Consider the following 144,179-nt stretch of genomic DNA (forward strand, 5'->3'; position numbering starts at 1 on the left):
CCTGGGTAGCCCAAAAAGGGCTAGGACTAGTAATTATCCATTCACAGAAAGCTTCCTTCTTTGACAAGAGATGTGTTTGCTTGATCTCGACAGCTAGGGAGAGCGGCACCCTCAGCATTTTCTACTCCACTTACTCCACGTGTTTCTGTTAAAAACAGCGCTTATCTCCTTGTAATATCCTCAGAACCAATTCAAAGTGATTCATCTGCAGGATTTGACTTTTGTTTGTCCATGCACCTTTAATCAGCCTCAGGCTTTTATGGTCTGATGGGCCTTCAATAACCACAAAGCTAGAAGTTATAGACTTAAACAAGTTGGCTTTTAATCACTAAGATCAGAGCTAACATCTCAACACGCCGACTGGTTCACAGGAATGAGTCATACAGATCCTGGGATCTTTATGTAAGAGAAGTCAGGGGTGGAGCCAAGAGCCAAGACCTGGAACCTCCCAGGTTAGTCGGGAAAGAGGAAGTGAAACTATACACAGTGGGGGAAGGTAATATACATGAGTGCAAAACGAATACAGGATCAAGACAAACAGATTTCATTACATTCACCCCTTCTATAGATTTAGTCCATCGGGGTGATGTCTCTTAAAAGTTGGTATAAGTGAGTCTGTCAGGAGGTTTTGCAGTTCTCAGTGATCGGCGCTAAGCCGGTTGGGGTGCCTCTAGGGGAGTGGATTCTGGTTCCTCCGCTGTCCGGGCCTCCGCAGTGTCTTCCAGGTTATCTGCAGTGTCCTCCAGGTTAAAGTTGGGTATTGATACCTCTGGGCGTCCTGTCTCTTTGTAGTGTAGGTCTTCATCGGGTAGTCTCCCATCGTTCTCTCCGCTCCCCGAGGGAGCGAGGTCTTTTATGGAAACAGTGTCCTCTCGCCCGTCAGAGTATTCGATATAGGCGTACTGAGGGTTTGCATGGAGGAGCTGTACCTTTTCCACAATGGGGTCCGTTTTATGGCCTCTCACGTGCTTCCGTAATAGTACTGTCCCCGGAGACATCAGCCACGCGGGTAGAGATATGCCCGAGGTGGATTTCCGGGGGAAAACGAACATCTTTTCGTGAGGGGTAGCGTTAGTGGCAGTACATAACAGAGACCATATGGAGTGGAGCACATCTGGGAGGACTTCCTGCCAGCGGGAGGTCGGAAGGCCTTTTGACTTTAAGGCTAACGTGACAGCCTTCCAAACAGTAGCGTTCTCCCTTTCCACTTGCCCATTACCCCGGGGGTTGTAGCTAGTGGTTCTGCTAGTGGCTATCCCCTTCGAGAGCAAGAACTGGCGCAGCTCGTCACTCGTGAATGACGTCCCCCTATCGCTGCGTATGTAGTTCGGCATGCCAAACATGCAGAATAGATTACAGAGACACTTGATGACCGTGGCACTGGTCATGTCTGGGCAGGGAATGGCGAAGGGGAAGCGGGAATATTCATCAATGATATTGAGGAAGTATACGTTACGGTCAGCAGAGGGAAGGGGTCCCTTGAAGTCCAGACTTAGGCGCTCGAATGGCCGTGTGGCTTTGATAAGGTGTGCACGGTCAGGCCTGTAGAAACGAGGCTTGCATTCCGCACAGATGCGGCAGGCTCTGGTCATTGCCCTGACCTCCTCGATGGAGTGGGGCAGATTGCGGGACTTTATAAAATGGTATAGTCGGGTGACCCCTGGGTGACAGAGGTCGTTATGGAGACCCTGTAATTTGTCCGTATGAATGCTGGCCCACATTCCCCGCGATAGGGTGTCTGGGGGTTCATTAAGGGCTCCCGGCCTGTACATAATATCATAGTCAAACGTGGATAGTTCGATCCTCCACCTGAGTATTTTGTCATTCTTGATTTTCCCCCTTTGTTTGTTATTAAACATGAAAGCCACCGACCGCTGGTCGGTGAGCAGGGTGAAACGTTTGCCGGCTAGGTAGTGTCTCCAGTGCCGCACTGCCTCCACTATAGCCTATGCCTCCTTCTCGACAGAAGAGTGTCTGATTTCAGGTCCCTGAAGGGTTTGGGAGAAGAATGCCACAGGTCTCCCAGCCTGATTGAGGGTCGCAGCTAAGGCAAAGTCTGATGCATCGCTTTCAACTTGAAAGGGAATGCATTCGTCCACTGCACACACTGCAGCCTTTTCAATGTCCTGTTTAATACTGGTGAAAGCCTCCCGAGCTTCAGCTGATAGTGGGAAGGATGTCGATTTAATGAGGGGTCGGGCCTTATCAGAGTAATTGGGCACCCATTGGGCATAATACGAAAAAAATCCCAGGCACCTTTTTAAAGCTTTGGGATTGTGTGGCAGGGGCAGTTCCTTTAGGGGGCGTAATCGGTCAGGGTCCGGTCCAATTACCCCATCTTCCACCACACAGCCGAGGATACAGAGATGGGTTGTGTTGAAGGCACATTTGTCTTCGTTGTAGGTTAGATTCAGCTTTAGGGCAGTTTTTAAAAATCTCGCAAGATTTAGATCGTGGTCTTGCTGGTTGTGCCCGCAGATAGTGACATTGTCCAGATAGGGGTAGGTAGCTTGTAGTTTATTCTCGTCAACCATGCGGTCCATCTCACGTTGGAAGACCGAGACCCCATTTGTTACTCCGAAGGGCACTCTGAGAAAATGGTAGAGGCACCCGTTCACCTCGAAGGCGGTGTATGGGCGGTCCTCCGTTCTAATGGGGAGCTGGTGACACACGGATTTGAGGTCGATAGTCGAGAAGACTCGGTATTGCGCAATCTGGTTGACCATTTCTGATATGCGGGGTAAAGGGTAGGCGTCCAGCTGGGTATAAATATTAACAGTCTGGCTGTAGTCAATTACCATCCGTTTCTTTTCGCTATTTTTAACTATGACTACTTGGGCACGCCACGAGCTGGTACTGCATTCAATAATGCCTTCCCGCAGGAGTCTGTCCACTTCTGCCTTGATAAAGTGTCTGTCTTCCAGACTGTACCGTCTACTTTTCACAGAAATCACAGAAACCCCACAGTGCAGATAGAGGCCATTTCGGCCCATCGAGCCTGCACCGACACATATCCCACCCGATCCCCGTAACCCCTACACCAACACATATCCCACCCTATCCCTGTAACCCCACGTATTTAATCCCCCTAACACTAAGGGGCAATTTATCATAGCCAATCAACCTAACCCGCACATCTTTGGACTGTGGGAGGAAACCGGAGCACCCGGAGAAAACCCACGCAAACACGGGGAGAATGTGCAAACTCCACACAGACAGTCGCCCGAGGCCGGATTCGAACCCGGGTTTCTGGCGCTGTGAGGCAACAGTGCTAACCACTATGCCACCATGCTGCCACCGTACTTTTGGTCGCTATGGGCCTACAGTTCGGAGCGAGATTAGCGAATAAATAGGGCGGGCTGATTTTTAAGGTTGATAGGCCACAGACTGTGAGTGGCGGCTGGGACCCGCCATATGCTAGCGTGACACTTTCGTGGTGGCACTGGAAGTCCAGGCCAAAGATTACATTAACACAGAGTTCTGGCATCATGAGGAGTTTAAAATCCTTGTAGTCCGTGCCTTTTACAGTCAGTGTTACCACACAGTAGCCCAAAATGTCCGAAGTGTGGGGCTTAGCAGCCATAGCAATTCTGCTCCATGTAGGGGTTACCGTTAATGAGTGCCGCCATACCAGGCTAGGGTGGATAAAACTCTCGGTACTCCCACAGTCAATTAAACATTTTGTTAAATTCCCGTTTACCTGTATGTCCATCATGGATTTTGTCAACGGGTGTGGCCTGGATTGATCCACCGTGATCGAAGCCACTGTTGGGCCCTGGGCGGCCATTGAGTCGGGAAAAGATGGCGGATCCCAAGATGGCGGCCCGCACGGCACGCACGAGGCGGTGACGGAGTTGGAAATCAGGTTCCCCCTGCAGACTTTGCTAAAATGCCCCTTTTTCTTACATTTGAAGCATGTAGTGTCCTTCGCTGGGCATCGTTGTCTGGGGTGCTTGGCCTGGCCGCAGAAGTAGCATTTCGGGCCTCGAGACATTGCCGCTGTAGTAGGACTCCTGGGTGAACTTCTGTGTGGGGACTCCGGCGGCGTAGAGCTGGTCTGAGACCTGGATGGGGAAGATGGCTGATTCCAAGGCGCGCACGAGGCGGTGAGGGCCGCATGGCCGGAAGAATAAGAGTCAGAGTTTTTCTGGGCCACGTCCAGCGATCGCGCAGTGGCCACTGCCTTTTTCAAGTCCAGGACCTCCTTCTCCAGCAGTCTCTGCCGGATATAATTCGATTTGAGGCCCGTGATGAAGGAATCGCGGACCAATTCGTCAGCGTACGCGTTGGCCGTCACGACTTTGCAGTTACAGTCCCGGACCAGGTCCTTTAGGCCCTGTAAGAAATCGTTCATTGATTCCTCTGGTCGCTGCCTGCGTGTAGCCAGCAGATGTCTGGCGTACACTTCGTTTACCGGCCTCTGGTATTGGGCCTTCAGGATAGTGATGGCCTCCGTGTAAGAGGTGGCGTCCCGGATGAACGAATAAATCCGATGACTTACGCGAGTAGTCAGTAGACTCAGTTTATCTACCTCGCTAGCGGATGAGGCCCCCGCGAAGAGTTCGAAGCATTTGAGCCAGTGTCCAAATTGATTTGATGCTTCAGCAGAATGTGGATCCAAGTCCAGATGCTCTGGTTTTAGGAGTCGATCCATCCTAGTATTCTTTAGTGATTAAAATTGATGGGCCTTCAATAACCACAAAACTAGAAGTTATAGACTTAAACAAGTTGGCTTTTAATCACTAAGATCAGAGCTAACATCTCAACACGCCGACTGGTTCACAGGAATGAGTCATACAGATCCTGGGATCTTTATGTAAGAGAAGTCAGGGGCGGAGCCAAGAGCCAAGACCTGGAACCTCCCAGGTTAGTCGGGAAAGAGGAAGTGAAACTATACTCAGTGGGGGAGGGTAATATACATGAGTGCAAAACGAATACAGGATCAAGACAAACAGATTTCATTACATGGTCCAAAATGCGCCTAAACTGCCTGCCACCTGAATGGTTTGCTTCAACTGTTTGCCTCCTCAAGCACATGAAGTCTGGCCTCTCTATGTACATGAGGGCCACCATGAAATCCGGATATTCCAGTGCTCCCTGCAATGCAGTGCAATTCTGGCACATGGTCCTCATGGTGCCCACGAACAGCTTCTACCCATGAAAATCAGACTAATACAATTCAGATTACCCACCCATTACCTTGTCCACCCATTCATTGGTCTGCCCATTATCTGGTCCACCAATTACGTGGTCCAGTCTGCCCATTACCAGGTTTGCCCATTACCAGGTTTGCCCATTACCTGGTCCAGTCTGCCCATTACTTGATCCACCCATTAACTGGACCACCCAATATCTGGTCTGCCCATTACCTGGTCCATCCATTACCTGGTCCACCCATTATCTAGCCCAGCCCGCACATTGCCTGGTCTGTCCATTACCTGGTCCACCCATTACCTGGTCCAGTCCGCCCATTACCTGGTCCACCCAATACCTGGTCCACCCAATACCTGGTCCAGTCCACCCAATACCTGGTCCACCCAATACCTGGTCCAGTCCACCCATTACCTGGTCCACCCATTACCTGGTCCACCCATTACCTGGTCTAGGCCGCCCATTACCTGGTCCGCCCATTACCTTGTCCGCCCATTATCTAGTCCAGCCCGCCCATTGCCTGGTCTGTCCATTACCTGGTCCACCCATTACCTGGTCCAGTCCGCCCATTACCTGGTCCACCCAATACCTGGTCCACCCAATACCTGGTCCAGTCCACCCATTACCTGGTCCACCCATTACCTGGTCCACCCATTACCTGGTCTAGGCTGCCCAGTACCTGGTCCGCCCATTATCTGGTCCGCCCATTACCTGGTCTGCCCATTACCTGGTCCATCCATTACTTTGTTTTTAAAAATTAATTCATGGGATGTGGGCGTCGCTCGCAAGGCCAGCATTTATTACCCATTCCTTACAAAACTGACTCCTGAGACAGTTCTGGTGACAGTTCCCACCAAAGTTGCGGCTGCTGGCAGAAAAAACATTAGCCACAATTTTAAAGTGGTCGGGGGGGTGTGGGTATAATGTGCACTAGTCCTGAAACAAGTGGCAAATCCGGAGAGTCCAGGAACGTGGAGGCTCGACCTATATTCACGACCAGAGCTTATTACTGTAACCTTACTCACTGACCTGTCCAGATACACTACCTGGCGGGCGGGCACAGGAATTCAGTGGCAGGAGGCCACAGCCTGGCACCCAGGAAAGTGGTGAAGAGGGGGGAGGCACTGTATGCAATCGGGAGGAAGGAGGAGCCCGGAGCAAAGGAGGCGCAAGGCTTTCTTGTAAGGCTCGGATGTGCAGTCCTGCTCATCCTGGCCCACAATGAAACCTAAAATTGTGACAAATGGATTTCAATATAGGCAAGTGGGAGGTCATCCACTTTGGACCTAAAAAGGATAGATCAGAATACTTTCTAAATGTTGGAAAGCTAGAAGCAGTGGAGGTCCAAGGAGACTTAGGGGTCCCTGTACATAGATCATTAAAATGTCATGGACAGGTACAAAAAATAAACAAAAAGGCTAATGGAATGCTGGCCTTTATATCTAGAGGACTAGAATTCAAGGGATTAGATGTAATGCTGCAGCTATACAAAGCCCTGGTTAGACAACACCTGGAGTACTGTGAACAGTTCTGGGCACCACACCTTAGGAATGATATATTGGCCTTGGAGTGAGTGCAACGTGGGTTTACCAGAATGATACCTGGACTCCAAGGGTTAAATTACGAGGAGAGATTTAGAATATTAAGGGATGATTTAATCGAAGTTTTCAAGGTATTAAGGGGACTGATAGGGTAGATAGAAATAAACTATTTCCGCTAGTGGGGGAATCTAGGACTAGGGGACAAGTCTCAAAATTAGAGCCAGATCTTTCAGGAGTGAAATTAGGAAACACTTCTACACACAAAGGGTGGTAGAAGTTTGGAACTCTCTTCCGCAAATGGCAGTTGATGCTAGGTCAATTGTTAATTTTTTAATCTGAGATTGATAGATTTCTGTTAACCAAAGGTATTAAGGGATGTGGGGCAAGGCCGTGTATATGGAGTTAGCTCACAGCTCAGCCATGACCTCATTCAATGGCAAAACAGGCTGGAGGGGCGAAATGGCCTACTCCTGTTCCTATGTTCCTAAAATTCAATTAAATTAAATTACTTATCTGCCTGGGCCTCTTCTGGCCCACGATCCACCTCCCAGCAGATCAGGCTTAACAAGGGAGCCATCACTGCTCCCAACCGCTCAGACCTCCAACTAAAATCATCGGGACCTGCTCTTCATATTTAGAGGACCCGTCTGTCTTCCTGCGGGTAATAAGAACATAAGAACATAAGAAATAGGAGCAGGAGTAGGCCATACGGCCCCTCGGGCCTGCTCCGCCATTCAATAGGATCATGGCTGATCTGAATCTAGGCACACGTCCACTTCCCTGCCCTCTCCCCGTAACCCCTAATTCCCTTATCTGCTAGGAAAATGTCTATCTCCATTTTTAATTTATTTAATGTTGCAGCTTCCACAGCTCTCTGGGGTAGCAAATTCCATAGATTTACTACCCTCTGAGTGAAGAAGTTTCTCCTCATCTCAGTTTTGAAAGGGCAGCCCCTTATTCTAAGATTATGGACCCTAGTTCTAATCTCACCCATCAGTGGAAACATCCTCACTGCATCCACCCGATCAAGCCCCCTCACAATCTTATATGTTTCATGATGTGGAGATGCCGGAGTTGGACTGGGGTAGACAAATGTAAGAAATCACACAACACCAGGTTATAGTCCAACAGCTTTATTTGAAATCACAAGCTTTCGGAGCGCTGCTCCTTCTTCAGGTGAAGTGGAGAAATGCATAAAGACACAGCTTATATAGTCAGAGAATCATGTCAGATGTTTACAGGTAACCTTTCCAACTGCCATTTATCACACCTCGGCAGAGAGATAATCACAGCAGTCAAAGGTGTGAATGGTGTCCAAACAGGTCAGTCAGGGAAACATTACAACAAAGAACAATGAGGTGGGGTCACAAGGGGTCAAATATTGCAGATGCTGGGGTCTGTATGAAAAACAAAAAAACAGACAAAAAACATTTTTTTTGGCTGGAAATCACAGCAGGTCCAGCCGCATCTGTGTAGAGAGAACAAGCCAATGTCGACTCGAGTCTGGATGACCCTGCATCAGGTGGGGTTACATGTAGCGTGACATGAACCCAAGATCTCGGTTAAGGCCGTCCTCATGGGTGCGGAACTTGGCTATCAGTTTCTGCTCGACGATTTTGCGTTGTCGTGTGTCTCGAAGGCCACCTTGGAGAATGCTTACCCGAAGATCGGAGGCTGAATGTCCTTGACTGCTGAAGTGTTCCCCGACTGGGAGGGAACACTCCTGCCTGGTGATTGTTGCCTGGTGATTTTCATACAGACCCCAGCATCTGCAATATTTGACCCCTTGTGACCCCACCTCATTGTTCTTTGTTGTAATGTTTCCCTGACTGACCTGTTTGGACACCATTCACACCTTTGACTGCTGTGATTATCTCTCTGCCGAGGTGCGATAAATGGCAGTTGGAAAGGTTACCTGTAAACATCTGACATGATTCTCTGACTATATAAGCTGTGTCTTTATGCATTTCTCCACTTCACCTGAAGAAGGAGCAGCGCTCCGAAAGCTTGTGATTTCAAATAAAGCTGTTGGACTATAACCTGGTGTTGTGTGCTTTCTTACATTTATATGTTTCAAGAAGATCGCCTCTCATTCTTCTGAACTCCAATGAGTAGAGTCCCAACCTACTCAACCTTTCCTCATACGTCAACCCCCTCATCTCCGGAATCAACCGAGTGAACCTTCTCTGAACCGCCTCGAGAGCAAGTATATCTTTTCTTAAACATGGAAACCAAAACTGCATGCAGTATTCCAGGTGTGGCCTCACCAATACCCTGTATAACTGCAGCAAGACTTCCCTGTTTTTATACTCCATCCCCCTTGCAATAAAAGCCAAGATTCCATTGGCCTTCCTGATCACCTGCTGCACCTGCATACTAACTTTTTGTGTTTCATGCACCAGGACCCCCAGATCCCTTTGTACTGTAGCACTTTGCAGTTTCTCTCCATTTAGATAATAACTTGCTCTTTGATTTTTTCTGCCAAAGTGCATAACCTCACACTTTCCAACATTATATTGCATCTGCCAAATCTCTGCCCACTCACTTAGCCTGTCTATGTCCTTTTGCAGGTTTTTTATGTCCTCCTCACTCACTGCTTTCCCTCCTATCTTTGTATCGTCGGCAAACTTGGATATGTTGCAATCGGTCCCTTCCTCCAAATCGTTAATATAGATTGTAAAGAGTTGGGGTCCCAGCACTGACCCCTGCAGAACACTACTAGTTACTGATTGCCAGCCAGAGAACGAACCATTTATCCCAACTCTTTGTTTTCTGTTAGATAGCCAATCTTCCACCCATGCCAGTATATTACCCCCAATCCCGTGATTTTTTATCTTGATCAGTAATCTTTTGTGTGGAACCTTGTCAAATGCCTTTTGGAAGTCCAAATACACTACATCCACTGGTTCCACTTTATCCACCCTGTATGTTACATCCTCAAAGAATTCGAGCAAATTTGTCAAACATGACTTCCCCTTTGTAAAACCATGCTGACTCTGTCCTATTAAATTATGTTTATCCAAATGCTCTGTTACTGTATTTTTCTGCCCTTGCAGCGCGTTCCTATGCAGAGCTAGACAGGTAGCTAACAACTTGATATCTTCCCATAAAAATCACAAGGCTTGACTTTTCTTGTAAACTTTACTGAAAGATTCTTATTGTGAAACTGAAATACAATACAGAAATGGAAGCACACATTAGTATACAAGCACATAACTGATATGCATACACAAATTTAGGTACGCCTGAGCAACACAATACATTTGGCATGTAACTTACCAAACACATGGAAACACAGCTTACTGTGAATATACATTTAGCAAACTGGAAGGCATTCTCTTTAAATTAGCCCTGTATATAGTGCATCAAAATACAGCTACAAGTTAACCAGCTAGACAGAGAGCAAGCACTTCACGGCTAGCTGTGTAAGTTTGCTTACAAAGAAAATTTACAAACTAAACATTTTCTGCAAAATATAGTGTACACTAATCATCTATAACATTCTCAAGTACTTACAGACAAATAGTGTCCAAGGCTGAAGCGTGACAACAATATAATTTCCCAGACCATGTGTGGCTGCAGATCTGTGATATACAGTAGTTTACTTTACTGCACTTTACTGTGCTTTACTGCACTTTACTGCGCTTTGCTGCAGTTGCTAGGTACCAAATATCCACTAGGTGGCGGCACACAATGGGAATCGACCCAAATTACTCAAACCCCTGAATTAACTGGAAAACTAACATAAATTCCTAAAGAAAGACAGCACACTCCCCACTTGGTACAATTCCATTGTACCACTACAGATACAAAATAAACCTAAAGAAAACGTCCTTTGGCTGCAAACATACTCAGAATCCTTTCTCTAGGTTTCTTCAGAAAGGAGGACTATGATCTCTGAGACTGGCCTCAGAAACACTTTGACAGTACCCTCCTTGGCAATCTTCACCTCCACCTTGCGGACCCTCTTGTCCCTGCTCAGCAGAGTTTTGACAACCAGTCCCACTGGCCATTCATTTCTGTGTGCTTGGCTGTCTTTCAGCAAGACAACATCTCCCACTTTGACATTTGGCTTCTCTTCTGTCCATTTCCTACGGCTCTGTAGGGTGGACAAATACTCTCCTCTCCATCTCTTCCAAAAAGTGTCTGCAAGACGCTGGACTTGCTTCCACTGCTTCCTGTGCAGCTCAGCCATGTCGAAGTTTCCAGAGGGGGCTGAAATGGCACTCATCTTTTGAGTCAGGAGCATCGCTGGGGTGAGGACTGCAGGCATGTCTGGGTCGGTGGACACCGGCACCAGGGGTCTTGCATTCATGATCGCCATGACTTCAGCCATGAGAGTGCTCAAGACGTCGTGTGTGAGACGAGTGGGTCCCGTCCGAAGCAGCATAGCATCCAGAATACGCCTGGCAACACCGATGAGCCTCTCCCATGAACCACCCATGTGGGATGAATGCGGGGGGTTAAACACCCTTGTGCATCCTTTCTTTTGGAGGTAGCTTCTTACTGCTGCATTGTCCATGTGGATGTCCAACTCCTTACAGGCACCCACGAAGTTAGTCGCTCTGTCGGAGCGGTGAAGTTTGGCTAGACCACGGATTGAGAAAATCCTCCTCAGGGCACTGATGGTTAGGAAAGCTTTGTTGTCCATGGATAGTGCTGGCTTGTCATCATCCTTGGACCTTTCAAACACTGAGCATCCTAGGCTGTCTGTGCCTGCCTCTTCCTCACAGGCAGAGGAGGTTGACCTATGATGCTGCGTTATGCCATCATAGTCTTCCTTTACCTGGATCCTGTTTGGGCATGGGCTGAGACAGGATGTGCGACCATTGTGCAACACGTTTGCTTTATAGATGCTGACATCCGCTGGTTTGTGGGATGTTCCCAGGCAAACTCCACCCACGAGGACCCATCCCAGGTCAAGCCACTGTGCATAAGGAGCATTGTGGGGCCCGTTGATTTGCTCACGCACCTTGTGCACCCTTAAGATGTCTCTTCCCAAGAGCAGGAGGATTGGAGCGTCCGGGTCCACAGCTGGAATCTTGTTGGCAACTGGCTGTAGGTGGGGCTGATGGCGTGCGACCTCTGGGGAGGGAATTTCCGTCCTATCATCTGGCATCATGTCACACTCAATTAAGGTGGGGAGGGGAAGCTGTAGTTTCCCATCCATGGACTCGATCATGAAGTTGCCGACTCTCCTACCCATAGTTTCTGTTGTCCCTGAACAGGTTTTTAGCGTGTACGGAGCTGCGCTGGCCTTGACTTCAAAGAGATTGAAGAATTCTGTCTTCGCTAGAGACTTGTTACTTTGCTCATCAAGCACTGCGTACATCTTGATTGCCTTCTCCTTTCTCCCTGCAGGATATGCTTTAACCAAGCAGATTTTGGAGCATGAGCGTGGGCTGCTTGCATTTCCACAAACCTCTGTACACTTGGAGGTGACTGAAGAAGATGCGCTTTCGCTTTGCTCCCCGCTATCCTCTTTGTCAACTGCAGCACTCTCGGTGGTCGAAGGAAGAGGACCTGGATGCAGGGCTGCGATGTGTTTTTCACTGTTGCACTCGAAGCACTTGATTGTCGCCTTGCAGTCTTTTGCCATGTGCATAGTCGACCCACAACACCTGAAGCAGATGCGATTCTCTTTCTGGTATGATTTGCGCTCATCAATAGGCTTGCCTCTAAAGCTTCGATACTTTTTGAGTGGGTGGGGCTTCTTGTGTATTGGACACTGATGATCTGGGTCATCCACTTTATTCCCAGCAGAACTGGATTGGTTGACTGAGGGTTCGGCTGGAACATCTGTTTTGTGCACGCTCACAGAGGCTTTGTTGCTGTACTGTGTGGGTTTCTCTGTTCTCGAAGGAGCGTAACTGCTGGAGGTGGAGAAAGTGAAACTTGGATCATTCCTCACCTTTGCCTGTTGTTGGACGAACCTGGAGAAGAGAGAGAAGGGAGGAAATGCTACTCCGTTGTCCTCCTTGTACTTGGATCCCTTATCTATCCATTTCTCTTGAAGGTTGTAGGGGAGCTTTTCCACTATTGGGTTTACCCCACGAGCTGTATCCAAATACGAGAGGCCTGTCAGGCAACCTTCTCCCTTAGCACACTCCAGTTCGAGGAGAATGTCACCCAGTTCTCGAAGCTCGACATTATCTTTGTTGGTTAGCTTCGGAAAGTCCTCAATCTTCTTAAGCAGTGCATGTTCAATGACTTCTGGTGTCCCATAACAGTCTTCGAGACGTCGCCAAACCAGGTTGAGGCCTGCTGTGGGATTGCGGATGTGCGCTGAGCGAATTCTCCTCGCCTGTTCTGACGACTCAGCTCCGAGCCACTTTGTCATCAAATCTAGTTCTTCTCTGTCTGACAGATTCAAGTCCTTGGTGGTACTCAGGAAGGACGCTTTCCATGACCAATAATTTTCAGGATGGTCATCAAATTCTAGAAGACCTGAACTTAACAATTCTCGGCGGATGAGGTACCTAGCGAGGCCTTGTGCACCTTGTGGCTCGGGTGAGGACTGCTTGGCTGGATTGGCCGAGTGTTGTGGAGGTCTCTGCAGGTAAGTCTTACTTGTTTATTCTCTTTTAAGCTCAGTGTCTCCGAAAACAGGCTGTTTGTTACTGTGGTGAGTAGCTGGTTCTGCGTCGAGATACCTGGATGTTTCCTTGAAGAACAATTTGGAGTGTTGTTGGAAATACTCACTTGTACATTGCACTGGACTGAGGGGCTGTTCTAGAACATATGCTTCATGGCTGTGCTCCCTGCCTTCGTTCTCCTCACCTTCTTCATAAGCTGCAGCTTCAGCTTCAGCGGCAGCGGCAGCTCTCTGGCTTTGGAGAATGTGGAGACTGGCGCCGAGGTCAGCTCTCTGCTTCGTAAGGTCAGCTCTCTGCTACATCACACTAGCTTCTTTTTCAGCGAAGGACAATTGAGCCTGGGCAGCTTTTGCCTTGGCATCAGCTTTTGCCTTGGCATGTGCTTTGGCGGCTGCAGAAGCTGTCGATGACGACGGTCTGCTGGACCGCCGAGATGATCTAGAGGATGCTTTAGAGGACTGTGACTTGGCATCATTTGCTCGAAGAGGCTCGTGCTTCTCGATTGGCTGGTCGATGTCCTCTATGGTATATTGTCTTCCTGAGTGTAGACTCATGGTAGCTGAGTGGTATCTTCTTGTGCTTGAGCCCGCTGTGCTGTTGTCTTTTCACTTTTCTGCCCTTGCAGCGCGTTCCTTTGCAGAGCTAGACAGGTAGCTAACAACTTGATATCTTCCCATAAAAATCACAAGGCTTGACTTTTCTTGTAAACTTTACTGAAAGATTCTTATTGTGAAACTGAAATACAATACAGAAATGGAAGCACACATTAGTATACAAGCACATAACTGATATGCATAAACAAATTTAGGTACGCTGGAGCAACACAGTACATTTGGCATGTAACTTACCAAACACGTGGAAACACAGCTTACTGTGAATATACATTTAGCAAACTGGAAGGCATTCTCTTTAAATTAGCCCTGTACATAGTGCATCAAAATACAGCTACAAGTTAACCAGCTAGACAGAGAGCGAGCACTTCACGGCTAGCTGTGTAAGTTTGCTTACAAAGAAAAGTTACAAACTAAACATTTTCTGCAAAATATAGTGTACACTAATCATCTATAATATTCTCAAGTACTTACAGACAAATAGTGTCCAAGGCTGAAGCGTGACAACAATATAACTTCCCAGACCATGTGTGGCTGCAGATCTGTGATATACAGTAGTTTACTTTACTGCACTTTACTGTGCTTTACTGCACTTTACTGTGCTTTGCTGCAGTTGCTAGGTACCAAATATCCACTAGGTGGCGGCACACAATGGGAATCGACCCAAATTACTCAAACCCCTGAATTAACTGGAAAACTAACATAAATTCCTAAAGAAAGACAGCACATATATCCTTAATAATGGACTCCAACATTTTGCCAACCACAGATGTTAGGCTAACTGGTCTATAGTTTCCAGCTTTTTGTCTACTTCCCTTCTTAAATAAGGGTGTTACATTAGCAGTTTTCCAATCTGCCGGGACCTTTCCTGAGTCCAGGGATTTCTGGAAAATGATCACCAATGCATCCACAATCCCTACCGCCACTTCTCTCAAGACCCTAGGATGTAGGTCATCAGGTCCGGGGGATTTATCCGCCTTAAGTCCCATTATTTTACTGAGTACCATCTCCTTAGTGATTTTAATTGTGTTTAGCTCCTCCCCCCCCCATTGCCCCCTGTTTGTCCAGTGTTCGGATATTTTTAGTGTCCTCTACTGTAAAGACTGATACAAAATATTTGTTCAGCGTCTTTGCCATCTCCATGTTCCCCACCACTAGTTTCCCGGTCCCATCCTCTAAGGGACCAACGTTCACTTTAGCCACCCTTTTTCTTTTTATATAGCTGTAGAAACTCTTGCTATCTGTTTTTATATTTTTTGCTAGTTTACTTTCATAATCTATCTTCCCTTTCTTAATTAATCTTTTAGTTATTGTTTGCTGGCTTTTAAATGCTTCCCAATCTTCTATCCTCCCACGAGATTTGGCTAATTTATATGCCCTTGTTTTCAGTCGAATACTATCCTTTATTACTTTACTAAGCCATGGATGGCTGTCTTTTCTTTTACTCCCCTTTTTCCTCAGTGGAATATATTTATCTTGAAAGATGTGAAATATCTCCTTGAATGTAGACCACTGCTCTTGTACCATCTTACACTTTAATCTGTTTTCCCAGTCCACTTTAGTCAATTCTACTCTCATACCTTCATAGTCTCCTTTATTTAAGCTCAGTACGCTGGTTTGAGATCCAACTCTCTCACCCTCAAACTGAATTTGGAATTCAACCATATTATGGTCACTCATTCGAAGGGGATCCTTTACTAGGACATTTTTTATTAATCCTGTCTCATTACACAGGACCAGATCTAAGATTGCCTGCCCCCTGGTTGGTTCAGTTACATATTGCTCAAGGAACCCATCCCTAATACACTCTATGAACTCTTCCTCAATGCTGCCATGCCCAATTTGATTAGTCCAGTCAATATGAAAGTTAAAATTCCCCATGATTATAGCTGTTCCCTTATTAGAAGCCCCAACTATTTCCTGATTTATACTCCGACCAACAGAGTTGCAACTGTTAGGAGGCCTATAGACTATGCCCACTGGTGACTTTTTCCCCTTATTATTCCTTATCTCCACCCAAACTGTTTCACTATCCTGATCCTTTGACCCAATATCATTTCTGACTCTTGCAGTGATTCCATCCTTGATTAACATAGCAACCCCACCTCCCTTTCCTTCCTGTCTGTCCTTACTAATTGTCAAATACCCTTGTATGTTTAGTTCCCATTCATGATTATCTTGCAGCCATGTTTCCGTAATGGCCACCAGATCATACCCATGTGTAGTTATTTGCACCGTCAACTCGTCAATTTTGTTACGAATGCTGCGTGCATTCAGATAAAGAACTTTCAAATATGTTTTCTGACAATTTATTCCTGCTTTTACCCCTTTTACTACTTTACCTTTATCATTATACATTCTGTCCCTTCCTGACATGCTCTGGTTTTTAATTCCCCCACTGCTACCTTGCTCTATTGCCTTCTCCGCTGTCATTTTTATTTTTAGCTCTCTTAAAACCTCCCCCCCACTAATTAGTTTAAAGCCCTCTCTACAGCCCTAGTTATTCGATTCGCCAGGATTCTAGTCCCAGCACTGGCCAAGTGAAGTCCGTCCCACCGGAACAGCTCTCGCCTGTCCCAGTACTGATGCCAGTGTCCCAGGAAGCAAAACCCATTTCTCCCACACCAGTCTTTGAGCCACGCATTTAACTCTCTAATTTTATTCACCCTAGCCAAATTTGCACGTGGCTCAGGTAGTAATCCAGAGATTATTACCCTTGTGGTTCTGCTTTTTAATTTGGCCCCTAGCTGCTCAAACTCCCTCAGCAGAACCTCCTTCCTTGTCCTATCTATGTCGTTGGTACCAACATGGACCACGACAACTGGATCCTCCCCCTCCAAGTTTCTCTCCAGCCCAGAGGAGATGTCCTTAACCCTGGCACTGGGCAGGCAACACAGCCTTTGGGACTCTCGCTCTCAGCTGCAAAGAACTCTATCTATCCCCCTAACGATACTATCCCCTACCACTACAACATTTCTTTTAACTTCCCCCACTTGAATGGCCCCCTGCTCCACGGTGCTGTGGCCAGGTTGCTCATCCTCCCCGCAGTCCCCGTTCCCATCCTCACAGGGAGTAAGAGCCTCGAACCTGTTGGACAAGAGCGAGGGCTGCGGCTGCTCCAACACTACCTCCTGGATCCCCGTACCTGCCTCACTTCTAGTCACACCATCCTGACCCTGGCCACGGACTACATCTGAATTAATTAATCTAATTGGTGTGATTACCTCCTGATACACAGAGTCCAGGTAACTCTCCCCCTCCTTGATGTGCCTCAGTGTTTGAAGCTCGGACTCCAGCTCTTCAACACGGAGCTGGAATTCCTCGAGCAGCCAACACTTACTGCAAATGTGATCACCGTGAGCATCAATGGTGTCCACCAGCTCCCACATATTGCAGCAGCAACACATCGCCTGATCTCCCATTCTATGTAATTAATTAAATTTATTAATATTATTTTTAAATACCCTCTGCCCCGATTCTAGATGATGAATATTGCACCTTAGAAACTATAAACCACAGAGTTTAAGCTTAAAAAGAGAGAAATACTTACCAACCAATCACTTACCCACTTTCTGATGACGTCACACTTGGATTACTTTTTACCTCTCTCCTTCCCTCTGACTTCGGAGACTGGAGATTGGTACGCCTTAACTGGGTCTCTGAAGCCTTTTTAAGCTTCCCGCTCGCGCCTCCCGCCGACACTCGCGGTGTGAGGCCTTACCTGGGTCTCTGAAGCCTTTTTAAGCTTCCCGCTCGCGCCTCCCGCCGACACCCGCAGTCTGAGGCCTTACGTGGGTCTCTGAAGCCTTTTTAAGCTTCCCGCTCCACAGAGCAGAATAACATCGGGGCACGGCGGGATCAGAGAGAGTAAATAACAACCCTCAATTTTATCTGCTGCCACTGCACCGCCACCTCCCGCCCACCCAGCCCGTCTCGTCCGATTATCACCAGCCAGGAGGGAGTTAAAAGCAGGGCCAACATAATATAAAGGAGGCATCAGATAATAGATGTGAACTACCTTATGTGTAGCCTGCAGGAGTTTTCTGGAGACGCTCCATGGCATCAGTTTACCACTTGACAATAAGGCACATTCCATTCCATAGCCAGTGAAATGTGAGATAAACTCCACACTGCTGTACATGAGGCCAAAAGTTTGAAGTCTACTGATTAGAAACAGGATCCACACAGATAAAATCAGCTCATCAGGGATTTTAGAAATGATTTTTTTATCGGCCTGAGTTATTAAATCAACAGTAAGCTAGCTATCATTCTTCCTATTTAATTTCCTGCAGCCAGTTGAGTTATGTGTATGTTTCTTTGGTGCTTTCTCTCATACCTGGTGTCAGAATTGAAATTGGTCTTAAGAATGAGAGTTTGGTGGTTGCGCAAGAATGTACAGGAAATTAATTTTTCGAGCACTTAACTTTTGGAATTAACTAACTTGAGTTAAGCCTGATTCTAAGTGTTGCGAAATTAGTCACACTACGAAGCCTTTGAACATTAAATTGTGCTTTATAAAAATTTTAAGCTGATCATTAAGCCTCATGTACAGCAGTGTGGCGTCTGCCTCACATTTCACTGGCTATGGAATGGAATGTGCCTCATTGTCAAGTGGTAAGCTGATGCCATGGAGTGTCTCCGGAACAGGAAAATAACATTTGGATTAACAATCCTGTCCCTTTTTGTTAGATCAATGCTACCTACCCTCCTTCAATCTGTTTTCTCACAATCTGATTGCCTTATGAACCCAGTTTTCCTGCCTACTTCAATAGCTTGGCTAATAACGTGTCACACAAGTTTAATAATCCTTTACCCTTTCGTATATAAAAATTCCGACCTTGATTATAACTCAGTTAAAATCAGGGGCAGTTAAGAAGCAGCGGGGGACTTACCCATTACTTTCCCAACCCGATCTGGCCAACTGTAATTTAAAATTGCAGGCAGCACAGCCACAGGCCCCAAGTTGATGAGGTCCTCTATAAATATGCTAATTACGACATCAGAGCCCGATCTGCCATTTTAACCTGAGGCCTGAGCAGGGGCTTCATGCTTCGAACTCACCCATTCCCTCCTCCCCCTTGACGGGGATTCCCCTCTCGCAGCCCTCCGATGGACCTACCTTGTGCCGGGGACCATTCCGCAGCTCCCCGGCAGCGATCTCATGCCGCTCAAATTCCCCCTCCCGCCCGTCGGCCAGGCAGTGATTCCTGCTGAGTTTGGGTGGGTGTCCAATCTCGCATATGTAAATGAGGCCCAGGAGCTAAAATCTCTCCGGGCCTCGGCATGCGAGCTTGTAGCTCACCCTATTTCCCCTACCCCACACCCCCCACACAATGTCCCAATCCCAATCCCACTGCAAGGTAAATTCAAGGCCTCTGATTTACTTTACCTCTTATTCCGAGCTTCCTAATTTTTAACTTGTGCATTTGAATCATTCACCACAGTGAACAATTTACCTGAATCAACTTTGTCAAAACATTTCACAACCTTGACCATAAATTGATGAATTCTTCTTCTTATTAGCCACATCACTAACTTTGAGCAGATTGTTGGTTCTTAAGGCAGTTAGTGTGAAAGAGCTGGGTGCTCTGCAATGAATAACTCACATCCTGGTCCCTCAAAGCCTCTCCATTATCTATAGGGCTCAGGTCATGAGTGTGATGGAATACTCACCATGCGCCTTGACGGGGGCAACTGCAACAACACTCAAGAACCTTGACACCATCCAGAACAGAGCAGTACTATGTATTATCTATGGGTGCACCACAGTTACTTTGACAGCACTTCCCAGCCCTGCAATTTCTGCCACTGTGGACAAGAGCAGGAATGTCATGGGAACACCATCACCTCCAATTTCCCTTCAAATCAACACCATCCTGACTTTGGACATATGTTACGCTTCCTTCGTCATCATTGGGTCAGAATCTTGGAATTAGCGTTCCTACGATAGTGTTAGAAAGGTATCAGCACAAAGAAAGCAGCAGTTATAGGAAAAGGCCCACCACTATCTCAGGGAAACTAGGAATGTATATTAAATGTAGCCTTGCCAGTGTCAACTACATCCCAAGAACACTTTTTTTCAAAAAATACCCTCCTGCGAGCAATAGCAGTAAATGTGAAGCTGCTCCAGGTTCTCAGGTCAAAGACCAACCATAGACTGAAAAGTGAACAGAAGCATCAACGATCGGCTACTTTCTTTGTACATGTAGATTGTGGATGGCCCTTTACCATTGGATTACAAAAGATGGTATTGTGGCGGAGCCACTGAATGACTCTGGGCAACTGTACATAATTCCCTTTAACGATGTTCTAACACCAGCCTAAGCCTGTGCCATTGTGTTAGACATTACTTTGTTTTGTATATAGTGTTTGTATGCACGGGGCGTGGCCCCTTTAAGAGCATGGGAAAACGCGGGCAAACGCGATGACGTCACGTCGCAAACCACGTGACTGCCCAGGCAGTCCTCGTGGAATCTCCATCTTGTTAAGACCTGTTTTCGTGGTTCTCCTGTATCGATCTCATCAAACTGTTTGAACTCGTTTAGTCTTACATTAAAGACCTGTTTGATTGATCTCCTGAGTCGACCTCAGTTATTAGTTAGGAATTCGTCAATTCCTACATTGGCGACCCCATTTTTTGTGAACGTTTTTCACAATAAGGACACAGCATGGGGGCCAATGCCATTTCGCTGAAGCTACCGCAGTTCTGGGAGCAGCAAGCGACCTCGTGGTTCATTCAGGTCGAGGCCCAATTCGTCCTGAGGGACATCGCTGCGGATCAGACCAAATATCTCTATGTGGTCTCCGCACTCGACAGCTCTACCGCCTCGTGGATCGTCAGCCTCCTCGAGAACCCTCCAAGGGAGCGCAAGTATGAAACCCTCAAGGCGCGATTGCTGCAAGTTTTCGGGCTCACTAAAGCGGAACGTGCCCGTTGATTGCTTGCTATGCCCGGGCTCGGGGACTCCAAGCCTTCGGAGTTAATGAGACAAATGCTCACACTCCTTGGCTCCGAACCGGAATGCTTCCTATTCCGTGAAATATTCCTCAGCCAGCTACCGGAACAGGTGCAAGCCGCCCTGGCCAGATCCAAAGTTGAGGACTGCACAGCACTCGCGGCAGAGGTGGACAAAATTTTCACGGTTACTCAGCAGTACTGCGCCGCCACGAGGTGCCCATCCCCCACAGATGCCGCCCCAGCTCGTCAGCCTGCTGGGCTGTGTTTCTACCACGCGCAGTTCAGCGCGAAAGTGAGACGTTGCCACCCTCCCTGCAGCTTCTCCCAAAAAAAACAACTACGACCACCGAGGAACGGGTCTAACGGGCGCCCCGCGGCCGCGATGGCGATCGGCAATGCAGGCAAGTTGCTGTTTATCACCGATACTCTCTCCGGTCGTCGTTTTCTGTGCGACACCGGGGCGCAGTGCAGCATATTACCCGCATCCGCCCTCGATGTGCAGACCGGAATTAACGGCCTCGCCCTTGAAGCGGCCAATGGCGGAGCAATTCGGACCTTCGGCAGACGGCGGGTGCAGTTGTGTTTCGGGGGCCAACGTTTTTACTGGGAGTTTGTGACAGCCAAGGTTTCGCAACCCACTCTCGGCGCGGATTTCTTGTGCGCCAACAGCCTTCTGGTTGACGTGAGGAACCGACGGTTGATCAACGCGGCAACTTTTCATTCTATCCCTTGTTACCGCAGTAACACTGCATCGCGCACCATCGCCTGTGCTTTTCCGCCTCCGGAGGAGTTCGCTCGCCTGCTCGGCGAATTCCCTGACCTGACAAGACCCACGTTCTCCTCCACAGCCACGAAACATGGTGTGGAACACCACATCACCACGAACGACCCCTCCGGTCTACGTGCGGGCCCGGCGCCTGGAACCCGGCAAGCTGGCGGTCGCAAAAGCGGAGTGCGCGACCATGGAATGGTTAGGGATTATTTGCCAGTCGAATAGTCCCTGGTCTTCACCCCTCCACATCGTCCCGAAGCCTGGCGGCAGTTGGCGGCCATGCGGCGACTATCGACGCCTAAACGATGCCACCACTCCTGATCGGTACCCAATCCCCCACATCCAGGATTTCTCCACCCATTTGGCAGCGAACACAGTCTTCTCAAAAGTCGACCTCGTCCGGGGCTACCACCAGGTCCCCGTTCATCCCCAAGACGTCCAGAAGACTGCAGTCATCACCCCATTCGGCCTTTTCGAGTTTTTAAGAATGCCGTTTGGGTTAAAGAACGCCGCCCAGGCTTTCCAACGCCTGATGGACTCCATGCTGCGGGACCTCAAGTTCCTCTTCGTCTACCTGGACGATATTCTCATTGCCATTCCCACTAAAGAAGAACACATCTGTCACCTTCGCACCCTTTTTCAACGTCTCAGCCAACATGGCCTGATTATCAATCCGGCCAAGTGTCAGTTTGGCCAGCAACAAATTGATTTCCTGGGGCATCGCATCACTTCAGAGGGAGCGGTTCCTTTACAAGCGAAGGTAGAGGCGGTGACGTCCTTTCCACGCCCGCAAACCATTAAGGCCCTGCAGGAATTCCTAGGCATGGTAAACTTTTACCACCGTTTCGTGCCTAAGGCAGCACTACTCATGCAGCCCCTGTACGAGGCCCTCAAGGGCAAGACTGGCAAAGATACGGTAGACTGAACGGTTGACATGGCCCGGGCGTTCGCCGACACCAAAAGCGCCTTAGCCAATGCGACTATGCTGGCGCACCCGCTGCCAGGAGCCACCATCGCCCTCACCACCGACGCGTCAGACTACGCAATCGGCGCCGTGCAAGAGCAGTGGGTGAACAGGATGTGGCAGCTGTTGGCATTCTTCAGCCGTCAACTACGGTGGAACGAGAGAGCGTATAGCACGTTCGACCGGGAGTTGCTCGCTCTTTTTCTGGCCATCCGCCATTTTCGCTTCCCCCTGGAAGGACGTCCCTTCACCGCCTTCGTGGACCATAAGCCGCTCACCTTCACCATGGCCAAGACCGCCGAACCGTGGTCATCCCGACAGCAACGTCAACTGACCTACATATCCGAGTTCACCACAGATATACAGCACGTGGCCGGTAAGGACAACCTGGTGGCCGACTGCCTCTCCCGCGCGACTGTCAATACGGTTCATTTAGGCATCGATTACGCCCTCATGGCAGCGGATCAAGCCTCAGACCCAGAAGTCCAGGCCTACAGAACCACCGTCACTGGCCTCCAGTTGGCCGACGTCAAGTTCCATGCGGCAGGTAACACGCTCTTGTGTGACATCTCCGTACGGAACCCTCGCCCTGTCGTACCGGCCGTCTGGCGCCGCAAAGTGTTCGACGCCATACATGGGTTGTCACACCCAGGAATGAAGGCCTCTCAGAAGCTGATGTCAGCGAAATTCGTATGGCACGGCATGCACAAAGATGTCCGCGACTGGACCAACACCTGCGTGGTCTGCCAAAAAGCCAAAGTACAGCGTCACATCAAAGCTACATTGGCCACCTTCACAGTGCCACAGCGACGGTTTGACCATGTCAATGTGGACCTGGTGGGTCCACTCCCACCCTCCCATGGTTTTTCACACATCCTGACCATGGTTGACCGCACCACCAGATGGCCAGAGGCGGTTCCCCTATCATCCACTACTTTGGCAGACGTGGCCAGGGCGTTCATTTCCACCTGGGTCGCCCGTTTCGGAGTGCCCGCTGATATTTCTTCAGACAGGGGACCACAGTTTTCCTCTGAACTCTGGAATGCAGTGGCCCAAGGACTCGGTGTCAAATTACACCGCACCACAGCCTACCACCCACAGGTGAATGGTCTCTGTGAACGTTTCCACCGGTCACTGAAAGCCTCCCTGAGGGCCAGCCTCCAGGACGCTGGATGGGCAGATAAGCTACCGTGGGTCCTGTTGGGCCTTCGCACGGCCCCCAAAGAAGACCTTCACTCTTCATCCGCGGAGCTGGTGTACGGTCAACCGCTGTGAGTCCCAGGGGATTTCCTACCAGAATCGGCGAAGCCTTGGTCCGCGTCTGACCAGCTTACTAGTCACCAAGAGGCGGCCAGATGTTTCGCGCCAGTGCCCACTTCGCACCACGGGCTGCAGAGTTTGCACTTTCCAACGGAGCTTCACAAGGCAGAATACGTCTTTATTCGCCACGATGCTCATAGGGATCCACTCAAGGCCCCATATACTGGTCCCTTCCGTGTGTTGGAGGCAGGGGACAAAACCTTCAAGGTAGATGTCGGTGGTAAACCGGACCACATTTCAGTCGATCGATTAAAGCCGGCACATCTGGACCTCGACCACCCCGTCGAGACAGCACAACCGCCGAGACAAGTTCAGCCGCCCATCGCCGTTACGGCAGACCAAGCGCAACTGCCCGCCAGACCGCCAGCCGCCCAGCAGCCTCCACCTCAGGAGTACAGGAGTCATTCCGACAGGCTCATCAGACCCTCTCGCCGTTTGACTTTGTCCGTTAAAGTGAATTCTGGGGGGGCGCATGTGGCAGAGCCACTGAATGACTCTGGGCAACTGTATATAATTCCCTTTAACGATGTTCTAACACCAGTGTGTTAGACATTACTTTGTTTTGTACATAGTGTTTGTATGCACGGGGCGTGGCCCCTTTAAGAGCGCGGGAAAACGCGGGCAAACGCGATGACGTCACGTCGCAAACCACGTGACTGCCCAGGCAGTCCTCATGGAATCTCCATCTTGTTAAGACTTGTTTTCGTGGTTCTCCTATATTGATCTCATCAAACTGTTTGAACTCGTTTAGTCTTACATTAAAGACCTGTTTGATTGATCTCCTGAGTCGACCTCAGTTATTAGTTAGGAATTCGTCAATTCCTACAGTATCACAGATGGGAGTGAGCAATAACAATGATAGTTAATTGTTACTATGGTTTTATTCGACACCACATCCTGTTTTAGACTCTGAGGCCCAGCTGTGAGTTCAATGTTTGTAACCCATTTTACAGGAACCGTTTTCACTGAATGCAAAAGGATCCACACTTAGGTGTTTACAACTTCATTTGAAAAGCCTTAATTGAGGTCACCTCAGGTCTGCATTCTCAGCCATTCATCCCTAATATCACTGTACTAAAATCCAGCAGCTGTAAAAAAAAGTCAATGCTCAGTATTGTAGATAAATAAAAGAAAAAAATAACTTGCATTTCTATAGCACCTTTCAGGACTTCAGGACATCCCAAAGCGCTTTACAGCCAATAAAGTACTTTTGAAGTGTAGTCACTGTTGTAATGTAGGAAACGCAACAGCCAATTTGTGCACAGCAAGGTACCACAAACAGCAATGTGATAATGATCAGATAATCTTTTTAGTGATACAATAGTAAAATACTGTGGATGTTGGAAATCTGAAATAATAACAGAAAGTGCTGGAAACACTCAGCAGGTCCGGCAGCATCAAGGAGAGAGAAACAGAGTCAACGTTTCAGGTTGAATCCTTCGTCAGAACTGGAAAAGGTTAGGGAAGAGAGATTTTTAAGCAGGGGCAGGGAGGAGGGGAGGAAAGAACAAAGGGAAGGTCTGTGATGGGATAGCAGGCAGGAGAGATTGACTGACAAAAGGGATGATGGTGTAAGGCAAAAGGAGAGGTAATGGGACAAGTTAAGAAACAAAAGATGGCTCTAGATGAGGTGTGAATGATGATGGCAGCAACATTAACAACTACCATGTGAGGAAACAAGAGAGAAAAAAAGAAATACAGGGGCCAATTTATAGTCTGAAATTTTTGAATTCGATGTTGAGTCCAGAAGGCTGTAAAGTGCCTAATAGAAAGATGAGGTGCTGTTCCTCGAGCTTACGTTGAGCTTCGTTGGAAAAATGTAAGAGGTCGAGGATGGAGAGATCAGAGTGGGAGTCGGGGGGAGAATTAAATGACAGGCGGGGTCACGCTTGCAGACTGAACGGAGGTGTTCCACAAAGCAGTCACCCAATCTGCGTTTGGTCTCCCCAATGTAGAAGAGACCGCATTGTGATGTTGGTTTGATGGATAAACATTGGCCAGGATACCGGGGAGAACGCCCCTGCTCATCTTCGAAATAGTGCCATGGCATCTTTTACCTCCACCTGAGAGGGTAGGCGAGGCCTCGGTTTAACATCTCATCCGAAAGGCGGCACCTCCGACCATGCAGCACTTCCTCAGCACTGCCCTGGAGTGTCAGATTTTGTGCTCAAGTCTTCTCTTATCGGGACCAGCACTTAATATAAGAGCGAAGGAGTAAGGAAAAGTAATTGGCAGCAGAAGGTTAGGAACAAACGCCTTACACATACAGCAAACCTAAATGGAATTCAGCCCGCTTAGTTTGTACACTTGCAGCTTTCACAAAGATAAGTGTAGATGCAGGAGGCTGTTTTGCCCACCCAGCCTAGCCATCCATAGAGACTCAGTTTCCTGCACTTTGGTTTCATTCACTTTCTTTTTCCTTTTCACATTGTGCTCCCAGTTTAGCTTAGTTTCTACTTTCAGTTTCAGTTCAGATCCAGCTTTATTTTATGCTTTTTCTTTTGTGTTTAGGGGGCTTGGCAATCAAATCCGATAATTCAGCTATTTATTCTTACTCGCATGAATCCATCTCCTTTCCTTCCTCCTTGTTTTTCTGTGTATAGTTGTTCAGCTCACTCAAATACAAAGCTGTTGAATAGTCACCTTAAAAAAGGAATTCTCTGAACCAGAGCAGCGCATATTCAGAGACTGTGTGTATATATTGCGAGAAAGAAAGACGGCGCCTGTGTAACACCATTTTTATTTTCATGAATGAGTTAGTAATTGGTCTCAAGAGTGGATAAAACTAACGGGGGAGAAACTGGGCCATGTCGCGCCCGATTCCAGGGGGTGAAATGAGTGTAACAGGGATAGATTTCGGGTGGCGGTATCCCGCGCCCAATCTTCCCCAGAAGTTCAACAGTCACAATAACTGAATTATTATTATTATTATTATTATTATTATTGCTCTGAGTGCTGGGGCAATTAGAATATGTAAATAATAATGGTGCTTTACCTGGTGAAAGGCCCTCTTCCCAAATCAGATTGTGGGAACGCCGGATTCGCTGGCTCCTAGGCTCACACAGTGATTTTGGCGCCAACATTCGGCAGACTGCAGCAGCTTGGCGTCGGCCAGAGCAGCCTGGTCCAGGTGGCTGTTTGGCACTAACTCAAGCACTGTTTCAGAGGCTGGCAGGAGAGCAGGAAAGCAGTCATCCTAACAGAGAACAGCATCTGCCTCTCCCATGCAGCCAATGCCAGTATTTGGGGCTGTGCTTCAGCACCCGCACTGCTCTGCGCAAGAACAGGAATGAGATAATGCTTTGGAAGATCTTTATCCCAACCTCTTCCAATTGGGGGAGGATGTAGATGAATGATCTCCCTCCTCCTATTCGCTTCTGCTCCCTTGTTGTCTGCCAACTTGTCTTGCCAGAAGAAAGGGAGTGTGTTAGTGTGTGGGCTGGTGAAAGTTGGTAAAAAGGCTGCTGTCAGGGTAGAGTAGTGTTGCTAGTGCATGGAAGATGGCACAGGGGCAAGGATGTGAGCGGCAAGGGGAGCAATTAAGAGGACAACAGACAAGAGGTGCAGAGTGTGCCAGTAGCAGCAGAGGTGGGTTAAGAGGAGTGTGCACCTGTGATTGGAGGAGAGTGATGAGAAGTGGAGTAGGGAAGGCTTGTGAGTGCTGGGACTACAGATGGTGCAGGACTGAGGAGAGAGTAAAAAATATGAGTAGGAGTCTCACCTTAGCAGCTCTGGTGAGATCACTGAATTTGCTCTGGCATTGCATTCAGGTCCTGGGTGCAATGCTCCTGCCATTCACCTACCACTCCACCCCTGACCACTGTTCTTCTTCTTAGGCAGTCCCTCGGAAATGGGGATGACTTGCTTCCACACTAAAAATGAGTCCTCAGGTGGCTGAGGAGTCCAATGCGGGACCTACAGTCTCTGTCACAGGTGGGGCAGACGGTGGTTGAAGAGGCGGGTGGGTGAGGTACTTGGGCTGACGTGTGCTCCTTCCACTGTTTGTGCTTGGCTTCCGTTTGCTCCCGGCGAAGAGACTCGAGGTGTTCGGCGCCTTCCCGGATGCTTCTCCTCCACTTTGTGCGGTCTCAGGCCAGGGATTCTTTGAGGGCGTCATTGAGGCATTTCCTCTGCCCACCTGGGGCTCTCTTGCCGTGTCAGAGCTCCGAGTAGAGCGCTTGTTTTGGGAGTCTCGTATCGGGCATGCAGATGATGTGGCCCGTCCATCGGAGCTGATCGAGCATGGTCAAAGTTTCGATGCTGGGGAAGTTGGATTGAGCGAGAACACTGACGTTGGTGCGCCTATCCTGCCAATGGATTTGCAGGATCTTGTGGAGGCAGCATTGGTGGTACCTCTCCAGTGCTTTGAGATGCCTGCTGTATGTGGTCCATGTCTCTGAAGCATACAGGAGGGCGGGTATCACTACTGCTCTGTAGACCATGAGCTTGGTGCTGGGTTTGAGGTCCTGGTCTTCAAACACTCTCTTCCTCAGGCGACCGAAGGCTGCACTGGCACATTGAAGGCGGTGTTGGACTTCGTCATCGACATCTGCCCTTGCTGACAGTAGGCTCCCGAGGTGTGGAAAGTGGTCCACGTTGTCCAAGGCCTTTGATAATCGGGGGGCAGTGCTGTGTGGCGGGGGCAGGTTGGTAGAGGACCTTTGTCTTACGGATGTTTAGTGTAAGGCCCATGCTCGCGTACGCTTCAGTGAAGGTGTTGACGCTTGTTTGGAGTTCGGCCTCAGAGTGTGCAGAGATGCAAGCGTCATCTGCATACTGTAATTCAATGACAGAGGATGGGACGACCTTGAATCTGGAGTGGAGGCGATGGAGGTTGAACAGTTTCCCGTTTGTTCTGTAGATTGGCTCCACTCCAGCGGGGAGCTTACTGAGGGTGAGATGGAGCATTGCAGCCAGGAAGATCGAGAAGAGCGTTGGTGCAGTGACACAGCCTTGCTTGACCCCGGTTCGTACGTGAATTGGGTCTGTGGTGGATCTGTTGGTCAGGATCACGGCTTGCATGTCGTCGTGAAGCAGGATGGTGACAAACATTTGAGGGCAGCGGAATTTGAGGAGGACACTCCATAATCCCTCACGGTTGGCGGTGTCAAAGGCCTTTGTGAGGTCAAAGAAGGCCATGTACAGCGGTTGGTGCTGTTCCCTGCATTTCTCTTGTTGTTGATGTGTGGTGAAGATCATGTCCATTGTGCCACTTAGTGGGCAGAATTCACATTGCGACCCTGGGAGGAGCTCTTCAGCCACTGGGAGAAGGCGATTGAGGAGAATTCTTGCGATTACTTTCCCTGTGGCAGACAGCAGGGAGACTCCTCTGTAATTACCGCAATCGGATTTGTCACCTTTCTTGAAGATGGTCACGATTACGACATCTCTGAGATCCCCTGGCATGCTCTCCTCCTTCCAAATAAGAGAAATGAGTTCATGTATTAGCGCCTCGACAGGGATTCCATCTGCCCCTGAAGCCTTGTTGTTCTTCAGTTGTTGGATGGCCTTTTCAAATTCATGCCGGGCTGGGGTTGTGCTGAGGTGGTGGCGGGTAGCATGCAGCGGGATGGAGTTGAGGACACTCGTGTCGAAGACAGAGTCTCGGTTAAAGAGATCTTCTAAGTGCTCCTTTCAGCGGGCACTGACTGCCTCTCTGTCCTTGATGAGTACCTCTCCATTCTTGGCCCACAGTGGGGTAGAACCTTGGGTGCTTGGGCCATAGGTGGTTTTGACTGCGCTAAAGAATCCATGCACGTCGTGGTTGTCGGCTAGCTGCTGGATCTCCAGCGCTTTCTCCACCCACCATCTGTTCTTAAGTCGTAAGTTTTTCATTGGACCTCGGCATTCAGGCGTCTGTAGAGCTGCTTTCTTGCTCTCGAGTTCTGTTGCTGTTTCCAGATCAGGAATGCCTTGCGCTTGCGTCTTATTAGCTCTTGGATCTCCTGGTCGTTCTTGTTGAACCTGTCTTGGTGATCCCTGGTCAATTGACCGAGTGTCTCTTCACAGGTGCTGATTATGGAGGCCTTGAGTGCAGAGCAGGCGCTGTTGGCACTCTGGGCAGGATTTTCATTGGGCCGTGGAGGTGGGATTGGAGGCGTGTGGGGGGTTAAAATTGCAAAAACTGGCAGGTGGGTCCAACCCCACCTCCATCCCACCTCCAAGCAATTTTCATTAATTCATGTCTAATGGTTCCGTCTCCGGCCCACCTCCAAGTCGCGGGATAGGCCGTTAACGCCCTTAACAAGCACTAAATTGCCTCTATAATGCCATTTTGAAAGGCCTTTGCGATTTTAAACCTTTTCCCACATGAAACACGCCTGTTCTGAAACACGACGGTGAAACCTGGCGGGAGCACAATTGGATTGCTGACTATCAGCTGCAGCTCAACCAGTAAAGAGGAGATTTGATCAGCCATCATTTGCAGGAGGCAGGACTTTTTTGTCTCAAGTCTGGGGGAACTTTTAGAAGGCATAACCACAGCTGTGGAAGTTTGGAGCCTGACACCCATCTCCAGTGTGACCTCCTGGGAAACACCTCTCGCCACCTTCACTGAGCACTTCCTCAACTGAGGCATACACCAGAAGCATGGGAGCCATTTATTTCCTTCCCTTCTGGGCATTAGATGAGGACGAAGACCAGCCGCAGCACCAGCAGAACCAGGAACAACAGCACCAACAGCAGCAGCAACAACAGGAGCGCCAAGCTGCTGCTCACCCACCTGAAGCTGCACAGGCCGGAAGGGGCCAGCGCATGGGAGTCAGTCGGCGCAGGAGATACCCCCCAAACAGGGTCTACAGACACAGGGTCAGCTACCTCAACATGTCTGAGCAGCAGTGCCAAAGGCGGCACTGACTTTCGCGAGAAGTAGTGGGTGACATCTGCGCAATGCTGCAACAAGACCTGCAGGCCAGAGGACCAGGTGGACAACCCTTACCAGTGGCCAAAGTCACCACCGCACTCAAATTTTTTGCCTCAGGCTCATTCCAGGGATCAGCAGCAGACATCAGCGTCATCTCCCAGGCAGCCGCACACACTTGCATCACGCAGGTAACCGATGCCCTCTTTGCCATCGCGCACAATCACATCCAATTCACCAAGGATCAAACAAGTGTCACAGCGCGTGCGGTTGGATTAGCTAATCTGGCAGGCTTTCCAAGGGTGCAGGGCATTGTTGACTGCACACATGTGGCCCTTAAGGCACCCCATCGCAATCCAGGTATTTTTGTCAACCGCAAGGGCTTCCACTCCTTTAACGTTCAGCTGGTGTGTGACCACAAGAAGGAAATTTTGCATGTTTATGCCAAGTACCCTGGCAGTTGCCATGACTCCTTCATACTGCACCAGTCTAGTGTGCCTCCACTATTCAGTCCGCCAGACCAACTTAACGGATGGCTACTTGGAGACAAGGGCTATCCCCTGAAGACATGGCTAATGACGCCGTTGAGGAGCCCATCCAATGAAGCTGAGGAGAGCTACAACTCCAGCCACATGTCCACCAGTGCGAAAATCGAGTAAACCATCAGTTTGCTGAAGATGTGCTTCAGATGCCTGGATAGATCAGGTGGAGCCCTGCAATACTCAGCAGCCAGGGTCTCCAGAATCGTCGTGGTTTGCTGTGCACTTCACAACATGGCACAGCGTCGTGGCTTGCAGAGTCTTGAGGATGAAGTGGCTCGTCACATATCCTCCTCAGATGAGGAGGAGGAGGAGGAGAGCGAAAACGAACACCTTGCAGAGGCCCAACAACCAGCGGCAGCAGTATGCGAGAACATTGCTGCCAGGGATGCAAGGAACGCACTCATCTTGGCCAGATTTGCTTAGCCTAGCCAATCAAGCACTTTTGCCTCGCAGCTTCTTACCCGAGCATCGACAATGGCCAAGGACCAGTGGATTCCTAGCAATTTGACCACCATACTGACAATTGCAAGTAATCCTAAGCCCTCAATGTGAAAGCCCCAATCGCGAAATGACACACGCCACAACTACAGCAGTAGCTATCAGATTTTTTATTTACATTATTCATCTGATGGCTTTTTCACAGAAATCATCAAATTTCACCCAAGTGACTACCTTGTGACTATTTATGTCGTATCTTCCTCTTACACATGCTCCTACGTGGTGCTTCCCCTGTGGCTTCAGCAGATGTGGAGGCCCCTTGCTCAATTTCCTGCTGCTCCTGTCTCAACACCTTTGGCAGGCATCCTCTGGGGTTGTGAGCCTGTGAGGGCTCGCCAACAGTCTGCTGCTCCTGCGGCTGTGCAGGGGTTGAGACGCCGATCTCAGTTGGGTGTGGACTCTGGTGGGGCTCTGACCAAGGGCTCTGCAGTGGCATGGTAGTGTGAGTGCTTGGAGAGGAGCCCCCACTTCCTTGATGTCTGCCACCAACCTCCCTCTCATGGGTCAGGTCCCTCTCAGTGCTTGAGAGCACCTTGCTGCACATCAGGGAGGCCATGGGGACCCGTATCTGCACTGGCAGTCCTACTCAGAAGGACTTCCATGAAGGTCTGATTTCTCTGTTCAATAGCTGACCATTGCTCCTCCAGAGATGTCATTCTATTCTGAACTCACCATGTTTTCTGCACTCTGGCGACTTATCACCTCCATGGAGGTTGCCATCCTTTCCATGGTGATGCATTCATGCGCCAATGATTCCACAAAGGCTCTGCTCAAGTTCGCTATGGACTCCTCCATTCGCTCCACACTCGCAGTGATTCTGGAGACAAAACCTGCCAGAGACCCCTGCATCTGTTCCTGGAGTTCCAGCACCGCTGATCTTATGGATGGACCCAGAGGCAGAGGGTCGACATGCAGCTGAGCCGAGCTGGCAGAGTCCTGCGCCCTCCGACTAGGACTCTCCATTGCTGTCCCTGTCTCCACAATCTGCTGATGCTCACTTGTGAGCTGTGATACACCAGGTGACAACACTACTCTATGACCCGAAGGTCCCACCGAGGTGTGAGTGTCTGCGCTGGTGCTGGATGCACTGAATTCTGCTGACGCTGCGCCCTCAGAGGTTGCAGCTTCCTCTTGAGGCTCATGCTCTTCCTCCTGGCTAGTGGGGACGGGTGCTTGCGATGGTCCTTTGGGGGAGTAAAGGAAAGAGTCAGAGATGTAATGCCAAGGTTACATGCACATTGCATATTGCAGATGATCATAAGTCCGTCTGTTAGAGCTTCAGAATCATTATCAGTGACTTATGCAATGTCAATGAGAGAGATGGAAAACAATTCTGTCACCAGCTTGCTGTGATGCACCCCTCTGTCCGTCCCCCACTTGTGCATCTTCCTCCACTCCTACGATCTCCAGGACCGCCTACTCCCAGGGGGTGAAGTGGGCTACTGAGGGTGGCCCTCCTCCTGTCCTTGCTCTTTCTCGCTTATTGTGAGCTCTCTTTTCCTGCAATGAGGGAGACAAGTGGAGTTTGAGTGAGAATGAAGGAGTGAGTGTAGAGATTGCATAGCATAGATACTTAGAAGGAGACAAAGATGGAGTGAGGTTGCAAGACCAAGGGCCCTCCCTGTGTGTTGTCAGTTGTGTTCAAAGCATCAGAGTGATAGGGAGTGTGAGGGTTGCATAGTCGAATAGTTAGGTGAATGTGACCATAGAGAGAGAGGGAATGGGTAAGGGTGCATGGATGTCAGTGTCAAGTGGGATGCGGAGGAAGAGATTGCTAAAGCTGAGCGCTGGTGAGGAAAGGCAATGGGGATCAGATTGAGGGTGATGGGAAATTCATACTCACTTTTCCAGTGCGCAGAAGGTCATGAAATCTCTTCCTGCATTGAATCCAGGTTCTGTGGGTTACTGATAATGAGTTGACCTCCTCTGCCACCTAGATTCATGATGTGCCTCAATAATTCCGAGACTCGAAGTTAGCAGAACAAAAACAAGGCTTTTATTAACTTAGAACGTAACACGTAAGAGAGAGAGATGTCTTCCTTCTGGAGACTGAGGCCAGACTGAAACTAGCTTACAAACGGGGCCAGGTATGGGCGGAGCCCTACACACAGCACATTCCAGCACATTCCAGTATACAATACAGCACATTCCAGTACACAATACAATGAGGTCTGGGGGAAGGGAAATGACACTGAAACCGATCTCAGTCACAGGCAGTGGTGAATGGAATATTTCATCACAATTCACCCAGCCTTGGTCTGCTGGGGAGGCTTCTTCCTCCCTGAAGAAGGAAAGAGCACCTCTTTATGAGCTCTTGTTCCCTCAACTAAAGCCTGCAGGGCAACGTCATCAAACCTGGGAGCAGACCTAAGTCTCTCGCTGGTTATTCTTCCTCCAGGTCCCTGTAGCATGAAAGGCCAACAGGTTGGCAGTCTGCAGAAGAAGCAAGGCTTGTTGCAGACCTTAAATGCAGCAGCAATGATGACGTCATCGGAGGCGACTTTCAGACTGGAAAAATTCATTTGCCATGGGTTCCCACACGTTGGAACTCAATCGGCCAACTAAGTTAAAATCGCATCAATCTCCCACATCGATTTCGATCCAGTTGGATAACATGAAATGCGGATTACATGACCCCAGCCCGCCCCTGAATTAAAATCCAGCCCTCTGTGTCTCTGAATCACTGGGAGTCATCAGGTTGGTTGTGAGGCGCAGGCTGAATAGACTTTCTTAGCGAGGTCTTTGAGTGCGCCAGCATTGATTTTCCTGTGGCATTGTTTCTGTTGCCGCCACTGTTTTGGGGCTACGTTGATGGAGATGACAGAGCGGATTAGGCGGTGGTCTGTCAAGCAGTCGTCAGCTCCTGTCATGGTGCGGGTGAAGCGGGCGTCCTTGCGGTCCATCGCTCGGACGATGACGTAGTCCAGCAGATGCCAGTGCTTGGAGCGAGGGTGTTGCCATTAAGCCTTGTACTTGTCTCTCTGACGGAACAAGGTGTTGGTTATGACAAGGCCATGTTCTAAGCATTTCGACAGGAGGAGAGTACAGTTGGAGTCGGCTTTCCCTACCCCCTCTCTGCCGATCACACCTCCCCAGAGGTCTGTGTCCTTTCCAACTCTGGCGTTAAAGTCGCCAAGGAGGATCAGCTTGTCGCTCGTTGGGACTCGGGACAGGGATTGTTCGAGGCTGGAGTAGAATTCCTCTTTGGTCTCATCTGTGGCTTCCAGTGTTGGGGCGTACGCACTGATGACCGTAGCGCACTGGTTCCGGGCTAGGGTGAGCCGTAGAGTCATGAGGCGTTCGTTTATTCCACGAGCTGTTAAACTAAATCATTTTTTATGGCGAAGTCTACCCCATGGAGGCGGCATTATTCTTCAGTTTTGCCTTTCCAGAAGAAGGTGTAACCACCGCCTTGCTCCTTGAGTTGGCCTTCCCCTGCCCGCCAGGTCTCACTTAGGATGGTGAAGACAATGTCGAAACGTCTGAGCTCCCAGGCAACGATAGCAGTACGGCGTTCCGGCCTGTCGCTGTTGGAGTTGTCCATGAGGGTCCTGACGTTCCAGGTCCCGAACTTCATTTTAAAGGGTGGAAGATGCCTGTGCGTGAATTCTTTTAACGTGGGGTGGCCGTTGCACACCAGCTACCACACAGGCTTGACAGAGCAAGGTCTTGGTCAAATGGCAAGGGGATCCAAGATGATTGGAGATCAGGCTGTGCTACATCGGCCTAGCACACTCACACAAACATACTCCTACTGTCCTCCTCCCTCCTTCCCACAGGTCCTCTCTGCCTGGGTTTCATAGGCTGCAGTGTGGTCCTTCCGACCCCGCTGCTGGTCCACGCTGCACCACTCCTGGGCCTCGACCTTGCTGCTGGGCTCGTCCTCGCTCATGGGTCCCGTCCTCGCTCCTGGGCCTCGACCTTGCTGCTGGGCTCGTCCTCGCTCATGGGTCCCGTCCTCGCTCCTGGGCCTCGAGCTCGCTCCTGGGTTCCGTCCTCGCTCCTGGGCCCCGTCCTCACTCCTGGGCCCCGTCCTCACTCCTGGGTCCCAACCTCGCCCCTGGGTCTCGTCCTTGCCCCTGGGCCTCATCCTCGCTCCTGGGTCCCGACCTCGCCCCTGGGCCTCGAGCTCTCTCCTGGGCCCCAACCTCGACCCTTGGCCTCGTCCTTGCCCTTAGGCCCCCTCCTCGCGCCTAGGTCCTGACCTCGCTCCTTGGCCTCGAGCACTCTCCTGGGCCCCGACCTTGCCCCTGGGCCTCGTCCTTGCCCCTGGGTCCCGACCTCGCCCCTGGGTCCCGACCTCGCCCCTGGGCCCCGTCCTCACTCCTGGGCCCCGTCCTCACCCCTGTCCTCACCCCTGGGTCCCGACCTCGCTCCTGGGCCCCGATCTCGCCCCTGGGCCTCGTCCTTGCCCCTGGGCCTCGTCCTCGCTCCTGGGCCTCAAGCTCTCTCCTGGGCCCCGATCGCGCCCCTGGGCCTCGTCCTTGCCCCTGGGCCTCGTCTTCGCTCTTGGGTCCCAACCTCGCTCCTGGGCCTCGAGCTCTCTCCTGGGTTCCATCCTCGCTACTGGGCCCCCTCCTCGCTCCTGGGTCCCGACCTCGCTCCTGGGTCCCGACCTCACTCCTGGGTCCCGACCTCACTCCTGGGCCTCAAGCTCTCTCCTGGGCCCCGATCTCGCCCCTGGGCCTCGTCCTCGCTCCTGGGTCCCGACCTCGCTCCTGGGCCTCGAGCTCTCTCCTGGGTTCCATCCTCGCTCCTGGGCCCCCTCCTCGCTCCTGGGCCCCGTCCTCGCTCCTGAGCTTCGACCTCGCTCCTGGGCCTCGACCTCCTTATAGTGTGTCTCCTTCCAGTGAGTGTGACCCATGGTGTCTCCTTCCAGTGAGTGACTGACCACTGTTGCACGTGACTTGACTATACATCCTTCTGCCATCAGAGGGAAATAGCAGCTCCACCCTTCTGTTGGCCTCCTGCTCCATCACCTTCGGTGCAGTGTTGAAGAACCCGGGGATGGGGGCCTTTGCTGCAGCACCTCTGCTTGCCATTTTTCACTGTGTAAAGATAAATCAGCTCACAGCAGCCAAAGTGTACCTCCCCTTTAAGAGGCACAGGCTCGCTTTCAATGGTGTCAGTGACACCCGATTTCCAGACCTCCCAATTGTTGAGCTGTCAATCAACAGTGCAAGGAACACTGGCAGTTCGCCAGCCATATTAAAATGAGGCACAGGCTCCAATTTCACGCACGCCTCTCGCTCGGCTCTCATTTCAACACAACGCCGATTTTGCACCAGTTCCTGGCAATAACCAAATTTGTTGGCCGACATTAATACAAAATTCCTTGATACAATATTCTATTGCTCAGCACTTTCTTTTGCTTTTTACATTTAGAAATTTAGAATTTGGTGCTTATTTTTGGGCTCAGAAATAAGGAACTATTTATTGTGGAGTGGTATTCAAGGACTTCTATAATGGGGTCAGTGCTGGACTCATGCCACAAGTTGACTTGTCTTATCATGTTTCGTCTGAGTTTTGTAATGCTGCCATCGAGGCAGAATTGGACACGAGGTTTGGCTGCCTGAATGGGATCTGTAGGGCAGTCATTAGTTGTGGAAAGGATCTGGAAATTGTCTTTGTGTAAATACAGGGTCTTGATAGTTGAACAAAAAATGCAGTGTGAGAAGGGCAAGCTATATGACGTCAGTTAAGCTTTCTTGAGATAGGTCAACTTAACAGCTCACTGGAGAAAATAGCAAATGTTACTTCAATTAGGTAATCACATTGGTGCTCTGGAATCCATCATGCAATGTAAAAAGGTCAATTGCGGAGCACCAGGAGCTAAGACATATAGGAGGAAAAATTCAGTATCGCCCTGTTTGGGGCGCCGTTATCAGCCGTGCGCAAAATTTAGCGCCTGGCGCTAATTATCGCCTCCGACAGCAAACTTGGCTTTTATTGCCCCTGGAGGTGATTGGAGCGCTAAATCAGCTGCAACACACCTCTCAAGGCGCTAAGGCCGAGGAGCGAGGCGCTACCTCAGAGGGCGGGTGCAGTGCAGGTACTGTCAGTTACCAGTTGAACACAGACACACTGGCGCTGGTCAGTTCTTAAAGGGGAGGGTCGATCTTGCTCTCCAGCCACACCCTGCTCATTGGAGCCTTGAATCTCGGCTTGGACAGACCTGTGGCTAAATCTTGCAGGCAAGGACTATGGGGAGGTCCAGGGAGCGAGCACATCGCTTCAGCGAGCGGGCCTTGGAGGCTATGGTTGGCGCGGTGGAGCGCAGAAGATCTATACGGTACCCAGAGAGTGGCAGGAGGCCTTTGCCACGCGAGTACAGAAGAGTGTGGAGGAAGGTGGCTCAGAGCATCTCCTCAAGGAGCATGGTGCCCAGGACCCATATCCAATGTAGAAAAAAGTTCAACGACCTCACTCGGGTCGTCAGGGTGAGTGACTTCTTTTCAAAACCTCTCCATCTCTCCATCTCAACCTCACTCTATGGCCAGAGGGTCTTAAAAGCCCCAATGCCCAACACTCATCCAACACCTATGGCCCTTTCATCAAAGACACATGCACATTCCACATTTTGCATACAGTAAGGGCTATTCAACTATGGGATGCACATCAGGCAAGACCATGGTTGCATACAGTAAGGGCTATTCAACTATGGGATGCACATCAGGCAAGACCATGGCTGCATACAGTAAGGGCTATTCAATTGTGGGTGGCACATCAGGCAAGACAATGGCTGCATACAGTAAGGGCTATTCAACTATGGGAGGCACATCAGGCAAGACCATGGCTGCATACAGTAAGGGCTATTCAACTATGGGAGGCACATCAGGCAAGACCATGGCTGCATACAGTAAGGGCTATTCAACTATGGGAGGCACATCAGGCAAGACCATGGCTGTATATTTACTCAGAAGCCGTCCTTTTTCTTGCAGGCCAAGCTATCTCATAATAGGAGACAGCAGCAACAGACGGCTGGAGGGCGGCCTCAGCTGCAACCCCTCAGCGATCTTGAGGTGCGCATCCAGAGGATTGTGGCAAGCCAAGTGATTGGTCCCGTCGCCACTGGAGACGCCGACCCCGTTCTGGACAGCAATGGTAAGGTCATCACCTTTTTGTTATCTCTCCTTCCACTTGTTCCTCATAACACCAGCTTTTGACACTTTCAACCCAACTTACTAAATCGCTGCATTCATTCCTCCCTTGCTGCCACCCTGTCCTCACGCTAAAGCCACTCTTGTATCTCCCTGCTTTCAGATGGCGATTCACCAGTTGAGGAGACGGGCCCTCAAGCTGCCAGTGGGAGTGAAGCTGCAGGCGAGGAGGAAGAGGAAGCCGGAGCATCAGCGCCACCCTCTCCCGAGGAAGCCCATGCCCACACTGGGAACACGCCTTCCCTGGAGGGCAGCAGGGGGGAAGGGTCCGATGAGGGTGGAGCTCCAGGACCCAGCGGGCTGCAGCAACGCGATAGGAGTAGGGAAGCTCAGGGGCCTTCTCCCCGGGGGGAGAGTATGCCAGCGAGTCCTACTGCACTGATGCAGAGGAGGAGCGGCTCCTCGCTGAAATGAACACCAAAGCAGTGCACAGGCACACTGAGCTCATGGGTGCAGTGGGAAGCGTGCCCGAATCAATTGAATCACTGGCAAGGAGTGTGGAGCACTTCGCAGTAGCACAGGTGGATGCCACGCAAATGCTTAGTGCTGCAATTCAGTCACTGGCTGCCATGAGCCCATCTCTGACTGTTCTCATGCAGACTCAGATTGAGGCCACGCGAGCACTGACTGCTGCCATCCTCGCTGGTTTGGACACATTTCCCCGGGGCTCTCACCGCGCCGCAGCAGGCCAGCAATCTGTGCTCCAGCAGGTTGCTCCGGATGCTGAAGTACTGCCCTGTGGGAGTGCCAGTGTGTTGGTCGAGCAAGGAGTTGCTGTCCTCTCTCAAGATGACAGCATTCCTGCTGCCACCACTGTAACTTCTCCACTGCACTTGCCACCACCTGTAGTACAGACTGCTGCCGCCCATGCAGAGTTGGTGCAGTCTGCAGCCAGGCCCTCCAGGTCCAGAGCTGGTCGAGGCCGTCCTTCAAGGGCATCTGCAGTCTCAGGTTGTGATAATCAGCAGCCTTCCACCAGCCTTGCTGCAGCCACTGGCGTCCCATTACGGAGAAGCTGTACGGTTGGAAGGGGAGAAGTGCGCAAGGGAAGGAGATCACCCTCGAAGGGCAAAAAGTAGGAGGTGTGACAAAATGTTGTTCATTTTTTTACTAAAGGCCAATGCTCGTGGTCAATTTTTTTTTAGTGTTTTGGACATTATCTCCAGGTTGTGAGAGCCAGTTATGTTAATGACTGTTTTTTTTTGTGTTTCTTTCTATTAGTTTGTCATGCAGAAATGACACAGAGTTTGTAAAATAAAAAAGTTTCTGTATTCAAAATGTACATGTATGGTCTTTGGAATCATTGCTGCCTTGGCCGGCTTAGGGGTTGCGGGTTGGTTTCATTCATGTTGTTCTCAATGGCAGAAGCCATTTCCTCAGCAGGGGCCTAGAAGCAGCTTGCTATCAGCCGTTGACGGACGGCCCTTCCAGTTTCAACATTGTGTGCCTCCCTCCCGCCTTGGTGCTGCTGATGGTCATCCTCCTCCTCTTCCTCCTCCTCTTCCTCCTCCTCTTCTGGTGGTGCTCCAAGGCCTGGTGGCATTGGCTGGGTCCTGAGGATTGCCAGGTTATGCAGCATGCAGCACACAACAACGAAGTGGGAGACTCGCTCAGGCGAGTACTGCAGGGCTCCTCCAGAATGGTCCAGACAGTGGGACCGTTGCCTGAGTACGCTGATTGTGTGCTCAACGATGTTCCTGGTAGCTTGATGGCTCTCGTTGTACTGCAGCTCAGCAGGGGTGTTGGGCGTACGGAGCAGTGTCATCAGCCAGGTGCACAGTGGATATCCCTTGTCCCCGAGAAGTCAACCACCTGGGTGATGCGGTGCCTGGAAAAGGTCTGCCACAGTAGTCTGGCGCAGGATGAATGCATCGTGGCTGCTGCCAGGATAGTGGGCATTGACAGCAAGTATCAGCTGTCTGTGGTCACAGACCATCTGAACGTTTAAGGAATGGAAGCCCTTTCGGTTGCGGAAATCCTTGGCATTCTCATGCAGAGGACGCAAAGCCACATGCATGTAGTCAATGGCGCCCTGCACCATGGGGAAGCCCACTATCCTAGCAAAGCCCATTGTGCGTTCTTGCTGCTTGTCCAGGGTCATGGGGAAAGAGATGTACTCTCGTCTCCTTTTATAGAGGGCATTTGTGACCTGACGGATGCAGCAATGCACCGCGAACTGGGAGATATTGGCGATGTCCCCAGTAGCTGATTGAACTTAGCCAGTGGCATAAAAGTTCAGAGGCACTGTTATCTTCACTGTCACCGACAGAGACGTCCTGCTCCTCAGTTGAGGCTGCAGATCTGGCTGCAGCAGGTGGCAGAGCTCAGTGACCACCTCCTTGCTGAAGCGCAGCCTTCGCAAACACTGCTCCTCAGACATATTAATGTAGGAGAATTGTTGGTGAAATACCCTGGGAGGGTACGGTCTCCCGTACAGAGGCCTGTTGGCCCTCCTCCATCTGGCCATGATTGCCACTCTCTCTCTGCATCTCTGTGCCCTCCGAATCTGATGGCACAGGACAACGCCCCCATTCATTGCAGCCCTCATAGTATCTTGGCAATCAAAGTAATGAAGGTCAAAAACCAAAGTACCTGCAAAGTTATAGTCAGAAGCCAAAACTATTTCAGACAGCGTTGACTTAATGCAGAAGTCCCTCTTTCTCTCTCTCTCAAAATCTCTCTCTCTCTCAGAACGAGTGGTGCAAAAATGTCTACCACAGAAAAAGCCAGGAAGAGGCCACCTTTAAATAGCGCCCCCCCAGCCCCACAGCGACTGTGTAGCGTTCCAGTTTACCTGTCGTTGGTAGTGCCAGGTGGAAAGGAGGGGGGCGCCACTCAATTTCCGTTCCAGGGTGCCCCATGGGCATTGCACGCTCGAATGACGTCAAGATCTGCGTGCGCAGGAGATTGGGCGATAATGTTTAGTGCCGCCGCAAAATGTCCGGTCAATTCCATGAGAGGTGCAGATATCACCTCGCCCGGGCGCTAGTTGCTTTGCGCCCCATTCGCGCCCTCTTAAGGCGCTAACGGGAGGCGCAAACCAACTGAATTTTTCCCCCATAGGACCCTTCCCATTTAATGTAGTTCAGTATATTATAAATGTACTGTAAATATTCCTTGCTGACCCCAAGTCACTCCCTAATATTGTTCTGAGTCCCAGAGCAGCCTGTCACTCAAATCTATTTGCCATTTTCTTCGCTGGGCTGTTACGAAGGAGTGCTGCATCCAAGCAGATGTGATCTATCTCAAGGAAGCTAAATGTGCAATCTTGCACATACACAGCAAGGGTAGAAATCCGTCTTGGGTGGTGGTGCAGAACAGGCAATAGTGAATCGTCAGGTCATTTTACACTCCGCCCAATGGAAAAAGAAAATTGGACAAAGTGTAAAATGGGCTGACAATCCACTATTGCTCAAGACAAATTTTTACCCCACATTTGTTTAAAAATTGATGTTGCAACTTTGAATATTTTGGCCTTTCCATGCTGCCTAACATGAAAACAACATTTCTGGTCCTTTCTTTGCAGGCTTTGTGTGCAAATCCACTCAGAACCAGAAAAATGATGCCCAACGACAGCTGGAATCACCAGTGACATCTGTTTATGTCACTGCACTTATTTTATTTCTGCTGGCAGCACAAGAATATACATTTCTTGAGGTGATACTCCATGCTTCAAGCAGAGGCAGAACCATCTTTAATGTAATGGCACTCATATAGAGGCAACTGCAGCTGGGAAGGCACGTATTCCCCTTGGTTGCTCAGGAAGTTATAGAAGAACTCCAGTTCATAACATTGATCATGCAAATTGACATGCGAAACTTCTTCCGTTGGGAGTATGTATCCAGAAATCAGAAATGGAGGTCAGCGTGCCCTGCAAGATTTTCTGTTCACAATGTAAGGAGGTGAGAGATAGGAGAGAGAGAAGAGACAATAGATAGTGGCCACCGGACACAGAAAGACAGACGTATGCAGACAGGAATAAAACCAATAGCAGGGAGAGAAAGATCTGACAAAAACAACAAAGAAATACTGAAAGGGGAGTTAAAACTGGTGAGGAATAGCCAGAGAAGAGGTTACAACCACAGCAGCTGGGTTAGTTCAGCTGGTATGTATCATGGTGCTCTTCAGCACTATGCTTTGAAATGTCTGAGGAGGAGGCCCTGGCTCTGTTATATCCAGAACTACATGGAGAAGACCATCAGGATGACATGCACTCAGAGGAGTCTTCGCTGACTGCTGCAAGGGTCATCCAAGGACAGATCCTCTTGCAAGTCTACTTCTCCGTCTAACTCAGTCTACCATGGACACCACTGCCTTCTCCTTCTCTCCCACTTGCAAATAAAGAGATATTCCCTCAACCCATTACCTATCCTACCAAATGACAACTCGGCAGCTCTCTTCACCTTGACAGGACCAGTAATCATCGCCTGAGTGAATAATTCAGCAGCAAATGTATGACTGTTCAATAAAGCACCAGGTCAGTGCACAGTCTATTTTAATATAATATAATTGCAAAGTGCAAAGAAGCAATCACCCTACGCTTTCCTACAACTATGCTTTCCCTGGGTGCCTACATGTTCCTTTTTTTCACCTATTCAAGTGCACCTTCTGAGGCCACCTGAGGTGGTGGGCTTCTTGTGCCATATAGAAGGATAATGGGGCGGAGGTGGCCCTCATTCCTGGCATGGAACCACTCCTGGCTGAACCTCTGGACAGTGCTACTGGACAGCCTGGTCTCTCCTCCCCACGCTCCACTGGTGTCGTGCTCTGAGAGGCCTGACATGCACTGCTGTTGTGAGAGACAGCAGCATCCTGCAGCTGGGAGTCCTGGAAGGCTTGGTACTCATCATCTCTTCGCCATCATCATCAATAAGATCGCCTTCCTCCTCCTGCGCTACCTTTTGCTCTGGTAGATCTGCAGGAAAGGAGGGTAGAAGCTAAGAATGGGGGAAGCATTGATATTAAGGGAGGGGAGGAAGGTTGTGGCTGTGTAGTGATAGGGATACCAGAGTGACAATGCAAGACACCACTGATCTCACCATCCCCCACTGCAACAGGCACCTCTCCAAGAGCTCCATTGCTTTCTCCTCAAACGGGGTGAGGTATTTATGGTCTTGCCTCTGTTGGGCATTGCACACTCATTTGTCCTGCAATAATAACTGCACCAATGGCAATGCAAATGAAGAGACCCAGGAAACCCTCAAACCCAAAAAAGATCCATGTATAAACACAAACTGCTGTCAAGGTTTGTATAAGACTGATAGCGGGAGGGATGTAAAACGGGTTGCCGATTCGCTGTCACCCGTTTTGCACTACCACACAGTCATAATCTACCTCATGTTATTAACCAAACAAGTAACAGCAATAGTGGTGGAGAAAGTGATCTCTTCTTCTCACACTTTTCTATAAATGGAGTCTGTTAAATCCGTGAATCTTGATGTATGGTGTCCTTCAAGAAATAGACAGAGACTGCAGAGGAACAATCAACAGGTGTTTACTGGATGAGGGTTACTCTAAAACTAATAGAACAGATCCCTACTCAGGGTTTATATACAGGTGTGGTCACTGCCGGTACTACAGTATGCAGGAGCTGTAAAAAGTCATTCTCCCCTTAAAGGTACATACACTACAATTCCTCCCCTTTTAGATTAACAGTGCCATAACTTTCATTTAAACAATTAACACATTTAACATGCAACATTAACTGAAAATAGTCCATTTATAAATTCAGTCTTTGGGGCGGCTTCCTGATCCTTTCTGGATAGCGCCTTGCTCTTGGTGCGGAGGCGATTCTGGCCCCCTGTCATCGGTTGGTTCATCAGCTTCCGATGCTACTGTTTCTGGGGTAGATGCTACATGTATATCGGGTTCATCACCAGGTACGCGAGACATGGGGTTGACTCGTTCCTGTGACTCTAGGATCTGGTCGACATGGCGTCTCACAATGTTCTCCCCAACATCCACTGTGTACATTAGTGGCCCCTGCCGTGTGCATATCGTTCCTGGTTGCCATTTCTCTGTTCAGTAGTCGCGGGCCAAGACTGGTTGCCCTACATTGAAGCTCCTTGTCGGCTTCTCATTGATGTGCTGGAATTGCTTATTCTCAACATCTCTTCGTACACTTGGTCTGAGCAAATCCAGACGAGATCTCAACCTTCGGTTAAAGAACATCCTGGCCGGGGTCTGGTTGGTGACTGCATGTGTCGCATTTCTGTAGGCTAACAGGAAATTGTCCACCTTATGCTGCAGTGGAATGTCGTCATCGCACATGGCCCTTACTGCCTTTTTAAAGGTTTGTACAAACCTCTCAGCCAATCCATTATGGCTGGATGATACGGGGCGGATGTGTAATGCCTTACCCCATTCCTTTTCATAAATTTCCGAAACTCTTCGGACACAAACTGTGGTCCGTTATCAGAGCAAATCTTCTCTGGCAAGCCGTTCCTGGCAAATATGGTCCGTAGGACTGCAATCGTTTTCTCCGTGGTGGTGGAGGACATTTTGATCACCTCAGGCCATTTCGAGTGCGCATCCACGGCTATTAAAAACATTGAGTCCATGAATGGACCAGCAAAATCAATATGCACCCGTTGCCATGGAGAGGAGGGCCACTCCCATGGGTGTAGAGGGGCCTGTGGTGGTGCATTTTGGACCTTCTGGCATCCTGAGCAGCTCTTTGTCAGGTCATCGATTTGCTGATCGATCCCCGGCCACCACACATAAGCCCTAGCAAGGCTTTTCATTTTCACCCCTCCCAGATGGCCTTCGTGAAGCTCATTGAGCACTCTCTCCCTTAACTTGGGTGGAATTACCACTCGGGATCCACACATCAAGGTCCCCTGGCACACTGACAGCTGTTCTCTTCTGGATGAGAATGCTGGCAACAGTGAGTCGCCATGTGTTGGCCGTCAAGTCATATACCCGAGACAGTGTCGGGTCATTTCGGGTCTCCTTCTCTATATCCACGTTAGTTACTGGCAAGCGTTCAATTATAGTCGAATAAAATATTTCGACAGGGTCCACTGCTGGTGGTTCCTCCGCCGTAGGCAGTGGCAGGCGTGATAGCCCATCAGCGTTTCCATGCTGTTTCGTGCCCTTATACTCGATTTCATATTGGTTCGCCCCTACAAAAAGGGACCATCTTTGTAACCGTTGCGCAGTCATCACCGGAACGCCCTTCTTTGGATTAAAGATGGAGACAAGTGGTTGGTGGTCAGTCAGCAAGGTGAACTTCTGCCTGTGCAGATAGTGGTTGAACTTTTTCACTCCCCACACTGGGCTGAGGGCCTCCCTGTCAATCTGGGCGTAGTTACGCTCGGCTGAGTTTAGTGACTGAGACGCAAAGGCTACTGGCCTCTCCGAGTCGTCCGGGAATTTGTGCGACAGCACCGCTCTAATACCATAGGGTGATGCATCACACGCCAACCGAATTGGTAGTGCTGGGTTGAAATGAGCCAACACCTCTTTTGATGTGATTAATTATTTGCACTTCTGGAAAGCTCGTTTACATTCGTCATTCCACTTCCATGGTACCCCCATTTGCAGTAGGGTGTTCAGTGGGTGTAGTACTGTAGACAAATTCGGCAAGAACTTATGGTAGTAGTTCACCAGCCCGAGGAATGACCTCAGTTGTGACACATTTTCCGGTGCTGGAGCCTTGTCTACGGCCTCAATCTTTTCAGGGACTTATGTAACCCCTCTTCATCAATAACGTGGCCACAATACGAGATCTGCTTCTGGAAAAACTCGCATTTGTGGCGATTAGCTCGTAGCCCATATTCCATCAATCTAGTGAGCACCTGCTCCAGGTTGGCGAGGTGATCACTGTCATTTTCGCCAGTGACCAGGATGTCATCCAAATAACACTGGGTCCCTGGAATCCCTTGCAGGAATTGATCCATTGCCCTTTGACAAATAGCCGGAGCTGATGCTACCCCGAACACCAGCCGGTTGTATTGTTAGAGACCTTCATGAGTGTTGATCGTGAGGTACTATTTCGAGGCTTCTTCTACCTCCATTTGCAGGTACGCCTGGGCCAGATCAATCTTAGTGAAGCATTTTCCTCAGGATAGCAAGGCAAAAATATCTTCAATCCGCGGAAGCGGATATTGTACCGTGTGAAGGATTGGGTTCACTGTCACCTTAAAGTCCCCACAGATGCGAACCTTCTTTGGTTCCCCAGGCGTATTACTCAACGACCTCTTCATTACAGGAACGATGGGTGTGGCCCACTCGCCCCAGTCCACTTTGGACAGTGCTCCAGAACGTTCCAAACCTTCCAGCTCTGCTTCGACAGCTGGGCGGATCTCATAAGGTACCGGTCTGGCCTTCAAAAACTTTGGGCTTGCATTTTCCTCTATTTTGATCGTCGCTGTTATGCCTTTTAGTGTTCCGAGTCCCTCCTGGAACACTTCTTGTGCATCAGTTAGCATTTTTGATAGTCGTCCAGGTGCGACGTCGTCATCCTTTTTGGCATCTACAGTCAGTGCTTGTATGGAATGCCAATCTAGCTGTATCTTCTGGATCCATTCACATCCTAGTAGTGGTGGTCCTCCATCTGGCAATACATACAGGTCCATTTTTGGTGTTTCCTTGCCGTTATATATAACGTTCACCCTTATTTTTCCTTTGGGGTAGACTTTGTGCCCCGTGTACGTCTTCAAGACAATCTCTATCTCTCAAGGGTATATGTGAGAATAGCCGCTTGTAATCCCTTCGGTTTATGACTGTTAGGGCTGATCCTGTGTCCAATTCCATTTTCACTTGGACTCCGTCTATCTTGAGCGTGACCCAGATAGTTTGGTGATCCTCCATTTTGATTACATTATGTAGTTTCAGACAACCCAGCTCCTTGCTTCCGGAGTCTGTATCACTTTTCTGTTCGTCTGAACTACTCTCCGTCACCTTATGTACCTTTTTGTACTTCTCCTGTGGAGATTTCTTGCTGCTGGTTTCCTTTCCCGACCGGCTGACTCTTGCTATGTGTCCTACTTTTCCACACTGTCTGCACACTTGGTCCTTGAACCAACAATCCTTATGGTCGTGTGTTGTTCTGCCGCAGCGATAACACTTCACTGCTCCATATGACATTTCATTTGTGCCATATTCTTGCAGTCTCCGTTGTATCTCTGCACCGCCCCGTGCGGCTGCTTCGTGAGATACTGCCATGCTGAAAGCCTTGTCCAGCGTAAGATCCTTTTCTGATAGAAGCCGTTTCTGGGTTCCTTCACTTTGAAGCCCACACACAAACTTGTCCCTTAAAGTATCTGCTAGTCCCGTTCCAAACTGGCAGTGTTTCGATAGCTTGCGCAGTTCCGTTAAATACTCAGCATTACTTTTGTCTTTATGCTGGTTCCTTTTGTGAAACTTAAATCTTTCTGCTATCAGCAGCGGTGTGGGGTTTAAGTGGTCCTGTAGGATTGCCACTATGCTTTCAAAATCCTTTTCCACTGGCTTCTCTGGGGTTACTAGGTTTCACAGTAAGCCATACGTTTTTGCACCCATGGAATTCAACAATACCAGTGCTTTCCTGGCATCTGGCACTTCATTCGCCTTGCAGTACACTTCTATGCGTTCTACATATGTCGCCCAATCTTCGATTTCATTGTCGAACGCTGTGACACTGCCACTCTTCGGCATCCCTGGGTGTGGTTAGACTGGCTATAAATGGCGTCTCCCGCACTCTCCCTTCTTCTCCGCTGTGGCTCAAAATGGCGTCTCCTGCGCTCTCCCTTCTTCTCCGCTGCGGCTCAAAAATGGCGTCTCCCACGCTCTCCCTTCTTCTCCGCTGCGGCTCAAATGGCGTCTCCCACGCTTTCCTTTCTTCCCCCGCAGATGCTGCTCAGCCCTTGAACACCGGCCGCGCTCTGCGTGTTTTCCTGCACGCCTCTCGTTGACGCCGCTCGGTCCTGAACCCCGGCTGTGCCCTGTGCGCTTTACCCTCCCTCTCTGCTCCCGTCGACGCTGCTCGGCCTTTTCCTGTGCCGTCGGTCGGCTCTAGCCGCTGCTGTGCGGGAACGGTCTGCGCCGTACCTGTTGCCAGCCCGCCTCGCTGGAGTCTCCGTCGGATGGTCGACGCCCGTGTCTGTGGAATCGGCCTTCCTCTGCAGAGTTGCAGGTAGGTTCGAATCGCCTCGTCGCCAATGTTAAACCCGTGAATCTTGATGTATGGTGTCCTTCAAGAAATAGACAGAGACTACAGAGGAACAATCAACAGGTGTTTACTGGATGAGGGTTACTCTAAAACTAACAGTACAGCTCCCTACTCAGGGTTTATATACAGATGTGGTCACTGCCGGTACTACAGTATACGGGAGCTGTAAAAAGTAGTTCTCCCCTTAAAAGGTACATACACTACAGAGTCGACCCAAAACAATTTCATACAACGAGGCAAATGTGCCAAGAGAACTATCCAGCATTAGTGTGGAGATGCCGGAGTTGGACTGGGGTGGACAAATGTAAGAAGTCACACAACACCAGGTTATAGTCCAACAGCTTTATTTGAAATCACCATGGTGTGGTGTGTCAAATAAAGCTGTTGGACTATAACCTGGTGTTGTGTGACTTCTTACATTTATCCAGCATTAAGCATTGCTGGGCTGTTTACAGTTACACGGAGCTTTTCTTAGTTACACAATGCTGTGCTTAGGTAATGGTTTTTACAGAATGTTGGCCTAGAAATTGGACAGTGCTCAAAAACGGCCGTGGGGATCACGATGCGCGATCAACTCGTGTCCTTTCCTTCCAATGCAGGCAGCATGCAAACATCATGCTGTCTGCTAATTTAAGTCACAGTAGCGTGCAGCCCAGCACTGAAGGCGCTGCTGAGTGGCTGCACACCTCAGCAGGGGGCTCAAGTTCGTGCAAGGCTAGCACCACTTAAAGCTAGCCTGCACTACTGAAAGCCAGCTTGCACCTCTTAAAGGGGAGGTGCATTCTGGCTGCAGCAGGTGCTGGAAGTGGGTGGGGAAGACATTCTGAACAGGAAGTAGACATAGTGATGGCGCAACAGGGGAGAGAGCAGGCTCCAAGATTTTCCAACGCAGCACTGGAGGCTTTGGTGCAGGAGGTGGACAGGAGGAGAGATGTCCACAGGAGACCATGAAGCCCTCCAGACAAACTGAGAAGGCAATGGGATAAGATAGCCATCGCGGTCAATGCCAGCAGTGTAGCCCCAAGGACCTGGATGCAGTGCTGCAAGAAGGTTAATGACCTCACACGAGTGGTCATGGTCAGTGAATTCATCTTCAAATGCCATATCCTTACAACTGAACCTCTAGGCTCAGACGCTGCTCAAATCACCACACCCCCCTTCACTCACCTACCAACAATCTCTATCAATCACGGCTCATACCTCACACTCATAGCTTCATCTCACCCTCACATGCTTAGCACTGCTGCAAGCCTCATACCCACATCTCACAGCTTGCATACACTGGCAGCTATTCAACCATGACAGGCACATCACCTAAACACATTGAACCACACTCACTGATACACTTCCCTCACTCTTGCAGGACAATTTGGATACAAACTAATGCACCCATGTCTGGGAGCAACTGGTCTGAGCAGAAGCCTTGAAGTAAACTCCCACACCACTCCCTAGCGACTTCAGCAACTTCAAACAAGATAAAATACCAGTAGAAATCAATCAGCAACTAACCTGAAAGTAGTTGATGATCCTCATGTAAGAAAAAGGAGTCTCACACATCAAGTAACTTATAATCACACTATATACAAGAGAGGTCTTCACCATGCCTCTGGTAGAAGCCCCTTACAATACTGAGCAGTTCAGTATTTATACCAGTCCAACAGGAAGTGATGTATGACAGGAAGTGATGTATGTACAAAGTTCACAGTTCACAGGAAGTGACACATAACTTCCCGGAAGTTATCATTATTATCACATTCTTCCCTCCTGCAGGATTAGAAGGCTGTGGTCTTCCTTTTGTTCTGCAGCCGCCGAACGGGGAAGAGTCGCACCCATTTGGGTTCCCGTCGTAGAGGGTCGCTGGTCCACTTACATGCGGTTGGCCATTGGTCAGAGTCTGTGTGGCCTGGATTACCCTGTGAAGGGTCGGGGAGATCATGGCTTCGTGTACGAGCCCCAATAGGTTCAAAGTCGGTCTGCCTCTGTTCAGAGGGAGGTGCAGAGCTGGTCTGTGGTGGATCAGTACTTTCGTGCGCGGTACTGGGAGGGTCGCAACTTTGAGTATGGGGTTCTACCGGCACCAAGCTAGTTGGTGTCCGATCAGGATCCTGGAGAGGGGTACCCGATCGGTTCCAAGAGTTTCCTGGTAAAATACCATCTCCCGATGTCCCACTAGGTCCTGGTGGGCAGGGAGCCAGATCCCGTAATGATACGGTAGATTCTCGGCCGTCGGGATATCGTATGTTTGCATAGGTGGGGTTGGCATTGGTTAGTTCGACCTCGTCTACGAGAGGGTCATTTTTAGACGTCCGAACGTATCTTCGGAGTAGAACAGGTCCAGGAGTAGTTAGCCATGATGGGAGTGATGTCCCATGAGATGAGCGACGCTGGAATCCAAAGAACCGCTCATGAGGTGTAGTATTTGTGGCTGTAGAAAGAAGGGACCGTATAGAGTGCAATGCATCCGGAAGCACTGCTTCCCATTGCTGGTCTGGTAGGCCCCGAGATCTTAAAGCAAGACGTACGGAATTCCAGATGATACCGTTATACCTCTCTACCTGCCCATTTCCGATGGGATGGTATGGTGTTGTTTTGCTTGTAGCAACTCCCTGTTCTGAGAGGTAGTCCTTGAGTTCCTTTGACATAAAGGATGGACCCCGATCTGAGTGAATATAAGCCGGCATGCCACAGAGAGAAAATACCTGCTCAAGGCAGCAGATTACTGTGGACGCCAGCATATTGGAGCAGGGGAAGGCAAACGGAAAACGTGAATATTCATCAATCATGGTGAGCAAATATGTGTTCCGAGTGGAAGAGGGCACTGGGCCCTTAAAATCGATGCTAAGTCGTTGCATCGGTTGGGTTGCGTGTATGAGCATACCATCTGAGGGGCGGAAGAACTGAGGTTTTAATTCCGCACAAAGCCAGCATTCTGAGCATATTTTCTTTACATCTCCAGTAGAAAAAGGGAGATTCCGTGATCGTACGAAATGTAGCATGCGCGTAACGCCAGGATGACACAATCCATTATGGACATCTATAAGAGTAGAGGACGACATAGCGGAGCAGAATGCCCGTGTGAGGGTGTCCGGGGCCACATTCTCCTTGCCAGGTCGATAGTGAATGGTATAACCAAAAGAGGCCAGTTCCATCCTCCAAAGTTGTATTTTATTATTCTTAATTTTGGTTCGTTTTCGATTATCGAGCATGAAGGCGACTGATCGCTGGTCCGTGATTAATGTAAAGTGCTGGCGAGCTAGAAAATGGTTCCACTTCCGTACTGCCTCTATGATGGCTGTGGCTTCCTTCTCAACCGGAGGATAATGTAGCTCGGCACCTTGTAAGGTCCTGGACGTATATGCTACAGGACGACCTTCTGATTTAGAGTAGCCGAGATCGCCACCTCCGAGGCATCACATTCGACTATGAAAGGGAGATTCTCATCGATGGAGTGAAGAGCCGCTTTCTCCAACTGTTTTTTGAGAAGGTTAAAGGCTGCAACAGCCACTGTTTCCAATGGAAATGATCTAGCATGCAGCAAGGGTTGGATTTTGTCTGAAAAATGAGGAATCCATTTAGCGTAGTATGCAAACAGACCGAGAGCCCAACGTAAAGAAGCCGGATTCTTAGGTGACGGGAGCTCTTGGAGCGGGCGAAGTCTTTCTGGGTCTGGCTTAATGATACCATTGCCTACGCAGTAGCCAAGGATGTTGATGGTCGGTTGCGACTCAACAGACTTAGATTCATTCAAGGTTAAGTTACGGCGATGGAGGGCATCCCGAAATTTTTGGAGGTTGGCGTCGTGTTCCTGTTGATTGTGACCTGCAATAGTAATGTTATCAAGATAGGGAAAAGTGTCCCTTAGGTTTTCCTGTTTAACCAGGCCATCCATTGCCCGTTGGAAGACAGCCACTCCATTAGTAACCCCGAATGGGAGGCGACAAAATTGGTACAGCCGTCCATTAGCCTCAAAGGCCGTGTACTGCTTATCTGAGACCTTCAAGGGTACCTGATGATAGGCACTTTTTAAATCGTAAGTTGAGAACACTTTGTATTCGGCCAGTTTATTAACCATATCATCAATGCGTGGCAATGGGTAGGCGTCCAAGTCAGTATATTGATTGATGGTTTGCGAATAATCAATGCATAGTCGTTGTTTGTGAGGTTTTAGAGGGTTCTTGACAATGACGACTTGAGCCCGCCAGGGCGACGAACATGTTTCAATGATATCCTCTGCTAGAAGTCGAGAGATTTCAGCCTCAATAAAAGATTGGTCTTCCTGATTAAAGCGCTGCGATTTCGTTATTATTGGTTTGCATCGAGGCAGAATACTGGCAAATAATGAGGGTTCATCAAGTGAAGCTGCTGACAATGCACGAAACGGTAATTTAGACGGTATATTAGAAATAGTAAGTCCAGGTTTGGATCCGCCGAACTCAATGGTGAGTTTCTTATGCTGTTTTTGGAAATCCAGCCCTAAGAGGAGATCACTACATAAGTCCTTGAGCACCGAAAGTCGGGTGGAGGGATACAGGCGACCATTAAGTGTCATATCAACAACACAAAAGCCGGAGGTTCTGGTATTAAGTGATGACTGAGCCATCGCAATTGCCTGGTCCGATGGGAAGACATGTAGTTTCAATTTCGCAACAATCTGTTCTTTAATGAAACTATCAGTACTTCCTGAGTGAATTAAGGCATCTAAGGTATGCCCTTTAATTGAAACTTTTGTAGCTGCATGAAACAGGTTCTGTGGGCAAGCAGCTGTAATTGGTGTCGTTGCACAGAGAGTGGCTGAAACTCTCGGTGTGCTTCTTCGGGAGAGAGCTCGAGAGGAAGCTTGATAGGCCCTAGCTGGAGCATCTTGATAGGCCCTAATTGGGGCAGTTCGGTAGGCCTTAGCTGGATAGGCCCTCGTAGAGGCTTTTGATTGGCAAACTTTAGCAAAGTGTCCTTTTTTTTGCAATAACTGCAGATTGCATTGCGAGCAGGGCAGAATTTCCTAGGGTGAAAAGCATCTCCACAAAAGAAGCATTCCTTCCTAGATTGCCAAGAGGCTGCTAAAGTGGGGTCATCCTCCTCTTCTTCATCAGAATTATCAGAATTAGATTCCTCCATGATAGGGTTCACCTGAGACCACTTGAATTGTCTGGTTGCAGTTACAGCAGCAGATCGAGATCTGGGCAGCTGATAGAGGTCTGCATTTTTCTTTGCCAAATCCAGAGAACAAGCTAGGTCAAAAGCTTTTTGTAGCTCAAGTGTTTTACTTTCTAGTAGACGCTGGCGTATAAATGGAGAGGCAATCCCGCAGATGAAAGCATCACGAATCATTTCTTCGCGGTACAGCTCAGCTGAGGCTGCCTGAAAGTTACAATCTATGCTGAGCCTGCGAAGTTCTTGAAGGAATTCGTTAATCGATTCCCCTGGCCCTTGTCGGGCTGTGGCCAGTAGATGTCTAGCATAGACCTCATTTGGAGTCTTGGCATACAGTTTCTTAAGTGCCCGAATCACCTCATCGTAATTATCCCATTCATCAACATATTCAAACACTGTTGGGGTCACATAGTTGATAAGTATCCTCAGTTTAGTAGGAGCATTCGCTTTACATTCATCCAGAAAATTCTCAAAAGTACGGTACCAATGCTTCCATACCCTGCCAGCTGCTGGTGTGTTCGGGTCCAAGTCCAGACAAGTAGGTTTAAGGATGTTTTCCATGATGGGTGGTTCCCTGGATCCTTAACTCCGAGTTTGTCCGAAGGTCTAGTATTTGTGAGTGTAAATACTAAGTTGCTTAAATTGATGTAAGAAAAAGGAGTCTCACACATCAAGTAACTTTAAAGTAAGCTTTAAGCAACTTATAATCACACTATATACAAGAGAGGTCTTCACCATGCCTCTGGTAGAAGCCCCTTACAATACTGAGCAGTTCAGTATTTATACCAGTCCAACAGGAAGTGATGTATGACAGGAAGTGATGTATGTACAAAGTTCACAGTTCACAGGAAGTGACACATAACTTCCCGGAAGTTATCATTATTATCACAGATCCCTTTAAATAGCACTGGTGGAAGGGGTCCTTCCTGCTGCTGAACGCGTGTTCAGCTATACGTCTTTAAGAGAGGGTGTTAGCTGGAGCGTTGAGGTTGAAAATGACAGCGCTGGTATCAAATCAGCATTACACGCTGACTGACGTGACGATCTGTCAACTCTGTATACTTCTGGCGCATGCTCCATGCTAACAACTTTACCAAAATGGCGTCTGGCGTAACCTGCACCAGAAGTGTGCGCACGTGATGCGGATGCCATTTTGGACACAAAACAACACCCGTAGTGTTTGGTGATATCGATTTGTTGTTATCTTCTGTTGGTTGGATAATAAGAGTAATGGGGATACTACAAATTATGTGATTCTGTCCTTGTGAGATGGGACTTTTTCTAGTTACACAAAGCTATGCTTGGGTGATGGGGCTGTTTCTAATTGCATGATTCAGTGTTTGGAAGATGGAACCGTTTATCGTTACTTGGTGGCGTGTTTGAGGTCATAGCTGTTTCCTATTACCTGATGGGTGATAGATATTTCAAGTTACACGATTGCATGTTTTGGGTCGTAGCTGTTTCCAATTACAAAGTGGCTGGAATTCATTGACCTTTCGCACCATTCAAGTACCCAGGCAGTGTGACAATGCTCATTCAATATGGATTTCAAAGCAAAACTACATAAATGGGTCAAATATTTTGTCTAACCTTTGATTTTTAACAAATGTAGATGTAATTCTATTAGTTGTAATGATATCTTAGCTTGAGTATCAGCATTTGAAAATGTTTGCTTAACTTTTGTTTCAATAAGGCAACCAGTTAGAGTCAGACTGGAGAAGTCAGTCAGTTTGCAAGATGGAGTTTGGAAGCTAGCAGTCAGGTATTAAATGTGAAGTTGTTTAAAACTATAACAAATATATTTGCTATCCCTTTGTCATTCAATGTTGAATAATTAGAAACCCTAGCAACAATATAACACACATAAATATAATACATATTACTTTATGACCTAGTTAGTTAGTCTACAGTTAATTCTATTTTTCATAAACAAAAATGCCATCAATATCTCCATCAATCTAAAATTTGCTGTCATCCCTGAGAACCATCTGGAGGAAGTGTCATATTATGTCCATGTTACTAAAACATCTTAATCTTGTTAGGATTTTCTCTTACTTTTTAAGTCTGTTTTTCTTGGCGGGGGGAGGGGGTGGGGTCATTTGCTTTTCAATTAGTTGACCAGCTTATTTCAGATTTTTAGATAAATACAAATTTCTTTCTGTTCTGCAGGCAATAAAACTTTTTTTAAGGAGTTTTATTCACACTTGCCTTTGTTCCTTCAGTTTATTTCTCTCTCGCAACAATTTCACCTCTCCTTTTACATTCTTATTTGTATTTTTTCTCTGTTTCCTTTTTAAGTGTACCATTTTCATATAACAAAGTATGGTAAACCTTTCGTTATTACTTATACAATGCAATGATGTGAACAGCTCCTAAACATACTGAAGCATGACTTGGGTGTGATTTCATTGTGATGAAAGTGTAGCACGAGACTTCAGGCTTTCCTCCCTCAACTAAAAAATGAGGTTGGTCGAACAATTTGTCATGAAGATATTTAATGCCATTTCTTTTCATTTTCCACGAGCAATTGAAAATAGCCAGTTTTTTGCTTCAACAGCAGAAAATGCTGGCAACACTCAGCAGGTCAGGCAGCACCGTGGAGAGAGAAACAGAGTTAACGGGCCAGTAATTCCGGTCCCAACGCGTGAGTACGGACGGTGTACTCACGCGTGGGCCCGTTGGAAGTGCCGGATTCCAGCATGCACTGCGCGCACGCGTTGAACTTCCTTCGTTTCGACAGGTTTGCGCGTGTGCAAGGGCCTGGACTTTTTGGAAATTAAAAAAGGAGGCGTAAGGAGTGGATTCTTGAAGGTAAGTGGTCTATTATTTAAAATTATTACATTTTTTCCACAGCTTCATTGGCCTAGAAATTCAGTTTTGCCAGTTTTGGGGCGCTAACGTTAGCACCCGCCTGACTTTAGCGCCCGCCCCAAAGTTGCGCCCCCTTCGCCGAAATTCAGTTGCTTCGCCCTAAGAGGTTGCTGGAGCGCTAAAAGAGGCGTTACACGACTATCTTTAGGCGCTAAGCCGGCGGTGCAGAGGGATAGCGCCGAGGCCGGGCGCAGCGCGGGTGCGGTCATTTTTTGATTGACAGCAGACCCCGTGGCGCCGGCCAGCTCTTAAAGGGGGAAGGGACGATTTGGTCTGCTGCCACGCCCTGCACACTGCAGCTTTCAAACTAGGCCTCAACACTGCTGCTGAGCCCAATGAGCCATGGCAACGCATGAGAAGGCCCGTGAGCGTGCCCTGCGCTTCTCAGAGCGTGATCTGGATATCATGCTGACAGCATTGGAGAAGAGGCGCAGGATCTTGTTCCCAGACAATGGCAGGAATCCCACCCACCGTGTCTACACCAAAGCCTGGAGGGAGATCGCCACCAGGGTGTCATCCTACGGCGATGCCCCCAGGGACAAGGTGCAATGTTGGAAGAAATACAATGACCTGACCAGGATTGTCAGGGTGAGTACCCTTTCCACTCTCCTCCTCATTCTTGCATGTACACCTGACATGATGGGCAAAGGGACCTGAAAGGCCTAATGGCCAGCCCTCAGCCAGCAGCTTTGGGACAGTCATGGGCATCAATTGCACATTCTGCACTTTACACACTGGCCAAGCTATTCCACCATGAGAGGCAGTGCACACTAGATCAGAGCTACACTCTGGCCAAGCTATTCCACCATGGGAGGCAGTGCACACTACGTCACGGCTACACACCGTACTTAGAGCCCGTCCTTTCTCTTGCAGGCTAAACTTGTGAATAATCGCAAGCGCCGCGACATCACCGGGGGAAGCCGCGCCAAGTTCCAGAAGCTCACTCCCCTGGAGGAGCGCGTGAGTGGCCTCATGGGAGGCCACGTGATTGTGCCCAGAGCGTGCGGAGAAGCTGACCCTCCGCTGCCCGGCAGTGGTCAGGACCTCGCCTTTTGGCCCTCTCTCGTCGCACTTGCGCATCCGAGCTACCTCCTTTGCCACTGTGCCACCAATGCGCTGAATGCCACCAGTCATGACTCCCTCGCTGACGCCCTCTCCTCACTCTGAAGCTACTCTCGTGCCTTTCTGCTTTCAGCTGGTGATGAAGAGCTCCCTGAAGCTGCCAGTGACAGCCCCTCCGAACAGGAGGAGGAGGAGGAGGAGGAGGAGGAAGAGCAACCCGGACCATCAGGGGAGGACTCAGGTCCCGCAGCAGAGGGCGAAGTGTTGGACACATCTTCCCTGGATGAGAGCCTGGAGCAACTTTCGGAGGGGAGTGCAGCTGCTGGGACCAGTGGCATCCAGCCACCCAGGAGGGCTGCGGGTGGGCCGCGGCCTTCCCCCCAGAGGGGGGAAGGATCGGAGGGGAGTGCAGTTGCTGCGGACATTCGGTGCCAGCAACGTGCCAAGGGTCGCCTAGCTCGGACCCCTGCTCCCCAGCGGGAGAATCCCGCCTCCAGTCCGCCCACCTTCACCTCGGAGGAGGTGCGCCAGCTGGACCAAATGGCTTAGGATTCGGACCGCCGCCACACAGAGCTCATGCAGATGGTGGGACAGATGCCTGAGGCCATCGAGTCGCTGGCGACCAGTGTGCGGGAGTTTGCGGCATCAAATGCCGAGAGTGGCCGGATGATGATGGAGGTAGTGGAACGGATGCCTCCGGCGATGGAGTCGCTGGCTGATGCCGTCAAGTCAGTGGCGGATGTGATGCGGGAGCAGACCAGGGCAACAGGGGCACTCACTGCTGCCACACGCGCTGCCTCAGCCAGGCATCGCCAGGACACCCGCCGCGCTGCAGCAGCACAGCGATCCGCCCTTCGGCTGATTGGTGCGGATCGTGCAGTGCGTGCCCGGGCGAGTGCCAGCGTGCGACATCACCAGCCAGCGCCTCCAATACGCCAGCTTGCCCACATTGCACCATCCGTCGCCGCCACTCCCCCAGTGGAGCATCAACGGCAAGCGGCTGGAGCTGATGGTGGGCATGCACATGTGCGCCAATCAACAGCCGGCCCCTCAAGGCCCAAAGCCCGTGTAGGCCGCCCCCCAAGGCCATCTGGCGGAAGGACATCTGACCCTCAGGCGCCTTCCCCCAGCCTCGCAGCAGCCACTGGGCAGAGCTTGCGGAGGAGCAGTAGGCCGGGCAGGGGCACCAAAAGGCTGGACAAGGTCTCGCCCTCGCGGGCCACTAAGTAGAGGGTGTGGCCAGCTTTCATTTTATATGGCGGTGGACATCTTTATTTTGCCCATGGTTGTTTTGTTTATGGGTATGTTTTTTGCGTTAAGGCCGAGGTTGAGGCCTGGTTTGTTCAAATGTGGAGTTACTCCTCCCCAGGTTGTGGGAGTGAATCGTTTGTTGCACTTTTTGTGGGGGCCGTTGATTGTTTTTGGGATTCATGTGGGAAGGGGTTTCATTTTTGTCAAATATAAATTTATCTTTATTCAGACAGTGTCCATGGTTGTTCTTGTTAGTCTTTGTTGCCTTCGCCGGCTGAAGGCTTGCGGAGTGGCTGCATTCATCTTGCTTCATGGCCACAAGGCATTCCCTGACAGGGGGCTTAGAAGTTACGTTCAATAAGCTGGCGACGGACGGCCCTTGGACCTTGTCGCTCCCTCCTGGGAACGTACTCCTCCTCCTCCTCCTCCTCCTCCTGCTCCTCCTGCTCCTCCTCCTGAGGTGGTGGTCCAACGTCAGGTGGCAGTGCCTGAATCCTGCGGAGAGCCAGGTTGTGTAGCATGCAGCAAACTACGACAAATTGGGAGACCCGGTGCGGCGAATACTGCAGAGATCCGCCGGAACGATCAAGGCAGCGGAACCGCTGCTTGAGGACCCCAATAGTTTGCTCGATGATGTTTCTGCTCCTTTGATGGCTCTCGTTGTATGCCTCTTCAGCAGCGGTCCTGGGCGCGCGGAGCGGGGTCATGAGCCAGGTACACAAAGGATAGCCTTTGTCCCCGAGTAGCCATCCTCTTGGGGGAGGCTGTGCCGTGAACATGTCATGCACAGTACTCTGCCGCAGGATAAAGGCATCGTGGCAGCTGCCTGGAAAGCAGGCATTGACAGCCAGGATGCGCTGCTTGTGGTCACACACCAGCTGCACATTGAGAGAATGGTAGCCCTTCCGGTTGCGACACTGCTCGCCAGGCTCCAGAGGTGCCCGCAAAGCCACATGCGTACAGTCAATGGCGCCCTGCACCAAGGGGAAGGCTGCGAGTCTAGCAAATCCCACTGCACGCTGATGTTGGTTCTCCAGGGCCATGGGGAAGGAGATGAATTGGCGTCTCCTTCTGAAAAGGGCATCGGTCACCTGGCGGATGCAGCGATGCACGCCGAACTGGGATATGTTAGCTATGTCCCCAACAGCGGATTGGAAGGAGCCGGTGGCATAGAAGTTCAATGCCACCGTCACCTTCACTTCCACCGACAGAGACGTCCTGCACCTGAGCTTTGGACGCAGATCTCTGCGAAGCAGGTGGCAGATCTCTGCAACCACCTCCTTTCGGAATCTCAGCCTTCTTACACATCGCGCGCCACTCATGGTGAGGTAGGAGCACTGCTGGCGGTATACCCTGACTGGGTAAGGCCTATGTTGCCGATGCCTGTTGCCCCCTCTGCCTCTAGCCAGGGCTGCCCCTCTGACCCCGCGTCTGCGAGCCCTACGCACATGGCGCTGAAACTCCGCGTTGGCACCCCATGCAGCCCCCATCAAATGCTGGCAAACAGTCACATTTCCAACAGGGCACTTGCAGCGCTTTGGCCTGAGTCCAAAAATACCTGAGCTATTGCTGCACGAAACCAGTTAGCTCTCCTCCTTGTTGTGTGTCCAGAAATCCGTTGCACAAGAGTGTTTGCTGCAAAATGGCTGCCCTTTATACTGCAGGGTACGTGCCCTTTAATTTGCGATCCCCGGGGCCCGCGTCGGCTGTGTTGCGTTCCATTTTACAAACGCTCTGGCCGCCAGCCGCACAATGGGGCGGTCCGACTGAAGTTTGGAATCGGGGCGCGCAAAGGGCATTGCACGAGGATGTGACGTCATTTTCTGCGCGCGCAGCCGGGCGGCGCTAAACTTTGCGCTGGTGCTAAGGGTCAACTTAATTTGGGGCGAGGCGCAAACTGCGCTGCGCCCGGGCGCTACACGCATAGCGCCCGAAATTCACTTCTCTTAAGGCGCTAACTGCTGGCGCAACCAACTGAATTTCTAGGCCATTGTTTTTAAGGACTTTACAGTAAGGTAAGTTTATTTTTAGACCCGAATTCGTAAAAAAAAAAAATTTCAAAAATGTTATTAATTGTTTTAAATAGTTTTTTAAAGTTATTTATAGTTTATTTAATTATTGGGATGTTTTTTAAAATTTTTATTAAAGTTAAACTAGTCTTTTGGGCGCCCATACTTTTCATGAGTTTGACAGTCTTTACTATCAAACTCATGAATGAGTTTCCCTCCCCTGATTGGCTGCAGAGTGCTCACCTGATCCCAGCCGGCACATCGCACTAACTACGCCGCTGGATCAGGTAAGCACATCGCGCCGACATCTGAACCGGGCCAGTGACAGGAAATGCAAACAGGTCCGGGATTCAGATGTCAGCGCGCAGGGTGAGTGCAGATCGGGGGCTTGCACGCGCGGCAAGCCCCCGATCCTAATTTCTGGCCCAACGTTTCAGGTTGATGACCCTTCATCAGAACTCTGACGAAGGGTCATCGACCTGAAACATTAACCCTGTTTCTCTCTCTCTCCACGATGCTGCCTGACCTGCTGAGTATTTCCAGCATTTTCTGTTGTTGTTTCAGATTTCCAGCATCCGCAGTATTTTGCTAATGTGAGGTTTTTTGCTTGCAAGGTATCCTTTATCAATTGTTTTATCTCACTCATTGTGCATACCTTCCATTGTTACATATCTTAATCTATTTTGCTTGCTTTATATTTAGCTGTATTTTTAACACATCTTTAATATTCTCAGTATTTGAAATGAGCCTATAATTTCTGATGTGAGATATTACCATATGTGCATTTAACAATTTAGTACAGATCCCCTATTTCCTGGTCACCCTGTTCACCTCTTTGCCATACATTCAATTTACCACTGATTTGAACCTGATATATTTGATAGATATACTCAATGGGATAAATTAGACGATTTATTGTTCCCAGTGCAAGGTATGTATGAAGCAAGAACTTGGATGCAGAGGTTAGCGTACCCGATTCACAATATTGTATTCCCATTACACAAAACTCTGCTGCAAGAGCACTACATTGGAAAACTTACCCAAGTGTGTAAATGGCACAGTATTGGTTCATGTGACAAAAATGTAAGATTCTCACTAGTTTGTCTCTGCTCCACAACTCTAAGATGGAGTGAACACTCACTCTTTCAGTTCAGCCGATTGAGCACAAAATGCGCTAGAGACAGGTGCATGACCCAGCTACATTAAAAAGTTTAGCAAATTCCAATTAATTTCAGGGTCAATTTTACTATGTGGCACAGAGCTTTACATGGATGATTCAAAGCCCACAGGATCTTTCTTCCCTCCCATCATGCAAAGCTCTGCACTGAGAGCACGAACTCAATGGGCCATAATTTGCCGTCAAAGTAATGGTGAGGCTAATGGCACTCACCGTTATTTATGCGCAAATACTACAGCGACTTCAGGCGAGAGATATAGGGGGAAAAATTCAGTTGGTTAGCGCCTCCCGTTAGCACCAGCAGCTGGCACTAACAGGGCGCTGATGCAGTAGCGCCGGGGCGAGGCGAATCCAGTGACGCTCAGCAAATCCGGACCCCCTGTTGCGCCGCCAGTACGAGTTACCACTGGGAACTTCAACACTAGGCAGATTGTGATGTAAGCGACGGCGCCCGATCTGCAAAATTCATTTTCGCCAACTACCTTAGCACCTCAAACAAACAGCGACAGGGAAAGGAGGCATCAAGCAGGCGGAAGCCGGCTCCAGAGATGTTAATTAAAGGGACCATGAGTAATGAGTCGCAGCTGTCAGTTTAATGGAATTTCAGTGCTCTCTTATCAGTTTGATATTGTGCAACAGTTTAATTCAGGAATATAAAGTTTCATTTGTATCAGGAGTGTTGGGGTAACTAAAAAGTAGTCTCATTTATTCTTAAAACATATCAAAGTGCTACACTTGGCTTACATTAATGGGGGCTGTACTGGCAGTCTACCTGGCCTTCCAGGATCTACTGCGGAGGGAGCGGAGGCAGCGACAAAGAGTGGAACATGTGGCCGGAGGGAGGAGGAGGGCCATCAGTGTCCTCAACAGGAGGCCCTACCCTCCGAGAGTATTCTGAAAGCATTTCCCATAACTCCAATTAAGCAAGGAGCAGTGTATTAGAAGCAAGACGAACATGCATGTGTCTTTGCCAGGATAGCAGGGTTCCCCATGGTGCAGGGCACCATTGACTGCACCCATGTGGCTTTGCGAGCACCGCATAACAATCCTGAGATCTTCCGTAACCGCAAAGGCTACCACTCTCTTAATGTGCAGTTGGTGCGACCACAGACAGTGAATCCTCAATGTGAATGCCCGCTATCCTGGCAGCAGCCATGATGCCTTCATTCTGCACTAGACCAGTGTGCCAGCACTCTACCAGCCACCACATCAAGTTCGCGGCTGGCTGGTCGGAGACAAGGGCTATCCGCTCTTCACCTGGCTCATGACTTCCCTGCGCAACCCCAACACTCCTACCAAGCACTCATATAATGAGAGCCATGCCACCACCAGGAATATCATCGAGCAGACCATCGGGGTGCTCAAGCAATGGTTCCGCTGCCTTGTCCGCTCGGGAGGAGCCATCCAGTACTCGGCTGAGCGGGTGTCCCATTTCGTGGTGGTCTGCTGCATGCTCCACACCTTGGCCATCATGAGGGCTCAGCCCTTGCCACCAGTGATTGTGGGACCACCTCAGGAGGAGGAAGAGGATGAGGATGAGGAGGAGGACACGGAGGAGTTAGTGTAAAGCTAAGGCACATGGGATTGGGGGCAAGGTATTGACTTGGATAGAGAACTGGTTGGCAAACAGAAAGCAAAGAGTTGGAATAAACGGGTCTTTATCCGAGTGGCAGGCAGTGACTAGTGGGGTACCGCAGGGATCAGTCCTAGGACCCCAGCTGTTCACAATATATATTAATGATCTAGACGAGGGAACTAGATGTAATATCTCCAAGTTTGCAGATGACACAAAGCTGGGTGGGCGTGTGTGCTGTGAGGAGGATGCTGAGGAACTCCAGGATGATTTGGACAGGTTGGGTGATTGGGCAGAAGCATGGCAGATGCACTATAACGTGGATAAATGCGAGGTTATCCACTTTGGAGGCAAAAACAGGAAGGCAGATTATTATCTGAATGGCAATAGATTGGGAGAAGGGGAAGTGCAACAAGACCTGGGTGTCCGTGTGCACCAGTCACTGAAGGTAAGCATGCAGGTGCAGCAGGCAGTTAAGAAGGCAAATGGTATGTTGGCCTTCGTAGCGAGAGGGTTTGAGTACAGGAACAAGGATGTCCTACTACAGTTGTACAGGGCCTTGGTGAGACCACACTTTGAGTATTGTGTGCAGTTTTGGTCGCCTTATCTGAGGAAGGATGTTCTTGCCATGGAGGGAGTGCAGCAAAGATTCACCAGGCTGATACCTGGGATGGCAGGAATGACGTATGAGGAGAGATTGGGTCGATTGGGCTTATACTCGCTGGAGTTTAGAAGAATGAGAGGGGATCTCATTGAAACTTATAAAATTCTAACAGGACTAGACAGACTGGATGCAGGAAGGATGTTCCCGATGGTCGGGAGTCCAGAACCAGGGGTCACAGTCTAAGAATAAGGGGTAAGCCATTTAGGACTGAGATGAGGAGGAATTTTTTCACCCAGAGAGTGGTGAACCTGTGGAATCCTCTACCACAGAAGGCAGTGGAGGCCAATTTATTAAATATATTCAAGAAGGAGTTGGATATATTTCTTAAGGCTAAAGGGATCAAGGGATATGGGGAGAAGGCAGGAACAGGGTACTGAGTTTGGATGATCAGCCATGATCTCATTGAATGGCGGAGCAGGCTCGAGGGGCTGAATGGCCTACTCCTGCTCCTATCTTCTATGTATCTATGTGTCTATGAAGAGGATGAGGATGAGGAGAAGGACGAGGAGATGATGATGAGGAGGAGGAACAGGAGCGAGGGAGGAGGCAGCCACTCAATCGGCCTTGCGGAAGGGCGGTCCGTGATCGCCTCACCAGCCTGCGGTTCGAACGAATGAAACCCCAGATCCCCGTTGGTCACCACATCCCCATCATTCCATCCCTGTCGCAGACCATATTACAATGCAAAGCTGAAATGAGAGACACCACAAAAGAATCCAAACTGAATTAATAAATTTATCAATAATCAGTGAACACATATTTACAAAAAAATATTAACTATTCACCCTTGTGCAATCCCTTAGTGCTCCTCGTTACTGTGCCTTTGCCTACTCTAGTGCTCCTATGAAGTTTTGGCCCAGTGGCTGCAGCAGGGCTGGTGGAAAGCTGCTGAGTGTCCGTGCGGGAGACTTCAGATGGCCTTGCAGGACGCCCTCGACCAGCTCTGGGCCTGGAAGGCCCGGCTGTGGACTGCACCACCTCAGCATGGGCGGCAGCAGTCTGGGCTGGCTGGATGACAGGTAGCGACTGTCTTGTTTTGCACACTTTGTACAAAAATAATAAATTGCAGGACAACGGAGTATTACAGTTTAAACTCTTTTAATGAAGCATCAGGTCTGTAAACTTTCTCAATCAATACAGCACCGTGTGGACAAGATGGAGTCAGGACCCTGGGTCCTCCAAAACAATAGCAGTCCTTACAGATGCCTGCAGGCCAATGACAATTCAGCATGTGATCACATGTGAATATAATAGGCATTCCTGACAGATGCCTGCGGGCCAATGATAATTCAGTGTGCAAATCTTACAGCGACAAGGGTAATGGCGGAGTGGCAGTGGTGGGAGCAGGAATGCAGTCATCCTGAGAGAGGACAGCAGGTTCCTGCTCCACTGACCCCCTGCCACTCCCCCGGGGCAGCACCTCATCATCCCTAATAAACTGTTGGAGCACAGATTGCTGGCCTGCTGCGACACCGTGAAAGCCCTGGTCGACAGTGGTAGACCCAGTCACGATGGCAGCAGTCAGAGCTTGCGTGGCATCAAGCTGAGACTGCATGAGAGCAGTCCGAAATTGGATGTCACCAAGCATAGACTGCATTACAGCACTAATACGACATGTCGCTTCCGCCTGTGCTGTAATGGAAGCTGCCAGATCGCCCATCACACGCGGTATCAGGTCTGGGTCACCACGGTCTCTCTGGGAGTCTACCATCCTTTGCAGACTGGAAATGATGAGCTCCATTGTGTGCGCAGAGCCCTGTGCAATGTTGGAGGTGGACTCCTCCACGCTCCTTACCATTGCGAGAGGCTCTCGGGCACCCTTGCCATTGCACTTATCATCTCCGTGTGCATGCCCATCACCCTTCTTCTAAAGACCTCCCTATCGAGGCTCTCATCTGAGTCCTGTGCAGCAGAACTCGCCCTCCGGGGAGCTGCCCCCAAGCTACCCTTTCCCCCGGATTTGCTGCAGCCCACTTGTCCCCGGTGCCTCTCCCTTTGCTGATCCCGCTACTATACTATCCTCTAAAGAACACGTAGTGCCAGTATCTGAGATGATGCCTGCGGGTGAGACATGCACTGACGCGGTGTGTTCTTCCTCGTCCTCTTCTCCCGCCTCGCTCTCTACGGTGCCCTCAGGGACAGGATGCTTAGGTGCTTGCTCATTATCTGAAAGCATAAAGGCACAAGAGTCAGGTTAAGGTGAGAGGAGGGGGGCAGGAAGGGATTAGCTGGAAAGTGCAAAACACTTGTGCAGTGAGGAGGAAGTGGGATGTGAGAAGGAGGAGTAGGGATGAACATACCGTTGTTGTCCCCAAGGGGGGTCAACGTCGCCAGTGGCCATGGTGCCCACCACCTGCGCCCAATAATCTGCAGCACTCTTTCCTCCAGCGCAGACGGTGGTTGGGTGTCGGCTTGTCCCCCACCTGTGCACTCCTGCTCCCTCCTGTTGTGAGCCACCTTGGCCTGCAATAGAAAGGAAATTATGTGAGTGATTGTGGAGCAATGTGTTTGGGTGATGTGCCTGCCATAGTTTAATAGTTGTCATTGTGTGCAAAATGTGAGGTGTGTGTGTGAGTGTTGGCAGGTATTGATTGTTAGTGGGTGATTGCTGGGGGTGTGGTGCTTTGGGCAGTGTGTGAAGACTGTGCTTCGGATGGTAGTATGTAGCATTTGTTGAAGCATTGACTCACCCTGACCACCCGAGTGAGGTTGTTAAATTTCTTCCTGTACTGTGTGTGGGTCCTGGAGACCTCAGTGCGGCCCGAGACATGCTGGGCTACCTCCCTTCACATGGTGCGGATGACTTATGGTGAGGGCCTCCTGCCACTTGCTCGGTAGAGCACCGCCCTCTGTCTCCCCACAGCGAACACCAACGCCTCCAATGCGTGATCGCAGAATCTGCAGGCTCTCTCCCTGGGGCGTGGATCTGCCATCAGTACAGCTGCTTGAGTCATCCAGGCTCCTTCTACTTGACCTGCTGCTGCTTGCTGAGGCAGCTGCACAGCTAGCAATGCTGAGAATGAGGTTCTACAGCATCAATGAACCTCCCCTTTATGAACTGGGAAAAGCCTATGGCAATGATGACTTGCGATTGAACTGCACCTGATATTGGGTCACCCTTTGAATGTAACGCCAATGAGCTTGGGCTTTAAGGCTTGAATTAGCGCCCCAATCATTTCTTTGAGCAATGAGACATAGTTTTGCGTGCAGTCTAAAGCATTAGCGTCTGGCGCTAATTCTGCAGCTTTTCTAATTTTATCGCCCATTCCTGGGCTATAATGAATTTCTAGCCCTAGCATCTTCAATGGTGAGCCAGAAATCGAGATGCGATTTCACAAAATGTATTGAATGGCGCGAAGTTGCTGTATTTGCGTGGTAGATGTGCATTAAACTCATCACAGAAAGTTAAGTCTTGTCCATTTCAATCTCAGTACCCTTTCAATGATGTGATAAATGTTCATTACTGCCAGTCAACCCCCGTGGCACAAAAAAATAACTATTTCTTCAGGTTTCATTCCTTCAGGTTTTAATTGCTGTTGGAGATTTTTTTTTTAATGTAATTTTAAATCAAAAAAATGTTTTTTTTTACTTTTCCTTTCTGTCGCTTTTTTTTCTCTCTCTTTCTTTCCCCCTCTTTATTTCTCTTTCTGTACCTGATTTGACATTGAATTAAGTATTCTAATTTACACTTCCTTCTCAGTCCTGGCGCTGTTAATTTCACAATCCTTCAACCTGATTGGTGTAGGAGACACAGAGTTGCTTGCCCTGTTCACTCCGGTCCCAGATGCCCGGGTTCCCTCGCTGCGCCGCTATCAGCTCGCGCTTTCAGCAACTTGTGGCGCAAAATATCATCGCAATTAAATGAGCAAAGGGCAAGTCTAAATAACAGCAGACGCCATTCGTTGCCCTGGTACAGCAAATTATGGCCTGTTAAATTTATTCCTGTGTGACTGATCTTATGTGGAACCAGTGAAGCATCATAAAGAGAATTAACACTGGTTTAATGCATTTTAAGCATGCAAAATGGAATTTGACCTCTTTAAGAGTACCATTGAGAAATCTCTGCATGCCTTGTTATTGCAACATTCAATAAAAATATTACTATAAAAATGGCAAATCACTATAACAGACACTCAGGATTTTTGAGGTTAACTGACTTTTTAACCCTTTGAGCCCTGCAGTAGCATTTCAGTACCAAAATCAAACAGAGCAAGATCACAATTATTTTATTAACTCTGATACAATGAGTTAAGGAATGAAATAAAAACAGAAAATGCTGGAAACACTCAACAAGTCAGGTGGCATCTGTGGAGAGAGCAACAGAGTTAACACTGCCTGACCTGCTGAGTGGTTCCAGCACTTTTAATTTTTATTTCAGATTTCCAGCATTTGCAAGGTTTTATTTTGGAGTTAAGGAATGACATTAGTACAGCTCTTCGATTATATTCACAACACTCTGCATTAGGGACCCACGGAAACTTATTTGAAGATGAAAGAAAGAGCATCTACCCAGCACTGGAGGGGTTAAGAGTCCACCAGGATCCATGCGTCACATCTGTGACTCAGGCTAACACATTACAATCCTCAGCCTCCTTTGGAGCTTTACAAACAGGTACATTCCCTTTCTTCTGGTCTGCACTTTGCCCTTCATTGCTTCTTTGCTTTGACTAACTTGTCAATGGTAGCTTCATTTATTAAATTGACTATCAGTGGGGGTGTGGGGGTGGAGGGGCGGGTGGAGAATTGTTTCAGTGTACTCAGTTACCCCTCAGTTGGTTTCTGCTGGTGCTTTGTCTGGGCTTTAGGGCTGCCAACTCTGGTTGGGCCTAGTCCTGGAGGTTCCACCACATGACCTCCCACCTCCAGCCACCCCGCCCAGTCAAACAGCATTTTATCCCCAGCTCCAATGCTTTGACAACTAATAAACAAGCATATTTGAAGGGAAAAAATTGCAGGGCTATGGGAAAAGAGTAGGATTCCCAACTCTCCCGGAATGCCCGGGAGTTTCCCGGAATCGATGGTTCCTCCCCACCGAGCGTTACCCCCAGCAGCCCGGGAGATCAGAGCTTTAAATTACCCGCCGAGGTGCACCCCCCTCGCGCTCCGCGACGTCACCAGCTCTTGTTGGAGAAGCCTCCAGCTGAGTGACGACTCCCGCAGAGTCGCGACCGCAGGAGCACGGTCGGGAGGGGGCTGGGGAGTCGGCAATCGCAGGTGTCTCAGCTATTGGGGTGTTGGTATGAGGGGAGTCTTAGCAAACAGTGGCGGGGGATCTGAATCTCTGAAATGAGCGGAGGCTCTGAAATTGGTGGAGTCTCTGAAATCGGGGTTTTTTCTCGGTTTCCTCTCTTCGCATGGTCACAGGCAGCCTCCTGGTTCTTGGAACGTCTCGCACAATAGCGGCTTGTGCGAAAGCACGAGCAAAGATACTCGACTATAGGGGACCCAACCTTTGTAAGGTAAATGCAATAGCATTTGTAGAAGTCACGTGATCAGATATCACTTGGTCAGATGTCGCGTAATGAAACCTCCGGGAATGCCCCCAACCAGCGTTAACAATGCTCGGAAAGAACAGATGAGCGGGTGTAATTGGGCAGCTCTTTCAAAGAGCCGGCACAGGCATGATGGGCCGATCGGCCTCCTACTGTGCTGCATCATTCAACGATTCTATGAAAACTGTTCAAATAAAATGAAAACAACACACAGGCCTAGAAATTGAATCACACTCGAACTGGAGGAAGATCCTGGTGCAACACAGGCTGCACACGCCTAATGAGGCCAGCGATAGGAACTCGGCAAACTGGTTGACCGTCCTCAGTAATATAGTACCAGCGAGTCACGAGCGCCAGTCGTGGCCCCACAGGCAGCTCGCTGGTCACGGGAGGGTAGCAAGATCGGCTAGCTGGAACACCAGCTGAAGGCCCAAGGTTAAATGGGAAGAGGAGGAGGCAATCGGTGGGGTGGGGGGATGGCTGGCAGTGGCTCATGGTTTTAATGTAGAGCCTGGAGGGGCACCCTTGCTCCTCCTGACTCCACATTAAGTTAAGTATTATTTAAAAAGCTTACCTTTTGGGTGTCAGCCTCCAGCGGTCCATTTAAGGACCGCTAGTTAGGCCACCTGTGGACCAGGTAATTCTGAACACAGCAGGTCTGATGCTGAGGCAAGCCAATTTCCAGTTTGGATCCTGAAACAGACATTAGGCCTCTTATTAGCATACTCAAGGGACCTAACACCATATTTTAGTCGCCCGGCAGGAACACCTCCAACACATCCGGACCAATATGGCATTGGACGTGTCTCCAACACTGCTCAGGCGCGGGAGGTTGGCCCCTTAAATTGAACGTCTTTTTTATAAAAAGCACATCAGAAAATATGGAATGAGAAAAGTCCATTTTGTGCACAAAGCCTGCTTCCTCCAAGTGCCATGTACACTTTGCCCTTTCATGAACTCAGTCCAACTGATTCAATCTTCTGGGAGAAGCAACTAACCACAGGCACGTGAGCAATTAGATGAAACTCTAGGGGTGGAAATTCGGTTGCTTTGTGCCTCCCGTTAGCATCCTAAGAAGCGCAAAGCAACTAGCGCATGGGCGCAGCACCGTCAACGCCTCCCGTGAAATTCAGCATGAGGTTAGCGGCGGCGGTAATTGTTAGCGCCCTGCGGCGCTGCGCCGCCGGCGATGATGTCATCGCCATGCGCAGCACCCCACTCGCACCCCGGGCGCGATCTTCGGTATTGCCCCCTGAGTTACTGCCGGACGCTATGTCCGACGGGGTCAGGGGGATCAACCTGTGGCCCGGGCAGCGCTGATTAAAGGCGAGGTGCCAGGTGGCCATTTTTGTTGCTGGCCGCCTGCCAGCACCTGCACCCGTTGCCATCCCTGGTCCCTCATCAGCAGCCCCCCCCCCACAGAGTGCTGGCTTCGCTCTGTGAGCTCGGCACTCCTCTTGAGTGTCGGGCTCTTTTGCTGGCACTCCGATCCCTGGTGGCCCAGCTGGGCCCCGGGTCGTGCTGCGCAAGGCGCCTCCCTTTTAAGAAGGGGAGGAAGGCCTGCAGTACCGTGGCGCGATGTGCTGCAGCACCGTGATATTCACTCACAATGCCCCAAGAGGGAGGCGGGACGCTTCCAGTAGAAAGTAGAACCCCGCTTCCCTCTTGGGGCACTACCGATGAATTTCGGCCGATGGGGTGTGAATTTTTTCGGGGCGCTACAAGTAGCTCCCCGGCGAAGATAGCGCCCCAAAGTGGATGGGACTCAATTTTTCCCCCTAGGAGATTTCCTCCCACTCTCCAAGATACCCAAGCAAAATTCCAGAATATGAATCCATCCAGTCTAAACCACACTTGCAGCTATGACCTCTTGCATCCCATATGTGACTCATCATCATTGCTCCTAGCAGCGCTTGAACGATTGTGTCTTGTAGAGCATTTCATCACCTGTATCCAGTTCGGGGTTTATTCAGGTGTTTATCTAGCTGTTTTTCATAGAATCTTATCATACATAAGGAGCCATTCGGCACCAGCATTTGGAAGAGTTTTTTTAATTAGTTCGTTGACCCAAAATTAACTGCTTTGTGTTGTCTATTCCACATATCCACTGATCTGTTGATGTGGCCTTTCCTCAGGGTCTGTCAGGCATTTTATTTGTAACAAATGGGAAATTGTTAGCTTTGATAAGTTAAATTATTTTAATTTTTAATAATCCATTGGCCACTTCGCCTAGTCCCATGCATGATGTTGTTTCTCTGCTCTCAAGCACTCAAAAAAACAATGTACTATGACACAGAAGTGCCTAATACTGAGTCTAGTACTCTCTAACATATGTATTGAGCCAAACACTGAGGTCACAATTTTCCCACATGCGGGTTTGGAGGTGGGTCGGCAGTAAAAATTGCTGAAATTGCGAGCACGTCAGGAACCCGGCGTCACCCCGCCTCCTCGCACCTTTAACTTGGGCGTGTTTGCCAGCGCGCCACAGACCCGATCAGGAGACGATGGTGACCTAATTAAGCTCATCGGGGCAAAAATTGGGTCGTGCCCCCTTATTAAATGGGAGGGGCCTAGCACAGCGTGAACCGGGGCCCGGCTAGGCAACCAGGGAGTGGGGTGCTGGCAAAAGAGCCCGGCACTCCTCTTGAGTGCCAGGCTGCCCGATCGCGGCCGGCACCCCACGGGGGAACGGCAGAGGGGGCAGGTGCTGGTAGGCGGCCAGCAAAAAAATGGTGGCCCGGCACCCCCCCTTTAAATAGCACTGCCCTGGCCGCACGTATGCCCCCCCTGACCCTGTCAGGCATAGCGTCCAACGTTACATCAGGGGGGCACAACCAAAGTTTGCGGCCGAGGCGCAAGCGGGGCACTACCGGCTACTGCCGCTGCTAACCTCCCGCTGAATTTCACGGGAGGCGTTAGCCGTGCCACGCCCGGGCACTAGTTGTTTTGCACCCCATTCGCGTCCCCTTAGGCCGCTAACGGGAGGGGCAAAGCAACCGAATTTTACTCCCATTAAATCCTTGTTGTGAGACCCTTAACAGGGTTTTTAACCAGACCTTTTGATTTTTACTAAATGACCACGGAATCACGCAGCTCGGGAACCACATCTGTCAATGTGAGGCAAAATCTCAGTGGTCGTTGAGCGAGGTCATTAATGGAGAGCATGCAAATCCCAATAATACTCCCACATGACACCTGCTTACTTGACAAAGGGAAAGGCTCTTGCTGACTCCATTTTGAGCACAGATTTAGGTATCTAGAAATTGCAGGTCTTTTCTGCAAACTCGGAAGCCACTCTCACCACATTGCTAGTGACTATCACAACATTGACAGATTGGTCCTCTGATCACTACTTGGCATGCCATCTATTACATCAGCATGGGTGCCACTTATACTGTCTCACCTTGGTCCTCAGAATCGGACCAGGATGAGCCCCAACACCAGCAGTAGCAACAACACCACCAACAACCTTCTCCTCAATGACCTGATGCTCTATAGGACAGGGGGCATCAGCACATGGCTGCACCACGCCGGAGGCGATCCCCCCAACACAGGAAATACAGGCAGAGGATGAGCTTCCTCAACATGACTGAGCAGCAGTGCCAAAGGAGGCTCAGGCTATCGCGTCAGTTCATCGCAGACATTTGCAGCTTGCTGGAGCAACAGCTGCAGCACAGAGGAGCGGGTGGACACGCCTTACCAGTGGCTGTCAAAGTTACCAGCGCCCTCAACTTCTTCGCCTCAGGCTCCTTCCAGGGATCTGCAGCAGACATTTGTGGCACCTTGCAGTCATCCGCTCACAGATGCATCACACAGGTCACCGATGCCATGTTTAACACGTCAGCTAATTATGTGAAATTTTCCACTGATGAAGCCAGTGTTACTGCATGCGCTTGACTTTGCTGCTCTGGCTGACGTCCCATAGGTGCAGGGCATCATCAACTGCATACATGTGGCCATCAGGGCAACCCATCATCACCCAGGAGTGTTTGTGAACCACAAGTGCTTTCACTCCCTCAATGTGCAGCTCGTCTGTAACCATAAAAAGATCATCATGCAAGTGTGCGCCAAATTCCCCAGCAGCTGTCATGACTCTTTCGTCCTGCACCAGTCCACCCTCCCTCAGCTCTTCGCACCACCAAACACACTTACCGGCTGGCTGCTTGGAGACACGGGCTATCCATTGAAGACGTGGCTCATGACACCCTTGAGGAGGCGAAGTACTGAGGCCGAAGAGCATTATAATGACAACCACACCTCCACCTGATGTGTCATAGAGCAAACAATAGGGATGCTGAAGATGCGCTTCAGATGCCTTGACTAATCTGGAGGAGCCCTTCAGTATGCAACAGCCAGGGTCTCCAGAATCGTCGTGGTCTGCTCCGTGATGCACAACATAGTGCAGCAGTGAGGATTAGCGCTGCATAGGGAACAAGGCACAGATCGTACAGCCTCTTCAGAAGAGGAGGAAGAGCATCAGCTGGAAGATGAGGAGGAGGAGCAGAAGGAACCTGAGGTCCAGATGGCACCAGCACTGAGCACATTGCTGCCCGGGAGGCCAAGGATGGCCTCATCATAGCCAGATGTACTTAACTTCCTGCATTGCACCCATGTGGCTGCCACATGCTGTGCCAAGTTTCCCCCTCACTGCCACCCAACACCATAAAGCATCCCTATAATGACCAAGCCATTCATTTCACACTGACCCCCATTGCTGGAGGTTATGTAATGTCTCACCATTTACTCCCACTCACAAAGTCACTTCCAAGGTAGCAGACAAAAATGGGCGTGAGCGGAAAGTGGTGAAAATAAACACTTTCATATGTGTGATAACAGTAATGGAACCTTAACAATAACACTTCTTTATATACCCATAATAATATGCTTACCCTTGTGCAATTAGGATTGTGGCTTTTTTCTTTTACGCCTGCTTCTACAAGGTGCAACCCCTGTGGCTTCAGCAGAGGTAGAGGCAGCCTGTTCACTTCCTTGCTGCGACAGCATAGACACTCTTGGCAGATGTCCTCAGGGTTTGGAGCCTCTGATGGACCTGCTAATGTCTGCTCCTCCTGCGACTGTGCAGGAGCAGACTCGACCATTGCGATCCGTGGAGGCATCTGGGGCTCTGACTGAGGGGGAAGCAACAGGGGAGAAATGTAAGTGCTTTGAGAAGCGACCCCACTTCCATTTCCCCTCTCATCATCATCCCTCTCATGAGCCAGCCGCACTTCCCTGCTAACAAGGAGCTGGAGAACACCTTGCTGCACAGCAGTGCGGCCATGAGGACCCAAATCTACATTTAGATCCCTCCTATAGAGGAGGTCTATGAGCCTCTGCCATCTGTTGTCCTTAGCTAGCAAGTGCTCATGTGAGTGGCGTATTAGCTGCTCCATGCAGGTGGCCATCCTTTCCATGGACGAGCCTAAAGTCGCCATCGCCTGCAACACAGTAGTGCCCTTGTTCGAGATAGACTCCTCCATTCTCTGAACATTTGCAGACATCATGGCTGCAAAACCTGCCAGAGCCCCCTGTTGCCCCTCCAAGATCACATTCTTTCTCGATGGCCCCCAAGGCTCAGCGTCTGCATGCCGCTCAGAAGAGCTTGGAGCATCCTGTGTCTCCAATGCTGTCCCTGTCAACACCATCTGCTCTTGCTCACTTGTGAAGTGTGAGACACCAGGTGATAACACTACTCTATCTCACACAGGACCCACCGAGGTGTGCGTATCTGCACTGGTGCTGGGTGCACTTGGGTCTGCTGACAATGCACCCTCAGAGGCTGGAGGCTCCTCTGAGGAGCCATCTTCCTCCTCTAGCTGGGCAGTGGTGGGGGCTCTTGATGGACCTGTGGGAGAGTAAAGAGATGATTTAGAAATGTTATAATAAAAATGGGAAATGATACCATTATGCACATGATGAACGTTCACTGGCTGCTGCCATCAGTCACCATATGAGTGACTGCTGTATGCCATGTGGCTGTATGAGATATAATTCTGTCACCAGGTTGCTGAGAGGAACCCTCTCCATCTCTCACCAATGCCAAATGGCCTCTTTCTGTGGTGTTACTTGGTATGATTGCATTAGGATGAGGGTGAATGTGAGGGGTGGTTAGTCAGATGGGGATGTGAGTATGTACATAGAGAGAGAGGGATGGGTGGATGTGCAAGGTATGTTGGGGTGAGTAAGGATGTGCATTAGTAGGCTTGGGAAGGCAGAGTGATAGGGATGTGATGAGAGGCACAGCAGGATGAAGGTGAGTGTGACATTGCACTCACCTTTCCTGGTCTTATCAGATCATTGAATCTCTTCCTGCACTGTACCCAGGTCCTCCTGACAACATCCCTGCTGTTGACCTCCTCAGCAATTTGGAGCCAGACTCTTTCAGTCTCCTGGGGAGGTCTCTTCCGCCCATCAGCAGGGAAGAGGACCTCCCTGCGTGCTCTGACTCCCTCCACAAGAATATGTAAGGATTCATCTGAAAACTGGGGTGCAGCCCTCTGTCTTTGTGAACTCATTTTTATAATTCTCAGCAGCAACACACTCCTCTCCAATACTTCCTCCACACTCCTACATCAACCTCAAATGCGATGTGGCCAAGGCTGCTTTAAATATCCCTGCTGGAAATGAGCCATCGATGATGTCATCAGACCCGCACCATTTAATAGGGCCAGCAAATGCGCATGACTTGTTTAATAGGGGCCATTAGCTGAAAGTTGCAGTGGAGAACAGGCTGTTCACTTTTAGGGCTCCCAACCTACTACGCGGCTCGCACCCACACAGCCCGTCTTGAAGGTACAAATTCCGGCCTAAGTGTCAAAAAATACAGCCCTCCCACAGGGCAGAAGCTTTCTACTTTCCATGAACTGAAAAGTGTAAACGTGTTACCTGATGGGAGGATGGTATACTGCTGTCGTTAACTTTTATTGTTGCACAGGGATTGGCTCCATGCTGACGTCGGGTCTGTGGGGTAAGAAATATGTGCTAGATCCAATACGTAGCATTTCATTGCATCTCAGTTGCAACCAGCCTGGAGTGCAGGACACCTGTCGGAATATCAAATGATATTTTGCTTTAAAAGAATTATAGGCTATAAAGTGTTACGGCAATATTAGGGGGCAATGCCTCAGTTAAAAAAGCAGACAGAGGAATGTCATATAAACTCATTTAAGTGTTTGCCTGGCAATGCTGCTAACAGTAATTCGTAGCCTAATATGTCTTGGCCGTGAAAATTCATGGGACTATCTGTGTTAGCTTTGCACCCTGGAGGTGACAGGTCCACCCAATGGTCATCTCCAGGGTTGACTCCTCTGTACATTGCAAGATCTGCTCGTTTGTGTATCCACTGGCATTGGCTCAGCACAACTGTTGTGTAATGCAGGAGGAGTATTGCGGTGGGGGGGGGGGTGGCCGGAGGGTGCACGAGGGGGGGGTGGGGGTGGAGTACGAAGTTGCAGCTACAGGTCTTTTAAAAATCCTAGCTTTAAAATTGCTGCGAAATCTCATATGAGTCGTCAATTACAGACACTTGAGTGCAGCAAACAAACTGCCAGTGGTTTATTAAAAATTAAAATCATTGAACTACTGACCTGCTGCTCCCCCCCAGTCTTCTCTTGTATCTTACATTACATTGCCGTTCAGCCTGACCAGTCCATGTTGGTGTATATAATCCATGCAAACAGTAGTCCGAATCCCGTGTGCCTGCTCTGTTTCCATATCCCTTTATCCCCCTTTTGTTCAATCACTTATCTAACCTACTTTTAAAAGTTGGCACGGTCTCTGCTTCAATCACTGACTCAGGCAGAGGCTCTCTATCCGCACTGTAAAAAAGTTTCTCCTGTTCTCTCTCCTAGGTCTCTTACATTTAATCTTACCTGTCCGCTCTCCATTCTTCAAACGGCGTACCTGTCAGAGGCACCAAAAAAAGGCAGCAGGGCATTGAAAGGAGGCAGAAAAGAAGCGCACAAATTTTTACTGAGACCAACCTTCAAATACGTGGATGAAATTCAGCAAAGGGGAGCGAGAGAAAGAAAGAGAGAGAGATTGCATTTTTCCCATGGGAGAAAGTCGCAAATACATGTCATGCCTGCTTGACATCAGTGTTAGGGTCGTTGGTTTTTACTATCTTCATAAATAACTTAGGTATAGGTGTTGGGGGAATGGTGCACACGTTCGGTGATTATACAAAAATATGTGCAAGTGTTAGGACTGTGGTAGACAACTTACTGCTGGGGAATAGATCGAACTCTGGCAAATTGTATTTAGCCGAGATAAGTGCAGTGTTATGCATTTGGACAGGACCAGCACCAAGTATAGTTACACTTTACATGGAACAGAAATGAAATTGGTTGAGGAAGAAAAGGATTTTAATGTTATAGTTCAGAATTCTATAAAGGTTTATGACTTAGGCTGAGAAACCATAGCCAAAATAAATACATAGACTTACATCGAGTGTCCAACACAGAAACAGGCCAGAGCGGGAGCAGCGGTACAAAGAGCGCCGAGAGTAGGAGCAGCGGTATAAATAGAGCTGAGAGCGTGAGCAGCGGTACAAAGAGCACAGAGAGCGGGAGCAGCGGTACAAAGAGCGCCGAGTGCGGGAGCAGCGGTATAAATAGAGCTGAGAGCGGGAGCAGCGGTGCAAAGAGCACAGAGAGCGGGAGCAGTGGTGCAAAGAGCGCCGAGAGCGGGAGCAGTGGTGCAAAGAGCGCCGAGTGCGGGAGCAGTGGTGCAAAGAGCGCCGAGTGCGGGAGCAGCGGTATAAATAGAGCTGAGAGCGGGAGCAGCGGTGCAAATAGCGCAGAGAGCGGGAGCAGTGGTGCAAAGAGCGCCGAGAGCGGGAGCAGCGGTATAAATAGAGCTGAGAGCGGGAGCAGCAATACAAAGAGCGCTGAGAGCGGGAGCAGTGGTACAAAGAGCGCCGAGAGCGGGAGCAGCGGTATAAATAGAGCTGAGAGCGGGAGCAGCAGTACAAAGAGCACTGAGAGCGGGAGCAGCAGTACAAAGAGCACTGAGAGCGGGAGCAGCAGTACAAAGAGCGCCGAGAGTGGGAGCAGCGGTACAAAGAGCGCCGAGAGCGGGAGCAGCGGTATAAAGATCGCTGAGATAGGGAGCAGTGGCATAAATAGCGCTGAGAGCAGGAGCAGCGGTATAAATAGCGTTGAGAGCGGGAGCAGCGGTATAAATAGAGCTGAGAGCAGGAGCAGCAGTACAAAGAGCGCCGAGAGCAGGAGCAGCGGTATAAATAGCACTGAGAGCGGGAGCAGTGGTATAAATAGCGCTGAGAGCGGGAGCAGCAGTACAAAGAGCGCCGAGAGCGGGAGCAGCGGTACAAAGAGCGCCGAGAGCGGGAGCAGCGGTATAAATAGCGCTGAGAGCGGGAGCAGCAGTACAAAGAGCGCCGAGAGCGGGAGCAGCGGTACAAAGAGCGCCGAGAGCGGGAGCAGCAGTATAAATAGCGCTGAGAGCGGGAGCAACAGTATAAAGAGCGCTGAGAGCAGGAGCAGCATATAAAGAGTGCCGAGAGCAGGAGCAGCGTATAAAGAATGCCGAGAGTGGGAGCAGCGGTATAAAGAATGCCGAGAGCGGGAGCAGCAGTATAAAGAGCGCCGAGAGCAGGACCAGCGTTATAAAGAGCGCTGAGAGCGGGAGCAGCGGTACAGAGAGCGCCGAGAGCGGGAGCAGCGGCACAAAGAGCGCTGAGAGCGGGAGAAGCAGTACAAAGAGCGCCGAGAGCGGGAGCATCAGTATAAAGAGCGCCGAGAGCAGGAGCAGTGGTACAAAGAGCGCCGAGAGTTGGAGCAACAGTACAAAGAGCGCCGAGAGCGGGAGCAGCGGTATAAAGAGCGCCGAGAGCGGGAGCAGCAGTACAAAGAGCGCCGAGAATGGGAGCAGTGGTACAAAGTGCGCCGAGAGCGGGAGCAGCAGTATAGATATCGCCGAGAGCGGGAGCAGCAGTATAGATATCGCCGAGAGCGGGAGCAGCAGTATAAAGAGCGCCGAGAGCAGGAGCAGTGGTACAAAGAGCGCCGAGAGTTGGAGCAACAGTACAAAGAGCGCCGAGAGCGGGAGCAGCAGTACAAAGAGCGCCGAGAGCGGGAGCAGCAGTATAGATATCACTGAGAGCGGGAGCAGCGGTATAAATAGCGCTGAGAGCGGGAGCAGCAGTACAAAGAGCGCCGAGAGTGGGAGCAGCGGTACAAAGAGCGCCGAGAGCGGGAGCAGCAGTACAAAGAGCGCCGAGAGCGGGAGCAGCAGTATAGATATCACTGAGAGCGGGAGCAGCGGTATAAATAGCGCTGAGAGCGGGAGCAGCAGTACAAAGAGCGCTGAGAGTGGGAGCAGCGGTACAAAGAGCGCCGAGAGCAGGAGCAGTGGTATAAAGAGCGCCGAGAGTGGGAGCAGCGGTATAAAGAGCGCCAAGAGCAGGAGCAGCGTATAAAGAGTGCCGAGAGCGGGAGCAGCATTATAAAGAGCGCTGAGAGTGGGAGCAGCAGTACAAAGAGCGCCGAGAGCGGGAGCAGCGGTATAGAGAGCGCCGAGAGTGGGAGCAGCGGTACAAAGAGCGCTGAGAGCGGGAGCAGCGGTATAAATAGCGCTGAGAGCAGGAGCAGCAGTACAAAGAGCGCCGAGAGCGGGAGCAGCGGTACAAAGAGCGCCGAGAGTGGGAGCAGCAGTACAAAGAGCGCCGAGAGCGGGAGCAGCAGTACAAGAGCGCCGAGAGCGGGAGCAGCGGTATAAATAGCGCTGAGAGCGGGAGCAGCAGTACAAAGAGCGCCGAGAGCGGGAGCAGCGGTACAAAGAGCGCTGAGAGCGGGAGCAGCAGTATAAAGAGCACTGAGGGCAGGAGCAGTGGTACAAAGAGCGCTGAGAGCGGGAGCAGTGGTACAAAGAGCACCGAGAGCAGGAGCAGCGGTATAAAGAGCGCCAAGAGTGGGAGCAGCGGTATAAGGAGTGCCGAGAGCAGGAGCAGCGTATAAAGAGTGCCGAGAGCGGGAGCAGTGGTATAAAGAACGCCGAGAGTGGGAGCAGCAGTATAAAGAACGGCGAGAGCGGGACCAGCATTATAAAGAGCGCCGAGAGCGGGAGCAGCGGTATAAAGAGCACCGAGAGCGGGAGCAGTGGTACAAAGAGCGCCGAGAGTTGGAGCAACAGTACAAAGAACGCCGAGAGCGGGAGCAGCGGTATAAAGAGCGCTGAGAGCAGGAGCAGCGGTATAAATAGCGCTGAGAGCGGGAGCAGCGGTATAAAGAGCACCGAGAGCGGGAGCAGTGGTACAAAGAGCGCTGTGAGCGGGAGCAGCAGTACAAAGAGCGCCGAGAGCGGGAGCAGTGGTACAAAGAGCGCCGAGAATTGGAGCAACAGTACAAAGAACGCCGAGAGCGGGAGCAGCGGTATAAAGAGCGCTGAGAGCAGGAGCAGCAGTATAAATAGCGCTGAGAGCGGGAGCAGCGGTACAAAGAGCGCCAAGAGTGGGAGCAGCGGTAAAAAGAGCGCCAAGAGAGGGAGCAGCAGTATAAAGAGCGCCGAGAGTGGGAGCAGCGGTATAAATAGCGCTGAGAGCAGGAGCAGCGGTACAAAGAGCGCCGTGTGCGGGAGCAGCAGTATAAAGAGTAGCAAGAGCGGGAGCAGCAGTACAAAGAGCGCCGAGAGCAGGAGCAGCGGTATAAAGAGCACTGAGAGCGGGAGCAGCAGTACAAAGAGCGCCGAGAGCAGGAGCAGCAGTACAAAGAGCGCCAAGAGCAGGAGCGGCGGTACAAAGAGCACCGAGAGCTGGAGCAGCGGTACAAAGAGCACCGAGAGCTGGAGCAGCAGCACAAAGAATGCCGAGAGCAGGAGCAGCCCCGGAAGGAGTGGACCTGTTGGGAGCACAGCGAGAGTGAGCAGTTAAAAGAAGCAGTCCTGAGCAGCAGCAACTCAACAGAGGCAGTTTTTGAAAAAGTGAGTGATGTCAGAGTAAAAAAAATGACGTTGGCACAAGGGAAGGAGCTGACTGGTAAATAGCTGGTGAGTGTATTTTTTTTAAGTTTATAAATTTATTTTTGCTAAGTTAGTTAATAGCCTATTAAATAGAGGGAAAGAGCTGATTGGTGAGTAGCTGGGAGTGTATTTTGTTAAGTTTAAAGTTTATTTCTGCTGGGTTAGTTCTTAGTCTATTAAATAGAGGCATGGCAGGGCAGCTCAGTCCCGTGGAGTGCACATCCTGTGCAATGTGGGAAGTCCTGGACGCTTCGCGTAGCCTGGATGACCACATGTGCGGGAACTGTCACCAGCTACAGCAACTCGAGCTCCGGGTTTCGGAGCTTGAGCGGTGGCTGGAGCCACTGCGGTGCATCCGCGAGGCTGAGAGCTTCATGGATAGCACGTTTCTACAGATGGTCACCCCACAGCTTAAGAGTATGCAGGCAGAGAGGGAATGGGTGACTGCCAGACAGAAGAGGAGGACCAGGCAGGTAGTGCAGGAGTCCCCAGAGTGCATCACGCTCTCCAACCAGTATCCTGTTCTGAGTACTGGTGACGGTGATGGTTCCCCTGGGGAGAGCAGCCAGAGTGAAGTCCACGGCACCATGGGTGGCTCAGCTGCACAGGGGGGGGGAGGAAAAAGAGTGGAAGAGCAATAGTGGTAGGGGATTCGATAGTTCGGGGAGCAGACAAGTGTTTCTGTGGCCGTAGATGTGACTCCAGGATGGTATGTTGCCTCCCTGGTGCCAGGGTCATGGATGTCAGAAACATAGAAACATAGAACAATAGAAGATAAAGCAGGAGTAGGCCATTCGGCCCATCGAGCCTGCTCCGCCATTCAATGAGATCATGGCTGATCATCCACATTCAGTACCCTGTCCCTGCCTTCTCCCCATATCCCTTGATCCCTTTAGCCTCAAGAAATATATCCAACTCCTTCTTGAATATATTTAATGAATTGGCCTCTACTGCCTTCTGTGGTAGAGAATTCCACAGGTTCACCACTCTCTGGGTGAAGAAATTCCTCCTCATTTCTGTCCTAAATGGCTTACCCCTTATCCTTAGATTGTGACCCCTGGTTCTGGACTCCCCGACCATCGGGAACATCCTTCCTGCATCTAGTCTGTCCAGTCCTGTCAGAATTTTATAAGTTTCAATGAGATCCCCTCTCATTCTTCTGAACTCCAGCGAGTGTAAGCCCAATCGACCCAATCGCTCCTCATACGTCATTCCTGCCATCCCAGGTATCAGCCTGGTGAATCTTCCATGGCAAGAATATCCTTCCTCAGATAAGGTGACCAAAACTGCACTCAATACTCAAGATGTGGTCTCACCAAGGCCCTGTACTACTGCAGCAAGACATCCTTGTTCCTGTACTCAAACCCTCTCGCTACGAAGGCCAACATACCATTTGCCTTTTTAACCACCTGCTGCACCTGCATGCTTACCTTCAGCGACTAGTGCACAAGGACACCCAGGTCTCGGTGCACTTCCCCTTCTCCCAATCTATTGCCATTCAGATAATAATCTGCCTTCCTGTTTTTGCCACCAAAGTGGATAACCTCGCATTGATCCACATTATACTGCATCTGCTATGCTTCTGCCCAATCACGCAACCTGTCCAAATCATCCTGGAGTTTCTCGGCATCCTCCACACAGCACACATGCCCACCCAGCTTTGTGTCGTCTGCAAACTTGGAGATATTACATCTAGTTCCCTTGTCTAGATCATTATTTATCTACATACATAAAGCGGTCGATCTGTCTGTCATTCCGTCTGTCTGTCTGTCTGTCTGTCTGTCTGTCTGTATTGAATAAACTCGAAAGTTATAGAGCATACCTACACGTGTGTTACATCGAAAGAAAGCTTACGATTCCAGAACAATCATAAGCATATTTGCGTTTCGGCCAGACAAAAATTGCGCCCGCGGTATCCAAAAGACGTTCAACATTCCGCTCATTATCCGCTCATTAGCATCGAGTGACATCGAGGTCGACCAATCGTATGGTCGAGCAACCCTACGGTCGACCAATCGCTGCGTGGCGGGGGCGGGTTCCTGGCGCTTACGGGCGAGCCCTCCTAGAGTCGAGTGACGGGACGATTGACCAATCCTACGCTTCGGTGACCTGACGGTCGACCAATCGGTGCGTGTGTGGGCGGGCCTTATCGTTCTAAACCGAGGTGAGTCGCCGCCATCTTGATTCCAAACTTTTCATTTCTTTTTCCCGCTTTCTGCGTGTTTCTTTTCAAATCTACATTTCCAGCAAAAAAAAAGTTGCATTTAAAACACAAATTGTTTTAAAAAAAGTTAATTAATTTGTAAATCTTTTCTGTAACATCTAGAATTTTCCTACCTTTAACCGTTTTTCCAGGCCTGTAAGCCTGGGCCTCTGTTGCCCAGCCACGCCCGAGCTAGGCACCTCCCGTCATGCTGAACAAGCGGCTCGCGATCGCCGCCATCTTTGTGAAGGCTGGAGGGGGCGGGCCTGATCCGGCCGGGCCTCACGCGGTAGGTTGCGCGGCGGCGCCTCTCTCTCTGCTCTTGAAGCCGGCTCGGGCGGGTGTCGGGGCTCGGGAGATCGAGCCTCCGGAGATCGGGGGGGCGGGGCGAGCCTCGGGAGATCGGGGGGGGCGGGGCTCGGGAGATCAGGCCTCGGGAGATCGGCGCTCGGGAGATCGGGGGGCGGGGCGCGGCGCTCGGGAGATCGGGCCTCGTGAGATCGGGCCTCGGGAGGGCGGGGCTCGGGACATCGGGGGTGGGGCTCGGGGACTCCACCCCTCTCCCCCTCCTCCCGCCCTCTCCCCTCCCCTCCCCCTCCCCCTCCCCTCCCCCACACCCACCTCCCTCCCCACCCCCCGCCGCTCCCCTCCCCCCATTCCCCCACACCCCCCACACCCCCCTCTCTCCCCACCCCCCCTCCCCTCTCCCCATTCCCCCCCTCCCCTCCCCCTCCCCTCCCATCCCCCCATTCCCCCCTCCCCTCCCCTCCCCCTCCCCCCCACCCCCACCCCCTCCCCCTCCCCCACCCCCTCCCCCACCCCTCCCCCAGTCGCTCTCTCTCTGCCCCCCAGTCGCTCTCTCTCTTCCCCCCAGTCGCTCGCTCTCTCTCTCTTCCCCCCAGTCGCTCGCTCTCTCTCTCTCTTCCCCCCAGTCGCTCGCTCTCTCTCTCTCCCCCCCAGTCACTCGCTCTCTCTCTCTCCCCCCCAGTCGCTCGCTCTCTCTCTCTCCCCCCCAGTCACTCGCTCTCTCTCTCTTCCCCCCCAGTCGCTCGCTCTCTCTCTCTCTCTTCCCCCCCAGTCGCTCTCTCTCTTCCCCCCCAGTCGCTCTCTCTCTTCCCCCCCAGTCGCTCTCTCTCTTCCCCCCCAGTCGCTCTCTCTCTTCCCCCCAAGTCGCTCTCTCTCTTCCCCCAAGTCGCTCTCTCTCTTCCACCCCAGTCGCTCTCTCTCTTCCAACAACATGCCCTCGAAAAAGCCTCGGCACCGCCGGGCACTCCAGTTAGTCTATCTATATATATATATATAAAAGGATACATCTGTCTGTCTGTCATTCCGTCTGTCTGTCTGTCTGTATTGAATAAACTCGAAAGTTGTAGAGCGTACCTACACGTGTGTTACATCGAAGGAAAGCTGATGATTCCAGAACCGTCTTAAGCATATTTACGTTTCGGCCAGACAAAAATTGCGCCCGCGGTATCCAAAAAACTTTCAACATTCCGCTCATTATCCGCTCATTAGCATCGAGTGACGTCGAGGTCGACCAATCGTATGGTTGAGCGACCCGACGGTCGACCAATCGCTGCGTGGCGGGTTCATGGCGCGTGCGGGTGGGCCCTCCTACAGTCGAGTGACGGGACGATTGACCAATCCTACACTTCGGTGACCTGACGGTCCACCATGGCGTGTGTGGGCGGGCCTTATCGTTCTGAACCGAGGTGAGTCGCCGCCATCTTGATTCCAAACTTTTCATTTCTTTTTCCCGCTTTCTGCGTGTTTCTTTTCAAATCTACTTTTCCAGCAAAAAAAAAGTTGCTTTTAATTAGACAAATTGTTTTTAAAAAAAGTTAATTAATTTGTAAATCTTTTGTCTGACCTCTATAATTTTCCTACCATTCGCCGTTTTTCTAGGCCTCAAAGCCTGGGCGTCTGTTGACCAGCCACGCCCGAGCTAGGCGCCTCCCGTCGCACTGAACAAGTGGCTCGCGATCGCCGCCATCTTTGTGAAGGCTGGAGGGGGTGGGCCTGAGCCGAGCGTCGCCACCCGCCGCCATGTTAGTAAAGGCGGGTGGGGCAGGAGTCAGCGCATGCGACTTGAGTCCGGCCGGGCCTCACGCGGTAGGTTGCGTGGCGGCATCTCTCTCCCTGCCCTTGAAGCCGGCTCTGGCAGGGGGCGGGGCTTGGGAGATCAGGCCTCCGGAGATCGGGGGGGGGGCGAGCCTCGGGAGATCGGGGGGGGGGCGGGGCTCGGGAGATCGGGCCTCGGGAGATCGGCGCTTGGGAGATCGGGGGGCGGGGCTCGGGAGATCGGGCCTCATGAGATCGGGCCTCGGGAGGGTGGGGCTCGGGACATCGGGGGGGCGGGGCTCGGGGACTCCCCCCCTACACCCCTCTCCCCTCCCCTCCCCTCCTCTCCCTCCCCTCCCCCCCTCTCCCCCTCCCCTCCCCCTTCCCCCCCTCCCCCTTCCCCCCCTCCCCATCCCCTCCCCTCCCCCTTCACCCCCTCCCCTCCCCCCCGCTCCCCCTCCCCTCCTCTCCCCATCCCCCCTCCCCTCTCCCCCCTCCCCCTCCCCCTCCCCCCTCCTCCACCTCCACCCCCTCCCTCCTCCCCCCCTCCCCCTCCCCCCGCGCCCCCTCCCCCCCTCCTCTCCCCTCCCCTCCCCCCTCCCTTCCCCCCTCCCCCTCCCCTCCCCCTCCCTCCCCTCCCATCCCCTCCCCCCTGGGGGAGTGGGAGCTGCGCTGAGGTGAGTGGCGGCCATTAAAGACCGGCCGGGCCTGAAACTAAAAAAATGGTAATGGAGGTGAGGAAATTGTTGATTCATTAGTATTGATTCAGGAATTTCTCTCTCTCTCTCTCTCCTTCCCCCCCCTCTCTCTCTCTCTCTCTCTCCTTCCCCCCCTCTCTCTCTCACCCTCGCGGCCATCAGGGGTCAGCCCGACCGAGAGACTCGCCGCCATTCCCTCCTTCCTCCCCGCCCAGCGAGCAGGTGAGCGGCGGTGCACGGAGGCTCCGGGTCATGGGCGGGGCCCAGGGAGGGAGAGAGAGCGGGGAGGGAGGGGGAGAGAGAGAGAGAGAGAGGGGAGAGAGAGGGGCAGGGAGAGGGAGGGGGGGGAGAGAGAGAGGGGAGAGAGAGAGCGGCACGGAGAGAGAGGGGGAGGGAGAGAGAGAGGGTGAGGGAGGGAAAGAGTGAAGGGGTGGGAGAGAGAGGGAGAGCTCGCCTTCTTCCTTCCTTCCTTCGGCCGCCGCTGTTCAAACTTCCCGCCGACCTCACAAAATGGCGGCTGCCCTTCTTCACCCGCCGGGCTCTGAGTCAAGCCCCTTCCCCGGGGTGTCTTCCTCTCTTCTCTATCTCCTTCCCTCACTCTCTACTTCCGTCTCTCTCTCTCTCTCTCTCTCTCCTTCCCTCTCTCTCTCTCTCTCTCTCTACTTCCCTCTCTCTCTCTCTTCTTCCCTCTCTCTCTCTGTCTCTCTCTCCTTCCCTCTCTCTCTCTCTCTCCTTCCCTCTCTCCCTCTGTCTCTCTCTCCTTCCCTCTCTCTGTCTCTCCTTCCCTCTCTCTCTCCTTCTCTCTCTCTCTCCTTCCCTCGCTCTCTCACTCTCCTTCCCTCTCCTTCCCTCTCTCTCCTTCCCTCTCTCTCTCTCCTTCCCTCTCTCTCTCTCTCCTTCCCCCTTTCTCTCTCTCTCCTTCCCCCTCTCTCTTTCCCTCTCTCTCTCTCCTTCCCACACAGACAGACAGACAAACTCATTTATATATATCCTTCCCCCCAGTCTCTCTCTCTCTCTCTTCCCCCCAGTCTCTCTCTCCCCACCCCCAGTCTCTCTCTCTCTCTCTTCCCCCCAGTCCCTCTCTCCCCCCGTCTCTCTCTCCCCCATCTCTCTCTTCTCCCACCAGTCTCTCTCTCTCTCTCTTTCCCTCTCTCTCTCTCTCGCTCTCCTTCCCACACAGACAGACAGACAGACAAACTCACTTATATATATATAAAAATTATTTCTACTTTTTTCATAACAACATACCCTCAAAAAACCCTCGGCACCGCCGGGCACTCCAGCTAGTTAATATATATTGTGTATAGCTGGGGTCCAAGGACCGATCCCTGCAGTACCCCACTAGTCACTGCCTGCCACTTGGAAAAAGACCCGTTTATTCCAACTCTTTGCTATCTGTCTGCCAACCAGTTGTCTATCCAAGTCAATACCTTGCCCCCAATCCCATGTGCCTTAACTTTACACGCTAATCTCTTATGCGGGACCTTATCGAAAGCCTTTTGAAAGTCCAAATACACCACATCCACTGGTTCTCCCTTATCTATTTTACCAGTTACATCCTCAAAAAATTCCAGTAGATTAGTCAAGCACGATTTACCTTTTGTAAATCCATGTTGACTTGGTCCGATTCTGTCACTGTTTTCCAAGTGCTCTGCTATTACATCTTTTATAATGGACTCTAGCATTTTCCCCACTACCGATGTCAGGCTTACCGGTCTGTAATTCCCAGTTTTCTCTTTACCACCTTTTTTGAATAGTGTGGTAGCATTAGCTACCCTCCAATCCATGGGTACTGTTCCAGATTCCATCAAATGTTGGAAGATGATCAGCAATGCATCTACTATTTCTAGGGCCACTTCCTTAAGTACCCTAGGATGTAGATTATCAGGCCCTGGGGATTTATCAGCCTTCAATCCCGTCAATTTCCCTAACACCATTTCCCTACAAATACTGATTTCTTTCAGTTCCTCCCTTTCATCAGACCTTATGTTCCCCGACATCTCTGGGAGGTTATTTGTGTCCTCCTTTGTGAAGACAACCAAAATATGTATTTAATTGGTGACGTAATAAAGACTCACTACGCACTTGGTTGCACATAAAGCAAGGCTTTAATCAACTTGTAACAAAACATGGAGGTCTAGTTAGTAGTTGATACGCTTATCAATTACTTCATAAAAGGTGATGAGTCGAAGAAGAGATGATGAGTCGAAAGAAGAGATGAATAAGGCTTTTATTAGCTAAGAAGAGACCATGCTTCTTCGTGAGTGACTGAACAAGTCTGAACGAAACCCACACAGTGGTGGGTGGAGTCAGCTGAGGCATGCCTCCATACACAGCGCCACCCAGAGGTGGCAATATACAATACAGTGGTTTACCACATTCACCCCTTGTTTAATGTGAAGTCCGGCGGGGTGAAGGGTACTACAAGTTAAGTCTATCAGGAGGCCTTGTCTGACGTCCTGATCGTCGTGGTGGCGGCGGTGGTGTTGCAGCATCCGACGTCGGGTCTGGTGTCTGGGTGGTTGGCGAAGATTCCTGGGGCTTTGGCATGCCGTCTGCAGGGGTTGGGTTGGGAGGGGTGGTGGGGGATAACAGTGGTAAGGGGGATAACGGTGGTAAGGGGGATAACGGTGGTAATTCAGGGGTACCCGAGGGTGCGAGATCTCGTATGGAGACCGTGTCCTCCCGCCCGTCTGGGTATGTCACCCAGGCATACTGGGGGTTGGCGTGTAGGAGGTGCACCCGCTCGACCAGGGGGTCCGTTTTATGCGTCCTCACGTGCCTCCGCAGTAGGACGGGCCCAGGAGAAGTCAACCATGCCGGTAGCGAGGTTCCCGATGTAGACTTCCGGGGGAAAACGAACATTTTCTCATGAGGGGTCGCATTAGTGGCAGTACAAAGCAGTGACCGAATGGAGTGAAGCGCTGCAGGGAGGACCTCCTGCCAGCGGGAGGTCGGAAGGCCCTTAGATTTTAGTGCTAAGAGGACTGCCTTCCAAACCGTCGCGTTCTCCCTTTCCACCTGGCCGTTCCCCCGGGGGTTGTAACTGGTGGTCCTGCTCGTGGCGATACCTCTTGTTAGCAGGTACTGCCGAAGTTCGTCGCTCATGAACGATGAGCCCCTGTCGCTATGTATATAGCTGGGGAACCCGAACAGAGCGAAGATGTCATTCAGACACTTGATGACCGTGGTACTGGTCATGTCTGGGCAAGGGATGGCAAAGGGGAAACGGGAGTACTCATCAACTATGTTGAGGAAGTACACATTGCGGTCAGCGGAGGGGAGGGGCCCTTTAAAATCGACGCTCAGGCGTTCGAAGGGGCGGGTGGCCTTGATCAGGCTTGCTCTGTCCGGCCTATAGAAGTGCGGTTTGCACTCGGCGCAGATTTGGCAGCTCTTGGTCATGGTCCTGACCTCCTCGATGGAGTAGGGCAGGTTACGGGATTTGATAAAATGGAAAAACCTGGTGACCCCCGGGTGGCAGAGGTCATTGTGGAGGGACTGCAGCCTATCACTCTGCGCGTTGGCGCATGTACCACGTGATAGGGCATCTGGGGGCTCATTGAGTTTCCCTGGCCGATACAAGATATCATAATTGTAGGTGGAGAGTTCGATTCTCCACCTCAAGATCTTGTCGTTCTTGATTTTACCCCTCTGCTTATTATTAAACATAAAAGCTACTGAACGCTGGTCAGTGAGCAGGGTAAATCGTTTCCCGGCCAGGTAATGCCTCCAGTGACGCACCGCTTCTACAATAGCCTGGGCCTCCTTTTCGACGGAGGAGTGTCTCGTCTCGGGGCCCTGGAGGGTCCTTGAGAAAAAGGCCACGGGTCTGCCCGCCTGGTTAAGGGTCGCGGCTAGGGCGAAGTCGGAGGCATCGCTCTCCACTTGGAAGGGGATGGACTCATCCACCGCGTGCATTGCGGCCTTCGCGATATCGTTCTTGATAAGAGTGAAGGCTGCACACGCCTCTGGTGTCAGGGGGAAGGAGGTGGCTTTGATGAGGGGCCTGGCTTTGTCTGCATAGAGGGGCACCCACTGGGCGTAGTAGGAGAAAAACCCCAGGCATCTCTTCAGTGCTTTTTGGCAGTGGGGAAGGGGTAGCTCCATTAGGGGGCGCATTCTGTCGGGGTCGGGCCCGATGACTCCGTTCTCCACCACGCAGCCGAGGATGGCCAGGCGCTTGGTGTGAAACATACATTTTTCCTTATTGTACGTTAGGTTCAGCCGTTGGGCCGTACGGAGGAAATTTGCTAGATTAACGTCGTGGTCCTGCTGGTCGTGGCCGCAGATGGTGACGTTATCCAAATAGGGGAAGGTTGCCCGCAGCGCGTTCTGGTCAACCATTCAGTCCATCTCCCTTTGGAAGACCGAAACCCCGTTGGTGACGCCGAAGGGGACCCTAAGGAAGTGGTAGAGGCGGCCGTTTGCCTCGAAGGCAGTATACTGGCGGTCCTCATGGCGGATGGGCAGCTGGTGGTACGCTGACTTAAGGTCGATGGTGGAGAATACTTTGTATTGCGCAATCTGATTGACCATATCAGATATGCGAGGGAGGGGGTACGCGTCCAGCTGGGTGTACCGGTTTATGGTTTGGCTGTAGTCGATTACCATGCGGCGTTTTGCAGTGGTTTTAACGACTACAACCTGGGCTCGCCAGGGGCTAGTGCTACCTTCGATAATGCCCTCCTTCAAGAGCCGCTCCACCTCAGAGCTGATAAAAGCTCTGTCCCCGGCACTGTACCGCCTGCTTTTGGTAGCGATGGGTTTACAGTCGCGGGTGAGGTTAGCGAACAGGGGAGGGGGGGGGACTTTTAATGTGGAAAGGCTGCAGGTGGTTTGCAGCGGGCGATTTAAAAGTTGTTGGTTGCAGACTGTGAGTGGGGGGAGGGGTCCACCGTATGCTAGTGTGACACTCTTAAGGTGGCACTGAAAATCCAACCCTAGCAGGACGGCAGCGCAAAGACGGGGCAGGACTAGCAGTTTAAATTTTTGATATTCAGTGCCCCCTACTGACAGGGTCACCACACAGTAGCCGCTGATGTCCATTGACTGGGACTTGGACGCCATAGAAATGCGATGGTGCGTTGGCAGAATCGTGAGGGAGTGGCTACGTACCGTGTTGGGGTGGACGAAACTCTCTGTGCTCCCGCTGTCGATCAGGCAACTGGTGGCGCGGCCGTTTACCGCGATATCCATCATGGAGCTGGATAGATGGTGAGGGTGGCCTTGATCCAGCGTCACGGAGGCCAGTATGTGGCTTAGTGAGTCACTATAGTCATCCGCCGAGACGGTGGTCGGTTCCGGTGACGAAATGGCGGTTGAGTGCGTTGGATACGATGGCGGCGGATGCCATGCGGCCGGGGGTACACAAAATGGCGGATAAGATGGCTGCTCCCACGGCCCGCACGCTGCGCTGCTGGCTGGCTTCCCCTTGCAGGCGTTAGCGTAATGGCCTTTCTTCCCGCAGCCCGAGCAGGTAGCTGTCTTAGCTGGGCAGTGCGCTCTGGGATGTTTTAACTGGCCACAGAAATAGCATTTTTGGGCCTGGTTACTGGGCATCGAAGCAGTTCTTACCGGAGGCTGCTGTCTCGGTTGGGTCGCTGCAGCGGTTGGTGCCGGGGGCGGCGGTCCCGTGTCCCACGGTTTCGATTGCCATGTCTCGGCGCCGTTACGGGGGTATGCCTCGAGGTTTCGGTGGGCCTCCTCTAACGAGAGCGCAAGGGCAATGGCCGTCTTCAGGTCGGGTTCCTTGCTTTCTAGCAGTCTCTGCCGGGTGTGGTCTGACTGGAGGCCCCTGACGAAGGCATCACAGGCGAGTCCCTGCGCGTGCTCCACAGCCGTTACCGCTTTACAATCGCAGTCTCTGCAGAGTGCCAGTAGCGCCCGTGCAAATGCCCCTACCGATTCTCCCGGTTGCTGCCTGCGGGATCCCAAGAGGTGTCGGGCGTAAATTGTGTTCACTGGGCGCGTATATTGCCCTTTTAGTAGCTCGAGGGCCGCCACGTACGTATTAGAGTCCCGGATTAGCATATATACTTGATGGCTCACCTGGGCGGTCAAAATTTTCAGTTTGTGATCCTCCTCTGTAACCTGTGAGGTTGCGAGGAAGGATTCAAAGCAGCTCAGCCAGTGTTCAAACTTGGCTGATGCACCCACATCTTGAGGGTCGAGGTCCAGGCGTGGTGGTCTGAGGGCTCTCAGCAATGTCTGCTGTATCCGTTGCTGTTGTTGCTCCTCAGGTGTCGCCATTTAACTTTTAGCTAATAAAATTGATACGCTTATCAATTACTTCATAAAAGGTGATGAGTCGAAGAAGAGATGATGAGTCGAAAGAAGAGATGAATAAGGCTTTTATTAGCTAAGAAGAGACCATGCTTCTTCGTGAGTGACTGAACAAGTCTGAACGAAACCCACACAGTGGTGGGTGGAGTCAGCTGAGGCATGCCTCCATACACAGCGCCACCCAGAGGTGGCAATATACAATACAGTGGTTTACCACAGTAGTCACTAGCTTCCTGTTTCCAGATTGTCTCTGGCCAAGTTGGGCGCACGCCCGAGTATTTATATTCCTCAGACGGCGCCCTCAGCTGGCCGTTCAGTAGTACTTCCTGAGTTACTTCTTGTAGAAGTTGCAATTTATGACAATTGGTCTGCCATTTATTTGTTCCCCATTATAAATTCCCCTGATTCTGACTGCAAGGGACGTACGCTTGACTTCACCAATCTTTTTCTCTTCACATATCTATAAAAGCTTTTACAGTCAGTTTTTATGTTTCCTGCAAGCTTACTCTCATATTCTATTTTCCCCTTCTTAATGAATCCCTTTGTCCTCCTTTGTTGAATCCTGAACTGCTCCCAATCCTCAGGTTTACTGCTTTTTCTGGCCAATTTATATGTCCTCTCCTTGGATCTTATGCTATCCCTAATTTCCCTTGTTAGCCACGGTTGAGTCACTTTTTTTGTTTTATTTTTATGCCAAACTGGGATGAACAAATTCTGTAGTTCATCCATGCGGTCTTTGAATATTTGCCATTGCCTATCAACCGTCAACCCTTTGAGTGACATTCCCCAATCAATCCTACCCAACTCATGCCTCATACCATCGTAGTTTCCTTTATTTAAATTCAGGACCCTAGTCTCTGAGTCAACTACTTCACTCTCCATCTTAATGAAGAATTCTATCATATTATGATCGCTCCGACCAAAGCAGCTGCAGGACACTCTGAGGGGGGAGGGTGAACAGCCAGAGGTCGCTGTCCATATCAGTGCCAACGACATAGGCAGAGAGAGAGATGAGGTCCTGCAGGCAGACTATAGGAAGCTAGGAAAGGGATTAAATAGCAGGACCTCAAAGGTAGTAATCTCCGGATTACTCCCGGTGTCACATGCTAGTGAGTACAGGAATAGGAGGATAGAACAGATGAATGCGTGGCTGGAGAGATGGTGCAGAAGTGAGGGCTTTAGATTTATGAGGCATTGGGACCATTTCTGGGGAGGGTGGGACCTGTACAAGCCGGATAGGTTACACCTCAACAGAGCTGGGACCAATATTCTCGTGGGGAGGTTTGTTAGTGCTGTTGGGGAGGGTTTAAACTAGCTTGGCAAGGGGATGGGCACCAGCATATAGGAGTAGAAAAGAGGAATAAGGTGCTTAAAAGAGTGATTGTGTTGGATAGTACTAGAGAAGCTAGTACTAGAGGCGGTAATAGTACCATATTAGATAGGAGCAGACTAAGAAAGACTACAAAAAATTCAAAAATAGCTTTAGAATGCATGTACGTAAACACACAAAGTGTGGTAAATAAGGTTGGTGAACTACAAGCACAATTAACCATGTGGCAATATGATGTTGTGGCATTAATGGAAATGTGGCTTAAAAACGGTGCGGACTGGGCACTTAATATTCAAGGGCACAAGGTGTTCAGAAAAGATAGGGAAGGAAAAAAGGTAGGTGGGGTGGCAGTGCTGATTAAGGAAGACATTGTAGTATTGGAAAGGGAGGATGTTCTTGAGGGGACAAGGACAGAATCCATTTGGTTAGAGCTGAGGAGCAAAAAGGGTATGATCACGCTATCGGGGGTATTATATAGGCCTCCAAATAGTGAGAGGGAGGTAGAGGAGTAAATCTGCAGGGAAATCATAGGGATATGCAAGAGCTATAGAGTGGTGATATTGGGGGACTTTAATTACCCAAATATCGATTGGAATAATGCTAGGGTAAAGGGAAAGGAGATGGTGGAATTTCTGAAATGTGTTCAGGAGAATTTCCTTGACCAATATGTTCTTGGCCCAACTAGGAAGGAGGCATTGCTGGATCTGGTGCTGGGGAATGAGGCGGGCCAGGTCGACCAAATGTCTGTGGGAGAACGCTTGGGTATGAGTGATCATCGTATCATAAGATTTAGATTAGCAATGGAGAGGAACAAGGAACAATCTAGATTGGAACTTCTAAACCGGAATAGGGCTAACTTCAATGGAATGCGAAAGGATCTAGTCAGGGTAAAATGGAACCAAAGACTGAGAGGAAAAACTGTAATGGAACAATGGGTGATCTTTAAGGAGCAGATGTTCCAAATACAGGCTAGGTACATGTCTTCAAGCGAGAACCAGACCAAATACAATAAGTTGAGAGGGGATGTGAAGATGGAAATAAAATTAGCAAAGAGAGAATATGAGAGTGGAATGACGGTTAACATAAAAAGGAATCCAAAAATCTTCTCCCAGCATATGAACAGTAAGCAGGTAGTAAGAGGTGGAGTGGGATTTATTAGAGACAAAGAAGGTGATATATGCTTAGAGGCGCAGGACAAGGCTAGAATACTCAATGAGTACTTTGTATCAGTGTTTACTAAGAAGTTGGATGCTGACAAAATATTGGTAGAAGTGGAAAAGGTAGAAGCAATGTAAGGGGTGAAAATTGATAGACAGAATGTACTAGAAAGGCTGGGTATGCCTAGAGTGGACAAGTCGCCTGGTCCAGATGACTTGCATCCCAGGTTACTAAGAGAATTGGGGGAGGAGATAGCAGAAGGGCTTGCCATAATTTTCCAATCTTCCCTGGGCACAGGGGAGGTGCCTGAGAATTGGAAAGTAGCAAATGTGACACCATTGTTCAAGAAAGGATGTAAGGACAATCCTAGTAACTATAGGCTGGTCAGTTTAACATCAGTGGTGGGTAAAGTTTTAGAAACAATAATCAAGGAAAAAATTAATGGGCACTTGGAGAGGTTTAAGCTAATTAAGGAGAGCCAACATGGATTTGTAAAAGGCAGATTGTGTTTGACTAATCTAATTGAATTTTTTGATGAAGTAACAGAGAGGATTGATGAAGGGAATGCACTGGATGTTGTCTACATGGATTTTCGGAAGGCGTTTGACAAACTACCACATAGAAGGCTGGTTAACAAAATTGAGGTTCATGGAATAGATGGGTCAGTGGCAGCTTGGATAAGGAACTGGCTTAAGAACAGAAAACAGCGAGTTGTGGTAAATGGCTGTTTTTCAGACTGGAGGATGGTAGACAGTAGTATTCACCAAGGGTCAGTGCAGGGGCCACTGCTTTTTTTGATATATATAAATGACCTGGATATTGGAATACAGAGTGGCAAACAGTGCTGATAATACCAATCAACTGCAACAATACATAGAAAGGCTAGCAGAATAGGCAGACAAGTGGCAGATGGAATTTATTACAGAGAAGTGTGAGCTGATGCATTTTGGCAGAAGGAACAGGGAGAGGCAATATACACTTAATTACACAGTTTTAAAGAGTGTGCAGGTAAGGCACTGGTAAGACCACAATTGGAGTATTGCATCCAGTTCTGGTCACCACACTTTAGGAAGGATATGAAGGCCCTTGAGAGGGTGCAGAGGAGATTTATCAGAAGGGTTCCGGGACTGGGGGATCTTAGCTACAAGGACAGGTTGGAGAAGCTGGATTTGTTTTCATTAGAGCAAACGAGGTTGATGGGTGATTTGATAGAGGTATATAAGATTATGACAGGTTTGGATAGGCTAGACAGGGAAAGGCTGTTCCCACTAGTTGATGGTACAGAGACTAGGGGACACAGATTTAAGGTTTTGGGCAAGAGACACAGGGGGGAAGTGAGGGAAAACTTTTTTACACAGCGAGTGGTGATGACCTGGAATTCGCTGCCAATGGAAGTGGTGGAAGCGGAGACACTGAATGTTTTCAAGGAGAGACTGGAGAGGCACTTGAGGGAAATAAACTTGCAGAGCTACAGGGATAGAGCGAGGGAATGGGACTGATTGGATTGCTCTACAGAGAGCCGGCACAGACTCGGTGGGCCAAATGGCCTCCTTCTTGCCGTTATGACTCTATGGTCTTTGTAGCACTTCAGCCCCTTTCAGGTCCCTCACTGCCTCTTCCAGCATTCTCGCTGCAGCACCATCGGAATTTCCTCACTTTCACTTTCTCACTGGTGGGCTCCCTCTCAATGGTGGCAATCCTGCCAGGAAATCAATGTGAACATGTATGAGCCCTGACCCAGGAAATTGGGACTGGGGTAAAGAAGGAGGGTGGGGTGGGGTGGGAGAGGGGAAGTCCTGCCCCAATGGAACTCCACACCGAAGAAAATAATCCTCCCCAGAAGGTGATGATTGTGCAAAATAGACTGCAGTTATGTAACTAACTCATCTTAATAAAGCTAAAAGCTTTCTGTATTATGATCTTGAACCAAATAGGCTTTTAAACAACAACAACAAGTTGCATTTATATAGCGCCTTTAACATAGTGAAACTTCACAAGAGCAATTATCAAACAAAATTTGACACCAAGTTACATCAGGAGATATCAGGACAGCTGACCAACAGCTTGGACAAAGAGGTAGGTTTTAAGGACCATCTTAAAGGAGGAGAGAGAGGTGGCGAGGTTTAGGGAGGGCATTCCAGAGCTTAGCATCTCAGTAGCTAAAGGCACAGCCACCAATGGTGGAGCAATTAAAAACCTTGATGCGCAAGAGGCCAGAATTGGAGGAGCGCAGAGATCTCGGAGGCTTCTCGGGCTGGAGGAGGCTAGATAGGGAGGGGCGAGGCCATGCTGGAATTCGAAAACATTTATGAGAATTTTAAAATTGAGGCATTGTCGGACCGGGTGAAAACACAGCAAGGTGATGGGTGAACGGGACTTGGTGCGAGTCAAGATATAGGCAGCAGAGTTTTGAATGAGCACAAGTTTATGCAGAGTGTAAGAAGGGAGGCCGGACAGGAGAGCATTGGAATAGTCGAGCCTAGAGGTAGCAAAGGCATGGATGAGGGTTTCAGCAGCAGATGAGCTAAGGCAGGGACGGAGTAGGGCAATGTTATGAAGGTGGAAGGAGGCAGTCTTGATGATGGAGCAGATATGTGGTCGGAAGCTCATCTCATTGTCACATACACACCAAGGTTGCAAACGGTCTGATTCAGCCTCAGTCAGTTGCCAGGGAGAGGGATGGAGTCAATGGCTAGTGAACAGAGTTTGTGGCAGGCAATGAAGAAAATAATATTGTAGCTTTAGGCTTAATTGATCAAACCCAAAATTAAAATCTTGAGCCTCACAGTTACAGGATAAATTTATGCCCAATCTCTTGTGATGTCTATAAGTTGCCTTTAGTGGCAACACCATGAGTTGTCCATTAGTTTCATGTTAAACTATATCATTATCTCTGGAATAAGTATAAGAACATAAGAATCAGGAGCAGGAGTAGGCCATATGGCCCATCGAGCCTGCTCTGCCATTCAATACGATCATGGCTTATCTTCGACCTGAACTCCACTTTCCCACCGATCTCCATATCCCTTGATTCCTCTGGAGTCCAAAAATCTATCTATCTCAGCCTTGAATATACTCAATCATTCAGCATTCACAGCCCTCTGGGGCAGAGAATTCCAATGATTCACAACCCGCTGAGTGAAGAAATTCCTCCTCATCTCAGTCTTAAATGGCCGACAGCTTATCCTGAGACTATGCCCCCTAGTTCTAGAACATAAGACATTATTAAAAGAAACTAGTATGTGTGTAGGGTGTGCCCCTGCGACAGTTACTCTTCTGCACTTCTCTATATACGATGTGCTGAAAGAGCAAAGTTGCACCTTTCATTTTTGACTGACAATGAGCATTGAAGTTCTGAGCACTGATAGGCGTGAGACCTTAATTTTTCCCATCTGTGTGAATGGAGTAGATCGTGCAGAAAAACTTGAGTTTCACGCCAGATATGTGAGACTTGGAGACTCCAGTGCCATGTAGACATTTTGTCCAAGTTTTTATGTAAATGTAATCCAGTAAACATCCATTTCAGGCATCCTAATTTTTTATTACACACATATCCTGCCTAACTAATTCGTAACGCTTGCCAATAACAATTTTTTTTTGTAAAATGCATTTTTTTTTAAAAGTCAAGGGGGATGAAATAGCAAATCGACAGCCTGTTTTACATCCCGCTCGATTTAGTAAAATGGACTGAGTATTCGCTATCGCCCATTTTACATTACTGCCAAAGATCAATTTCATTCCCAAGTACCATTAACCAGTCCAGTATCTGACAACTCACCTCGTGACAACCACCCCAGTATATGAGGTGACTACATTAGCTGTGCAGGCTCCTTAAAATGAAAGGAGCTGTTTGGGAAAGTCATCAGTTTCTTTTTTTTATGTCTTTTGAACCTCAGTAAAGTCTTGTTTCTTGTGGTTGCGATGCACAACCTCAATAAATCAGATCACTTTCAGGTCTCATTTGGAAGATAGCGAGAAAAAGGCCTGCTGAAAATCTAATTATCAAAAACCCAAATATAATCAGAGCAAATCTGAACCGATCCCAGATACAGAACAATTCAAGTAATACAAAGATGGCTCCTGTAATCGTTTGTCCAGGTTCAACTGCAAATGTAAATACAGGAAATGCACAGTGGGTTGGTCATTAGCTAAAAGAGAAAGATAGATTTACATTTCATGTGGATTATTCATCAGAACCAGCAGTTTCTGTTCTTATTTCAGATTTCCAGCATTAGTGGTTTTTCTTCTTATCTTGAGTACAGTTTCCCTACAGGTTCCTCATGGCCAGCCATTCATGAAAAGCCAGTCCATTCCTTCCAAGTCAGCTTAGACCCAGTCCTATGGAGAGGCCAAGCGTACCTTCGCAATCTCACAGCGCCATCCATTGATACAGGCAGGAGAGGGTCGGGGTCGGGGAATTAAAATATCAGGATCGAGCAAACCGGCCCCGTTAAGATCAGCAGGACCTCCACTTCCCCAGCCATGCAGGGTGCTTAGGCTGTTTTCGGCCTCACCCACATCCTCCTGCCTCCCCAGAAATATCGGGGCCAATACGACTGTGGGCCACCTCTGGCTGCATCATTGAGTTCATCAGATACCAGACTGTCCCTTTGTGGGACAACATTTCTTTAACAAGTGCAAGGTGGCGCCAGTTTTGTTTAAGGAACAACTTAACACTGGCAAGAGGGTGTAATTATAATGTGCCAAATTTTCATAGGCAGTTTCTATTATAACTGCGGATATAGGAATTTATAGTGGGTCATTTTCAGATTGACAGGCTGTAACTAGTGGGATGCCGCAAGGGTCAGTACTTGGGCCTCAACTATTTACAATATATATTAATGACTTAGATGATGGGACCGAGTGCAGTGTATCCAAGTTTGCTGACCTTACAAAGCTAGGTGGGACAGTAAGCTGTGCGGAGGATACAAAGAGCCTGCAAAGGGATATAGACAGATTAAGTGAGTGGGCAATAAGGTGGCAGATAAAGTATAATGTGGGGAAATGTGAGGTTATTCACTTTGGTAGGAAGAATAGAAAAAAAGAATATTTTTAAATGGTGAGAAACTATTAAATGTTGGTGTTCAGAGAGATTTAGGTGTCCTCATACAAGAAACAGAGAGTTAGCATGCAGGTACAGCGAGCAATTAGGAAGGCAAATGGCATGTTGGCCTTTATTGCAAGAGGGTTGGAGTATAAGAGTAAGGAAGTCTTACTACAATTGTACAGGGCTTTGGTGAGACCACACCTGGAGTACTGTGCACAATTTTGGTTTACTTATCTGAGGAAGGATTTACTTGCCTTAGAGGCAGTGCAATGAAGGTTCACTAGATTGATTTCTGGGATGAGAGGGTTGTCCTATGAGAAAAGATTGAGTAGATTGGGCCTACACGTTCTGGAGTTTAGAAGAATGAAAGGTGATCTCATTCAAACATATAAGATTCTGAGGGGGTTGACAGGGTAGGTGCTGAGAGGTTGTTTCCCCTGGAGTCTAGAACTAGGGGGGCATAGTCTCAGGATAAGATGTCACCCATTTAAGACTGTGATGAGGAAGAATTTCTTCACTCAAAGGGTTGTGAATCTTTGGAATTCTCTACCCCAAAGGGCTGTTGATGCTGAGTCGTTGAGTATATTCAAGGCTGCGATAGATAGATTTTTGGACTCTAGGTGAATCAAGGGATATGGGGATCATGCGGGAATGTGGATTTGAGGTCGAAGATCAGCCATGATCTTATTGAATGATGGAGCAGTCTCGAGGGGTCATATGGCCTACTCCTGTTCCTAATTCTTATGTAAAAGTTGACAGGAAGTGCAAACAAATGTAAGTTTTTAACAACATATAGATATACAGATAATGACCTCATTCTCACCAATCTACCTGTCACAGATGCATCTGTCCATGACAGTATTGGTAGCAGTGACCACCACACAGTCATTGTGGAGACGAAGTCCCGTCTTCACACTGAGGACACCATCTATCGTGTTGTGTGGTACTACCACTGTGCTAAATGGGATAGATTCAGAACCATAGAAACATAGAAACATAGAAGATAGGAGCAGGAGTAGGCCATTCGGCCCCTCGAGCCTGCTCTGCCATTCAATGAGATCATGGCTGATCATCCAAATTCAGTACCCTGTTCCTGCCTTCTCTCCATATCCCTTGATCCCTTTAGCCTTAAGAAATATATCTAACTCCTTCTTGAATATATTTAATGAATTGGCCTCTACTGCCTTCTTTGGTAGAGAATTCCACAGGTTCACCACTCTCTGGGTGAAGAAGTTCCTCCTCATCTCTGTCCTAAATGGCTTACCCCTTATCCTTAGACTGTGACCCCTGGTTCTGGACTCCCTGACCATCGGGAACATCCTTCCTGCAGCTAGTCTGTCTAGTCCTGTTGGAATTTTATAAGTTTCGATGAGATCCCCTCTCATTCTTCTAAACTCCAGCGAGTACAAGGCCAATCGACCCAATCTCTCCTCATACGTCATTCCTGCCATCCCAGGTATCAGCCTGGTGAATCTTCGCTGCACTCCTTCCATGGCAAGAACATCCTTCCTCAGATAAGGCGACCAAAACTGCACACAATACTCAAGAACCAATTTAGCAGTTCAAAGCTGGGCATTCATGAGGCACTGTGGGCCATCAGCAGCAGCAGAATTGTATTCCACCACAATCTGTAACCTCATGGCCCAGCATATCCCTCACACTACCATTACCATCAAGCCAGGGGACCAAAGCTGGTTCAATAAGGAGTGTAGAAGAGCATGCCAAGAGCAGCACCAGGCATACCTAAAAATGAGATGCCAACCTGGGGAAGCTGCAACACAGGACTACATGCATGCTAAAAAGTGGAAGCAGCATGCTATAGACAGAGCTAAATGATCCCACAATCAACGGATCAGATCAAAGCTCTGCCATCCTGCCACATCCAGTCATCAATGGTGGTGGACCATTAAACAACTACCTGGAGGAGGAGGCTCAACGAATATCCTCATCCTCAAAGATGGTGGAGCCCAGCACATGAGTGCAAAAGACAAGGCTGAAGCGTTTGCCACCATCTTCAGCCAGAAGTACCAAGTGGATGAATCATATCGGCCTACTCCTGAAGTCCCCACCATCACAGAAGCCAGTCTTCAGCCAATTCGATTCACTCCACGTGCTATCAAGAAACGGCTGAGTGCACTGGATACAGCAAAGGCTGTGGGCGCCGACAACATCCCGGCTATTGTGCTGAAGACTTGTGCTCCAGAACTAGCCGCGCCTCCAGCCAAGTTGTTCCAGTACAGCTACAACACTGGCATTTATCTGACAATGTGGAAAACTGCCCAGGTATGTCCTGTCCACAAAAAGCAGGACAAATCCATTCCGGCCAATTACCGCCCCATCAGTCTACTCTCAATCATCAGCAAAGAGATGGAAGGTGTTAAGTCTGTGTGTTATAATGAGAATTATTACACAGACCACAAGAGTAAATTTTAACAGGTCTTTATTGTCGAAGGTCCGGGCGGAACTGCCCAATAAATCATTACACAGCACTTATATACCGGTGTGGTCACCACCGGTATTACAGTATACAGCAGCCAAGATAAAGTAGTGCAACCCTTAAAATAGTTCTCTTAAAGGTGGAACGGTTACATATGTAGGGGTTTTTTTCCTGCTCTCTTGCCCGTTCTGGCCTCCTGCCAGGCTTCGTGCAAGAATTACCCTTGAGTGGTTCGACCCACTCCCCCTACGGTTCTAGACCTTGGACTTAGATGCAGAGAACAGTAGTGCAGAGAAAAGGACTCAATAGACCAGGCTGAATAGCACGAAATGGATGCTTTTATTTTTAAACAGTTTGAAGCATTACAAAATACACGTCATAGGCACAGATTAAAGTAACCACAATCATGCACAAATTTATGAACTTGACTCTATGGAAATGGGGAACACACGGCACATCGTAAAAGGGGAAACACATTACGATTTCCCTTAACTCCCTCCCCTATACCTAAACTAAGTTTCGACCTGGGGAACCTGGGATCATGCTCACCACTCTCGAAATCGTGAGAAAGGGGGGGTTCGCAGCCCTTTTGGCACCGCTTTCCGTCGTCACGTGGATTTGGAAACTTCTGGCGCAGTCGATATTCTCTCTCTCTCTCTCTCTCGAGGCGATGGGGTAGACACAGCCTCGATGAGCACTCGTCAAGGTTGAGATCCACTAAGCCTGTCGTGGATTTTTGTTCATGGAGTAGAACAACAACCCAATGGGATGTTGAGACACGGAAGTGTCAGGCCCGGACTGTCTTTTTGTCTCCGGCCTGGTCGGTTCTCCAGAGGGTTTCTTCTCCGTCGGCCTGGGTCGTCGATGATCTCCCGACCCCAGTACCCGGGCCACCCTCGTCGTCTTCTCGTCGTGGCCGAGCCTTGTTTGGCTGAACACCGACCACGTTGTCCTTTTACCGAAACCGTCCGTCTTTAAAAAGACGAAAACGTTTTCATCGATTCTGCATCTGCCGAAGTGGAAGAGGCGCCGATCCTGGCCCCGTCCGAAGAAGTTGAAGTAACGTATATGGACTTTCAATCCATAGTTATACTCTTTTGGAACAGTCTTATCTCCCGCCAAATCATAGTCCTGTCTTTGTATTAATTTTGGCGGGCAGAAATCTCTGCAGGGGCGCTTTGTCTTGTAACGGAGCCGGTGATAACTTAAACTGGCCTTCCTGGCCGATAATGTCTTTTAATGTCTTTTGCATTGTCACCGCGGCTCGGTTCGCATATTGATCGGTCCGGAGGTTTTCCTTGATGGCTGCTAAACGGTTTTTCCTTTGTACAATAAATGGGTATGAGTGATTTTGCATTGTCCGCCCATATCTTGATGGGCCCCATCCTGTACTTGTAATCCATTGAATATGTATGCTGTTCCTCTGAGTTTCGGTTCCCAGATACTGGCTTTCGCGGGCTCACTGTCTTCAATCCACAAGCCTGTCTGGCTTGCAGTAACAGAAATAAAATGGTTCAGAAACTGATCACGGGGCCTGGCGGCCATTTTGTATGCCCTTTTTATCAAAGGTTTTTCTGTGCAAGCTTACTTTGGTCAATAAACAGTCTTATTTTATCCAGTTTTCTTGCGTGATTTTTGCTGAAAATTGCGAATCTTACAGGCCCCCCTGTGATACTGATAGCTTGCTTAAAGTATCAATAATCCTTGATGAGCAAATTTTCCCTGATTCCCCACATCCAAACATTCCTGGCACTTAGCTATCTATGACCCTCACGACACATGCAGTTCCCATTTCCGCAGAAAACGAAAATTACCTTTTGTACATTTGGACAATCATAGACAGCGTATTTTAAACTATAACACATTCACTTGTCAGATGTGCGGGGTTTGATACCCCCTGGCACCATCTGCATGCATCTTTTATTAATCCAAAAAAACTTAAGAACGACTAATAACATAACAATACTTATTTCCTTATAACCCAAAACAATCACAAATTTTTTTTTAAAATGGAGGGACGCTTAATCTTAGACTAGCAGCTTAGAGTGGGGTATCTGCTTCCCCCATTCGCACATAGCGTTCTCTCCATTCTCCTGTGTTCTCGTGCCTCTGGAGGTGTTTGCCTCTTTTGCAATGCACGAAGAGCAAAAATATCACAATCAAAACCTGACATACTACTAGGATATGGGATGCTATTCTAATCCAGGCGGGGACCTCTATGTTGGTGAACAAGTCCCACCATGGTGGGATGGTTATGTCCAATATGTCTTTTCCTATCTCTAAAGTCTTCTGCTCCAGTGTGTAGAAATGTTTCTGTGAAATTATAACGGCTTTTAAAATCTTGGTGTGGTGTTCGGGAAGAGGGGGAATGACATAACTAAAATGCGCGACAAATCGTTGCAAGTCTGTGAAATTCTCTTTGATAGTGATGTGAACGGTGGAGGGTGCAGGAATGGGGACAATTCGTTGTTGTGCCACTTGAACCTCGGCCCTGGGTTTGAAACAGAAACTGCTATCACCGACCGAACACCACTCGTGTTGTCCATATCGGTACTGAGGCGCTGCAGTGGTGACGCAGTATGTCCCACCCCCGATATATGCTACCTGTGGGGGCACATGGCCCTCTGCCATTGCCTCCATGGTGCAATTCACCGGCTTTGCGCTAGCAGTCCTGAACCCGCACTGCGGTTTCAGAAAGGCGTTCAAGTGCTGGGGACACAGGATGATGTGTGCTCCCCGGCTCCGACATCCCGAGAGGTCGGTGCCTGTCATCGTACGCTCCCATCTGATGACGTAAGGCGGGACCGCTGCGTAACGAATGTGTGCGCCCCCCCGAATGACTCCAATGTTCTCTACTCTGTACACCGGGGCGGGCTTTGCTGCGGGACCCAACACCGGCATTCTTACTACTATTCCCATAATAGTGTGATCTGAATGTCCGCAGTCCACTGGGACTGGGTATGCTTCTGCGGCTAGTCTGAGCTGGCACGGGCTTAATGCATTCTCAAAAGGGTGGAGCGCTTGCAAGTGCTTGTTGCTGATCCAGGACGGGACCAAACCCTGTTTTAAATCCTCAAGATTACTGCGGCCCTCGCCCAGTAACCACGCCCCGTACAGCACACAGGCCTCGTTTTGCGCAGCTTGATCGGACGCATTCCGATCCTCCTTAATGAGCGCATTTACCGTTCTCGCGTGTTTGTCCAGCTCAGCAATTATGTCCTTAAAGTGTAGTGTCATGGCCTGGTCCTCATGTAGCTCAGAACCCACTACCTTATTTTCGTCTGTCAATATGTTCCTTAACTGGGCTTTTAAACCGTTGATCTGTGTCTGCAGCTCCACGTTATCTAGAGCGTTGACAACAGATGTCCCGGTATTAAAAGCAGTGAATATGTCATTTACAGTACCCCTTCTTTGCCTCCCGACTCGATCCAAAACTTCTGGCGGTGTGGTGTATAATTTGTCTCTGTCGATGTCGGCAAAGTCAAATTCGTAAAATTGTCTAAACATACGGGTTAACAGGACCTGGTATAATTGTTCCGTTTCTTTGGGACACCACTCCGGCAATCTTACCTCAGTGAGATTTAAAATCACTGAGGCCACCGCGTAGTGTACCCCTTGGTACAGCACCTGACCGGTGGGTACCAATACTAAACCGTTCCCGGGTCCCTTGGTGGTGGTTGGGCACCCTCCTTTCTGGGCTAGTGCTACCGGAAGCGTGGGCAGGGGCTTGCGTGGGCGGGTGATGAGTTCAGTGGCGTTCACCGGAATAGGGGAGTATGGGGCTCCGCACGCTCGAGTGCTAACATCCCATCTCATCCCCTTCCCTTCATCCTGCCACTGCCTCTGGAAGAAGATGGACACGCCCTTGGGGCAGACGTGTCTCGAACCCCACATACAGACATATATTCCCTCATCTGGTTCCCACCATTTGTCCCAACACACACGTAATTGTCCGTGAGTTCCCGTAATAGTCCAATGGGTATTATTACCCAGTCGCTCCCACTCGACCGTAGAGTTTCTCATGTCCTTTCCCAGCTTTCGTAGCCACCACCATCGCCTTAGTGGTACGTTCCCATTGCACACCAGACAAATCCTCTTTCCCACGGTGACGCTGACTCTGGGCGCAAGGATCCTCACTCGAGGGCACGTTAACAAAGTCTCTTGGTAGGCAAAACCGAAGTTGCTGGAATATTCCGTGGAATTTGTTCCCAACCAACCTGGCCATCTCCCTTGGTGGAAGTAGGTGCCGGTTTCCTCAACCTCTCGCTTCCCCGTCCCATCCGTTGCGATGGAGGCCGTGTCCCCGGAGCATCCGAAAATGATGACGTCCTTGGTGCGGCCTCGGTAGGCCCACCCGCACCCGATCGCCATGAACGCGATGAAAATCCTTTCCATTATATCCCAGGTTTCTGTAACCAACAAAATGATGTAGCCGGGCTCCCGATAGGTGCTGGCCTAAATTAATTGGACGCGCGGGTTCCTGGACCCCGCTCCCTAACAAACACACATACCGGGCAGACCTCAACATTGTACTCTTAACACCATATACTTTACATTCCTTAAAACTATGACCATAATTACCTAACTTAACTTATGTACAGCGCCGCCCTCCGTGGGGCGGCTTTCCGAATCCCTATGAGGCCTGTCGTGTGCCACACCCTGCGGTGGGGCTGCATTGATCTTTGGCTTTGATCCCCCGCAGCCTGTCGCTGCTGAACGGGGATCATGCCTTCCTGGGGCTGCTCTAAACCGTGGTTGGGAAGGATGGGGAGAATCTGGCCAAAATTTTCTGGGCTGTGGCGCTCGAGCCGACCTACGAGGGGCTGCTTTGGGTCGGGCTCCCGGGGCCGATGGACTGGGGGTTGGGACTGTTACCGTCACAGCCTGTGGTTCCTCCACAGCTGCCGGCTCCAGCTCCCCTTCCTCAGGCTCCACCCCCCCGGGGTCGGGATCTGTGGCTTCTGACTCCACCTCACCTGTCCCTACAGGTAGTGGGTCTCCGCCCCCATTCCCTACCTCCCCCAAGCTTGAGTCGAGGGCGGGATCGTCGCCCTCTGACTCTTCCTCCTCCATGACTGGGTCTAAGGCGGGGTCGAGCTGTTCGTGCTCTCTCCTGCCTAAATCCCATTCAAAAGATGAGGCCTCCCACTCCAATGGGATGGCCTCTCCCTTTACGCAGGCTACGGTACCAGCCTGTGTGGTCTGTGACTCTGTTACAGGCTGAGGATCTTTGTTCTCCGACCTGGTCCCCTTTGATGGCCCTTGTGCACCCGATTTAAATAGTTTACACTGGTTGATGTGAAACCATTTGGTACGTCGGGGCGTTTTCACTGCATAAACCATGGGGCTGGCCTTGTCCACAATGCTGTAGGGCCCCATGTACAGTGGTTCAAAACTCCCTACCCTGGCGTAGTTTCGGACCATGACCTGGTCTCCGACTACCCACTCTTGTTGTTTCCGAGGTTCCAACAACAGTTTATTTCCCTGATGCTGTCTTCCCATGTTCCCAGCCGCCTGCCCATAAATCTGTCTCAGGCGCTCCAAGAGGGTTTGGGCGAATTTGTCCCATTTCACCTCTCGGAGCTGGCCCTCAGTGAGCACCGGGGCTAGCACATGGGTGGGTGTTCGCATGATCCTTCCAGTCATTAACTCGTGCGGGGAATACCCCGTGCTTTTGGACTGGCTGGCTCGGATCCCCATGAGGACTAAAGGCAGGACCTCCGCCCATTTCTGGGGCGAGCCCATTGTCTCTTTCCTCAGCTTTTCCTTGAGGGTCCGATTCATACGCTCAACAATCCCGGATGACTGGGGATTGTATGCTACGTGCCACTTTCCCTCAATGCCCAAGAGCATGAGGGCATTCTGAATTACTTGACCGGTGAACTGACTCCCCTGGTCGGACTCTACAAAACGGGGGAGTCCCCACCGTGAGAACACTTCCCGAATCAAGATCTTAGCAGTACCCAGTGCCGTAGCTGTTCTGCACGGGAAGGCTTCTACCCATTTGGTGAACACATCTACCAGGACAAGGCAGTACTTATAGCCTCCCTGGGCGGCGGGCAGGGGCCCTATGTAGTCGACCTGAATCGACTGCCATGGTCCCTCTACCCTCCTGATGTGCCCCATGGGCACCTTCCTTTTGTGGGGGTCTGGGTTGTTAGCAGCACACACAAGACAGCTTGCGCAGAACTCGCGGACATCGTCCCGAAGTCCCGGCCACCATCTCGCCTGCTCCACCCGTTGCCAGGTGACCTCAGGTCCGGGGTGTCCCGCTCCTGGACCCTCGTGGGCCAATTGCAGGAATTCCCTCCGGTGCTGCTGCGGCACAACCCACTGCTCCTCTCGGAACAGCATACCTTCTTTGACTGTGAGGGCTGCCGTACTGTACGGACCTTCTACCTGTTTGCCCTCTGTGATGGCTTTTAGGACTGCTTTTAGGGCGGGATCCAGGGTTTGGACGGTCTTTAGGTCTGGGGGCGGTGTCACCCCTGTGTTCCCGGGAATTCCCTCCCTGCCTTGGATCGCCGCCACGGGTCCGGGTTCGTATGGGTCCCAGAGAATGCCGTTGCGGGCACCCTCCCTGGCTAGCGCATCCGCCTGCTGGTTGCCCTGACTGCGGGGTTCTGTGGTGGAGTGAGCCTTCACCTTATGGATGAACACCTCTCCTTTCTCCCCCACAGCTGCTAGGATCTTCTCCAGCAAGGGCTTAACTGTTAAAGGCCGCCCGTCCGCGGAGGTGTACCCACGTCGGGACCAGATGGCGAGGTACTCTGTACACGAATTGCACGTGAACATGCTGTCTGAGCAAATCGTGTATGGGGTTGGGAAAATCTCGGGGTGGGTAACCACGTACGCCACCGCAGACAGTTCAGCCTGCTGCGCGCTCATAGTGCTGGGGAGCTTAATTGCCAGGGCAATGTTTGCCGCAGGGTCATAAACTCCACACCCTGTGAGTCGCTTGCCGTCAGCTACAGTGCTAGAACCGTCTACGTAGATCTCGCGGCCTGTGGGATGTATCCCGGCCCGTAAACCTATGTTAACTTCCCATACCCCTTCTACGGAACATTGATGGGCTGTCCCGGGATATGCCATATTGGCTGCGAGCCTTGGCGCGCAGAGGCCTTTAACTTTGAGATCCATCTGGGAAAGGAGGAGGGTCCAGCGCGCAATCCGAGCGCTGCTTACGGTCCCATCCTTAATCCTCCCATCCAGAAGCATCTTCGTGGGGGTGTGATGGGTGAGGAGCGTAATGGGAGAGGTCCCTGTGAAGATCACTGATCTGTTCACAGCCCAATGCATGGCCAGGAGATGCCGTTCGCAATTGGAGAAACTCCTCTCCACATCCGTGAGCACCCTGGAGGAATAAACTACTGGTCTTAGCTTGCCATGCCGCTCTTGGAGCAGCACTGCGCTCAGGCTGTCCCCACTAGCGGCTACCTCCAGAAAGAACTCCTCTCCCCCATCTATGGCCCCTAGGGCTGGCGCAGTCTGCAGATCTCCTTTTAACTTCTCGAACGCTGCCTGGCACCCCTTGTCCCAAGACCACTCGACTCCCTTGTGTAAGAGTCGAAGTAGCGGGGCCGCTGTGGCAGCATAGTCCTCGATGAAATCTCTGCAGTACCCGGTCAATCCCAAAAAGGACCTTACACCCGTTACTGTGTTGGGAATCGGCAGATCTTGTATAGATTCCCGCCTGGCCTTATCTATGGCTCTTTCTCCCTCGCGGATGGCCAGACCCAGGAATTTGACTTCCTGCTGGCCGATCTGGGCTTTCTTTGGGTTTACTTTGAAACCCTTCCTTTCTAACAGTTCCAACAATTCGGCTAACAGTGGGCCGTGCTGCTCCCTTGTATCTGTGAACAGGAGTAAGTCGTCCACATACTGCACTATCTGGTTGGGCTGGCTGAACTCTTTCAAACTCCCCGCCATGCACTGATGGAAAATGCTGGGGCTGTTGTGAAAACCCTGTGGTAAGCAGTTCCAAGTGTACTGTTGCCCTTTGAATGTAAAGGCAAACTTGTACTGGTCCTCCCGCCGCAGCGGAATGGACCAAAAACCATTCGAGATGTCCAGCACCGTGAATGTGGTCGCCGATGCTGGAATACTCCCTATTAAGTCTGCAACTGCTGCTACCATGGGCGCGCAGGCCGGGATATTACTATTGAGGGCTCTGTAGTCCACCGTGGCTCTCCACGAATTGTCCGGTTTCTTTACCGGCCATAATGGGGAGTTTACGTGGGTGGCTATCATCCTCAACACGCCCTGCTGTACCAATGAAGATATTGCTGTCTCCATGTCGGGTTCTGCCTCCTTGGGGAAATTATACTGCTTTTGGGGTCGGATCATGGGGTCCCCGTCTACGCTGACTTCGAACCCAGTGATTCTCCCGCAGTCGTGCTTGTGGGTGGCGAATGCGGTCAGATTTTCTGACACACACGCCTGCAAGTCCGTTGGGACGTTTGTTATCATGAGCTCAAGATTGTAACCTCCTGACGGCTTCATAGTGCACAGGGTCCCCTTTTCTTCCTTCCCCGGGATTACGACTACCTTACCTAAACCGCCCTCGGCTCCCCAGAGACAGTGATTTCTCAGGTCCACGAGGATCCCGTGTTCCACCAAGAAATCAGCCCCGAGAATGCCTTTCCCCCCCCCCCTCATTCCACTTCAATAGGATGCACGTCCATGTGGTGTGGAGTGCTCCCAACTGAATGGAGAGCGGGAGGGAGTACGCGCCAGCCTGTTCTCTACCTGTGAAACCCGCTACTAAATATGGAGCCTGGGCGGACAGAGGTGAGGCAAAAGGTTTGTCCGTGTGGATCACGGTACACGAAGCTCCCGTATCCAACAGGTAACTACCCCTTTGTTTCTCCACCTCCATCTCCACCACAGGTCTTCTCCAAGCGTCATAGCGGAGCGGACACAAGTAGACGGGCTGCGCGGGCGTCAGTCATTTAGGTGTTTCGGCTGGGGTCTCAGGGGCGATAGGGCTGTTAGCAACCGCTACCTTCCCCTGCCAGGTCATCAGAGACCGCATAGTCTCCAAGACTGACTCGATCGCAGCGGGGTCCACAACCGCACCACCCCCTTTAGTCGGGGCAGAGGCTACGGTTGGGTTCTGGACTGGTGTTGGGGCAGCGCCCTGCACTTGTGGTTGTGCTGGTGTTGGGTAAACTCTCGGGCCGTTGGCGACTCGGGCTTGGGCTTGATCTTGGGCTGCGGCGAACGCTCTCTCCCTCTTATCCTTCCAAGGATTCCTACAGTCCTTGCGCCAATGACCCTCCTTCCCAAACCTGTAACAACTGCTATTGGCTTGAGGAGGGCGATTTCCCTCCTGACGCCATTCCCTTTTAGCAGAGGCTGCGGGCCTCACCTCATGCACCTTTCCTTTTACAACAGGCGTTTTCTTGCCCTTGTTATTCCTATAACTGATCGTGAGCTGATCTAGCACTAGATCCTCCGTGGAGCGGGCGTTGGTGGGGTCAAACCATGCTTTGGCCTGTTCCTTCACTACTGGCAGGCAACCTGCTACCAGGCACCGAAGCCAGTGAGCCCTTTGTTCGCCATCCAGCCCGGCCAGGGCCGGCCCGCCCGGGCAGCTGCGCCGATACACTGGCCACAACCTGTCGGCGAAAACCCGTGGGGGTTCTCCCTCTAGCTGCACTGTCTTTTCTAAACGGAGGAACGGAGTTCCATCCCCCTCTCCCATGATCTCCAGAATCTCATCCCGTAGCAACTCATAGTCCCTGTGCCCTCTCTTGCTCTCGTCAGGGAGACACTGGAGGAGCGAACTGTCCAGGGAGAACAGCAGCATTTTAGACTGTTCAACCCCGTCGCAGTCATTGACTGCTGCGGTCTGCTCCACATCCCTGAAATGCACGGAGGGATCTCCTGACTCGGAGAGTTTTGGGATGTGACTTATCATCTCTCTTAGCTGTCATGCGCTATGAGGCATTATGATCTGACTCTCAAGGGGTCCGTCATCGCCATTTTCTTCATTTGGACCGAGCTTCCGGTGCCTCGTTGGACACAACGGCGCTGGCCCCGACTCTGCTGTCTGGGGTTGCTCTACCTCAGGGCTCTCTTCCTCTACCGCCTCCGTCTCCTGTCCCGGAGTCCAAGACTCCTCATAGGCAGGAGGCGCAGAGGGTTCGGGGGTTGGTACCCCAACTGCCTCTTGTGGAATCGGTCTTTTGGATTCCTTGGCTAGCAACAGCTGACTCGCTGGTGGATTTATGAGACACACCAACCCGTTTGCCTTCGCTAGGGCCTTTCTCAGGTCCTCTAGCTCCCGACGGCAAGCGCTGTGGTCGGTGTTCTCAGATCTATCCTCCATGGCCATCATATATGCTGCCCTGGCTCCCAGGAGCTTTTCCTCTTGGGCATCTACTTGTTTGGCTAGACGGAAACACCTCTCTCTCATTCTACCTTCACTGGCCTTGGCCTCAACGACCTGACATTTTAAATATTCTACCTGGGTTTCGTGGCAGCGAATTACGGAGCGGCATTCCTGATTCAGCACGTCAAGCGATTCAATCAGTTTTTGACCTCCCGCAACCTTTTCCTCTACGTCTTTAAGCAAGCCGTTGATCTGGACTTTCTGTGCTGCAACTACCTGGTCCAAAAGCTGGACTTGCTTCTTGTAGCACATCAGCCAGACTGCCTTTTCTACAGATTTCTTATGCTCTCTACCCGCTGTCCACTTGATGGCTGCGCCTAGCGGGCGCCTATCCCTTAATAGATCATATATCCATTGTTTTGTGAGGTTGACTTTTCCGAAAACATAATCTGCTATTCTTTCATCCATCACATTTCGTTTATTCAGATCTTGATCTGACACACTACTTTCCTGCTGCCAAGGTCCTGCCGCGGTCGCCATTTACGTAGGGGTTTTTTCCTGCTCTCTTGCCCGTTCTGGCCTCCTGCCAGGCTTCGTGCAAGAATTACCCTTGAGTGGTTCGACCCACTCCCCCTATGGTTCTAGACCTTGGACTTAGATGCAGAGAACAGTAGTGCAGAGAAAAGGACTCAATAGACCAGGCTGAATAGCACGAAATGGATGCTTTTATTTTTAAACAGTTTGAAGCATTACAAAATACACGTCATAGGCACAGATTAAAGTAACCACAATCATGCACAAACTTATGAACTTGACTCTATGGAAATGGGGAACACACGGCACATCGTAAAAGGGGAAACACATTATGATTTCCCTTAACTCCCTCCCCTATACCTAAACTAAGTTTCGACCTGGGGAACCTGGGATCATGCTCACCACTCTCGAAATCGTGAGAAAGGGGGGGTTCGCAGCCCTTTTGGCACCGCTTTCCGTCGTCACGTGGATTTGGAAACTTCTGGTGCAGTCGATATTCTCTCTCTCTCTCTCGAGGCGATGGGGTAGACACAGCCTCGATGAGCGCTCGTCAAGGTTGAGATCCACTAAGCCTGTCATGGATTTTTGTTCATGGAGTAGAACAACAACCCAATGGGATGTTGAGACACGGAAGTGTCAGGCCCGGACTGTCTTTTTGTCTCCGGCCTGGTCGGTTCTCCAGAGGGTTTCTTCTCCATCGGCCTGGGTCATCGATGATCTCCCGACCCCAGTACCCGGGCCACCCTCGTCGTCTTCTCGTCGTGGCCGAGCCTTGTTTGGCTGAACACCGACCACGTTCTCCTTTTACCGAAACCGTCCGTCTTTAAAAAGACGAAAACGTTTTCATCGATTCTGCATCTGCCGAAGTGGAAGAGGCGCCGATCCTGGCCCCGTCCGAAGAAGTTGAAGTAACGTATATGGACTTTCAATCCATAGTTATACTCTTTTGGAACAGTCTTATCTCCCGCCAAATCATAGTCCTGTCTTTGTATTAATTTTGGCGGGCAGAAATCTCTGCAGGGGCGCTTTGTCTTGTAACGGAGCCGGTGATAACTTAAACTGGCCTTCCTGGCCGATAATGTCTTTTAATGTCTTTTGCATTGTCACCGCGGCTCGGTTCGCATATTGATCGGTCCGGAGGTTTTCCTTGATGGCTGCTAAACGGTTTTTCCTTTGTACAATAAATGGGTATGAGTGATTTTGCATTGTCCGCCCATATCTTGATGGGCCCCATCCTGTACTTGTAATCCATTGAATATGTATGCTGTTCCTCTGAGTTTCGGTTCCCAGATACTGGCTTTCGCGGGCTCACTGTCTTCAATCCACAAGCCTGTCTGGCTTGCAGTAACAGAAATAAAATGGTTCAGAAACTGATCACGGGGCCTGGCGGCCATTTTGTATGCCCTTTTTATCAAAGGTTTTTCTGTGCAAGCTTACTTTGGTCAATAAACAGTCTTATTTTATCCAGTTTTCTTGCGTGATTTTTGCTGAAAATTGCGAATCTTACACATACACTACAATTAAAGGTGGAACGGTTACATACACTACAATCCTCCCTTTTTAGCTTAACCGTATATATTCCCCATTAAACATAACATCATAACATATATACACAACTTCATGTAAAAACAGTTCACAGATTCAGTCTCTGCGGAGGCATCTCCTGCGCCTCCTAACTCGGTCCGGATAATGCCTCGGTGGTGTAGTAGTTCTCGGTGGTGTATTAGGTTCTCATTGCTGGGGTGACTCATCTAATAGTCCTTCACTGGACTTAACAGCTTGAACTTTCGTAACTTCAGAACCAGCATTGCTGACTTCTAAAGGCTCGAGTACCTTGGGAAGTTTTTCTACTTCCAGACTGATTTGGCTCAGTTCGGAGGAACCACGTGCGTGACCTGGTAGGGGTGATACTGGTTCAGATGAGTCATCATCTTCTGCTTCTTCTCTATTGTCTTCTATTTCCTCCATCGCTTCAGCTTTTGCCTCTGCCACCCATCCCCTGAGTGGCTTATTACTGCTGACACTGCTCACGAAAGGGTACTCTTTCTTCTTAGCTTTCAACTGATCGATGAATTTGGCATATTCCCTTTCTTGCTCAGCTTTGATTCGTTTGGCCTCATCGCGCAGACGGTTTGTGTGTTCCTGCTCCATTTTCTCAATCAGCTGCTTCTGCTGTCTTCCCAGATTCTCCAACTCTGTGTCAAATAACTTTTTCTTTGCATTCAACTCTTGCTCAAAACGGCGAATCATTTGTTCTAATTGCTGTTGTAGTTTGAAATTGAGTTGAGTTCAAGTCCGGTGTTCCTCAGAAATGTGCATGTCTGTAGACTGGACAGACTCAGAATTCTCTGTCAAACTATGTTGTTGTTGTTCAGTGGAATTCTGTTCTGATACTTTGTTCTCTCCTGAAGCATTTATGCACTCCTTCGTTTTTCCATCATTAGACTGCAAGTCCATTTTAGACTTGTCTTTTGCACATGGGCTGGTCTTACCATCATCAGTTCCAGAGTCTGAGCTGATTGTCTTCACCGAGTTCTCACTCTCTGCTTTGTCACTGTCACTGCTGCATATGCCCTCATCCAATATTCTGGACAATCGTGCAGGTTTGACTTTTTTTTCTTTCCGGAATCTACCGTTATTGCTTTTAGGGAGTGCCAGTCCAGATTTATTTTCCTGATCCACTCCCGTCCCAGAAGTGGTGGACCTCCCTCAGGTAGTACATATATGTCCATTCCTTGGAGTTCTTTGCCCTTGTGTATCACCTTGACTTTTATCTTTCCGATGGGGTATACTCTTTGCCCCGTGTATGTCTGCAATACTATCTCCGTATCCCGTAGGGGAATATGTGTGAATAACCTTCTGTAATCTTGCTTATTCATGACCGTCAACGCCGATCCGGTGTCCAATTCCATCTTCATTTGGACTCCTGCTATTTGCAGTGTGACCCAGATAGTTTGTCGGTCAGCTTCCTTACTCACATTGTGAATTCTCAGACTACCCAGTTCCTTGCTGTTGGAGTCTGAATCCGAATTCTGTTCATCCGAACTCTTCTCAGCCACCTTATGTACCTTTCTGCACTTTTCCTGCGGTGACTTTTTGTTGCTGGTCTTCTTTCCTGACCGGCATACTTTAGCTATGTGACCAAGCTTGCCACATTTTCTACATTCCTGGTCTTTAAACCAGCATTGGTTCTGATCGTGTGTTGTCTTTCCACAATGATAACATTTCGTTGTACCCAAAGCCATTTGATCTACGCTGAGTACCGCTGCCTTCAGCTGCATTTCCACAGTGCCTCTCGCTGCGGCTTCATGCGATGCTGCAATAGTGACAGCCTTATCAAGTGTAAGATAATTCTCTTCAAGCAACCGCTTTTGTGTTCCTTCTTTCGACAATCCACACACGAATTTGTCTCTCAGTGCCTCTGTCAGTCTTTCCCCAAACTGACAGTATTTCGCTAGCTTACGCAGTTCAATTAAATACTCCGCGTTGCTTTCCTCTTTCAGTTGCGTTCTCACATAAAATTTAAATCGTTCCGCTAACATCAGCGGTGTGGGGTTCAAATGATTCTTCAGGACAGCAACAATATTAGCGAAAGTCTGATCCGCCGGTTTAGCTGGTGATAGAAGATGCTTCAATAGCCCGTATGTCTTCGCACCCATTGAGTTTAATAAGGTTAGTGCTTTATCTTCATTTGATATTTTATTTGCCTTACAATATATCTCTATGCGTTCTACATACGTGGCCCAATCTTCAACATCGGGATCGAAATCATTGATGTTACCACGCTTAGGCATCCTCGTAATCTTCTTGAGAGACAAAAAGAAATTTTTCTTTTATTTTTTTTCAAAATGGCGGTATCCCGCGCTCGTCTTCTTCCCCCGCCTACGAAAATGGTGGCTTCCCGCATTTGCCTTTCTCCCCCGCTGGCTGTAATGGCGATTGCCGTATTGCTGCGTTCGCCCTCCCCAGCGGTTTTCAAATCGTGCCTCCCAGCCCCTCTTGCAGTCCGGTCCTTTCCCCCCCGGCTGCGGCTGAGTGCTCCGCGTTTTTTTTTTTAAAAATTCTCCCGCGCTTACGTTGTCCCGGTCGCTGCGCCTCGCAGCCTCGGTAGCTGCCCAGCCTTTTTCACCGGTCGCGGTCGAGCTCTCTCTCGACGCTGTTGCGTCTCCCAGCCCGCTATTTTCTCCCGCGCCTTACGCTGTCCCGGTCGCTGCACCTCGCGGCCTCGGTAGCTGCCCAGCCTTTTTCACCGTCGCGGTCGAGCTCTCTCTCGACGCTGTTGCGTCTCCCAGCCCGCTTGTAGCCCGGCCTCTCACACCGGCTGCGTTTGCATTCACCGCGGCTTCCGTGCCTTACGCTGCCCCAGTCTCAGCGCCTCTGGCCCCGACTTCTGTCCGGCTCTTTTCCCCGGCCGTGGTTGAGTTCTCCGCCCTTATATCCTCCGTTTCTCCCTCCCCTACTTCACAGCCAACGTGGCCGACTTGCTGTTCGTCGCTGATCGGCTTACCCACCACCGTGATAGAAGGGATGATCACTGCCTGTTGCTGATGGAAGGCTTCGTGTCAGAATTCTTCCTTTGCTCTGCAGACCCGAGTCTTTTCTCAGCAGAATGATGAGGGCGGATGCCTCTTCTCGACGCCCGTTAAACTGCCTTGGATGTATCTCTGCCGCAGGGTAAGATCGTACTCGTCGCCACTGTTAAGTCTGTGTGTTATAATGAGAATTATTACACAGACCACAAGAGTAAATTTTAACAGGTCTTTACTAGTCGAAGGTCCGGGCGGAACTGCCCAATAAATCATTACACAGCACTTATATACCGGTGTGGTCACCACCAGTATTACAGTATACAGCAGCCAAGATAAAGTAGTGCAACCCTTAAAATAGTTCTCTTAAAGGTGGAACAGTTACATACACTACAATTAAAGGTGGAACGGTTACATACACTACAGAAGGTGTCATCGACAGTGCTGTCAGGCGGCATTTACTCACCAAAAACCTGCTCACTGATGCCTAGCTTCGGTTCCGCCAAGACCTTTCGGCTCCTGACCTCATTACAGCCTTGGTCCAAACATGGATAATGGAGCTGAATTCCAGAGGTGAGGCAAGAGTGACTGCCCTTGACATCGAGGCAGTATTTGACCGAGTGTGGCATCAAGGAGCCCTAGTAAAACTGAAGTCAATGGAAATCAGGGGGAAAATGCTCCACTGGCTGGAGTCATACCTAGCACAAAGGAAGATGGTTGTGGTGGTTGAAGGTCAATCACACAGCCCAAGGATATAGCTGCATTTGTTCCTCAAGGCAGTGTCCTAGGCCCAGCCATCTTCAGCTGCTTCATCAATGACCTTCCCTCCAGCATAAGGTCAGAAATGGGGATGTTCACTGATGACTGCACAGTGTTCTGTGCCATTCACAACTCCTCAGATACTGAAGCAGTCCATGCCCGCTTGCAACAGGGCCTGAATGATGTTCAGGCTTGGGCTGATAAGTGGCAGGTAACATTCGCGCCACACAAGTGACAGGCAATGACTATCTCCAACAAGCGAGAGTCTAACCACCCTCCTCTTGGCATTCAATGGCATTACCATCGCCGAATCCCCCACCATCAAAATCCTAGGGGTCACCATTGCCCAGAAACTTAACTGGACCAGCCACATAAATAAGGTGGTGTAATGTATGTACCTTTAAGGGGGAGAACTACTTTTTACAGCTCATGTATACTGTAGTACCGGCAGTGACCACACCTGTATATAACGTTGAGTAGTAATCCGTACAGTTCAGTTGCAGTCTGAGCCACGTTGAGTAAACACCATTTGTACCGTTCTCCGCAGTCTGTGTCTGATTATACACGGACGTAACATTGGCGACGAGGCAGGTTTGAACCTACCTGCAACTCTGCATCACCTCCCGGGGATTCGTTCCTGGAGTTCAGTGGATTGGAGGTCAAGGCCAGAGACTCAGGCGTCGACCACGGGCAACCGCCCAGTCATCCAGCAGAGACTCGAGAATTGCGGGGGAGGCTGTCGAGAGCCAGGCTTGGCTTTCCAGTCGAGGTGGTCCAGCAAAACGGGCTGGCAGCAGGTAGTGCGCAGACCCTTCCCGGACAGTGGCGGGCTAGAGCCCGACCGAGTGGCACAGCAAAGGGCTGAGCAGTGTCGATGGGGGAGAGAGAGAGAGGGCAGAGTGCACAGGGTGCAGCCGGTGTTCAGGGGCTGAGCAGCGTCGGAGAGAGGGAGAGAGCGATGCGCAGAAACCCGCGAGGCGCCGCCATTGCCACGAGGACCGCCGGGAGCGCCGTCGGCAGCAGCGGGGGAGGAAGGAAAGCACGGGAGACGCCATTAGAAGCCATTGGGAGATGCCATTTTAAACCACACCCAAAATGCTGAAGAGTGGCAGTATCACCGCATTTGACAATGAAGTCGAAGATTGGACTACATATGTCGAACGAATAGAGGTGTACTGCAAGGCAAATGAGGTGTCAGATGACACAAAAGCGTTGGTACTGTTGAATTTAATGGGTGCAAAGACATATGGGTTATTGCGAAATCTAGTAACCCCAACGAAGCCAATGGAAAAGAGTTTTGAAGACATAGTAACGATACTACAGGAACATTTAAACCCCACACCGCTGCTGATAGCAGAAAGATTCAAGTTTCACAAACGGAACCAGCATAAGGATGAAAGCAATGCTGATTATTTAATAGAACTGCGCAAACTATCGAAACACTGCCAGTTTGGAGCGGGACTGGCAGATACCTTAAGGGACAAGTTTGTGTGTGGGCTTCAAAGTGAAGGAACCCAGAAACGGCTTTTATCCGAAAAGGACCTTACGCTGGAAAAGGCTTTCAGCATTGCGGTATCATATGAAGCAGCAGCACGGGGCGCTGCAGAGATACAACAGAGACCGCAAGAATATGGCACAAACGAAATGTCATATGGAACAGAGAAGTGCTATTGCTGCGGCAGAACAACACATGACCAGAATGATTGCTGGTTCAAAGACAAAGTGTGCAGACAGTGTGGAAAAGTAGGACACATAGCACGAGTCTGCAGGTCGGGAAAGAAAACCAGCAATAAGAAACCGACCAAAGGAAAGTACAAGAAGGTACATAAGATAACGGAGAATAGTTCAGATGAACAAAAGAGTGATAACGACTCCGAAAGCAGGGAACTGAGTTGTCTGAAACTACATAATGTGATCACAACAGAGGATCACCGAACCATTTGGGTCACTCTCAAGATAGCAGGAGTCTAGGTAAAGATGGAATTGGACACAGGATCAGCCCTAACAGTCATAAACCGATGGGACTACGAGCGGCTATTCTCACACATACCCTTGAGAGACACAAAAATTATTTTGAAGACGTACACGGGGCAAAAAGTCTACCCCAAAGGAAAAATAAGGGTGACCGTTATATATAACGGTAAGGAAACACCAAAACTAGACCTGTATGTATTGCAAGATGGAGGACCACCATTACTGGGACGTGAATGGATCCGGAAAATACAACTGGATTGGCATTCCATACAGGCACTGACTGTGGCTGACAAAAAGGATGACGACGTCACATCTGGGCGACTGTCAAAGATCCTAACTGACGCGAAAGAAGTGTTCCAGCAAGGACTCGGAACACTAAAAGGCATGACAGCGACGATTAAAATTGAAGTAAACGCAAGTCCAAAATTTTTAAAAGCCAGACCGGTACCTTATGCGATCCACCCAGCCGTCGAAGCAGAGCTGGAGAGTCTGGAACGTTCAGGTGTACTGTCCGAGGTATACTGGAGCGAGTGGGCTACACCCATCGTCCCTGTGATGAAAAAGTCGTTGAGCAGCACGCCTGGGTAACCAAGGAAGGTTCGCATCTGTGGGGACTTTAAGGTAACAGTGAACCCGATCCTTCACACCGTACAATATCCACTTCCGTGGATTGAAGATATTTTCGCCTCGCTATCTGGAGGGAAACGCTTCAATAAAATTGATCAGGCCCAGGCGTATCTGCAAATGGAGGTAGAAGAAGCATCAAAAAAATACCTCACAATCAACACCCATAAAGGTCTCTACCAATACAACCGGCTGGTATTCGGGGTAGCATCAGCTCCGGCTATTTGGCAGAGGGCAATGGAACAAGTCCTGCAAGGGATCCCAGGGACCCAGTGTTATTTGGATGACATCCTGGTCACGGGCGAAAATGACAGTGATCACCTTGCCAACCTGGAGCAGGTGCTCACTAGATTGCAGGAATATGGGCTCCGAGCTAACCGCCCCAAATGCGAGTTTTTTAGAAAACAGATCTCGTATTGTGGCCACGTTATCGATAAAGAGGGGTTACATAAGTCCCCAGAGAAGATTGAGGCAGTAGTCAAGGCTCCAGCACCGGAAAATGTGTCACAACTGAGGTCGTTCCTCGGGCTGGTAAACTACTACCATAAGTTCTTGCCAAATTTGTCTACAATACTACACCCACTGAACACCCTACTGCAAACTGGGGTGCCATGGAAGTGGAGTGACAAATGTAGACGAGCTTTCCAGAAGAGCAAAACACTAATCACATCGAAAGAGGTATTGGCCCATTACAACCAAGCATTACCAATTCGGTTGGCATGTGATGCGTCACCCTACGGCATTGGAGCGGTGCTGTCACAGAAATTCTCGGACGGCTCAGAGAGGCCAATAGCCTTTGCATCACGATCACTAACCTCAGCCGAGCATAACCATGCCCAGATTGACAGGGAGGCCCTCAGCCTAGTGTGGGGAGTGAAAAAGTTCAATCACTATCTGCACGGGCAGAAATTCACCTTGCTGACTGATCACCAGCCTCTTGTCTCCATTTTTAATCCAAAGAAGGGCGTTCTGGTGATGACTGCGCAACGACTACAAAGATGGTCATTTTTTCTAGGGGGCGCACCACTATGAGATTGAATATAAGGGCACGAAACAACATGGAAATGCTGATGGGCTATCACGCCTGCCACTGCCTACTGCGGAGGAAGCACCAGCAGTGGATCCTGTCGAAATATTCCATTCGACTATAGTTGAATACCTACCGGTAACTAACGCTTGTATCGAAAAGGAAACCCGAAATGACCCGACACTGTCTCGGGTATATGATTTGACAGTGAAGGGACGGCCAGCACATGGCGACTCACTGTTGCCAGCATTCTCAACAAGGAGAGAACAGCTGTCAGTGTGCTGGGGGACCTTGATGTGTGGATCCCGAGTGGTAATTCCACCCAAGATAAGGGATGGAGTGCTCAATGAGCTTCATGAGGGTCATCTGGGAGGGGTAAAAATGGAAAGCCTAGCCAGGGCTTATGTGTGGTGGCCGGGAATCGATAAACAAATCGAGGACCTGACCAAGAGCTGCTCAGGATGCCAGAAAGTCCAAAATGCACCACCACAGGCCCCTCTACACCCATGGGAGTGGCCCTCATCTCCATGGCAACGGGTGCATATTGATTTTGCTGGTCCATTCATGGACTCAATGTTTTTAATAGCCGTGGATGCGCACTCGAAATGGCCAGAGGTCATCAAAATGTCCTCCACCACCACGGAGAAAACTATTGCAGTCCTACGGACCATTTTTGCCAGGAATGGCTTGCCAGAACTGATATGCTCCGACAACGGACCACAGTTTTTGTCCGAAGAGTTCCGGAGGTTCTTGAAAAAGAATGGGGTAAGGCATTACACATCTGCTCCGTATCATCCAGCCATGAATGGATTGGCTGAGAGGTTTGTACAAACCTTTAAGAAGGCAATAAAGGCTATTTGAAAGTTCTCTATCTGAATGCACGTAACATTCGTAACAAAATAGACGAGTTAATGGCACAAATAACTACATATGGGTATGATCTTGTGGCCATTACAGAAACATGGCTGCAGGGTGACAATGCCTGGGAATTAAACATACCAGGTTATTTAATGATCAGGAAGGACAGGCAGGAAGGAAGGGGAGGTGGGGTGGCTATGTTAATAAAGGAAGGAATCACTGTAATACAGAGAAATGATATTGGGTCAAAAGATCAGGATAATGAAACAGTTTGGGTGCAGGTATAATAAGGGGAAAAAACACTAGTGGGCGTAGTCTATAGGCCTCCGAACAGTTGCAACTCTGTTGGGTGGAGTATCAATCAGGAAATAGTTGAGGCTTGTAATAAAGGGGGCATCTATAATTATGGGAGATTTTAACTATCATATTAATTGGACAAATCAAATTGGGCAGGGCTGCCTTGAGGATGAGTTCATTGAGTGTATTAGGGATGGTTTTCTTGAGCAGTATGTAACTGAACTGACCAGGGGGCAAGCAACCTTAGATCTGGTCCTTTGTAACGAGACAAGATTAATTAAAAATGTCCTAGTAAAGGATCCCCTTAGAATGAGTGACCATAACATGGTTGAATTCCATATTCAATTAGAGGGTGAGAAGGTTGGATCTCAAACAAGCGTGCTAAAGCTTGAATAAAGGAGACTATGAAGGTATGAGAGCGGAATTGAGTAGAGTGGATTGGGAAAATAGATTAAAGGGTAAGACGATACATGATCAGTGGTGTACATTTAAGGAGTTATTTTACAACTTCCAAAAAATATATATTCCACTGAGAAGAAAAGGGTGTAAAAGAAAAGACAGCCATCCGTGGCTAAGTAAAGAAATTAAGGATAGTATTCGACTAAAAACAAGTGCATATAAGGTAGCCAAATCTAGTGGGAGGATAGAGGATTGGGAAAACTTTAAAAGACAGCAAAAAATAACAAAAAGATTGATTAAGAAAGGGAAGCTAGATTATGAAAGTAAATTAGCAAAAAATATAAAAACAGATAGTAAGAGTTTTTATAGTTATATAAAAAGAAAAAGGGTGGCTAAAGTATATGTTGGTCCCTTAGAGGATGAGACCGGGAAATTAATGGTGGGAAATATGGAGATGGCTAAAACACTGAATGAATATTTTGTATCAGTCTTTACAGTAGAGGACACTAAGAATATCCCAACACTGGACAAACAGGGGGCTATAGGGGGGGAGGAGCTAAACACGATCAAAATCACTAAGGAAGTGGTACTCGGTAAAATAATGGGACTCAAGGCGAATAAATCACCTGGACCTGATGGCTTACATCCTAGGGTCTTGAGGGAAGTGGCGGTAGGGATTGTGGATGCATTGGTAATAATTTTCCTAAACTCCCTGGACTCAGCAAAGGTCCCGGCAGACTGGAAAACTGCTAACGTAATGCCCTTATTTAAAAAGGGCAGTAGACAGAAGGCTGGAAACTATACACCGGTTAGCCTAACATCTGTGGTAGGTAAAATATTGGAGTCCATTATTAAGGAGACAGTAACAGGACATTTGGATAATCATAATTTAATAGGACAAAGTCAGCATGGTTTTATGAAGGGGAAGTCATGTTTGACAAATTTGCTGGAGTTCTTTGAGGAAGTAACAAATAGGATGGATAAAGGGGAACCAGTGCACATAATGGCCTAGGAATTCACTAGCCTTAGTGCCGCTTTTGAGGCGCTAGAGGGACTAGCGCCAGAGTTATGGCCATTTGAAAAATTGAGTGGGGCCCTAAAGCGGCGTTGCACCGGTAGCGCTGCGCCGGCACCGATGATGTCATCGGTGTGCGCAGCGTCCCGGTTGCCGTGGTAACCCGCCCGAACTCCAAAATTGAGTTGCGGCCGCCTCGCCCATGGCAGCCGCAAGCAACGTTCTGTAAAAGGTGCCTTGCTGAAGTTAGCGCCGGCGCATTAAGGTCGCGCGGCGGCCGGCCGCTTCCCCGGCGGCCGCCTGCCCGCACCTCCCTCCCCGGACTCCTCCAAGACCCCCCCGCGGCACAGATGCATGTGGGCCGCGAGCCCGGCACTTCTCCGTGGTGCCGGGCTCATTTTTATTCAGCCGTCAACGGCCAGCGGTCGGGTGCAGGCAGCTCCTCCTTAACGGAAGGAGGAGGCCTGCACTTCCCCAGCCTGCCGCACCGCATCGGGCGCCGCAGCGCCGGAACAGCGCCGCAATGGGGCAGGTAGCGCCCATTGGGAGGCGCTGAAACCCTCCAGTAGCGCCGGCAGCTGTTTGGGCGCGGCGCTACTGAATTTTTGGCGCGCGCAGGGGGACTTAGCGCCGGCACTAACTTCCGGCGCTATAGCCCTGGCTGCGCCAAAACCCAATTTCTAGGCCAGTGTATTTAGACTTCCAAAAGGCATTTGACAAGGTGCCACACAAAAGATTATTGCTTAAGATAAAAAATCACGGGATTGGGGGTAATATTCTGGCATGGATAGAGGATTGGCTATCTAACAGAAGGCAGAGAGTTGGGATAAATGGTTCATTCTCGGACTGGCAATCAGTAACTAGTGGTATTCCACAGGGGTCAGTGCTGGGTCCGCAACTCTTTACAATCTATATTAACTATTTGGAGGAGGGGACCGAGTGTAACATATCAAAGTTTGCAGATGATACTAAGATGGGAGGGAAAGTAGTGAGTGAGGAGGACATAAAAAACCTGCAAGGGGACATAGACAGGCTAAGTAAGTGGGCAGAGATTTGGCAGATGGAATACAATACTAGAAAGTGTGAGGTTATGCACTTTGGCAGGAAAAATCGTAGAGCAAGTTATTATCTTAATGGCAAGAAACTGGAAAGTACTGAAGTACAAAGGGATCTGGGGGTCCTGGTGCACGAAACTCAAAAGGTTAGTATGCAGGTGCAGCAAGTGATTAAGAAGGCCAATGGAATGTTGGCTTTCATTGCTAGGGGGATAGAATATAAAAATAGGGAGGTATTGCTTCAGTTGTACAAGGTATTGGTGAGACCGCACCTGGAATACTGCATACAGTTTTGGTGTCCATACTTAAGAAAAGACATACTTGCTCTCGAGTCAGTACAAAGAAGGTTCACTCGGTTAATCCCGGGGATGAGGGGATGGACATATGAGGAGAGGTTGAGTAGATTGGGACTCTACTCATTGGAGTTCAGAAGAATGAGAGGCGATCTTATTGAAACATATAAGATTGTGAAGCGGTTGGATCGGGTGGATGCGGGGAGGATGTTCCCGATGATGGGTGAAACTAGAACTAGGGGGCATAGTCTTAGAATAAGGGGCTGCTCTTTCAAAACTGAGATGAGGAGGAACTACTTCACTCAGAGGGTGGTAGGTCCATGGAATATGCTGCCCCAAAAAGCTGTAGAAGCTACATCATTACATAAATTTAAAACAGAAATAGACAGTTTCCTAGAAGTAAAGGGAATAAAGGGTTATGGGGAGTGGGCAGGAATTTGGACATGAGTCTAGGTTCGGATCGGTCATGGCCCTGTGGGTAGCGGAGCGGGCCCAGGGGCCGTGTAGCCTGATCCTGCTCCTATTTCGTGTGTCTAATTCTGTTAGACTCAGGAGATGGTTCTGTGATAGTAGATTGGCGGTTAGGATCAGATCAGCCATGATCTTATTGAACGGCGGGGCAGGCTCGAGGGGCCGATTGGCCTACTCCTGCTCCTATTTCTTATGTTCTTATGTACAATGACAACATTCCGCTGCAGCACAAGGTGGACAATTTCCTGTTCGCCGACCGGAATGCGACACATGCAGTCACCAACCAGGCCCCAGCCATGATGTTCTTTAACCGAAGGTTAAGATCTCGCCTGGATTTGCTCAGACCAAACGTACGAAGAGATGTTGAGAGTAAGCAATTGCAGCACATCCGAGAGAAGCCAACAAGGAGCTTCAATGTAGGGCAACCAGTCTTGGCGCGCGACTACCGAACAGAAAAATGGCAGCCAGGAACGATATGCACACGGCAGGGCCCACTAATGTACACAGTGGACGTTGGGGAGAGCATCGTGAGACGCCATGCTGACCAGATCCTAGAGTCAAAGGAACAAGTCAGCCCCATGCCTCGCCCATATGTACCTGGTGATGAACCCGACGTACAGGTAGCATCTACCCCAGAAACAGTAGCATCGGAAGCTGATGAACCAACCGACGACAGGGGGCCAGAATCGCCTCCGCACCAAGAGCAAGACACTCGGGAAAGGCGCTATCCAGAAAGGATCAGGAAGCCTCCCCAAAGAATGAATTTATAAATAGACTATTTTCAGCTAATGTTGCATGTTAAAAGTGTTAATTGTAATTAGTTTGATATTTAATTGTTAAATGAGTGTTATGGTACTGTTAATCTAAAAGGGGAGGAATTGTAATGTATGTACCTTTAAGGGGGAGAACTACTTTTTACAGCTCATGTATACTGTAGTACCGGCAGTGACCACACCTGTATATAACGTTGAGTTGTAATCTGTACAGTTCAGTTGCAGTCAGAGCCACATTGAGTAAACACCGTTTGTACCGTTCTCCGCAGTCTGTGTCTGATTATACACGGACGTAACAGGTGGCAACTCTGCTTCTCTCTCCACAGATGCTGCCTGACCTGCTAAGTATTTTCCAGCATTTCCTGTGTTTATGGCAGAATGCTTGACCTTAAAATGGGGACTGAATTACATCACCTATTATCTCCTCCCTCTAAGCTGGCTTCCTCCAAAGACTGCACTTTGTGGTGAATGTTCATGTGTCCTATTCAATCCGGTGTGGGGGTGCAGGTGGGCTAAGTGAGCCTGCCATCCGCCCGATGGCATTGGTACGAAACCTGAGTCATTTTCAAGGTTGGACTTCATTTGAATAATCTCGGCAAGCTCTGGCATTGAACCAGTACTGGCAGGCAGCGGGCCGATGGTGGCAGCGGGTGGGCACGGAAAATTTGGTGGTTCCTCTGTGGGGCCCAGCCAGAAATAAAGCCTTAAAGGAGAGAGTTGAGACAATCCTGGCATCTGTGAGGGACACCCAGTGGGGTGGGTGGGGAAATTTTGGGGGAAATTTTGGGAATGAAGGTTGGGCCGCTCTATGCCAAGTTTCAATGGGCGAAGCAGGCACGGTGCATGCTCCACTATTTGCTACTTGAAAATTGTGCCAGGGTCCTATATATGTCCTAGGACCCTGAGTAGTATACCTTAATATATAAGGGTGGTCTAATTCAAGTGTTTAAGTTGATTAAAGTAGTTAATAGGGTAGGTAGAAAGAAACTATTTTCTCTGGTGGGGTGTCCAAAACAAAGGGGCATAACCTTAAAATTAAAGCTAGGCCGCTCAAGGGTGATGTCAGGAAGCACATCTTCATACAAAGGGTAGAAACTCTCTTCCTCAAAAAGCTGTTGAGGCTGAGGGTCAATTGAAAATTTTAAAACTGAGATTGATAGATTTTTGTTAGGCAAGGGTATAAAGGGTTATGGAACCAAGGCAGGTAGATGGAGTTAAGATACAGATCAGCCATGATCTAATTGAATGGTGGAACAGGCTCGAGGGGCTGAGTGGCCTACTCCTGTTCCTATGTTCCTATTAATGAGGTGCCTGCCTGAAACAGGACCAGATGGAAATGTTGGTGGGCGGATCGGCAGTGGAGAAGAAGGTGGTAAGTAGGGCACTGCCATTTTCCCTCGGCTGCTGCCCTGTTCCCACCCGAAAACAGAAACAAAAATTGGCCTCCTGCCTTTGATTCCACACATGCAAAGTCACGGGAGATTGTCTGCATATGCTTCCAAAAAGCAGTCTTCTGAACAGAATCTTTATTGCACTTCTGAGAATGGGCTTTATATCTCAGTTTCAATTTTTTTTAATTTGTTAGTTATTAGGTCATCCCGATTCATGTAATAAAAATAGTATTATATAATTCCCCAAGACAATGTCCTAAATTTAGTCAAGCTGTTTTCTTGGCTGCTTAAAAGTGCAAGTAGTAAAGTCTCAAACATTTGATGGGCTTTTTCACAAGGGATAACTGAGCAAGACTGTTAAATAAAAATATCCAGTATTTAGACAAGATGATGGAGCACAGCTGTGCATAATGCATATTTAATGGTGGCCTTTTGTTCTAAAATGTGACAGATCACCCCTGTGTGATACAAATGAGTTGGTCATGCTTCACCTCCCACATTAGCCGACAATGTGGAGATCTAGGATATGAGAGCTTGCTAAGAATGAAATCTCCACACTGTACTTAGTCAGATAGACGCCATAGGGTAGAGCTTTGGACCGGCACAGTTCATGTACGAGTGCATAATGCACTCCTGTTGCATTCCTCTGTGTGCTATTTTTATGCAGGCGCTAACCCATTCGCAATAAGTGCCTTAATACCTGGGTAAAAAATAGCCCACACAGGAATGTAGTATGCATTAAATGTTCCAATGTGAACTTCAACGCTTGGAAGACTGGACCTCATGTCATACATATGGGTGCACATCTGTGGAATTTCCTGTATTGTACAGAAAAGGCAACCCCCCAGAAATATATTTATCACTGTAACCTCCTCCAGCCCGACTACCCTCCGAGAACTCTGGCCGCGATTTTGCTGACCTTGGCGGGTCCATGGCGGGCGACGCCGGTAGCGGGTCCCAACCCTGCTGCTGGCTCCAGTCCGCTGCCCAAAATGATTTTCCCTTGATTAGACTTGTTAAACCCACCCAGCGCGTTTCCCAGCCAATTAGAGGAAGCAGGTCTGGTGACGTCATTTGACGACTTATCATCAGCCGGTTTCTGTAAAAGGGCCATGTCCAACTTTATTTTGACATTTGTGCTGTCAGTGTTCTACAGCATTGAGCTGCTGCAAACACTGACAATGACTGCACAAAGGCACAGGGCTGCACCCAGGCTCTCCCATAACTCCCTCCATATGCTTATGGAGGGAGTCACAGCACACAGGGAGGTTCTCTTCCCTTCCCATGGGCAGAAGAGACCTCCCCAGGAGATCAACACAGCCTGGTTGCACATTGCAGAGGAGGGTACAAGCAGTAATGTGGTCAGGAGGACCAGGCTGCAGTGCCGCAAACGTTTCAATGATCTCAGTAGATCACAAAATGTTAGTACAAAGCCACACTCAACCTCACCCTGCTGTGTCACTCATCACATCCCCATCACTCTGCCTTCCCTACCCTACTCCTGCACATCCTTACTCACACCAACTTACTTTGCACCTCCACCCATCCCTCTCAATCTATATTATCACATCCCCATCTCACTAGCCACCCCTCACACTCACCCTCATCCTAGTGCAATCATACCAATTAACAACACACAAGGGTAGGCACTTGGATGTTTTATGCAATGTTCATGTAAAGTTTCTATTAATGTGGTGTCAAACAGTGAAACCTTTATTTTCAACACTTTACGTTCTTGGGCAGATTTGTGCACACCTTTGGAAGTGGCTTAGTGAGTTATAGTGAATGGTGAGACATAACGGTACCCCCCGCAATGGTGATGAGTGTGAAAGGAATGGCTTGGGCATTGAAGGGATGCTTTAAGGTCTTGGTGTGGGGTGGTGGCAACCTGGCGCATCATGTGGCAGCCAGGGTGAACAGCGTCAAGTGAAGTCAATTTGGCCATCCCTGGCATCCCGGGCAGCAATGTGGTTGGGTGCTGATGCCCTGTGTCCTGTGCAGCATCAGTTGATTGCGGTGAAGGTTGGTGTTGTTGCTGGTGCTGCTGGTGTGCCTGTTGCTGCTGGTGTTGGGGCTGATCGTGGTAGGATTCTGAGGACCAAGGTGAGAGAGTATGAAGGGCACCCATGCTGATGGAATAGATGGCAGGTGAAGTAGAGATGACAGAAGTGATCTGTCAATGGTGCGAGAGGTAATGAGGTCAGACTGGGTGGAGACTTGTGTAAAGACTTGCAGCATGGTGAATCTGTTGTGGAAATGCAGTGAGGAAGAGCTTGTGGCTGAGGGAAGATATCTCTGTAAGGTGGGAGCTTTTACTTGACATTTGAAGCTGTCAACTCATCAGCTGATTCAATGGCCAATGACCTCCCACCTCAACTTCACAGGCGTGGTCTAGTAACAGCATAAAACCCATGGACGAGCTGTGAAATTCAAAAGGTCAGTTTAAAACTATTGTTAAGTCGTTGTAAAGAAGCCACTAATCATTTAAATTGGCTCCCCCGCCGCTGCGTGTCTGGTCTGCTCAGTGCTCACAGACCTGACATTTGGTTAAGACACATGGTGGCAGATTTACAGCGGGGTTCCAACTCGCTAGGGAAAAAAAACACTTTCCCACCCAACCCGCCACCGATCGCACCCACTGACCCCCGGGAAATCTCGACCTCTGTGTCCCTCCAACTCTGGCCTCTTGTGCACCCCCCACTTCCTTCGCCCCAATATTGACTGCTGTGCCTTCAGCCGTCTTGGGCATAAGGTCTGGAATTTCCTCCCTAAGCTTCTCCGCCGCTCCACATCGCCTCTCTTTGACTAAGCTTTGGTCACCTGTCCTAATGTCTCCTTCTTTGGCTCGGTGTCAATTTCTGTCTGATTATGTTCCCATGAACCACCTTGGGATGTTTTACTATGTTAAGACCAATGAGACAGAGGGCCTGTGTGGGACAGGGCGGGGCGGCCTGATGTTCCAAATTGTATAACATTTATCTTCTTATGGTGAAAGCAGAGTTGATAAATGCAAATGATCGGCACACACTGTCTTGATCTGCCATGTGAAAGATTTGATTAAACCTATTTAATTGACGTTAAACGTTTATCCTCAAACTGAAGCATTTTGAAACACATGGGAACTGCTTTAGTTATGAACCTCCACAGGGTTGCATAGTTAACATTTTTTATACCAAGTCTGAGACAAGAGTTGCAAAAGATAAATGCCTCACTAAAATGATTGTTGAAAGCTGCAAAATTTGTTCCAGTAAACCATAGCTTTCCAATAGCATGTGGAATGTTCCAGTGACCTGTGGTTCAATGAATATGGTTAACTCTATATTTGAGCTTCTAAATACAAAGTTCAGAGTTCCAGGTGACAACAGTCTGGAGGAGGACCACATGCAGGAAAGTAGAGTATGGCAATTTACTGCTGATATAGGAAACTGAGTACACCAGCTCTTGTAATTGTGGGATTAACATGGAAGTTTGCCTTAAGCATTAGCAACTCTGGTGGTGTTGGTCCACTCATAAAGTTAAAATTGCAATGCGTTGCGCCTGTTTTTCAGGCTTAAAGCAGGTGCAAAGCTTACCAATTTAGCAATGGGACGGCCTGCATCCAATCTGCCCAGACATTGGCCCCACTGCTGAATTCATGGGACCCATTTTTTAACAGGCGCTAGGCCATTTGACTATGTTAATTAGGGGCCCAATGTCTGTCGAAGGAATCATTGACAAAGTTAGTCACCGACGCCTGCCCTGCTCAGGATTCTTCGGCAGTCCCCACGGATGCCAACTACAGGTAGGTTTAATTTTTAAAAAACTTTTCTGTGGAGCTAGGAGGAGTAGGAGTGCTCCCCCCCCCCCCCCGCCGACTCCACACTCCAAGGGAGCACCCCCCCACCCCCCCAACCATTGCCCACTCCAGCTCTTTTACTAGAACTTACCTGAGGGTCTCTGCCAGAGAGGCAAGCAACCCAAAATTCAACCCTGGAGAAGTGCAAAATGCCCGGTACATTTAGCTGTTGGGCTGGCCTAGGGCCTCTCTGTTCGGGTGTGCGTGCTCACACAGCGCCTAGTCAAGGCCCGGAAATGGGCCAACCAAATTCTACCCAATAATCTCCATTGTTGTGGAGAAGAAACTCTGACAGGCCATCCTCATCCTATATAGCAACAGTTCTCAGCCAATTCGATTCACTCCACGTGCTATCAAGAAATGGCTGAGTGCACTGGATAAGAACATAAGAACATAAGAAATAGGAGCAGGAGTAGGCCAATTGGCCCCTCGAGCCTGCTCCGCCATTCAATAAGATCATGGCTGATCTGATCCTAACCGCCAATCCACTATGACAGGACTATCTCCTGAATCTAACAGAATTAGACACACGAAACAGGAGCAGGATCAGGCTACACGGCCCCTGGGCCCGCTCCGCTACCCACAGGGCCATGACCGATCCGCACCTAAACTCATGTCCAAATTCCTGCCCGCTCCCCGTAACCCTTAATTCCCTTTTCTTCTAGGAAACTGTCTATTTCTGTTTTAAATTTATGTAATGATGTAGCTTCGACAGCTTTTTGGGGCAGCATATTCCATGGACCTACCACCCTCTGAGTGAAGTAGTTCCTCCTCATCTCAGTTTTGAAAGAGCAGCCCCTTATTCTAAGACTATGCCCCCTAGTTCTAGTTTCACCCATCATCTGGAACATCCTCCCCGCATCCACCCGATCCAACCCCTTCATAATCTTATATGTTTCAATAAGATCACCTCTCATTCTTCTGAACTCCAATGAGTAGAGTCCCAATCTACTCAACCTCTCCTCATATGTCCATCCCCTCATCCCCGGGATTAACAGAGTGAACCTTCTTTGTACTGACTCGAGAGCAAGTATGTCTTTTCTTAAGTATGGACACCAAAACTGTATGCAGTATTCCAGGTGCAAAGGCTGTGGGCCCCAACAACACCCTGGCTGTAGTGCTGTAGTCCTGTGCTCCAGAACTAGCCGTGCCTCTAGCCAAGCTGCTCCAGTACAGCTACAACACTGCCATTTACCTAACAAAGTAGAAAATTGCCCAGGTATGTCCTGCCCAAAAACAGCAGAACAAATCCAATACGACCAATTACCTCCCCATTAGGGTAGTAGATAGGGCTTTAAACTAATGAAGATGGGGGGGGGAGCGGGTGGGGTGTGGGAGGATTCAGGAAAGGGTCAATTCAAAAGCAGTAAGAGAAATGTCAAGGCTGTAGAGCAAAGTAGTGATCTGGGTAAAGATAAGCAGAGTGGGTCAGGAAGGGACAGAAAGATTTAATAAAGGCAATAGGGCATTAGTGACTAAAGTGACATCAGGGAAAAATAGAAAAAAGTTAAAGCTAAAGGTACTATAGCTGAATGCACGAAGATTTCACAGCAAAATAGATGAATTATTAGCGCAGATAGAAATAAATGGGTTTGATTTAGTAGCCATTACAAAGACGTGGTTGCAGAGTGACCAGGTTTGGGAACTAAATATTCCAGGATATTTGACTTTTAGAAGAGACAGGCAGAATGGAAAAGGAGGAGGGATAGCCCTGATAATAAAGGAGGGAATAAAGACAGTAGAGAAAAGGATCTTGGCTCGGAAATACAAAATGAAGAATCAGTTTGGGTGGAACTAAAAAACAACAAGGGGCAGAAAACATTAGTGGGAGTAGTCTATAGACCCCCTAACAGTGGTTATAGTGTCGGGCAAAGTATAAATCAGGAAATTAGAGAAGCATGTAACAAGGGTACTACAGTTATCATGGGGGACTTTAACTTTCATATAGACTGGGCAAACCAAATTTGCAGTAATAGTGCAGAGGAAGAGTTCATGGAATGCATTTGAGATAGTTTTCTAGATCAGTATGTCAAAGAACCTACGAGGGAATTGCCTATTTTAGATCTAGTACAGTGCAATGAGACAGAATTAATTAATAACCTTGTGGCTATCCTGGGGAGCAGTGATCATAATATGATAGAAAATTATGTTGATTTTGAGAGTGATTTACTTGAGTCCGAAACTAGGGTCCTAAGCCTGAACAAAGCAAACTATGTTGGTATGAGAGGTGAGTTGGCGAAGGTAGGTTGGGAAACTAGGTTAAAAGCTATGACAGTAGAAAAGCAATGGCAAACATTAAAAGAAATAATTCATAATTCATAATGAATATACATTCTCTTAAGGAATTGATAAAGAAACGGAAAATAGAATAAGAGAGTAAACAAGCGAGAGAAATTAAAACTGACTGTAAAAGCTTCTATACATATGTAAAAAGGAAATGGTAAATGTGGGTCCCTTACAGGCTGAGACAGGAGAAATTATAATGGGGAATAAGGAAATAGCACAGAAATTAAACAAATACTTTGGGCAGGATTTTCATTGGGCCGTGGAGGTGGGATTGGAGGCGTGTGGGGGGTTAAAATCCCGAAATCAGGGGGGCACAAACCCACCCCGCACCCAACCCGCCTCCATGCCAGTTTCAAAGGAGGCGGGTACCTGACCCACACTGGGACCCGCCTCCCTGAGGCGGGAAGGGGATTAATGCCAGTTAACTGCCTGTTAACAGGTAGTTAACAGGCAGTTTTTAGCCTAATCCCTATTTTTAATGTTGAAGTGTGGGATTCCCGACGGCTCCAAACCACGCCAGGTTGGAGGAGGCGGACCGTCGGGATGAAGGGCTTGGAGGGGTCGAGATGTCCTGCGTTCAGGTGAGTGATGGGTGCATGAGTGCAAAGGTAAGTGTGTTTGGTGTGTGTAAAGTGTTTAAATAAGTTTTACATACCTTTACTTACCTTTACAGCCTTCCTTCCTTCAGGTCTCGAGAGTCCCTCATCTCATCAGCACAGAAAGCAGAATGGCTGCGAGCTGTCAAAAATTGTAGCATTCAGCTTTCTGTTCCGGGGAGATCTCTAAATCATCCTGAGAGGAAGGAATTAACTTAGAGTACAGATTGTCAGTGTTTGACAGCTTCAAACAGCTGTGAAACTCTGATATTTCATTTGTCAAAAGGTCTTGACAGATGAAATTTCAATCTGTGACATCACCTGTTGCCGGGTGGCCCTTAATTGGCCTGCTGAGCCCGCTGGGCGGGCTCAACAAGGTCAATCAAGTCAAAATCGTATGGGTTGGCTAGAACTCGATGGAGGCAGGATTACAACCCCGAAAGTTGTAGTCCCGCCTCCTACATGACTCTTCAATAAAAATCCAGCCCTTTGTGTCTGTCTTCACGGAAGAAATGCAAAAAACCTCCCGGAAATAGTGGAGAACCAAGTGTCTAGTGAGAATGAGGAACTGAAAGAAATTAGTATTCATAAAAAAATAGTACTGGAGAAATTAATGGGACTGAAAGCCAATAAATCTCCTGAACCTGATGGCCTACATCCTATGGTTTTATAAGAGGTGGCTATAGAAATAGTGGATGCATTGGTTGACATCTTCCAAAATACCATAGATTCTAGAATGGTTCCCGCAGATTGGAAGGTGGCAAATGTAACCCAACTATTTAAGAAAGGAGGGAGAGAGAAAACGGGGAACTACAGACGAGTTAGCCTGACATCAGTAACAGGGAAAATGCTAGAATCTATTATTAAGGACGTGGTAACAGGGCACTTAGAAAATAATAATAGGATTGAGCAGACTCAACACGGATATATGAAATGGAAATCATGTTTGACAAATCTGTTAGAATTTTTTGAGGTTGTGGCTAGCAGAATAGGTAGGGGGAACCACTGGATGTGGTGTATTTGGATTTTCAGATAAGGTGTCACACAAGAGGTTATTAAACAAAATTAGGGCTCATGGGATTGGAGGTAATGGCCCTGAAATTAGGATCGGGAGCTTGCCGCGCGTGCAAGCCCCCGATCTGCACTCACCCTGCGCGCCGACATCTGAAGCCCGGGCCTGCTCGCATTTCCTGTCACTGGCCCGGTTCAGATGTCGGCGCGATATGCTTACCTGATCCAGCGGCATAGTTAGTGCGATGTGCCGGCTGGGATCAGGTAAGCACTGTGCAGCCAATCAGGGGAGGGGAAACTCATTCATGAGTTTGACAGTAAGAGCTGTCAAACTCATAAAAAGTATGGGCTACCAAAACACTACTTTAACTTTAAATAAAATTTAAAAAAACATCCCACTGATTATATTAACTATAAATAAGTTTTTAAAAATGTTTTAAACAATTAATCAATTTTTTGTAAAAAATAATTTTTTTTAAAATAGGGTCTAAAACTAAACTTACCTTACTGTAAATTCTTTAAAAATAACAAACCTGTGGAAAAAAAATTCTACATTGTACTAAAAGCCCACTTACCTGTAAAACTAAATACTTACGTCTGGTTTTTCCACGCGTAAAGACCGGAGGCCTTTACACTCGGGCAACTGTGGAAAAAAAAAGGAATTTCACTGCGCACGCGCTGCCTGTGCAGTCGCGCGCGTACTGCCTCTTAACCACTTGGGTCAGAGGACAGGAAATGCCGGTTTTCAGCGCATGCGCTGTGCATGCTGAAAACCGGCAATTCCTCCGGGCACACGCGTGAGTACCCCGTCCGTACTCACGCGTTGTGCCCGGAATTATTGGGCCAATATATTAGCATGGATTGAGGATTGGGTAATGGACAGAAAACAGAGACTAGGAATAAACGGGTCATTTTCGGGTCGGCAGGCTGTAATTAGTGGGGTACCGCAAGGATCAATGATTTGGATGAGGGGACCAAGTTTGCTGCTGATACAAACTTAGGTGGGAATGTAAGTTGTGAGGAGGATGCAAGGAGGCTTCAAGGGGATATAGACAGGCTAAGTGAGTTGGCAAGAATGTGGCTTGTCTAGTTTGTGCGACAGTTCTCCCAATATGAGGAGAGATTGAGTAGACTAGGTCTATATTCTCTAGAGTTAGAAGAATGAGAGGTGAGCTCATTGAAACATACAAAATTCTTACAGGGCTTGACAGGGTAGATGCAGGGAGGATGTTTCCCCTGGCTGGGGAGTCTAGAACCAAGGGTCACAGTCTCAGAATAAGGGGTCGGCCATTAAATGAGATGAGGAGAAATTTCTTCATTCAGAGGGTGGTGAATCTTTGGAATTCTCTACCCCAGAGGACTGTGGCGGCTCAGTTGTTGAGTTTATTCAAGACAGAGATCGATAGATTTTTGGATGTTAAGAGAATCAAGGGATACGGGGATAGTGCAGGAAAGTGGAATTGAGGTAGAAGATCAGCCATGATCTCATTGAATGGTGGAGCAGGCTCGAGGGCCCGAATGGTCGACTCCTGCTCCTATTTCTTATGTTCTTATGTTCAGTCTACTCTCAACCATTAGCAAAGTGATAGAAGGTGTCATTGGCAGTGCTATCAAGTGACACTTACTCACCAATAACCTGCTCACTGATGCTCAGAATGGGTTCCACCAGGTCCACTTGGCTCCAGACCTCTTACAGTCTTGATCCAAACATGGACAAAGGAGCTGAATTCCAGAGGTGAGGTGAGAGTGACTGCCCTTGACATCAAGGGAACATTTTACTGAGTGTGGCACCAAGGAGCCCGAGTAAAACTGAAGTCAATGGGAATCAGGGGGAAAACTCTCCACTGGCTGGAGTCATACCTAGCAAAAAGGAAGGTTGTTGTGGTTGTTGGAGGCCAATCATCTCAACCCCAGCACATCGCTGCAGGAGTTCCTCAGGCAATGCCCGAGGTCAAACCATCTTCAGCTGCTTCATCAATGACCTTCACTCCATCATAAGGTCAGAATGGGGGTGTTCGCTGATGATTGCACAGTATTCAGTTCCATTCACAATTCCTCAGATAATGAAGCAGTTTGTGCCCACATGAAGTAAGACCTGGAAAACATCTAGGCTTGGGCTGATAAGTGGCAAGTAACATTTGCGCCACACAAGGGCCAGGCAATGACCATCTCTAACAAGAGAGAGTCTAACCACCTCCCCTTGATGTTCAATAACATTAGCATCACACAAAGCCCCACCATCAATATCTTGGGGGGGTCACCATTGACAAGAAACTTAACTGAACTGGCCACATAAATACTGTGGCTACAAGAGCAGATCAGTGGCTGGGTATTCTGTGGTGAGTAACTCCCCTCTTGACTCCCGAAAGCCTTTCCACCATCTACAAGGCACAAGTCAGGAGTGTGATGGAATACTCCCCACTTGCCTGGATGAGTGCAGCTCCAACAACAAGTGCGATACCATCCAGGACAAAGCAATACACTTGATCGGCACCCCATCCACTCCCTCCATCGTGGCTGCAGTGTTTACCATCTACAAGATGCATCACAGCAACTCACCAAGGCTTCTTCAACAGCATCTCCCAAACCCGTACATGGGAATAGTACCACCTCCAAGTTCCCCTCCAAGTCACACACCATCCTGCTTTTGAAATATATCGCCCTACCTTCATCATTGTCTAGGTCAAATTACTGGAAATCCCTACTTAACAGCACTGTGGGAGTACCTTCACCACACGGACTGCAGCGGTTCAAGAAGGCGGCTCACCACCACCTTCTCAAGGGCAATTAGGGATGGGCAATAAATGCTGGCCTTGCCAGCGATGCCAACATCTCATGAATGAATAAATAAAAACATTTTTAAAAAGTGACTGCACTTCATAATTAACTCATTTCTGAGAATGTGATAAAGCACTATATAAATACAAGCTTTCTCTTCCTTTTTTTGCCAATCTTCCAGCTTTAATGGCTTTAACTTTTACTGAGCTCAAGAGAAAAAGATGAGTTTTCTCTGCTGACTGCCAAACAAGGTTGATGTAGAGCACTAAAGTTGATGAAAGTAACAAATAGGCCCAGCTTTCTTGAAAGTTCCCATTCTTCACCCACCATTCAAGCCAACCTTGTTAGTTATTTTACCCAAGGTGATTAAACCGTGGTTACCCAAGTCAAGGAGCTGAATGCTTCTAACTTAACACTCTTTTAGATGCGAGGGCACCAGTGTCCCTGTGGGGTGTATTTCACCTAGGAAAGAAAGCTCAGTAACTACAGTTAAAAAATAATTATCCCCAAAACTTCGTGGTTACAAAATCTGCTTTTCCAAAGTCTTTTCCTGTGTTTCTTTTGGCCTTAACTTTGAACACAATGGCCTAGAAATTGAGTTGACGCCGCGCCAGGGCTTTAGCGCCGGAAATTTAGCGCCGGCGCTAATTCCCTTGCGCGCGCCAAAAATTCAGTAGCGCCGCGCCCAGACGGCTGCCGGCGCTACTGGCGGGCGTGAGCGCCTCCCAATGGGCGCTGAGTGCCGAATTGCGGCGCTAATCCGGCGCTGCGGCACCCGATGCGGTGCGGCAGGCTGGGAAAGTGCAGGCCTCCTCCTTCAGTTAAGGAGGAGCTGCCTGCACCCGCCCGCTGTCCGTTCAAATATTGAAAAAATGAGCCCGGCACCTCGGACAAGTGCCGGGCTTGCAGGCCAGACGCATCTGTTCCGCGGGGGGGGGGTGGAGGAGTCCGGGGAGGGAGGTGCGGGCAGGCAGCCGACGGGAAAGCGGCCGGCCGCCGCGCGACCTTAATGCGCCGGCGCTAACTCGGGGAAGACTCGGTTGCCAGAGTCTTAGTTGCGGCTGCCACGGGCGAGGCGGCCGCAACTGAATTTCGGCGCTGGGGCCTGTCGGCATGGCAACCGGGACGCTGCGCACACCGATGACGTCATCGGTGCCGGCGCAGCGCTACCGGCTTAACGCCGACGGAAGGGCCCCACTCAATTTCCCAACTGGCCATAACTCCGGCGCTAGTCCCTCTAGCGCCTCAAGTGCGGCGCTAAGGCTACTCAATTTCTAGGCCAATATCAAATATAACAATACATTAATAACCTCCAGGTTACTAACTAGCTGCAATGCATCGCTAAGCAACACAGCCAATAAACCTTTGCTGTAGTAGCCTGGCTCGCATGTGTTAGGAGCAAACGGAGCCTGTCAGCCTCAGTGAATGTGTGTGGCTGACTAGCACTTCATAAATCACTGCTTTCTTTGGTGATGTAGCAACTGACAGGTGTATCCTTTCCACTAAAATGACTGGCATAATTGAAATTACAGGCATGTTGAACCAAAGTGGTTTTATTACCACTTATAGCCAAAGGTTTAATATGCACTTTACTCAAATGGGAATCCTAGGCATTGCAGGGTTTAACCGCCTGCCACATCTCAAAGATGAAATTAGCTCAGTGTCAAAACAAGTTCAATGTGACAAAACTGTTAACATTGCAAAGATTTTGATTTTTGCTTTCAAGAAATGTGAAGAGTTTTCAAAAGGAGTGGGACTGCAAGCAGTTAATTTTTTGGAAAATAATTGTAGCCAAATTTCTTGTAATTCTTTTGATAAAATCCATGGTGCTTGTTATTCCACTTTGTTGAGTTGTTTTATTTGGAATCATGAGCAAGTGACTGTAAGACATACATTTGAGGAAGGTTATATAAAAAAAGGAAAAATAAGGTCCAGTCTTTTCTCCATAAATTTGAGTTCTAGTCCCAAGTGAGGATTTCAGTGCTGGTGTTAACCCGCCAGCATCAAATGAATTGGCAATAATATTAGTAGTTATGGAAGCTTTTTTACTTATTGCTTCCTCAACATGGATGTTTAACGGAGCAAACATCTCTGCCAGGGTAGCCATTAAGGGAGGAGGCTGGCCATTATCATTCGTAACCTTTTCACAAGTGTGCAAATGCCACTCTGGATCTGGCACACATATTGCAAATAGGGGAATGTTAGTGTTCTGAGGGGAAGCAAACTTTTCCTGCATGTCGTTATTGTATGGTTAATACATGTCTCCATGTCTGCTACATGTATAAATGCATGTAAGTTGTTTGCCTGACACAGTGGGGGAGCAAGTATGTGATAGCGGGACAAGCTGTGTTTGTTGGTGATGGAAGATTTGTTTCTCAGATGGAGAAAGGAAACACTGAAGTGTATAATAACTCCTGTGCACATGCCATATGTCTACAGTATATACTTTAGGGTCAGGGCAGGCAAGTCAACATTTTTTCAGTCAGCATGGAGAGGAAGGAGAGTGCAATAAAACGAGCGTGGCAGAACCACTGAATGACTCTGGCTAACTGTATATAATTCTCTTTAACGATGTTCTAACAAAAGCCTAAACCTGTACCATTGTGTTAGGCATTACTGTGTTTTGTATATAGAGTTTGCATGTACGGGGCGTGGCCCATTTAAGAGCACGGGAAAACACGATGACGTCACGTCGCAAACCACGGGACTGCCCAGTGAGTCCTCGTGGCATCTCCGTTGAGTAAAGACCTGTTTAATCGTTCTCTGGTGTCGATCTCAGTTATTCGTAGGAATTCGTTAATTCCTACATTGGTGACCCTGTTTTTGTGAATGTTTTCACAAAAGAAGAGCACAGCATGGAAGCGAACGCCGTTTCCCTAAAGCTACCGCAGTTCTGGGAGCAGCAAGTGCCCTCGTGGTTTATTCAGGTCAAGGCTCAGTTCGCCCTGCGGAACATCGATGCGGATCAGACCAAGTATCTTTACGTGGTCTCCGCACTCGACAGCTCTACCGCCTCTCGGATCGTCAGCCTCCTCGAAAACCCTCCAACGGAGCGCAAGTATGAAACCCTCAAGGCGCGGTTACTGCAGGTTTTTGGGCTCACAATATCGAGGCTCACAAAATCGGAGCGCGCCTGTCAATTACTCGCTATGCCCGGGCTCGGGGACTCCAAGCCTTCAGAGTTGATGAGCCAAATGCTCACACTCCTGGGCTCAGAATGGGAATGTTTCCTATTCCACGAGATTTTCCTCAGCCAACTGCCTGAACAGGTACAAGCTGCCCTGGCCAGATCCGAAGTTGAAGACTGCGCAACACTTGCTGCGGTGGCTGACAACATTTTCACTGTAACTCGGCAGTACTGCGCCGCCACGAGGCACCCATTCCCCGCAGGCACCGCCCCAACTCGTCTGCTTGCTGGGCTGTGTTTCTACCACGCGCAGTTCGGCGCGAAAGCGAAGCATTGCCACCCTCCCTGCAGTTTTCCCCCCAAAAAACAATGACTGACACTGCGACTACCGAGGAACGGGTCTAACGGGCACCCTACGGCCGCGATGGTGATCGGCAACGCGGGAAAATTGCTCTTCATCACTGACACTCTCTCCGGTCGCCGTTTTCTGTGCGACACTGGAGCGCAGTGCAGCATTTTACCCGCATCCGCCCTCGATGTGCAGACGGGGAATCACGGCCCCGCCCTTGAAGCGGCCAATGGCGGAACAATTCGGACCTTCGGCAGATGGCGAGTGGAGTTGTGCCTCAGGGGGCAACGTTTTC

The sequence above is a fragment of the Somniosus microcephalus genome, chromosome 9 (genome assembly GCF_052327205.1).
Source record: "Somniosus microcephalus isolate GS21.2 chromosome 9, FLI_Smic_1.0, whole genome shotgun sequence".
Lineage (NCBI taxonomy): Eukaryota > Metazoa > Chordata > Chondrichthyes > Squaliformes > Somniosidae > Somniosus > Somniosus microcephalus.